The following is a 144,179-nucleotide window of genomic DNA, read 5'->3' as shown; positions in this document are numbered from 1 at the left end:
ATTTTTCCATAAATATATTTTGATCACGACTTTTCCCTTCCCAGAGATAAGTATTCTTATCATCTCCTGTATCAAAGATAAGGAAACTGAGATCTCCAGAAGTTACATCCCTGATTGTGGAACATTGCTGACAAATACTAGATCAGAATTATAACTCTAGCATCTGCCTTCAAGCTCTTTATACTCTTATCATGTTAAACTGCCCACCCCCATGTTATATATTTAGAAATTCTCCTATTATTTTTAGTTACGTAAGTCATTGAAGGTTACTCAGGGCTTTAAAAAAACTTTTTTGATTAATTAATTAATTTGATGTGTGTGTGTGTGTGTGTGTGTGTGTGTGTGTGTGTGTGTGTGTGTGTGGTGTGCATGCACGAACACCATAATTCAGGGTCTAGAGGTCAGAGGACAACCTGAGGGAATGGATTCTCTCTTTCATCCCTAGGATTGAACTCAGATTATCAATCTTGGCAGCCGTGTCTTCATCCACTGAGTCATCTCATTGGCCTGGAACACTTTTTCTACAGCATTTATCAACGATACACCAAATTCTGTAGTTCCTGAATTTACATTTTCTGGTCTTGCAGCTGACCCAGATTCCGTTCCAACCACTCACAATAAGCAATTCGTACCTGTACCTGCCTGTAACTCCATTTCCATGGGATCTGACATCCTCTCGTGTCTCTCATGGGTACCTGCACACATGTGGTACACACACACACACACACACACACACACACACACATATTCAGGCATGTATACCTACATATAAAATAAAAATAAAATATGTTTAAGATACACACATACATTCAGGCATGTACACCTACACATAAAAATAAAATATGTTTAAGATACACCAAATTTCTGGAGACTTTTCAAAAATTCTGAATGTGGGAGAAATTAAAGTACAGTATTTTGATTTCATATTTGTGTTGGAGAATATTGGCATTTGGACTTATGTTGCTTCCTACTGAACCTCATTATGTTAAGCAGAAAGACAATTATTCATTATTTAACAGTGAGTTATGAGTGAACGTGTTCAGTTGGTTTTCACAGAAGTGTGGAAGAAGACATTGACTATATTCCTATATTGTTACTTCTAGGATTTTTATGGCGTGTTGAGTAGTTATTCAGTGTAAGTATTACTCATCCATGGGGATTTCCTATGTAATAACTTTACAAGTATAATTTCAAAGGAGAGTAGAGAACTGTGTTTACAGACATCCACCCACACCCTTTCCCTGTAGAGTGTGCTTTCCAAGTCTTACCATGAGCCCTCTTTGAAGATAGGGGTAGAGTCTAAAAAAAGAAAACGTTTGTTCTGATAGACTGACAAAGGTGTTTTACCTTCTAAGTTTAGAAAGTTGAATGGGGGTAGATATACAGAAAAGTCTCAAAGCATTTTCACAATTTTAAGAGTTTGAATTATGAATTTCAAAATTAAGTTGGTGAAATCACTCAAAACAGGACTGCCTGATTCCCTTAGGACCTAATTTTGATGTTTGTATTACTGTTCCTGTTTGAGCCCTTCTGCTCTTTCTACAGATGTGCAGTGGGCAGTGCATACACAGCCTCTGTCAAGTGCTCTCCATGTCTCTTTATTCTCATGACACTGTAAAGCTTAGGCACACAGAAAACCATCTCTCCAGGAGAGTCTGCAGATAGAGGTAGAAGCACATATAACTAAACATCCCAGAAATTCCTGCTCTACTTTAAATGTTGGGAGTCATCTTTATTCTAAGTTGACTTCCAAAGGCATGCAACAACAAGAATGCATGCTCATTTTTTCCAAGCAACTGATATCAGGCTCCCCCCCCCATTTTTACTATACATTGGAGCTTTCAGTTCTCACTGTCACAGAGTGGTAAGGAGCCCCAGGTTGGGTTTTCATTTTCCTCTCTAGTTCGTGGTTTGAGTGTGAACATTGTCACTATCTCCAATGATTGGCAGAGTGAAGTTGCTTGGGCGGCATTATGTTATGAATTTTGCAGAATAATAACTTATTTATTCGTGTGAAAAGTCATGGATTCTAATCGTGCTATGTGGATTAGCCCCTGAGACAAAAATTAATAAAAAAATTAATTTCAATCCATTTTAGGGACAAGATAAGGGGTATAATAATTAAAAGAAGATGGTAGAGGAGATTTTGCTCTTTGCAATCTTATAAAACAGAAGTAGTTAGGGAAAATAGTCGTCCTTAAGATTGAATAATTTTTAAAACATCACAAAATAACAACATTCTAGAAAGAAAAGAGGTATTGCTCTGGGCAGTCACATTCGTGAAGTTACTACAATGTGATACAGAACTTTCTTTGGCTTCTTCAGTCTGAACATCTTTTGCTTGATAATGCTGTCATTCATATTCAGGTCTTTTCTTTCCTGTTTGTATTTTTTGTGGTTCTCTATCTAAATCCAATAATATACTGTTTGATTATTGTCATTATCAATGTAGTTTATGTGTCTGAATGATGCCATCAAACTACAGAAATATCATAAAGACTTTCAGTACTTTAGCCTTCTCAAATATACATTAAAATTTATTTAAAAGTTAAAAATGACTGTTAATAAAAGTTGATTTTTACAGAAGGCAAAATTCTCACAGTATTGTAATTAAACCATTTCCTGGGTATTGCTGAATGCATTTTAATTTGACCAGTCACAGGACAGTGATTTATGGGATTGTAAATTTTACAGCATCTCTTGGGAGCTCAAGACTAGTAAAGTCTTTGCTACAGCCTTCATTAATTTTTCTCATAATTTTTTCCTTAACACCTTGCAATTAGCACCTACGGCTAAAAGTAATCAAGAAATATCAGTTATATTTCCATATTTAAAAGTTGTGAAAAAGCATTTCAAAGATGTCTAGATCATGTTATAATAATTGCCTAGAAAATGTAAGAATTTACTACGTCTCTAAGGACAATATCCCGTGGATTAAGTTGTACTTGGATAGCTTCAAGCAATGGAAGTATGGATTTGTATCTACATATAAATAGTTAAGATACTTTTCAGGTCTACTTCAGTTACACTATTTAAATCTCATCCTTAGGTGCCTTACACTGTTGTGAGTCTACCCTGCCCTTCCACACTCAGCAAATGGTCTTGTTTTCTTTCCTCCTGTCCCAGTAAGAGCTATAATTTCAGTTCTGAAGAGGTGAGTTAATAACTATAAAATCTGGCAAGCCTATAACCTATAGATTTAATACCCTCTGGACCTTCTGAACTAGTGCCTGCTGACAGGAGTACTGGGAGCTACTCTATGGTCACACAGATGTCCTAGACAGTAGAATTCTCCTGCATCCCAGTTGTAGAGTGCTAACTCTTGAGGAGGCAAATTTCATAAAACGAAGTCTTCCATCACCACCTTGAGCCTTGTGCTTTCATTTTGCATTTTTTGATAATGATATTGCCTTAGAAATTTCTATAAAGGTAAATACCATTATAGGTTAAGGAGGACATGGATTGGGCTATGGCTTTATCCCCTCTATTTTATCTTGCTGGCTCCTCACTGCATTGTTATGACTACTGATGGCAATACCTGTCTGGCCTCAGGGCATTGCCTAAGACAGTCGTTTTCAACTTGTGGCTTATGAATACTTTGTGTGTGTGTGTGTGTGTGTGTGTGTGTGTGTGTGTGTGTGTGTTTGTCAAACAACCTTCTTATAAGAGTTGCCTAAGACTATTGGAAGACAGGTATTTACATTATGATTCATTACAGTAGTAAAATTACAGTTATGAAGTAGCAATGAAAATAATTTTATGGTTGGGGGGGTCACCACAACATGAGGGACTGTATTAAAGGGTCACAGCATTATGAAAGTTGAGAACCCCTGGCCTAAGAGTGCAACATTAGCCTTTGGCTTTGTTTCATTACATTGAGGTTGAAAATTTCTTCTGGCCCAAGGCCCAGAGTTTCTTTTTAATCCCAGGTGGTTTGTTCAATTTGCAAAAAGAACTTCTGAAATTTATGTTTAAAACTATGCAAAGAACTGTAGAGTTATTCATGCTTCTGTGTGTGAACGACAGTGCTTAAAGATGCTCACCAAATGAAATGCATGTCCCAACCCTCAGTAATAAGAAAAACAAGAAGAAACACAAGCTGGTTCCTTGCAAAAATGACTCAGAGAAATAAATCAACACAGATTCCCAAACTTGCTTTAACATGCTGTAGAATGAGATGAATATATATATATGTATATATGTGTGTGTGTGTGTATGTGATATTATATATATATATATGTGAATGAATACACATGTGGTGAACATAACACATATATTGTATTTGTGCAAAAGAATATAAATCAATTTTTAATTCTATACAAGCATTATTCAGCTATCAGTATATGATAGCAGAGTAAGAGAGGTGTGCTCAGAGTGGCAATACTCCAGGAGTGGGGGCTATAGCTTGGTATTTCTCTCTCTCTCTCTCCTTTAGTTGAAAATGGATTTTTTTCACACATTATGTTCTGATTATGGTTACCTTCCCAGATTCTCCCCACATTCCCACCCACCCAAATTCAAATCCTTTTTTTTTTTTTTTGCTTTTTCCCATTATAAAACAGTCATCTTTAAAAAAAAGAAAATAATAATAAAATAAGGAAAAATAAAAACAAGAAAACTTGAACAGGACAAAACAACAAACAAGCAAACAAACAAGCGAACCGAAAAACAAAGAGCCAAAGAAAAAGTCCAAGAAACAGATATAGGTGCAGAGGAATACATGTTGGCAAACACAGAAATCCTGTAAATACACAAAATCAGAAAACATAATATATAAACAAAAGACCTGTATAGTAAGAAAAGGAAAGAGAAAAAAATGCCCAAAATGTTACAAGACAAAAATCCATCAATTCATCAAAATAAATAAATAATGAAATAAAAAATTATTTTACAAAATCCTCCATAAATACCGCTGAGTTCTTTTTGTCTTGGGAGTCTACTGCTGGGCATGGGCAGTAGATTAAGAGTGGTTTGTCTACCCAGTGAACTCCATTGAAGAAAACAAAATTGTCGTTTTTGAGTAGTTACTAATTGGAGATAGCTTTTGTGTTGGGGACGTGAACTTGTGTCCACTTTCACTCTCAGCACTGGGACACCATTAGACCCAGACCCGTGCATAACCTGTGCATGCTGCCACAGTCTCTGTGAACTCCCTGAGCCCTGAGGGGAGGGTCTTGATGAAAATATCCCATTTAGGACTGAGTGTTCCAAGGTCTCCCACTCTCTGCATGTTGTCTAGATGTGAGTCTCTGTATTAGTTCCCATCTACTATGGAAGGACACTTCTCTGATGAAGGCTGAGTGAGACACAGATCTGTGAGTATAGCAAAACTGTAGTGGTCTTGAGCAGTTAGGAGTCGTTTTATTTCTATGTGGTTTTCCTCTAGGCCCATGACCTATCTAGTCTCAGGTTCTCGCCTACCTGAGCAATGTCAGCATGAGTTCCAGCTCATGGAGTGGGCTTTAAACTCAATTAGATAGTGGTTGTTTACTCCCAAAACTCTTGTGCCACTATTCTACCAGTGTATCACACAGGCGGGTCACCACTGTAGATCAAAGGGTTTGTATCTATGTTGGTAATTAGCTTTCTCCTCTGGTAGCATGAGAACTACCTTCCAGAACCATATACACTAGTGGGTAGGGGTGAAGGCTCTAGATGGGTACCGGTTCAACTCTGTGGTCAATGAGATGTGTTATCTTCAACAAAAGGACTTTATGATGAGTTTGTGGCGAGCAACCAATAGCCTTGGTGACAGCCTGAGCTGTTTGGTGGCTTCTGTGGTGCTCCTTTGGCCAAAATCTTAGTAAGATGTAAGCCATTCCTGGCATTAGAGGTTTTACTTGGTAGCAAGAGATGTCTAATTGAGGCATTCTCTCTCTTGTTATTTGATGACTAAATTTATATTTCTTTCATATATCTGTGTGTTGCTCTATCTTTATCTATATATATTTTAAGAAGCTTCTACTGTAGTAGGTTTCCATATGATCCCTGAAATGTCCTTTAGTGATAGTTGTCCCTCCCTGGATTCCCTTTCTTACCCCCTCCCTTCCCCTTCCTCATTAAATATTTCCATTGCAATCTCTTCCCTGTCTCTCCATAACTATATATCCTATTTCCCCATCCTTAGGAGATTCTCCCCTCCTCCCTAGTCCCTTACTTTATACTTAACCTCTGTGGTTATATGAATTGTAGCATGTCTACTGAAAGCTTAAAAGGTAACATTCACATATAAGCATGCACATATCTTATTTGTCTTTTTGAGCCTGGGTTACCTGACTCAGTGTGATTTTTTTCCTTCTAGCTCCATCCATTTACCTGCAAAATTTATGATCTCATTTTTAAAAACAGCTATTAACATTCCATTGTGTAAACATACCATATTTTCTTTATCCATTCATCTGTTGATGGGCATCTAGGCTGTTTCAATTTCTGACTATTACAAATAAAACAGTTGTAAACACAGACAAACAAGTATCTCTGTGGTAGGAGGTAGCATCTTTTGAGAATATACCCAAGAGTGATATAGCTGGATCTTGAGGTAGATCTATTTACAGCTTCCTGAGAGACAGCCATATTGATTTCTATAGTGGCTCTATGAGTTTTCATTCCCACCAGCAATGAATGAGTGTTCTTACTCCACATCCTCATTAGCATGAGCTGTCATTTGTTTTATTGATCTTGGCCATTTTGACTGGTGTAAAATGAAATCTCAAGGTAGTTTTGATTTGCATTTTTCTGATAACTAAGGATGTTGAACATTTCTTTAAGTTTCTTGGGATTTCTGTTTCATCTTTTGAGAACTTTCTCTTTAGTTCTGTACCTCATTTTGAAATTGAGTTATTTGTTTTACTGATGTCCAGTTTTTTTTAGTTCTTTATATATTTTTGACATTAATCCTCTATTGGATGTGTAATTGGCAAAGATCTTTTTCCATTCTCTAGCCTGCCACTTTGTCTAAAAGATGGTGTCCTTTGTCATACAGAAAATTTTCAGTTTCATTACTTCTTATCTATTAATTCCTGGTCTGAGTGTCTGTGTTATTGGGGTCACCCATTTCTTATTTGTGATTTTAAGAAATTTTTTTCCAATTTAGCATAATATATGTTATAAATTTGTCACATATAGTGATGATTTGGTGGAGGTTGCCTTCCCTCCCCAATCTCTTCAGACTTTTTAATGGTAAAGGTATGTTGAATTCTGCATCTACTGAGATGACTCTGTATTCTGTCTCTGAGACTATTTGCCTGCTGCAATTCATTTAATGGTTTGTATTTGGGGTACCATCCTTGCACCTCAGGAATGAGACCAATTTGGATATGGTATGTGATCTTCATTTGCAATTTGCTAGTATTTAACTGATAGGCTTAAGTGCCTGTTTTGTTGTGTTCTTGTCTGGTTTTGGTATCAGGGTAATACTGGCCTCATAGAATCAGTGTGACAGTATTCCCCTCTCTTTATATTTTGTGGGATAGTTTGAAGAATAGTGGTGTTAAGTCTTTTATCAAGGCCTAGTAGAATTTAGCAGAGACTCTGTTCCTAAGATTTTCTCTGTTGAGGCTTTTTATTACTGTTTCAGTATCATTGCTCATTACAGATATGCTTATGTTTATACACTTTTGATTTAATTTTCAAAGTAAAGTGTCTCATTCTGTAGCCTAGGTCAGCCTGGAATTCACTATGTAGAGCCCACATTGACTTTGAACTTACAGCGATCCTTCTGCCTCAGCCTCCTAAGTATTGACCACAGCATTCACTTTGACCCTTGGCCTTAAGTTAAATTGGTAGTCCATATGGACTTAAAAATTTATCCATTTTAATTTTCCAGTTTTTTTTTTTTTTTTTTTTTTGGTTTTTCGAGACAGGGTTTCTCTGTGTAGCTTTGCGCCTTTCCTGGAACTCACTTGGTAGCCCAGACTGGCCTCGAACTCACAGAGATCTGCCTGGCTCTGCCTCCCGAGTGCTGGGATTAAAGGCGTGTGCCACCACCGCCCGGCTTAATTTTCCAGTTTTTATTGTATATTTTCAAAATATTCCCTGACAGTTCTTTGGATTTCATTGGCATCTGTTGTAAGAGTTCTCTTTTAACTCTTATTTTGTTGATTTCAAACTTCTCCATCTTTCTTTTTACTTTCTTTTTGCTAGTTTGATTTGGGGAGTGCCAATCTTAGTTATCTTTTCAGGGAAGCAAATCTTTGATTCGTTGACTCTTTGTGTGGTTCTATATCATTAATTCTTCTCTTGTCTGTTGTTTCTTTCATTTTACTAAGTTTGGGTTCGACTTATTCTTGTTTTCCTAAGACCTTGCGGTGCATCATTAGGTTATTTGCGTCCTCTGTAAATTTTTATTTACATAAATATTCAAACCTATACACTTTCCTCACTGGGCTTGCTTTTTTGTGTCTCAGAGGTTCTGGAAAGTTTCTTTCCCTTTCATTTCTTCAGTGCCCCACTGCTTTTCCAAGAGTGTGTACGGTTTAGCCTTTCAGTCTTTGCAATTACTATAAATTTCTTAGCTACTGACTTCTAGTTTGATTTCATTTGATTTATCTAGACACAGGAGGACTTATTTCATCTCTTTTGTATTTGTTAAAATGTATCTAATGACATAGAATGTAATCTGTTTTGGAAAAGGTTTTACAGACTACTGAGAAGAATATATATTCTTCAGCCTTTGGATAGAGCATCCTGAAAATTTCTGTTAAATCCTTTTAATCTGTGGTGCTATTCAACTCCAAAGGTTTTTTTTTTTTGTTAATCTCCTATAATCTGGATGATCTACCTCTTGATGTGTATGGGGCTTTGTAGGCCACCATTATCAGTATTTGGATATATCTGTTACTTTTTTTCTAGTGATGTTTGTTTTATGAAATTGGTTGTACCAAGTTTTGGTCCATATCAATGGTTATATCATCCTAATGGATTATTTCCTTTATTAATATGTGACCTTCCTTATCTCTGACTTGGCTTGAATTTTTACTGGAAGTCTATTTTGTCTGATATGAATATTGTTACTTTTGCTTGCTCTTTTCTTCCTCTTTTTTAAAAAAAAATTTTAAAATGTATTTTAAGTTAAAATATAATTGTGTCATCCCTCCTGCTCTTTTCTCTTCTCATGTCCCTCCTCTGTTTCCATCTCAAATTTATGACCTCTTTTTCTTTGATTATTATTGTTACACAGACAGACAGACACACACACATATGTACAAATATATAAATACAATCAATTGAGTCTGATTGTTCTGTTTATGTGTATATAATTTCAGGGATGGCCACTTTGTGTTGGATAACCAATTAGGGACCTCATCCCTGAGGAGATCTAATTCTGCTTCTCTCAGCACTCATTAGTTGAATGTAGTTCTTTGTCTAGGGGTGAGACTCCATGAGATTTCCCACTTTCTGCATTAACATGCGGATTGATACTGTCATTGTTTAGATCTTGTTTAGGAGATTTCTAGGAGGCATAATTTCACAACAAACTTCCTGGTCCTCTGGCTCTTACAATCTTTCTGTCTCCTCTTCTTTGTTATTCCCTGAGTTTTAGGTACAGGAGTTGTGATGTAGATGTGTCTGTTAGTGCTGGGCTCCCCACAATCTATTGATCTCTGTATTGTGTCCAGTTGTGGTTTTCTATAATGGCCTCCATTTGCTGTAAATGGAAGCTTCTTTGATGAGGGGCGAGAGCTACATTTATCTTTGGGTAAAAGGATGAGTTTTAGAATGCAGTTAGGAGTTGTGCTCGTTTAGTAGAGTAATGGTAGTAGGTTTGTTTCTATGATCCATGACCTCATTAGCCCAGGTATTTGACAAGGTTTCTAGAACTAAGCAGGAAAAACCATCTTTTGAGTTCTTGGTCAGGGTAGTTCACGTGACTTTCCAAACAATGTAGACTATTCCTGTTGAACTTGATTGCTTTTCAGATGATGAAAGCATGTCCCTTGTAGTTGAAATTTTCTCTAGTCCTGTGCAGCTCCTCAGACCCTGCAATTGCTTATAAAATAATCACTCAGAAATTTATATTAAAACTGCTTGGCCATTAGCTCAGTCTTATTATTGACTAGCTCTTACACTTAAATTAACCCATAATTCTTATTTATGTTTAGCCATGTGGCTTGGTACCTTTTTTCAGTTCTGTCTTCACATCTTGCTTCGTTTGTGTCTGGTTGGCGACTCCTGACTCAGCCTTCCTCTTCCCAGAATTCTCCTCTCTGCTTGTCCTGCCTATACTTCCTGCTTGGCTACTGGCTAATCAGCATTTATTTATTAACCAATCAGAGCAATACATTCACAGCGTACAGAGCGATATCCACAGCAGCTTCTCAGATGATGAAAGTGTGTCCCTATTGCTGAAGACACTGTCAAGTGACATAACTTTGTTTTGTTTAATACATACATACTAATATATATATATATTACATACACATATATACATATATAGTATATTATATATAAATTTAGGAGATGTGGTAGTTTGAATGTAATTGCTCTCTATAAGTTCATAGGGAGTGGCACTATTAGGAGTTTTGGCTTTGTTGTAGTATTATGCCCTTGGAAGAAGTGTGTCATCGTGGAGGCAGAGTTTGAGGTTTCCTATGCTCAAGATACTGCTCAGTATCTGAGTCCACTTTCTGTTGCCTTCTGATCAAGATGTAGCCAGAACCACATCTGCCTGCATGTTGTGATGCTCCCCACCATGATGATAATGTATTGAACCTCTGAACTGTAAGCCACCACCTCAATTAAATGTTTTCCTTTATAAGAGTTGCTGTGTTCATGGTGTCTCTTCACAGCAATAGAAACCCTATCTAAGACAGGAGGTAAAAATAAAATAAGATTCCTGGAGGCTTTATCAAAGAACCTTGGTGCTATTTTTCTCTTTCCCTTCGATTTCTCTCTTGTTTCCACTTTTCCACTTTCAGTTTGCCTTTTTATCAGTAGTGTGCCTGTCTTTTAATTGTCAAGATCATTTACAATTAGGGTTATCATTGGTAGAGGTTTTGGATTCTTGAAAATGTTTTGTTTTTTTCTGGTTGATTCAAATACTGTTTTTAAGTTACTTTCCCCTCTATTCTAACTTGGCTATTGCTGGCTTACTCTTATTTGATTTATGTTTTCCCGGCAATTATTGGTTCATCTGTTGCTTTCATGACATTTGTGCTTTCTTGAAATCTTGTGATTCAGACTATGGTTTCTTCTGCCTCTGTGTGTAGGATCCCTTCAACATCCTCTGCAGTTCTGGCCCTGTGGTCATGTTTTCTTTGAGTTTGTCCTCAACCTGGAAGATCATTATTTGCCCATTGATTTTAAAAGATATAGAAATCTTGGTTGGCAGTTACATATGTTCAACTCTTGAAATATATTAGATGCTTTCCTGGCCTTAGGGAATTTGCTATGAAGTTTTAACGATCAGTTTGCCTGCAATGAGTTGATGAAATCTCTTAGGTTTCAATATTGTTCTTTGTTGTACATTTTTAGCTCTTTAGCTGCAATGTGCTATGGAGGGGGTTTTATTTGCTCTTGTCTACCTGAGGTTTTCAGTTCCTCTTGTGAGTGAATGCTCATCTCCTTGTTTGCATCCTTTTTGGATGTTTCTTTTCAGTTTTACAAGTAGACTTTGAATTCTTTCATTTTGTATTTTATAATCAAGAGCAATGATGGTTTAGAGGAATTATGCTGTCTCAATTTTTGTATTTTTTCTGTTTGTGTGTTACAGTTTTCACATCTGCTATGATAGATATCTCCTCCTGTTTTATTTGAGGATCTTGTTGGTCAGCATCTTTCTCTAGAGGGCTAAACCCTGAGTTCCACACAGAGAGAAGAAAACAACCTGCTGTAGCATTCCTCAGCTTCCTTTCTTGTGCCAAGGAGAGAGTCAAATTTTTTTCTATTGTAGTTGTTTTTGTTTATCTGTTGTTTTCATTTTTTAATTAAGTCTGTCCCATTTCCCTTTTTGTGATTTCTGCTGTTTTTCCTCTCTCTTTTCAGAATATAGTCTACCCTCTTTTCCTTTTATATTTGGGCTCAGGATTTTTAAATCATTCTGTATTGTTTCCTGTATTAGTCACTTTTCTCAAAGCTATGACAAATACCCCAGCAAAGCCGTGTAATGAAGGGTTTACTTTGGCTCACAGTTTGATGATGCAGTTCATCAGAATGCAGAAGGAGAAGGGGAAGTGTTGACTGTAGGAGCTCGAGGGTAGCTGGTTACATTGCATCCTCAACTAGGACATAGAGCAATAGAAGTATCACTTATCTCCCTGTCTCCGTTTTATTCAGCTCAGGATCCTAGCTCATAGACTGGTGTCACACACAGGTAAGGTGGGTCTTCTTACCTCTGCTAACCTAACCTAGATAATCCCTCACAGGTGCTCAGAGGCTTGTCTCCTGGGTGATTTTAGATCTTGTCAAGTTGACAACCAATTACCCATCACGCCTTCTTTATTGGCTTATCACCCACAATTCACCATTTTGTTATACTGATAATTCTTTTAGGGCTTAGGCTGTATCTTTAATTTGTCACAGTTTATATATGAATGCTATGCCATGTTCTGTATAATGTGCAGTAGTGAATATCCATTCTACTCTTGTAACTTATAAGGCTATCATTGTCCTATAATTTACTTCTAAATATTAATCTAGGAAGGACACAGCAAGGGCAGAATCTTTTGAGGTTGGTTTTATTAAAAAGATTTATTTATTTTTAGTTTATGCATATGGTTGTTTGCTCGCATGTATGTCTGTGCACCACATGTGCGCACTGCTTAGCAGAAGAAAACTTTGGAACATCTGGAGCTGGAGGTACAGATGGTTGTTAGTCACCATATGGGTGTCAGGAATTGAACCTCATTTCTGTGGAAGATCAGCCAGTACTTTTAGCTGCTGGGCCATCTCTCCAGCCCCTCCTGTACTTTTGAAATTAACTGAATTTTGACTTTTTTTTTAACATACTGAGCTTACTTGAAACTAATCAGATTTCTGACTTTCCAGTAAAATGACAAGATAATGATGAATTTTTATACTCTAAAATTACTATTATATTACTATTATTTTAGTTCACCTTAGTTTTGCATGTTGCTGTGAGTATAAAATGCATTCCAGTTGTAACAAAAATGTTCACATACACTTTCTAAGAAGACTGAATACGACTTTTCAGCCCCTTCTCATCCCCAGGCTAGGCTATCAGAGTATTTATAATAAGCAAATGCCACCACTTTAAAATTCTGCAAACAGTTCAACCAGCTTTTAGACTGCATTAGTTTAAAGGTCACTAGATATAAATGGCTTGCAGAATGATAAATCCTTGAAATGTAAAACCTTGTGCTATTTTCTTCAGAGAATTGTTAACAGTTTGAAAACAAATGGAATTAAGGAAAACCAGAGAGATTTTGACAAAGGTCAAAAGATAAGAATCTCAAACTCATTGTTGTCATCCACTAAGAAACAATGTCTTAGAATTTTCCTTTAGTCCTGAGAAAAATCTTGAATTGGTTTCGAATGATCTTTTAACCCCCTTTCTGCTTGCCTTCTCCTCCTCGTCAGGATTTCTTTCTGAGAAGAAATCAGAGATCTTCCCAGAGGAATTATTGCCAAGTGGTTAAAAAGCTCTTGTGTTTCCCCAGGACCTTGCACATACTAACAAGTACTGTGCCACTGAGCCATCCCCCAGCCCAGAAGGCTCTTGCCTTTAGAGGAACTATCTATCCTGGGAGCTGTAAGGTTTCCAGCTCATTTTATTTAGTTCAGCTGGGATCCAGATAGAATCTCATTTGCTTGTCACATTGCTACACAGCTAACATTCAATTTGAAGTGACTTCCACTGGGAGTTTCTCAATGGTGATACATGGTGATCTTGCTAGTTGTTCAGGAAAGCTGTGGCTGTCTGTGTGACATTGCCTGGTGTGCCCTTCTTGAACAAGCTTGGCTGCATGGAGATTGAATGCAAGATGACATGTAGAATTTGGGTTGTATGCATTTCTTTCTTTCTTTCTTTCTTTCTTTCTTTCTTTCTTTCTTTCTTTCTTTCTTTCTTTCTTTCTTTCTTTCTTTCTTTTCTTTCTTTTTAAATTTTTTTGTTTTCATTATTTCCTGACTGCAGTTTCCCCTCATTCCCTTCCTCCCAGCTCCCCATCTCCACTCACCCCAAGATCCACTCTACCTTCATTTCCCTTTAAAAAGGAGGAGGCCATCTAGGGATATAAATGGAACACAGCCTAACGAGATACAATAAGACTAGGCACAAACCCTCATATCAAGGCTAGAAGAGGCAACCCAGTAGGAGGAAATGGGTCCCAAGAACAGGCAAAAGAGTCAGAGACACTCCTACTCCCACTGTTAGGAGTCCCACAAGAACACCAAACTAACAACTGTAACATATATTCAGAGGACCCAGTGCAGACCCATGCAGGCTCCGTGGTTGCTTCTTCAGTCTCTGTGAGCTCCTATGAGCCCTACTTTGTTGATGTTTGTGGGTGTGTTGATGTCTGTTCTCTTGCCTGTTGTTTACTATATTTATTCATTCTTTGCTGATGTAAATCAGGCTTTTCTATTTGCTCCTAGATTAGCGAAAAGGAGAGAGAGAGAGAGAGAGAGAGAGAGAGAGAGAGAGAGAGAGAGAGAGAGAGAGAGAGAGAGAGGTGGCATCAATTTTCAAGGTGTATTTCCCTCACAAAGTATGAAAAATATTCATTGCAGAGTTCAATATAAAGAGTGCTATCTTTTAGACACCAACACTAAACTGACAAAGTTTTTGTTCCCATGGTTGCTGAGAAACCTGTGGTCATTGTACAGATGTAGCTTGAGGGCACCTGCTTTGGTGGCATTGTTTATTCATATTAGTTTTTGCTTCTTTTACTCCCCCATTACATCCCTGCAAACTTTGACCAAATTAGGTTTGTCAAGTACTCCTCATTTCTCCATCTTAAGACAGATAATCTGAGATACATTACACATAGTTCCTTAGAGTTTCCTGCAAGCGTTGTCAGATAAAAACAATTATAGAATTCCCAGGTGAATTTAAATGTTCAGATAAAGAGTAAAGCCTTTTCAAAAGTATGAATATGTCCCAAATAATGCACAAACATATTTTTATAAAAAAATTATCATGGCTAGTTTTTATGTTAACTTGACACAAACTAGAGTCATCCGAGGGGAGGGAACCTCAATTGAGAAAATACCTCCAAAAGATTGGGATGTAGGCAAGCCTGTTGGACATTTTCTTAATTAGTAAGAAAGCAGGCTGAACAAGCAATAGGAGCAAGCCAATAAGCAGCACCCCCCCCCCCCCATGACCTCTGCATCAGGATGCAGATTCCTGCCCTGTTTGAGTTCCTGTCCTGACAGTCTTCAGTAATCAACTGTGATATGGAAGTGGAAGTGAACTAACCCTTACCTCTCCAAGTTGCCTTAGGTCATGGTTTTATCACAGCAATTAAAACTCCAACTAAGATAATATTCATGTGTTGTAGTATTTTCAAAGATACAGGTATATTGCCTATTTTTAGTTGCTAGACCAGGTAACCCTATTCCCAAAGGGTTTGTGACCTAATTGCCCATGGGAGGAGCCAGTGTAACATGGAACCCTGGGATGGGTTTAGTGTACACCTTGTTTCATTCTTTCCAGTCCCCAACTCCATTTCCCTGGCTTTGTCTCCTCCAGTAAACTTCTCATAAGCAAACACCTGTCTCAGGTCAGGTTCTGCTTTGTGGAGAATGCTTGAATAAATCATGAGTTTAAACCAAGTGTGCTCTAAACTACGGCCCACTAGGGTTATAGATGAGTCTTGGTGTTTTACAATTAGCCACGTGCCTTCTGTACTTCTTCTGTCCTATGAATTGTAGATAAGATTTATCAGAGCTGCCAAATTTATGCTCTGTGGGAGTCTCTGTGATCCTTAGTATCTGTCATGTCTGAGATGCTTATGTTCTTATAGTTATGACTGATTCTGGGAATCAGTGCAGCTCAGGGATTATTTCTACACTGTACTGACTGATAACTCAGATGTGAGAATCAGTTCTATGCTCATTTCCCAACCAAGACTTCATGAATATATATATTTAGATTATAAATGTATGAATATATGGATACATTTGCAGTTAATATTTATGTATAAGACATAACTGCATAATTAACAATTAACTACTTGTGTTGGATTCTTCTTCAATAAAAGGCTAATTAAAGGTATTAATCCAGAGTGTATGGGAAGAATAACTTGTGCTTCTCTATTTTCACCAAAACAAAACAACAACAACAAAACCATAATACGCTCTTTGTCTGACAAGCCTTCACTTTGTAGCTGACTGGCCTTAGACTCCTGACCTTCCTGGCCCAAATCTTTGAAGGGTGCCTGCTAGAGTTACAGTCTATGCCATCCCATGCCTGGCACTTTTCCCCCTTTAAATATGAGCAGGTCTTTTTGATTCTAGGTAAATCAAAGACATAAATACCAATTCAAGAGTGCATTTATATTTGAGGTCGATGCTAATGCTGAGGCAGCTTTATTTCTGCTCCTGCCCAATTGAAGACTGTATGTCTGTGGTATCCCAAGTCATCTTAGACCCATGAACTCCATAGCTATATGGAGGCAAAGGACAATTCTATAAACCAAGACCAAACTGATTCCTGACCTGGGATTAGAATGGGAGGATAGAGAGAAACAATATTGTAAAAACAATAAAAACAACACGTCACAGACACTGTAAGAGAACAATTGACAAGGATAATGGCCACAGAAGAAACCTGATGGCTTGTAAGATTTCCTTCCTTCCTTCCTTCCTTCCTTCCTTCCTTCCTTCCTTCCTTCCTCCCTCCCTTCCTTCCTTCCTTCCTTCCTTCCTTCCTTCCTTCCTTCCTTCCTTCCTTTCTTCTCCCTCCTTCCCTCCCTCCCTCCCTCCCTCCCTCCCTCCCTCCCTCCCTCCCTCCCTCTCTCCTTTCTCTGAGGGATCTTTTAGGATCCAGCAACACTTTTTCTTCCTTCCTTCCTTCCTTCCTTCCTTCCTTCCTTCCTTCCTTCCTTCCTTCCTTTCTTTCTTTCTTTCTTTCTTTCTTTCTTTCTTTCTTTCTTTCTTTCTCTTTTTTCTTTATTTCTACTTTTTTTTTGAGACAAAACCTCACTATGTAGCCCTCCCTGACTTTCCTGGAACTCTCTATGTAAAACAGGCTGGTCTCAAATTCAGAGATCCTCCTGCCTCTGCCTCCAAAGCCAGGAATTAAAGACATGTGCCACCACACGTGGCTCAAGAATTCATGTCTTTATAGAGTAAATTGAGACACACTGTCATTTTATCCTTATTTTCCCCTATGCTTGATATTTAAAATTTTCATTTTATTCATACTCTTTGGAAGAGGGGGGGGGCCTTAATTATTTTGTGTCTGTTTTAAAACTGACAGACAAATTCATAATAGTGTATCTATTTAAGAAATTTGATTACACAAATATAAAACAAGGCAATGGACATTATAACAATGATGCTATAAGGCTTAAATTATAATTTTTCACATAAGAACTTACATTTACAAAATTAAACAGAGAATAAAATAATTAAGAATTAATGTTACAAAACAATACTACATGTTTAATATATTCCAGGCTTTGTGAAAAGGAGGTTGTTTGCCTTCTCTCTCTTAATACTTCTTCATGAAAGACAGTAAAGTGCCTAGAGTTTACAAATAAAGAAAGTTTTTTTTTTTTTGGCCTGTAAGACCTATAAGTAGTAAGTAGAAAAACTAATATTTACATCTATGTATACATAAGAAAACCCACAGAATCAACTAACCTGGTCTCATAGGAGCTCACAGAGACTGAACCAACAACCAGGCAGCATGTATGGGACTGACCTAGGTCCTCTGCATATATGTGACTATTGTGTAGCTTGGTAATCTTGTGGGACTCCTAACAGTGGAAGAAGGGCTGTCTCTGACTCTTTTGCTGGCTTTTTGGACCCTATTCCTCATGCTGGGTCTCTTGTCCAGCCTTGATAGGCGTGTGTGTGTGTGTGTGTGTGTGTGTGCTTAGTCTTACTGCAACTTGATCTGCCATGTTTTGTTGATATCCATGGGAGGCCTGCCTCTTTCTGAATAGAAATGGGAAAGGAGTGGAGGGCTATGTGTGTGTGCAGAGGGGAGGTAGGGGGATGGGCCTGGAGGAGAGGAGGGAAGGGCAACTGTGGTCAGGATGTTAAAAAAAATAAATCTAGGTATATTAGCCAAACGAATGGAAACACATGAACCATGAACCAATGGCTGAGGGGCCCCCAACTAGATCAGGCCCTCTGAATGGGTGAGATAGTTGATTGGCTTGATCTGTTTGGGAGGCACCCAGGCAGTGGGACCGGGTCCTGTGCTCATTGCATGAGTTGGCTGTTTGAAACCTGGGGATTATGTAGGGTCACTTGGCTCAGCCTGGGAGGAGGGGACTGGACCTGCCTGGACTGAGTCTACCAGGTTGATCTCAGTCCTCGGGGGAGGCTTTGCCCTGGAGGAGGTGGGAATGGGGGTTGGACTGGGGGGAATGGGAGGGGGGCAGGAGGGGGGTGAACAAGGGAATCCATGGCTGATATGTAGAACTGAATTGTATTGCGAAATAAAATTAAAAAAAAAATCTAGGTATATTTGAATTCTGAGTTTGCTAAAATCTTTGGGAAATGCAGACATTATTGAGCAATTTGGGTAGATAAATAGGATGGACAAGGGTTAGATCTCTTAGTAGTAGAGTAAGAAAAATTTGAAATGAGTAAGAAATCAGTACAAGATTTATTTCAATTTCTCTTTCTGTGTTTTAATGTAAGTTTTGTATTAAGTTAGGAACAAACAGTCATACACTTTGTTTTGTCATAAATCATATTCTGTCACTGATATACATCCACAAGGGAGAGAACACGTTTCTTTAGACAGAGTTCATGTCCTGACTCCAGTTGGAAACTTAATTTCCCATCTCAGTTCAACCATGCAGGATTTCTGTGGTTAATTCTGTGACTAAACTGTTGAACTACAATTGCTACTTTGATAATGATTCAATATCATTCTGCTTACATAACAAAGACCTTCCCATCCCAAAGCACCCTAGGAGAACAAAGGCAAGAGAGGAGAAAAGTTCTGCCTCAGGGGGGAGAAAACCTTTGCCTGTTCCTCATTTTGTCTTGTCTGTCTTTGAACTCTCACTTCTTAAACATCTTCGAGGTAGGTAAGAGGCAGTAAACACCAGGCTATTTTTGACTTCTGCTATTCTGGAATTTTAAGCTCAGGAGAGACCATGAACCTTCGAACTGACACCTGTTCATCCATGGTGGGGATTACCAACACTGTACTCAATATAAAATGAAATAATTTAAGTCCTATAACTCTTGAAGTCATTTTTCTTTTCTTTTCTCTTTCTTTTTCTTTTCCTTGCTCCTCTTCTACCTCATCTACTTCCTTCTCTCCACTCCCCTCCTTCATTTTCAAGCAAACTTGAATTTCAATAACTTCTTCCATCAGCTTATCTCATTAATTCCTTACCTGGACTTAAAAATAAACTCACAGAAGTAAAAAAAAAAAAAATAAATGTTTTTGTTAACATAAAAATCTGTTTTTATTCACTTGTTTTTTTCTTGCTTTGAAGAGAAGCCCCCCTAAAGGAAGCTCCTCACTGTAGGATTTAATTTTAAACCTATACTTTAGTTCCTTTAGTGAACCTGGCTTTCAATTTAGTCCAAACAACTCAAACAGTTACTATTAAATGGCAGTATTTGTTCTTTGTTCACAGAATTTAGCAGAGGTTTGGCCACATACCTACAACCAAGAATTAATAATGGCAGATGAACTGAAAAAAACTCGTCTTGGCTTTTGTGAATGGACTTGGGAACAACACGACCCTTTTTTTGCTGAGTTTGTGGTGTGGTGCTGGGGGATTGCTCTTGGACTGTAAACCTTCTTGTCTTTCCTTAATCAGATAATCTCTCTGGCTGATACACAGGCCTTTTATTTTCAGAGAGAGCTCTGTTTTCTTCCCATAAGAGATTTTGTGAAGCATAAGAGCCAGGGTTAGTCTAAGAGGAAAGTGTATTCAATTGTTATGATCCTACCCACTTTATACATATGAGAGGAAGACAATTACAACAAAGTGGTCATATTTTGATTTTGTTTTGCAAAAAAAAAAAACCTTAGATGAAAAATAATTTTCTGCTTTGGTCAAGTAGAGCTGGACTATTATATTTTTTAAAGGCATTTGTTTCAGCCTTTCTTTCAAACGTAACTGTATACCATTAACAAAGTTGCAGAATATGCCTCCACGACATCCTTGTTTATAAGGGAAGGTTAATTATAACCACAAAGACATAGCTCTGACTCCATAGCAAAAATTGTTATATTTTATGTTTTTAACTTGGCATTTATAGCATCTGGCCTTTTCCAGTGTTTGATTGCAGAAGATGATGTCTTAACTAGAATGATACACATTTGAGTTCCAGGATCCACCAAGCTTCTGTCAATGAATTGTCCTCTTTAGCTTCCTCTCCCTTGTCCTTCCTCCTGTGAGAGTTGATTTTGGCATTGTTGGAACTGAAACACTCACAGAAACAGCTAAAGGAGGCATGATCTGGGCTCTAGATTGTAGCTGGTTCAATTCATGCTTACTTGATGTGACTTCCTTGATTCTGGGCCTAGAGTGAGAAGTGACGGTAGGAGTTTCTTCACCCCATCAAACATGGGATCAGAAAGCAAGAAAGGGAGGTGGGCAATGACAGGCTACTTCCCCCAAACTCAGCCCTGCAAGCCTGACCTCTCCCCCTGGACCTTGCCTCCTTAACACTTGTACCATCTCCCAAAACAGTGCGAGCATCTGGAGCCCAAACCTTTAATGATAGAACTGCTGGGAGAAATCTCATGTTCAAAGGTGACTATTTCTTCTCTTCCTTAATCAAAAGGTTTTCCTGAGCAGCTAGCTATATGAATATTCTCTTAGTTATTAGTTTGTAAATATTTCTTTGTCATAGTTTGATGAATATTCTTGGATATTTTGTTAGGTGTCGGCCATTAATGAATTAGCCAATTTGTTACCTACTTTCACAGATTCTTTTCTTTTTATGAACTCTGCTTATAATAATATATACAAGAAAGAAACTGAGTCATCCACAGCTGTGATAAGCTTCTGAGATTCCTTTCCCTGGGGTCCACTCCCTGGTATTTACTATTTTGGGCAGCTATGCACTATTTAACAATGGACCACAAATTGGATTTCATGTAATTTCATCACCCAGAGATAGCATAGTCATCTTAGTTTGTATAATTACATCCTGTGGTTCTATAAGAAAAGTTACTTGGCTGACTCAAAGTTACATGCTTAGTAATTACAGCAGAGTTGAACACCAGCTCAAATACTTCCTTTTCCATAGTGATTTTTCACAAAACTCCAGGTCAAATATTTTTCTAGGTGTTTGGGGCTATGGACAAAAAGATGGCAGGGAATTAATAGTTGTAATGTCCCACATGCGTGAATTTACGTAGTCTTTATAACTCTCTAGGGTAAGTAATAATTTCCTAATTTTTACAAAGAAATTAATAGAAGCCTCTAATAGTTATCTCACAAAATTGTAAAATTCATATAGAATATTATTTAGTTCTTAGATCCTATTGTAGACTATTCTGTTCTATTATTTGACTATCATGCATAAAGTGAGAGGAATTTATTATTGAGCTATTTTCTCTTTATATTTTGTTTTCTTCCCAATCTCTACATCTTTCTTTTTAAAGCTCCTACAAGTAAAGATGATGTGAGGGACTGACTTTTTCACAAGACCTACTACACTACTCTTTGTGTTAGGCATTGCCTGCTCCAGGAAGCCCATCTTGGATTCTCATGCATACGGTCAACATAACATGCATCTCCTCGTGTTTCATCCACTTGATTAAGTATCTTCCCAATCATCTCATTCTCTGGATTTCTAGGTGTATTGGAAGATCTTTATAATTCATTTTAAAGTCGTTGCCTCATAAAGATCCTGATTCATAATGAATGCTCAGTAAATATTACACAAATGAGTCAAAGGATGGCAGGTAGCTGGCTGGTTGGATGGATGGATGGATGAGATGTCGGGGCTACAGAACCTTGCAGTTGGCTCATCAACAATTCTGTAACCCATGCAAAGTTTTCATACAGTCTATATTGTTTAGAAAATAATTCTGTAAGAAAGGGATAGAATAAAAATTAGTTTTAATCTCCCTTTCTTTTGTGAGCTATTTATTTGAATAATTTAAAATAAATCAAGAAGATCAAGATAAATGTGACACTTTTGATTAAACAGATATTCCAACTATTTTTACTATTTTTAGAATTGAGGGTAGAGGATTGTTTGTCTTTAAATTTTATATTTTGAGTACACTATAAAGACGTTAGCAATAATAGGAGTCTATTAGGTTAGGAACTCTGCCAGATACCTCTGGGGATATAAAAGAATTCTAAAACTAAGTTGGAGAGTCTGTTACAGATGATACACATTTGAATTTCAATCTTTTTCATGGATAAACCTGAATTAATTAAATAAACATAGTGTGTGCAACTACATTATACATATTGTACAGACAAATTATAAAATATACTTAAGTACTGGATATCAATTATAATTGTCTCATTCTTGGTTACTTTCTGAAAACAGAAATTGGAACCAATTCTAATTATCTCTCTATATTATCTATATCATGCCTATAGGAAAATAAATTTTCTGGAAAAAAGCACTAGACTCTCTCTCTCTCTCTCTCTCTCTCTCTCTCTCTCTCTCTCTCTCTCTCACACACACACACACACACACACACACACAGACACACACACACACACACACACACAACAAATTTACTAAGTAGGTTGCCTGTTAGTCATTTTAAGTTCATACTTTTTTGATGACCTGGGGTGAGAGTAGCTTGATCTCCTCCACAGTAAGTTTGCTGATGAATGTGGCCTATTTTCAAACTCCAAACTGCTTAAAAAGGAATAAATTCAATTAAATCTGTAAATACAACAAAACAATGCCATGTATGATGTTTAACATTGACTGTCAGCTTGACAAGGTTTAGGAACACCATGGAAATCATAGGATATCTATTTTTAGGGATTTTCTAGACTAGGTTAAATGAGATGGGAAGAACCCTTCCTTGATGTAGGTGGGGCCATTTTATGGGCTGGAATCCTAGAATGAATAAAAAGAAGAAACTGAGCTGAGTATCAATATTCACCTCTCTCTGCTTGACTGCAGATGCAATGTGACCAGCTGCCTGGTTCTGTCATAATGGCTTCCTCCATGACAGATTGTACCATTAATGTGGGAGACCAAAGAAACCTTTTCTTCCTTAAGTAGGTTCTTATCAGTTGTTTGGTGGTAGCAATTTAAAAAGTAATTAATAATTATCTTTAAATAGTTGCTCACATAGTAGCTAAATGTATGTCCAAATGCATACCACAAAAATGGACCAAATCACGTGTGTTCATTGGTACTGTTTAAAATGAAATAAGAATTGTGCCATTTTGACAGAGGGAGATCAGGAGACTAACAGCTTTGATCAAAGACAAAACTGGCAGAATAGCAGAAGCCCAAGGTCCCTGGGGGCTTTGGAAGCCATTCCCTTGACTGAAGAACTTTGCAAATACACAGAAAATGTTGATATCATTAATTAACAAATGAAACTTTAGAAATACTTTCAAAATGCATCTTATTTAATGTGGATAGTTCTCCTTGAGGGTAAAATTATGTATGTAATAAATATTAATGGATCTTTCCTTTCAAAGATACAATGTATTCCTCTCAGAAGTGTTAGATTTTTACATTTCTAATTATTGTATGTTCTTTAGCTCCTAACAGAATTTGATGCTGTAAAATATATGAAACATCTGTTTGCCTTGTTATTTTCTATTGAGCAGCTGTCTTGCTCATTGCTACACACATGCTCTAGCGCCATCTAGCAGATTTCCAAGGAAATTCATTGCAGCTTTGCTTCGAAATTCCAACTTTCCTAGTTCTTAAGCTGTATAATTTATCTTTTCCCTTCTCTTTAAACATAGCCATTGATGGTATTTCTTGACCCGAATCAAATAGTATAATGTGTTAAATGTAGTCTTACACATATGAAGGCTAATTCATTAGTGATAAGTTCCCAGTACATATAAAACAAAACAAAACAACAACAACAACAACAAACATGTGTTTGTACAATATACATGGATCTGACTGGATTTGCATTTCTGGGAGTGTGTTCCGTGAAGGATTAAAATGTCAAGGTTTGCACTTGAATTGTTATTTTGATGGTCCAGTCCAGGTTAGAGTAAGAGCATGTATTCCAGTAGTTGGCATTATTTAACAGACGGACTTCACAGGCCTTGAGTCTCAGGGCGAGGAGGTAGAGGGATGATAAAGTGAGCCTGGGAGCACTGGAGACAAAAAGACAGGATCTGTGAGTCTAAGGATGATTTTAAAGAGGAGACTCAGACAGAAAAATGTAGGAGACTTAAAAAGGAGGACGTAGAAAGAGGAGACAGCGACACTAACTGAGGAATCCGACCAAGGGACAGACAGGGTCAATGTGGGATAAAGAGAGAAAGAGAATAAAAGAAGTTAAACAAAGGCTGGAATAAAGGAAGAATCAAAGCAGAAAATTGAGAATAGAGATTTGTTTTCACCTCCACAGCTGACATTCTTATGTGATCCTACCTGCTTGAAAACCAGGGTCCATAAACTGGAACCGAATCAACACTGGATAGTTAGCCAAGCCCATTAACATTCACTTTCTTGATCTTAAAGTGATAGGTAGAAATTGAACCAGTTGTCAATCCATTTTGAAATAGTAAGTGAGATTTTTTGTTGCTGTTGCTGCTGTTCATCTTCCAGATCAGTTAATGCCCTTGAACGGAAAAAAAATTACTTAAAGAGAAATGAGATTCAGTGTGATAAATACTTCATATTATCTACTAGTTTGTAAAAAAATCAGAGATATTCTGAGATGTTCATGGGTGGCCAAAAGATGCTGGGAGATACCCATCGCTTTCTCTGTGAGCATAGATAGTCTTGCTGTATAAAATTCTCGTTTCAAACGGCTGCTCTTACAGACCTCCAAGTACATCACACAATGAGGCGATTCACTGTAACACAAGCGCAGGCATTTCTTGAAATTCCTTAATGTAAAAGAATATAACAAGAGTGTGGGGGTTGGACAAAAGTTTTTAAATTGTTATTTTAAAGATAAAACTCAACTTTATATTTTTAGATTTACATAATAATAATTTTGTAAAGATGTTTGTCGTTTCCTATATAGTGATGTGTGTCACATAATTCTGAAGGATTTTCTCTTTAGTTATTAGTGACCTCCTTTCTGTAACATAAATACTTCCTTTTTGGACTTTAATCATTTTTGTTTTATGCTATTTGTAAAATGTATAGGAAACCATTCTCTACTGAAACTATTGCCAATACTTCTCAATACTTATACAGTATCTCTGTGATCCTCCATTTACCATATAGATCACCCCACTATGTTTTGGGCGTGGGAAATAATGCAACCAGAATGATGCTTTTATTTCCAGATGGAATTAGTGTATATACTAATCTATATCCAGTCATGGACTAATAATTAAGAAATGGGAAGTTACTGACTTAAGAGATAGCTCATTCCAGACATGTTTCATAAAGAAATTTCAATGGGGGTTGCTAAAGAAATTTTAAAGATCTGTGGGGCCAGTGGGATGGCTTAGAGGGTAAAGGTGCTTGCTGCTAAACCTGATGACCTGAGTCCTATCCTATGCTCAGAATCCACACGGTAGAAAGAGAGAATTAATTCCTGCAAGTTGCCCGCTGACCTCTACACATCCGCTATGGCAAGTTTGCAGCCACCCGTATGCACAAACATGCACACACAAAACAAACAAACAGATTTTGGAAACAGAAATATTAAAAATGTTAAAGAGAGAACAGGTAACGTGTGGTCTATGTTTTTGGATGAAATTTCTAGTGGGTCAGATATTTACAGAAATCTGGTACATGTTTCATGGTGTATCTCTGCACATAATGACACCATTATGAGAGCACACAAAGATTTCTGACTCTGGCCTGTGCCATGTGGACCAGTAGGTTGTGAAATGTTGGTCCAGTGACCAGCATTCTTCCATTTGAGGGCTGGCTTCTGCTCCTTGCTTTGCTTCCACAAGGCTGCATGGTCTCTTATGTGGACTGAAAACTGACCCTGAGGATCACCACTTGCCAATTCTATTATCTGGTATTAGTCTGCATCCATTTGTGGCAGTTTGTTGGATGGTGAGGCTTTTGTGGAGAATAATAAATGCAGATGTGTATTATCCATCTAAAATGTTGATTTGGGGCTTACTTATAAAAGCTGAAAGAAGAAATGCAAAACAAAATTCATTATGTAACATTATGTATAGCCTTCTTTTATTTAGATTGCATTTTATGATACCATTATATATATATACTATTTAGTATAAAACAATGTGTAATAGGTAATAACTCAGTGTTCTCATATTGTAGAAATACTTGTTTCAATGGCATTCTGGAACCTTTTATTTTGAATTCATATTAAAAATCTTTATATACTCTATGAATTTATAATTCATTCCCTGAAACATTTGAGCAATGAGCCTTAATTTTAGATGAAAATGTGTAAGTTGTCATCCTATTACCAATATTAAAGTGTTTGATACTGGGATTATTGTTTGATAAATATTGATTAAAGTTGCTTAAGAAGTTACAATGTATTTAGATTATAGAAAGGATATAATTACTGCCAGGTAATAAAAATGGTAGTAAATAGCATTAATTATGTACTTCAGGTGAGTAAGATTTGTTTACATAATTATGATGACACTATAACAAGATTTTTTTATTATTATTACAGACAAATAGTACTGCAATGATATGTATCAGCTGTTCCTCAAGGTACTTTACATGGATAATCTCTTTATTAGTCATAGTAAAATATGAAGTTGACTTCATCCTTGACTCCACTGAGTAGATGAGGAAGTGGAGGTGTAAATGTAACAGTCTTATTAAATAAGAAACACAGAGTCAAATGCAGAGATAAAAGCCCAACAGGTCAGAGCAGTAGCTAAGAGCTGATACTAAAAACCCTTTCTTACCTTTCACTGCTGCTGCTGTCCTTCCCCTCTGAAAGAGACCTACTTCCTGTGTGTCTGTCTTTTTATTGACTTTCTGTTCTGCCTTCTCATTGGTTGTAAACCCAACCACATGACCTCCTCGTCACTGCCTGTCTATACAGACCTCCAGGTCTTCTATGGTTGGTATTGAGATTAAAGGTATGTGTCTCCATGCTGGCTGTATCCTTGAACACATCCTTGTCATGTGATCGGGATTAAAGGTGTGCACCACCACTGCCTGGCTTCTGCTATGACTTGCTATTAGCTCTGACCCCCAGGCAACTTTATTTATTAACATACAAATAAAAACACATTTCAGTACAAATAAAATATCACCATATGGAGGAATACAGCATTTAAGTGCCTTTCTCAAGATCATCCACTGGGAAGGACCAGGGCTAAAAACTGAACTTTTGCCACCTGATCCCCAAGTCATGAACTTTCCTACCATGTTATACACATGCTGATTATTTAAGTAAAGCATGAAAACCTACCTTCATGACACAAAGAAGAAGGAGTGTCTGGAAAGTGAGTCTAAATAGGCCGGAGCACACACTACCTAGCACACAAAACAAGGGGCTGTCCATGGAATAATTTTGTTGTTCATTTTTAAAGTTGACAGTAAGGTTGATTTATTCACAGATAGACGGGAGGGAGGGAGGGAGAAAAGAGAGTGAATTTGAGGCTGAAAAATAAACAATAGACTTTCAGCTCACAAAAGCATGCTTCTTTCACACCCAAAGTTTTATATCGGTATTTTCAAATGTTATAGAAACATTTTAGAACCATCCTATTATAGAAACATTTCGAAAGCCTTTAAGGACCCCATCATCAGTTTGGTCCTTTGTTCTATTTGCTTATCTCGGGATGGTAGGCAACGCTTTATTGTACTTTCTATGTATTCCATACCTTTCTATGCTGAAGCAGAACTACCCCAGCCAGTGTGTCTGTGTATTCATGACAACAGTCCTACTTTTCCTCAAGGAAAAGAGTTGTGCAGGCCCTCTTCATGCTGCCCCACTCAGAGGTGAGTTCATATGTCTGTCAGTCCTGCTGTCTCTAGAAGGCCTTGTTTCCTGGGTGACTCTCATTCCCACCGGCTCTTACAATCTTTCTGCCTCCTTTTCTGCAGAGTTCTGAGTCTGAAGGGGAGGACTTTGAGGAAGACGTCTCATTAGGACTAGTGTTCCAAGGTCTCTCACTCTTTGCATTGTCTAATTGTGAGTCTCTGTATTTGTTCCCATCTACTGTAGGGGGAAGCTTCTCTGATGGTGGCTGACCAAGACACTGATTTATGAGTGCAGCAGAATGTTCTTAGAAGTCTCTAATTAATAACTACTTGCAGAAAAAAAAATTAGTCCTCTCCAATTCAGTCTCACTGGGTATACAAATGACACTTAAGGGTAGGTCATGCCCAGCAGTAGATCGCCAACACAAAACAAACTCAATAATATTTTGGGAAGGCTTTATATCTCACATTTTTTTCTCTAGGTTTTTTTTTTTTAAATCTTACTGATCTTTTGCTTATATGTTATGGTTGCTGATTTTTATTTTTCTGTGTGTGCAAATGTGTGTGTCTCAGTACCTGTACGTGTTTCTTGCTCTTTTTTATTTCTGTTTTTTTGTTTTGTTTTGTTTTGTTCTAGTCTGGCTTTTGCAAAGCAAAACATTACAATGGGAGGCTCTGAATCAGAACAAAAGTAGAGATTGGCTTGGGACAGTAAGACCTCAAAAATCTTAAAAACGGAGTCTGATATAGAGTACATATAAAGTACAATGAAGCGTTGCCTACCATCCCGAGATAGGAGGCAAATAGAACAAAGGATCAAACTGGTGATGGGGTCCTTAAAGGCTTTTGAAATGTTTCTATAATAGGATGGTTCTAAAATGTTTCTACAACACTTGAAAATACCGATATAAAATACTGGGTGTGAAAAGGAAGCATGCTTTTGTGAAAGTGAACTGAAAGTTTATTGTTTACTTCTTAGCCTCAGATTCACCCTCTTTTTGTACCTTGCTCCCTCCCTCCCTCCTGTCTGTCCCCCCCAACATACATATGTACATATATGTGTAGGTACATGTATGCATCTAATATGAATTATATAACCTAATTGTTGCTTAGTCACTCTCTCACGTAATTAGTCATTCCTAAGAATTTCATCTTGAGCCCCTCATTCATTATCAGCTTTCCGGGATTTCAAAGAAAGGAGTAATTTCACTTCAAATAATGAACTTCAAATAAAGTTGTCTACATAGACTTTGGATCTTTGGTAGGAGAGGATTTTATCATGCCGTATGCTTTCTTTTATCCAGGGTACCACTTGTGAACAGGATTTGGAAGGTATGGGTCCTTCAGGGTCATGTAAGAGGTTCAAGATGACCTCAGGGGTTTTGCATTAACCAAAGAAATAAATGTGTCTGAGAAAAATCCCAACTTGTTATCTAAATTTAAGACATTGACGAGCATTTGGCCTTGATGGTCCTGGTAAAATACAGTAGTAAACATGAAGAATTACTGTTTTCCTTTGTTTCTGTTCTTCTTCTATTGAGAGGACACACTAATGAGTAAAATTAAAACTTTTTTATTGTGATATTTTCAATGCCATTAAATGAATGAATACAGTACTCATTTAACGTGTTGATACACTGATATATTCATCACCTAAATTTACATTCATAAACTATAATAAAAACACTGGATATTTGCAATTATAAGTATATACTGTGGCTTTTGAGAAAATGATGCAAAGAATAGTCTGTAGCTGCAAAATTTTTAATTGTATAATTTGGAATTTAATGAAAAAGAAAGAATACTTAATTTATTCAGATATTATTAAGGGCAAAGTAATTGAGATAATGTTAGTTTGATCTAGGACTCAACTAAGTAGAAGTTAGAGAATATTTTATATAAGTTCAAGATTTGTATTTATCATCTCAATGCCAATAAGTTAGATTTATTTAACAAATATTGTATCACTATTTTTGAGTTTGTCTTCTGTGCCCCTAAAATTGATAGATTAATAAAGTAGATGAAAACCCTGTCCACCAGGCATTTGTATGTAAAGCGTTTAAATATTTTATAGACAGTTACATTGTGTTTACAATGTACTTATGTAATTAATAAGACTTTGTAAGGCAACCAACAATACAATGATACATCCAAAAGGTGAAGAACCATTGGAAATAAAACATATTAAGACACGATTTGGATAATCTCTTATTTGTTCCCCAATAAGTATTTTTCAAATTTACCAAATGTGGAAATGTTACATAGAAAATTCTTTACTGACTATAGTGATTGTATGATTATCAAAGATGGATCAGTGAAACTCAGTAAGAGCCCAAATCCATGTCATTATTGTAATAATAATCAATAATGTGGTGAGGTTTTTTTTTCTTAATGAAGTGAACTCATACATGACTAGCATGATCTTTGTAGCTGCCCTCTTTACACTCCAAGATAACCCAATTGTGCTTCTCTATAAACTGAATCAAAACAATAGGGAAGGAAATTACCTCCTCCACATAAGAACGCTTTGTATGTTGTGGTTTGAAAGTATGGCTAAATATACAAATATTTCCTTTACATATAATAAATAATTAGTTCCACTAAATAAGTTATATATGCTACACTGACATTGATTTTGTTGATTATTCATACAGTTTGCTTTGGTCATATTTTTTCCTTCCCCCAACTCTCCCCAGATAAACAACTATTTTAGGCTATTGTCTATTTAGCTAATATGTGTTTCAAACTCATACTTATTGGCATTTATATGTTAAGTATGTGTATTTTTCTATTTAGGAATATGTTGAATAAAGGTAAAAACCTTTCAACTAATTGTCAAGGACATAGAAGGACCACTTCTGCTTACCGTGATAACGAAATACAATCAATGGATATTTAAGGGACTCTAGTTGTTTAGACACTTTAAGTGAGGAAATTTATCTCTGATAAAGCCCATCCAACATGCCTTTTCAAAAAACCAGCAATTAACCCAATGTAACCATTTGATGAGAGAGAGAGAGAGAGAGAGAGAGAGAGAGAGAGAGAGAGAGAGAGAGAGACAGAGAGAGTCAGCCTGCTTCTGTTCCTATTGCTTTTGTTCCAGAACTGGGACTCAGGGGCATAAGGACAAACTCTAGAGTTGGCTTTTATAATCAGACAAAATGATATTTTACAATAGAGTGGGCAAAGAAAGTCCCATTGAAAGGAACACATCTCAGGTAAAGCTAACTGACTTTTATTCTGCACCTTCTTAAAACCGCCTGGAGACAGGCTCATTGTGCCAGCCTATACTGTTCGTTCAAGGCACCTGAGCAATACACAATGTATCACTTATCAGGGGGAACAAAAGGCTCCTTCATGGGTCAAACTGTGGGGAAGATGACAGCTGCAGACTCAGAGCCTCCCTGGCTTGAAACTTCGCTTGAGAAGGAACAGGAAGTAGACTATTCATGAGGACTTTCATGTCTAACTCTATTTAATTTGACTCAGGTAAGATTAGCCTCTTTCAAAACGTATTTATCTTCAACAGTAATCTTAGATGTGTGTCTCTTATAAGAACCGTGGCTCTAAAGTTGTATTTTGTGAGACAATACAGCAGAAATGATTTTTTATTTAGCAGCACAGTAGTGCTATATGTTTAAACAGCTAACCTCTTTGCATAACATATTTTTACCAAAATGACAATACAGATTTTTCTGACTTTAAAAACTAGAGGAAATCAGAAACATTTTACTCTATGGATAGTGCCAAAAAATACAAAAAAAATTATTGTTCTGCAAACAAAGTTAAGTTGTAGCTTAATGCCAAAAATGAATTTTGTCATTAAATATTTTCTTTTCATTAAATGTAATATGATTCTTCTTTTAGGAATCTAAGTTTTATGCAGACATTTCATTAGATTTAAAAAAGTTTATTTTGTAAGCTTTTATAGTGCAGACACGCCAATTCTTGAACAGTCATGAGATAAATGTTTCCTTAATCATTTAAATGTCTTTTTAGTTGCTGCATAGTATATCAATGAGAGAATAATTTAATACAGACTAGTATCATGCACAGTAAATCTTTGCTGGCACATTTTCCATTCATTCAGTTTTGTGTGTCCCTGACAAACATATTCATGTTCTTACACATTAGAATAATAAATTGGATAGTATTATTGCCACCTTTCATTCCGTGCCAAGAGCTAAAATGGAATATGTACGTGCAATGCAATTACAGAACCTTATTAACTTGAGATGCACTTGGGGACAGAAGGAAAGTCTATGTATAAAAATTCAGAAAAAGAATCTGGGAGTCTAGGGGTATAGCTCAGTCAAAAGTAGATGATTGGCATCCATGAAGCCCTGGGTTCAGTCCCCAGTTACACACACACACACACACACACACACACACACACACACACACACACACACAAAATATTGAAAAACATTTGCATCAATAGCCTGAATATTAGTGACTTAGTGAAATAAATTTCATATAATGGGCTCTTGTTTCAGTAAGTATACATGCTCCTTGATTTAGAATAGGTTATGTCTCAAAAAGTCTAGTGCAAGTTGAAAAGGTATTAAATGCACCAACCAAACGTTATTACTTGAAAAAATAGCATACAATAGCATATTGACTGTATTCCCCATGGTCATGTGACTGACTGACTGACTGTAAGATATGGCTGGATGCTACTGCCCATAATCTCTCGAGAGTATATAAAGTTGGTGATCAGCGTTTCAAAGTTGTGGGACCGGATTCTAATGACCCTGATTATTTTAGCACCTTCTGTGGTCAAAGATATTCATAACTAGTACAGCACCTTCTCCGGTAGATTCTTCTCTTGGGAGTTTCTGTGCATTTTCGCTGCCTAACCCTTTCCTGGAGAGCACCCATCTCCAATCTTAAATCTACCAGCAGGCTTTTTTTTTTCAGGCCTGTGTGAAATGATTGTGTATAGAGCACTGTGAATCTTTTAGTATTTCAGATGCGGCATGACAAATAATATTTAAGTGTAAACAATATTGATACAGCATCTGAAATTTGTATTTCACCCGATAATTCTATCTTCTTCTTGCCTTTGCTTTACAGAAAAACTCCAAGCAAATAAATCAAATACAATACAAAAGGAATAACATGCCTTTCCTTTTTATTCCTTTCTTCCCTCCACTCCTCCCCTCTTTCCATCTCCTTCCTCTTTCTTCCTCCTCATCTTTTCTTCTTTCCTCGTCCGCCTATCTTTCTCTCTTTCATTATGTCTTCCTTTTCAAAGCAAAAACTATTGGTAGGTCAAGTTCAATTATGAAGAGAGACTAAAATGATTAATAAAACAGGGACTGTGATTTTTGCACTCAAGGGCTTCATTCAGGTTCTCACTATCTTGAAATGAAAATCTTAGCAGTGGCTGTGTTTTTGTGTTGGTTTTAGAAGGAGATACTATTACAAGAAGAAATTGAATTCTGGTAAGTAAAATGGAAAAGTAATGAGAATGATCCCCACCTGAAGCTCTCCGTTCACCAAAAGAAAATATTCTCATTATGCCTTTATTGCCCGTACTCCAGAGGCATTGCATTTTAGTGGAAAGAAGGGATCAGCAATGTGATGGCTTTTTATTTTCCAATTTCACACTAAGGAACATGATCATCCAATGATTTTTTTCCTTTCTCTAGCTTATACTAACAGGAATGCAGGGATTACAGAAAATAATTGCATAAATGGTTACTTCCTGCCAATATAAAATGTCACTGAACACAATGGCCAGGCCTTTTTCCAAATGACTGCTGGCTTTTTGGTCTGACCCATGAAGATAAGTCATATAAGCTACTTAAAGTTGGAAAAACAATCTTGTGAGATGAAAATGATGAAAGCTTCAAAGCTAGGTTGATAACTGATTTTGATTTCCTGTCGAGTCCTTGGGTATAGTGTAGTGAATTTCAGAAAATTTCTCTCTTAGTGGTTATTAAGGCAATTTTGCCATTTTTCTCCATTGTTATATTTTAATAGTTAGCCACTTATTGTTTGGCAATATGTGTTATGAAGCAAGATATACTAGTATCATTTTTTCAATCCTTAAGAATGAAGTCTTGTAGAAAATAAAAATACAGTTTAAAGAGAGAGAAGAAGGGGTTACATTTTTGCCATCTCCTGAAGTTAAGTTTAATGTTTGGTAAGTTCATTTCCAGCAAGGCAAAGTTGTTTATTAAAGTGTTACAGGAATCATGTCAGATGAGCTGATGTATGCCAAGTGTCAACTGTGGCATCGGTCACCATTCTATCACTGTGGAGAGTAACTCAGTTTTATTCTGTTCTCTTGGGGATCTCCACTTTAACAAGTCCAGTGTAGGATTCCTCCCAGGTGCTTCATCTGCAGCTTTCCCCACCTCATGATGGCCATTTCATCTTTCCCAGTATTCAGACCTCACTTGTTTTTCACACACCATATAAATCCTCAAGGGAAACTTCTAGACCTGTGTCTATAAATATCTGAGTCATATAGCCACTTCTTTCTTCTTCTTCTTCTTCTTCTTCTTCTTCTTCTTCTTCTTCTTCTTCTTCTTCTTCTTCTTCTTCTTCTTCTTCTTCTCCTCCTCCTCCTCCTCCTCCTCCTCCTCCTCCTCCTCCTCCTCCTCCTCCTCCTCCTCCTCCTCCTCCTCCTCCTTCTTCTTCTTCAGCCATTTTGTGCTGAGACACCGCTACCTCTCCCCCAGGTGACTGTGAAGACCACCTCCTTTGTTTCTCTGCTTTTGCTCTCCACCCATTCTAGTTTATTTTCCATAGAGCTGCCCTACTGATCATTGCAAAAATGGAAAGATAATCATATCACACCAAACCAGAAACTTTCAAGGTTTCTATACTTCCCTCAGAATAAGTTAGCTCCTTGTACATCACTTGTTAGCACCTCTGCGACGCTAACCCATCTCCCCATCCCTCCATTCCTCACACTTCCTCTTCAGGTGGACTTCTTTAAGTTGTGAGCCCATGTTACTTTGACCACGACACTCTCAATTCTTCTCATCTTGACACGTCATGATGTGTCATTGTCTAAAATACTTATTCTCTCTCTTCTTTTTCTTTTTCTCTCATACAATAGAAGGTCCACAATAGCCTTGTCTTCTTATGGATATATGTCCAATAACAGAAAAAATTCCTGGTATGTTTAGCATTTATTTATGATCAGTATAATGATTTGTCACCATATAAAGACTAACCAGAAGACTAATTCACATTATTAGCTTTTTGTTTCTTCCAAGAAGCATAGTAAATACATTGCCTGGTGAGCATTTGGATTCAGGTTTTCTGATGTCATTTCTCTTTTTCCATTTTCCTACATCCCATAAAAAGGCAAAGTGATAAATTTAAAAAAATTCAAGAACACAGAAAACTTTGGAATGCCATGAAAAGGCCTAACCTTCAAATCATGACAATAGGAGAATAATACTGCTGTGAAGGCATAGAGAATATTTTCAATAAAGTAAAAAAGGAAGTATTCCATATCTAGAGAAACAGACTCCCATCCAGATACAAGGGGCCTATACAATCCCAAATAGACATGACCAGAAAAGAAGCTCCTAACATCATATTATAGAAAAACCATTAAAAAAATCACAAAATAAAGATATTGAAAGCTTCAAGAGATAAAGGTCAAGATACTTAGGAAGATAGGTCTATTAGAATGATAATGGGATCCAGAAAGCCAGCTCATGCACCAGGGATAGATTGTGATCACACTGCCATGGGCCCCTCAAACAGACCCAGCTAAACATCTCTCTCTCTCTCTCTCTCTCTCTCTCTCTCTCTCTCTCTCTCTCTCTCTCTCTCTCTCTCCTGTGTGCAGAGGGTCTGTCTAGTCCGGTCCCATGCAGGTTCCACAGTTGTCAGTCTAATGTTCGTGAGTTCCAATGAGCTTGGTTCAGTTGTCTCTGTAGATTTCTCCACCAATGCAATTCCCATCAAAATCCCAACACAGTTCTTCACAGACCTGGAAAGAAAAATACTCAACTTCGTATGGAAAAACAAAAAACCCAGGATAGCTAAAACAATCCTGTACAATAAAGGAAGAAATGCTGTACTCTTCTTTGGGAAAGACCGTTTCTCTTACTCTCAACATTCTTTAGTCACCTGTAGTTCTTCGTCCAGAGATACAGTCTTCTGGGATTTCCCCTATCCACATTGATTCTTTTCTCTTCCCTTCCTTCCCCCATCCTCTCCTCCCTTGCCATCTTCTCTCTTAATTCTCTTTGCTTTTATCGAAAATAGAGACTAGGGCCTTGCTCAGACTGGATAGAACCCTATCCCTCAGCTACATCCCCAGTTTTTAATTTTGTTCTTGAGGCAGGGATTTACTGATTATTGCAAGCTAGCTTTGAGCTCATTCTGTAGCTCAGGTAGGTCTTGACCTTGTGATCTTCCTGCTTTAGCTGCCTATCCATTTTACCTTTTAGTCATCTTTAGGCAGTGCTCTGTGTTCTAAAAGTCCAGCTGGTCCAGAAATGTATCTACCTCCAACATCTGTTAGCTGAATGTAATTCCTGTAGAAATTGTAGAGATGTATGAAAATTTCAATACATTGGGCACTGAAGTATTAAAATATTTATTGCTTTGATAGAATTTAATAAAAATGAAGCCAGGCAGTGGTGGCGCATGCCTTTAATCTCAGTACTCAGGAGGCAGATACAGGCAGATCTCTGTGAGTTCAAGGCCAGCCTGGGGGAGTTCCAGGACAGTCTCCAAGGTTACACAGAGAAACCCTGTCTCGAAAATAAAACAAAACAAACAAACAAACGAACAAAAAATTGGTGCCTACCTCTTTTGTAACATTAACTCAAAAACAATTTATTTAATAGAAACTAAAGGTAAGCCAGTAGAAGAAAGTACTTATAGAACCAACTTTCCCTAAACAAATATATATCTGATATTATTTTGTAGAATCATTTTATAATATACTACTATCAGGCATTTATTAAATGCTATGTAAAGCACTATGTGCCTATCTATGCAATATATTTCTATATAAATAAGTTTTCTATACCAATATGTCATCTATCATCTATCAATCATCTATCTATCTGTCTATCCTATCTACCTATCTGTCTGTCTGTCTATCTATCTATCTATCTATCTATCTATCTATCTACCTACCTACCTATCATCTTTCTAAATATCTATCATCTTTCTAAATATCTATCTATCTATCTATCTATCTATCTATCTATCTATCTATCATCTATCTATCTGTCTGTCTGTTTATCTATCTATCTACCTATCTATCTGTCTATCTATCTATTATCTATGTATTTATCATGTTTGTTTTATCTTCAATATAATTGGGCCATTGGACAGCATCTGGATTGGAGATGCAGTAACAAACACATAATTGATGATGTGTACATGCTAATAACATTTACATGCAGATTCCTTTCTATAATATAAAATACAAAAAGTCTCTATAGTATGAAATACAAAAGTGCATTTATCTATCTCTTTTTCCCCCTACCAATTATGCTCACAATTTGAAATCATCATTTTTTCCTTTTCAATGCATAGTCTCATTCTGTTTTCCTGGCTGACCTCTAACTCTTGACACTCCTGCTTAGCTTCTGGAGGTATAGGCATGTGCTGCACTCCTAGATGGAAGCTGAATAAATATTTGTAGATGACATATCATTATAATTAGAAGTTAAAGGTCTTTATATACGAAGAAGCCAAGTACTGATTTATACTCAACAGAACTTGACCAGTGAAATGTAAGCATTGACAAAGAAAAGTTCTCTTGGGCAATTGTATGGGAAGGGTTATGATTAACTGAGATAGTGTAGGAGAGCCATCTGAAGTAAGTCTTCAAAACAGCGCAGTTTTTATGTACTTAATAAACCCAGGGAGCAGGGGCTACGACAAAAGTTTGGGTTACAAATATTTTAGAACTACAGAACAGTTCTGGAGACACTGTGGATAAATTCATGTCCAATTTGTATATGAAATCCATGGAGCAGTAATGGTGGAAAATGATTTTCTGGTTTCTAGAATTGACTATATTATTCTGTAATTATCACTTAATCAGATTAAATTCTGCTTTGTGGCTTCATTCTGGTGAGAACTGATAGTTTAACAACTTTCAGTTCTTATCTTCAATGAAACACTTTACTTATCTTGCTCATTTTTCTCAATTAAACCTTATCTACTTATAAGGCATTTCTGAGAAAACCTCACTGCCCTCTCTATTCATTCCGAAGATCCATGTATTTTCATTATAATAATGTCTAGTTCTGTAGAGCTACACAAATGTCTCTGTGCGGTCCTATAATTCTAAAATTTGCTTTATTTGAAGTTTTCCAAATCAGCTCTTACCATGTTTCTCAGGCTGGTCAAGATCTTGAACTTCCAGGCTCAGCCTTCCCTCATAGTGACATTAGAAAGAGTTAGTGCTCTCAGTTTATACCTGGGAGAATGGAGGCAAACGAAGAAGCAATATTTTATCACAACGAACCAATTGGCAAATGATAGTGCTTGTAAGTTTACCAAATCAGAACTTAGAGATGGACTGACCCTTCCAGCCAATATTCTTCCATGCATGCTGCTATCAAATGGCTTATTTTCCATCTCTTCTATGAGATTTGAGATGACTCCCAAGTAGGGTTCTACATTTTCAAACACTGCTTCAAGGTTTCTAGCATTATACTTAGTTTTGATTATCCAGGTGATCATCTTTACCTGTAAAAGAGATTGTTTCATGAGGGTATGTTTAGTAGCAGTTGAGGGCGAAGAGGTGCTGGCTGTAACTATACTGCTGAAGAAGGTTTAGCAGAGCACTGCTATCAGCTGAGTCTCTTCACCCAGCTGCTAGTTACCTCAGACCCAGTCTGTTCTGTTACCGTCCCCTTAACACAGACCATTTAGCAGAAGTAAATCTATCTTACAATGGTCATCTTACAAGTGACTTTGAGAAAGACTCAAGGCATCAATTATTCAACTTTACTGCTTCAGCCACTAAAGCATTATTTGCTTTAATGAGCTGCCAACTTGTGTGGAGGGAAAAACACTCTTGGCATTACCAGAAAGAACCGAACACATTGGGAGTTGGAAAAACAAACTCCACCCCTTGGGGGCTCCAGCAAAATAGTTAGCTTTTAGATTTCGGCGTTTCATGAAACTCTCATGTTGACAGTTGCAGTGGACTATTTGGCCCCTTAGGTTTGTATTAACGCAGTGGCACACAGTGTTGCTTCTTGTCAAAGAACTAAGCTAAGATAGATAGAGGACCCTAATTGTGTGGTTTGTCCTGCCGATATTAACAATCCAGAGAGAGGCAGGCCACCCAATCAAATTGTGCAGAGGGAATGTTTTACAGACATTTCAGAAAACGTGATTTGAACACCATAAGCCAGAGTCCCCTTTATGCTATCTGTGGGCAACGCATGACTAAGATTCCATTTGAATAGAGACAAATTACTCTTTAAAAAAAATTAGGGCTGTTATTATCAACGGAAACAAAATGTACTAAGTGCATCTTAAAAGAACACTCCAGAAAGGTAAGATAATAGCCATTTGATTCTTCATGAAGTCTTTTATCTCACGTTCTATTATTCTGATGGTGTATTCTGTTGCATCAGGTCAATCCACCCCACAATATTGTTGAATACTGCCCCATTTAAAGTAGTACAGGAAACTCAGTCTGCCTTACATGATTTTGTACTTAGCTGTGAAGGAGAGAAGGGCACAGTAGTGTAAGATTTAAGGTAGTTGAAAGCAAAGAACTCAGAAGGTGACTTCAAAGCCACGAGTTTTGTTTACCTTGAGGACAAAATGAAAGAAATATGTTCCTGAGGGGTGTCTGAAGGAGATTCAGTAACAATAATAACCTCAATGCCAGCGGTCACTGACAAAATCGGGGAGAGATTCTCACTGCATCTCCAAGTTCTCTGTACAAGCAGCTTGCCAAAGATGGTGATATGCAATGGAAGGTTGAAACAGGTTGAAACCAACCTGACAAAAGAGTGAACAGTGGTCATGGTATGTAAGCTTTAGAGTACCAAGGTGTTGCAAGAAAGGAAATTTGGTATAGGTCTTTATACAGCTATGTCTACTTTGTACCATTTCTTGGATAGCCTTGTACTAGATATTTATAGGACATTTCCGATAGTATGCTTTCCTTGTATGATAAGAAGACTAATAGTATTCTAAATAATAAAATGTTAATAGTATTCAGATGTTTTGCCCACTTTTCAATTGAGTCACTTATTTTCTTAATCGTTGAGTTGTACATCTCCTTTTTTAAAAAATATATTTTAGATACAAAAGTATTTGGAAACATGATTCTCAAACATTTCCTTCTCTGCTGTCTTCTTACTTAACTAAGGGTGTTTTGAAGTGCAAGGGTTTTCATTTTTTTCATGCCCATTTATTAAAGTTCTTTCATTTGTGTTTGTTGTGGTAAAATTGTTGTACAGTCAAAGATCATTGATATTTATCTCTATGCTTTTTTTTCAAGCCTTTTATAGCTTTAGTTTTTAGATTTAGGTTCATAATACAAATAAAGTGACTTTTTGTGGGTGGTGTAAGGTAAGGATTCCAATTCACCTTTCTGCATACTGATATCTTGTCTCAGGACCATTTGTTGAAAAATTATTCTTTCTTCAGTTCATTATTTTGGCACTTGTACCCAGTTTCTTTTAGGCACAATCTCACTGAAAATCAACACACATCCATGTCTATGCAATAGTCAATCTCTCCGTCATGCTAAAAAGAAACATAAGGATGAACGCTAAACAAACATTTCTGATACACAAGTGACTATTCTGTAGTGCTGAGTCCTGCTATTGTAGTGAGGACATCTAAACACAGGGTAGTGGCTAAAGTGAAAGTCATTAATTGAGTAATAACATAACATATGCACAGTTATGAACTGTGGCAAGCACCAACGTGATTTTATGACTTAAAGCAGCGATTCAAAGCTAAAGTTACAATCATTAGTTCTTTTCTTATGTAGAAGTATAAATTTTGTATTAGTTTTATACTTTTCAAATTTGGAAAAGTAATTTCATGTGGGCTGAAATCTGCATGGGAAAATTCCTGTTCTAGTTCAGTGGGGATGGGTTTATTCACTAATCTGTACCACACTAAGGTAAACACTGGGCATCTGTCATAGTCATTAAGAAATACTTGCAAGTGGGTAAGTCACCGAACTCTGTCATTAGTCTTCTTCTGCCTTAAGTGGAGATGGGGTGGGTCGCAGTCTCATACTTTTTGTAAGTTTCAATGCATGCCATATATATGATATAAAAACAGTGCTTGACAGAGAGTGAGAATTGACTACTATTGCTCACAATGAAAGTATGCTCTATGAGGGAAGCAATATTTCTTTTCTGGATTTGTTAATGTATTTAGAGCCCCAATAAGGTACACGACTCCTCCTTGGCATTATATCTTCAAAGGCCATTTACCAGAATTGTATTAAGTTTTTGGGAAAAGTGTCACATCACTGGGAATCTCAGCCACATCCTTGACCACTCATGGTTGATAAGAGCGTGTGTGATGTGTATAGAGTGCATTAAGTATCAAAAGTACCTTTGGAAAGCCTGGGTTTGGTCCGATGCTACTTCTGTAAGTGCTGTGGTTTCAGAGAACTGTGGAGTTGAATTGATATAAATGTAGGGAAATCCACAAATAAAACTGGAAACAAAAAAAAAACAGATTTTGTTCAGCATTCTTACATATAAAATTTAAATAATTTTAAGAGGAAATCTTAGTAGAACTGCTAGGTGGTGTTGATGACTGTGAAGTGAGAATTTACACTAGGACATGATCCATCACAACAGAATTCTCCTTGGTCTCGACTAAATTTTCTGTGAATGAATTGAATTTCAAATAACATTTAGAAATGATGGTTTACATTGATTCTCAATGAAATTTGCAGGCAAATGAATGGAACTAGAAAATATCATCCTGAGTGAGGTAACACAAACTCAGAAAGACAAACATAGTATGTACTCACTTATAAGTGGATACTAGATGTGAGGGAAGGGATGGCCAGACTGCAACTCACAGCTCCAGAGAAGCTAGCTAACAGGTAAAGACCCTAGGAGGGACACATGGATGGCCTAGTGAAGGAGAAGTGGATGAGATCTACATGAGCAGACTGGGATTGTGGGGGAAGGCGGAGGGCGAGGAGTGGGGGATGAGAACATAGGGGAATGGAAGGGTTGAGCTGGGACAGGGACAGAGTGGGAGGGCAGGGAGGAAGATACCATGATAGATGAGGACATCATGGGAATAGGAAGAGGCAGGGTGCTGGGGAGGCTCTCAGGAATCCACAAGGATGACCCCACCTTGGTCTGCTGGCAGTGGTCCAGAGGGTGCCTGGACTGGTCTACTCTGGTGACTGGTCTAGGGAATACCCTAACTGTCATCATAGAGCCTTTGTCCAGTGACTGATGGAGGAAGATGCAGAGATCCATGGCTAGGCACCAGGCTGAGCTCCAGGAATCCAATTGATGAGAGAGAGGAGGGATTCTGCAGGCGGAGGACATCGAGATCATGATGGGAAGATGTGCAGAGATGACCGGCCACACTAGTGGAAGCCCATGAACTGTAGACTAGTGGCTGTGGAACCCCCAGGAGACTGGACTAGGCCCTCTGGATATGGAAGACGGTTGTTTGGCTCAAACTGTTTTGGGGGGCACCCAGGCAGGGGGATCAGGATCCATCCCTGGTACATGGGCAGACTTTTGGGAACTGGTGCCTGTGGTGTGATGCCTTGCGCAACCTTGGTGCAGTGGGGAGGGGCTTGGACCTGCCTAGGCTCAGTGTGACAGGCTCTGCTGACTACCCATGGGAGACCTTGATTTGGGGGGTGTGGGAATGTAGGGTGGCTTGGGAGGGAGGGCTAGCGGGTGGGAGGAGGGAGGAGGTAGGATCTGTGGGTGGTATGTATAGTGAGTAGAAAATTTCTTAATAAAGAAAAATGAAAAAAGAAAAGAAAAGAAAAAACCCATTTGGAACTTTCACTGATGGCTAGTTTGAGCTAAATCTTAAGTAATATCCATATCCTATCAAATGTAGAGTTTTACTCCAAATGAGAAGGAAATCTGATCTTTGGGTGTGTTTGGGGGGGGGCAGGGGAGGAAGAGGCAATCACTGAGATGAACTGAAAAAGGTCACAGTTTCCAATCAAAAGTGGAGAATCAAAGCTATCTCTTTCTGTGTGAGTCAAGACTGATGTTCTGCCTCCCACCTTTCTCTCGAGCTGGTTAAGAAGGCTTTTAGAAGGGTGCATCTCTGATGTTAATTAGAAAAGCCATAGCTCAGATGGTATTAGATCAAATGATTTTTAGAAAAAAAATCTGAAGAAAGCTCAATTTTATTGAGAAAATGAATGAATTTATATTCTAAAAGAAAATAGGCAGGCTTTCTTATACTACGTCTAGAGTATCCTTTATGAAAACTAAAATATAGTGCTATGTATATCTGGGGCAAGTAGTTTAATAGCCAGGGTGAATAACTAGATGTTATTCATTCCAGTCTATACTAATCTCCTTAATTTCATCTTAATCATCTTCCCCCTATCTGAATGGGGTTGTTTAATTTGCCTATGTATGAATATTGGGTTAAGGAGAATTTCTCCTGAGACCCAGTTTATCAGTAGACAGTAACTGCGTAACAAATGTTTGCCCAGGAAGTGATTGTGATTTGAGGAAGAGGTCCTCAACTCTGTATTGAAAGCTTGGTCTCCAGTGCAGTAGTGTTCTGAAGTGAAGCCTGTGAGAGATGACTCTGACCTCAGCAATGTGTTCATCTATGGATTCATAGATTATGGGGCTATGGGCAGTGCTGGGAACTAGGTCACTGGGAGCTTGACTTTGAAGGGTTTGTTCCATCTCTTTCCTCTTCTTCTCTGTCTTCACTTCTTGACCTCTGTGAGGCGAGCAGCCTCCCCTGGCATTTGTGATCACCACATGATAGTGTGATGTTGAAACAGTCTATGCTTTTGTCTTTTGTTCAAAGCAAAGGAGTCAGCCAACCATTGGCTGATATCTCTAAAATCATGAGCTGAGGGAGATTTTTCTTTTTTTAAAGTTCTTTCTTTCAAGTCTTCTGTCATAGACAAAAAGTCCCCGCCATACTTGGTAGCAGATGAAGGAGGCAAGGACTGTAAATCTAGTTCTCACAAAACAGCAAAATAAAACAAAGACATACGGTAAAGTAGAGATGTTATCCAGAAACTAAAAGTTGCAGTCCCTGGTGCAAAGACAGTACATGTAGCCCACCTAGCAACGATGATGTGGATATGTCTGTTGGGCACCTTGGGCTGTGGATGAATCTTCACTTATACTTGTGGACTTCATCCTCTCAGTACTGGCTTGATAAATGAAGGGCACATGGTACTTTGATTAAAGTCAGTTTGAAAGTGTTAAAAATAAATCCCAGCAGCTTAACACCAGAGATTTCTTCTTTATAGCTCTTGGATTTGGAAATGCTATCATCAACAAGACTGCATTCCCTTTGAGGCTTTAGGAAGAACTGATTTCTTTTCTCCTACTTGCTGGTGGCTGTCAGCTTTCCTTGGCTTGTGGCCACATCCGACCCATTTCTGCCTCTATGATCACACTGCCTTTTCCCTTTTCTGTCTGTGTCTTTTTCTCTTTGGTGTCTCAAATCTCTCTTTTCCTTTTCTTATGAGAATAGCTGTCATGGGACTTAGGATAGACACTGATAATCCAAGATGATCTCCTCATTTTAAAGTATTTAAGATCTTTCCACTGTTTCATGTTCCCTGTCTTTTAAAGAAAAATGAAGTGGTCTCATTTTAGGGAAATACCCTAAGTAGAGACAGGATAGTAAAACTGAATGCTGGTGTGGAACTAAAGAGCAGCAGTCATATATACTTAGTACTGTTAATGAAAATTTAGCAGACTTCTTAATTAAGGTAATTATAAATGGAAATTTCAAGGCAAAGGCAACCTATCCCATAGTTAATGGAAGAGTGGGGATTTCTTTTTGCTGGACTTCAAAACACAGTGTAGGAAACAATTTATCTTCTTGACAAAGACAAAGCCTGGCCTAGTTGCTGTCACTAGCCAGGCGGAAGAGTGGTGCAGACAGAATTATTTCTTGGATGTGTCATGTATTAGGTACTTTGTGAAGTGTTTTAGATGCATTAATTTATTTCACCTTTACAAGATACTTTTGGAGGTAGGTTCTATTACACTTATGTTAAAATGGAGCACCTTCAGCAGCCAAGTTAAATGGTAACTTAGTTAACACAGAGAGGAAATGGTACCATTCTAATAAAGAGCTGAGGAACAGACCCAGAGCGTTGTGCATTCTCGGCAGGTGCTTTACCATCGTGCTTCATTCCAAGACAGGGCGTCCTTGTGTAACCCAGGCTGTCCTTGAACTCTTCTTTTGCTGCTGTGCCCTGACTGTTTGGATGACAGATTTGTACCATGGACAGACAATAATTGGATGTTCTACAAAACCACAGCCCCTACGACCGAGTAGTGATCTATAGATGTGAATATTTGCCTGTAAGATTCTGGAAGGCAGTTTGGTTTGCATTCAGCACCAGGAGACCAAAGCTTGATGTTCCATCTGTCCATCATCATTTCTGTCAGTCAGGGTTCTAAGATGAGACAAAGGTAGTGTTTTGGAGGAGGAGAAAATGACAGTGTTGTTCTGTTCTCAAGAATTATGTCAAAAAACACTTCACTTATCAATTAATTTCCGAAGTCCAGGTCTGTTCTGACTTGCTTTAAAGCTTTGGAAAACTGAAAGAAATGAAAAAAAATAAAGAAAAAAAAAAGAAAGGAAGGAAGGAAGGAAAAGGAAAAAAAAAGAAAACAGAAAAAAAACACTTAATGTGCAGGGAGAGTTCTGGATGCCTTGGGATCTAGCTTTGCTGACAGGAAACTTTCCCTTACAACATGTCTATGTTGAGGTGGAAGAGACCTCTTTTATTTTACTCAAATTCCAAATTGTTTTTCTCTCCTGTTCCCCGTCAGATTTTTTTGTGCTGCACTTAAAACCTGTCCCCGAAGTTAACAACTATGGGTCAGTACGTCTCTCAGGAAGGAAAGCCAAACTATATAATAATGAAGAGATGGCTAGGTAGAATGAGTCTATACTTTTGAAGGTATTCAAAAGAGGCAACAATTTTACCAAGAACAAGAAGTTGTTGGCCCGTTAAGTTCAGCAGGGTTTATACCAGTGGTTCTCAATCTGTTGATCGAAACCCTTTTGGGGGTTGAATGACCCTTTACAGGAATTGCCTAAGACCATTAGAAAACATAGATATTTACATTACAATTCACAACAGTAGCAAAATGACAGTTATGAAGTAACAACAAAAATAATTAAAATAATTTTAGAGTTGGGGGTCACCACAGCATGAGAAACTGTATTAAAGGGTTGCAGCATCAGGAAGGTTGAGAACCACTGTTCTATACAGTGGTGTCTAATATTTTAATCCTTGGAAGCCAGGCTTATATGTATGAGTGTGTGTGTGTGTGTGTGTGTGTGTGTGTGTGTGTTCACAGAGACAAGGATTTTTCAAGGTGTCTGGCTTCCATAGAAAAGAGAGAGGGAAGAAGCATCAGTGTCTAAGGAATATAAGGAAATATAGGGAAATATTATTGTTGTTTTGTTTTGTTTTAGCAGATTTCTTGTGAAGGACTAGTCAAGAAAATACATAATTTGCACTAAATGGAAATACCCCACAGTAAGTAGGCAGGTGAAATGTGGTAAGTGGATGGCTCCTCCCTCCCCATTTTTTTCTTTAATTTATTTAACTTTATTTTATGTGCATTGGTGTGAAGGTGTCAGATACTCGGAACTGGAGTTACAGACAGTTGTGAGCTGTCGTGTGGGTGCTGGGAATTGAACCTGGCTCCTCTGGAAGAGCAGCCAGTGCTCTCAACCACTGAGCCATCTCTCCAGCCCCACTAGTCCTTCATAAGAAATCTACTAAAACAAAACAAAACAAAAACAAAAACAAAAACAAAAAACCCACCAACCAACCAACCAACCAACCAACCAACTAAACAAACAACTGTTTTCTGAGTGAGTTAACTTTGATCAGATGCAAACAAACGTCTAAATTATTATGTTGTTTATCAATCATCTTGAAAAGGGAGACGTAAATTACTGTCTTCCTAAAGCATGTCACAACATGTCCAGCTGCCATTTCTTAACATATTTCTTTACTAATGCAGTAAAAATTACCTGGCTCTGTTAGTCCTTACTAGATAATGTACATGAATGGCTTTACCAGCACAGACTTCTCATGCTGTCTTTTCTCTCTTGGCTCCCCTGACTACGCAGACATAAGTTAACAGGCCCATATTCTGTTTGTCATGTAAAAAGCTCCAATCTTTAGTGTGTGAGCTAGTCCATGCATGTGTATGTACTCATATATATATATATATTTATAAATTATATAATAATTACAAAATTATACAGATAATTTTATTAGCATAATTTTATAGTTGATGCAAAAAGGGGTTTGGAATTAAATATTAAATTGTACAGCTCATGAACACATCATTCTAAAAGACTTCAAACATACTTTAGCATGATATATTAAAAAATGAAATATACAGTAATGAGGTATAAACATCATTTTGCTTTTATCTTTCTACACATACTTTTTACTTTTCCTACATCTCTCTAAAATGTCCTTTTTCTCCTCTTGAGTTCTTTGAATCCGTTTTTACGCTAGAATAATGGATGGCTTTTACTTTGAGCAACTGCCAGCGCCTATAGTCTATTCTTTAAGATAAATGCCTCAGGAATGAGGGCCCCACAGGCAGCCTTTTCAGGAACCACTGTTGGTGTGGATTTGTACAAGGACCTGCATCTTTTTGTGTCTGTTAGTTTTCAGAGAGCAAATGGATCTCCCTCACCCTACGAACCCCATCAGGCAAGTTTGCCTTCCCCTTTCCCATCCCCAAGACAAATTAAGAATGTGAAACCTTTCACTCATAACAAAACAGTGATAGTGCAGGTAACAAGACCTCACATTAATCAGGTCTTTCAAAGCAGAGGCCCCAACCTGCAGCCCTTGTCTGGCCTGCTGGTAGGTGGTTTTTTTCAGACTCTCTTGAGGGCCCCAGCATTCTTTAGTCTTGCAGGACATTCTTCTTGGAAATGGTTCACTTTTCAGACAGCCCCTGTGTTGATCAGTAAGAGCAGGGAGCCACTGAAGAAATCTGAACTTCTAATGATCGTCTTTTATATTTCCGTACAATAGACAATGATTCTCTCCGTGCTAATGGCATTGGTCTGCAGAGCGGCAGCCTTGCAAAGAGATGGAGGGTGGAGAAAGAGCAGCCACTATGGCTTGGTGTGCTGTGTCATAGTGGTGGAAAAATCCCTGTTTCTACAGCCCAACTGCTGCTGCTGATTGAAATATTCATGGTCCTTGCAAGGCTGAGAGAACGGAGGGTGAGGTGGAGGAACCGTTTCCTCCCCGGATGCATGTGTTAGATAACAGTAGAACAGACATTTAGTTCTCTTCTAATTCTTCTCGCCGCTGTTAAAGCTAGAATACTCACTCACGGCGCCTCTAAACTTTGCCAGGCTGACTGACTCAAAGGACCCTTTGCATTGTATACGGATTTGTTGGGCCAAGCTCGCCCTCTGCTGATCAATGAAAATATTACCGGACAGGATGCACCAGTTTACTAAACTTAGGACTATACGTGTTGTAAGTGTTACAAGGAGTTTAGGAATTATGAAGCCTTGTGCATTGAATTTTATGGAATCATTACATTTTACTTAAAATTCAAATCTAATTTGTATCAACAACAATAATAATTTATTAATTATCAAGGCTTTTGTTTGTGTGTGTGTGTGTGTGTGTGTGTGTGTGTGTGTGTGTGTGTGATGAGTCAGTGAATATTTTTGGTTTCCTTGGACCTTGAGGTCTGTTGCAATTACTCACTCTGTCATGATAGTGAAAAGGTAGCCTCAGTTGACATATGAATGATGGGAATTAACATATGTCTCTGTGTTCCAATAACACTTTAATTTACAGACACAACCAGCCTGGGTTAGGTCTTAAAATCAGTGAATTTGTAGCTGTGTTGAGCTATGGAAAAAATATTAGTGCCAGAAAAGTGGTGCATTTTTAGAAAGGGGAGGCAATTATAATTTTTTGTTGAAGGCAGCTATCACTTTCAAATATTTTGAGATGATGTTGATGATGAAGATGATGATGAGTTTGATTTGTCTGCCCTCAGCTTGTAAACGTATCTCAATATGAGAGGTCAATGACTGTGTATGTGTTTCTACCATTTACAAATGACAAGACAGAGGCTTGGGAGAGTTCATCAGAGTTAGTCCTGCCACCTTCCTTATTTACTGAATCAGCTGTCAATGACTGAGGTTGCTTTGGTAAGATACTGCATGGCATAATGCTTTGAAACTTGAAGGAATGAAGCAAAAATCATAATAATATGTCCAGAAGAGGTAAAATGGATATTCATGATTTCCCTCCCCATGAGATTAGGTATATATGAATGATAAAACCATAAGCCAGAAGCATCTTCCTCAAAGAGACCTCACAAGTGTTATGGAAAATTAACTTGCACACACACTTTAATTATCCCGACTTCCCACATTTTTATTTTTATTTTTTTTTGCTTAGTTTGGTGTTTTTCAACCCCACTGTTAATGTCAGCACTATTCCCACAAGCCAAATGTCTGCAATCGCACAAATAAACAAAGAAAACGGGGCATACATGTTCAGGGGAATACTCCTCAAACTATTTAAAGGTCCTTAGATATTGAGGACCTTGCTCATGTTAAGAGAATCTAGGGCAGACTTTTAGCAAAGAAAACATTCTATTTATTTCAGTGCTTTATTAGTTCTACTGAAGTTGGCTTTAAAAGAATTCGTTGTATGAAATAATGGGTTTCTTTGCGACACTTCATACATGCCCATCCATTTCCCATTATACTCTGTGCTCTTGTTTTTCCTCCTCACCCCACTTCTTATTCTTTCCAAATAGTACCCTTCTATATTTATCACACACACACACACACACACGCACACACACACACACACACGCACACACACACACACACGCACACACAAAGATGCACAGACATGCACACACATGCACACACATGCATGCACAGACATGCGCACACATGCATGCACACATTCACACACACTATAGGGATTTAGATTGTGCATATGAAAGAAAAGTCTCACTATTTGCCTTTCTGTGGCTGGTTAATTTCTTTACCATTATAATCTGCAGTTCCACCCATTTCCCTGAAAATGATGTAATTTCTTTCTTTTTATGGTGTAAAACCCATCACATGCATATATATGATGCCTTCCCCGCCCATTGATCCATTGGTGGTATCTTGGCTGACTCGACAACTTGACTATCACACGTTATAAAGTGGCTGAGCAAATCGTCTCCACAGAATGATAACAGATTCCCTTAGGTAGGTACCCGGGGGTAGCTCTAGGTTTGGTCTTTTGAGGAAACTCCACACTGGTTTCTTAGCAGCTGTGTAATTTACACACCCACCAACAGTATGGAAGGGCTCCTTTTCTATCCTTGTCAGCATACATTGTAATTTACACACCCACCAACAGTATGGAAGGGCTCCTTTTCTATCCTTGTCAGCATACACTGTAATTTCTTTCCTTGATGTTAGCCACTCTGATCAGGGTGAAATAGCATCTTAGTATAGTTTTGATTTGCATTTCTGCGAAGACCATTTATTAGCCATTAGTAATTTTTCTTTTGACAACTCTCTGTTCAGTTCATCCACCTACTCATTGATTGGACTTTTTTTGATGCTTCCTTTTTGGAGTTCTTCATTTTCTAATATTTTTAATTTTCTTAATATTAATTCTCTGTCAGGTAAGTAGCTGGTAAAGATTTCTCTTCAGCCTGTCAATTGTTTCCTTTGTTGTGCAGAGCTGTTTAATTTTATACAATTTCATTTTAAAACCCCAGGGTCACTTCTGGTACAGTTGGAATAATTTTCAGAAATTCCTTGCCTATGCTTATCCCTTGAAGTATCTTCTGGTAGTTTTAGTTGCCATAGGAAAATGAGCAGAATGATAAAGTATGCTATAAGGACCTGATTGCATTCTTCTATACATGGATCCATCCCTTGATCTTAGCACTACTGCTGAAAAGATTGCCCTTTTTAAAAGCATACATTTATATAGTTTTGGGTATCATTTTTGGAAATAAGTTGAGTATATTCAGCAATGTGGTTTTGTTATTAAGCTCTGGAGGGCAGCCAAGAGCATTGGCTTTTGCAAAGGTCTTTAGTCTTATTTAACCCTCCCCATATGCCTTTAACCTGCCCATCTATTCCCAAACCATTTAACCATTTTTGCTCCATTATTTCTCTTTCCCTATTTTTACCATCTGCCTTGTAAACCCCTTTGAATCCTTCCTGTTATAGCTCCCCACTGGATTCCTAACTTTGAGTACTCCAATCAAAGCACATGTAAAGTGAAAGATGCAAAGCAAATGTCCACATATAAAAAGATTATGCAGCATTTGTCTTTCTGGGTCTGGGTTACCTCACTCAGAAGGATTATTTCCAACTCCATCTATTTATCTGCAAATTTCATTTTTTTTGTTAGAGCTGAATAAATGTCCATTGTGTATATGTACCACATTTTCATTATCCATTCATCTTTTTGATGTTCTAGACTGCTTCCATGCTTTTGCTTTTGTGAGCAGAGTAGCAATAAGTATGGACAAGCAAGTAGCTCTCTAACAGGTTATGCTGTTCTTGAGTGTTTTCTCAAGAGTGGTTATAGCTAGAGGATATGATAGGTTTCTAGTTTTTTGAGGAACGTGCACACTGATTTCCATAATGGCTGAACCAATTTGCTCTCTCACTAATAATGAATAGAAATACATACGTATAACACACACACACACACACACACACACACACACACACACACATATATATTCCTAAATACATAAGTACAACCTTCTCAGTATATATGTTATTTGTATATTTTTTGGACTGACCGTTTGATATTGAATAACCAGCTGGTGTGCTCCTCTCTGGGGAAGACTTTCTTCTGCTCTCAGAATTCCTTAGTTGCTTGTAGTTCTTTGTGTAGAGCTGAAGCTCCCAGGTCTCCTCCCTGCCCTCTGAGCCCTTCCTTGTCCATGTTAGTGTAACTATTGTTGTCATTGATCATCTCATGTTTAGGCAGTCATGTGGTTGAGATTTTATGGGTGTAGTTTCTGATATTCCTAGGAGACACAATCTTACAGCAAACTCCTTGATACTCTGCTTCCTGCCCATCTTCCACACGGATCCCTGAGCCTTAGCTGCAGGAGTTGTATTGTAGATATATCAGTTGGGACTGGGCTCCACAGCTCTGCACTTTGATTGGTTCTGGTTCCCTTACAAAGAGAAATTTACTTAATGAGGGGAGAACTACAATTACCTCTGGGCATAAGGACAAATGTTTAGAATGTAGTTACATCTAACAAACTCCCAAACATCAGGCATTAGAAGCCTTCTTTGAGTTGTTGGTCAGGATTGTTAAAGAGACTCCACAGACATTATAGGATACTGCTATAATTATAGGATTCCTGCCAAAGAGGTGGCAGCTAAGTCTCTATTGCTGAAGACACCGTATACTTCAGACACACGGTCCAGAGACCATTGAGCTGGAAATATCTGAAAGTCTCCTTCATGAATGAGGACTAGCTTTAATGGTACCAGGAGGCACTAAGCAAACTTTCAAAGGACAGAAGCAACTGACAGTCTTACCTAGCCGTGATGCCTATGAACCACACAACAAGCAGCATGGCATAATAACCCTAAGGGTGCAGTGTCAGCATGCATACCCTGGTGACAACCAACAGCTCTCTAATTGGACTTAAAATCTGCTCAACAAGAAGGAAATCACACCTGGTACTGGAAACATAGTGAATTCCCTTGGGCCAGAGAACTACCTAGGACCAGAGAACTACCTAGGGATCTTGGAGAAGAAACTACAACTTCTACTTTTCTAAATCAGAATAATCCCTGACTACATCAGCTATTTTTACTGTTCAGGATTGTTTTGCTATCCTGGGTCTTTTGTGTTTCCATATTAATTTTAAGACAATCTTTTCAATTTTGGTGAAGAGTTTTATTGGAGGTTTTTTTTTTATGGGGATTGAATTGTATCTGTAGATTGTTATGGTAGGATGGCCATTTTTGAAATAACAATCCCATTTACCCATGAGCCTGGGAGGTATTTCCACCTTGTAAGATCTTCCACACTCCTCCACCCCCATTTCAGTGTTTTCATTATACCAGTCTTCCACTCCCTTTGCTGGGTTATTCCAGTTCCACCACCAGTCTCAGAGTTCTCAAGTTTTATTGTTGGGTAGAGATGCAGGTGATCTCTCTCATCACTTTAATACATTTCTGCATCATATGTGATGATATGTGATCATATATCTAAAGATATATGTGCTGTTATTCTTTGATGCAAGATCATGAAAGACTGATATATTTTTATTATAAGATTACTTTTGGCAAAGGATGTCATTCATTGAAGACAGAACCCTGTGACACTATAACCAAGTAGACTTTTTTGAAACTCAGTTTTTCCTACAACTTATTACCAAAAAGAGAATTTTATACATCTTTCAAATTATAAAGAACAATTAAAAACTAAAGCAAATCTATCCCATAATTACTAAAGATTTAAAATAAATTGATTTAGTAGATATCTAAATTTGTATCTAAAATTAATTTAGAGTAGTCAATGATGAACATTATGTTTAGTAATGGCACAGCAGTTCTGGTCAAAAGGCCTGTGGTCTTCCAGACTACAAAGAAATTGTTTTTAAAGTATGGTGACACTAGTTTTACATCAAGTTAATATAAGTTAAAGCCATGTTGGGGGCAGTAACCTCAAATGAGAAAATGCTTCCACCAGATTTCCTCCACCATCATGCATTTTCTTGATTAATAATTGATGTGAGAGAGTCCAGCACATTGTGGGCAGTGCCATCCTTGGGCTAATGGTTCTGGAGCGTATAAGAAAGCAGGCTGAGCAAGCCTAGGAAGCAAGCCAGTAAGTAAGCAGCACTCCTCCATGGCCTGTGCATCAGCTCCTGCCTCCAAGGTCCTGCCCTATTTGAGTTTCTGCCCTGACTTCTCTCAGTGATAGACTGTGATGTGGAACTATAAGCTGAAATAAACCCTTTCCTCCGCAAGTTGATTTTGGTCACGGTATTTTATCACAGAACTAAAAACCCCAACTAAGACAAATGGCTTTTCTTAGTATACTCAAAGTGTTGTAACAGCATGCTATAATTTGAATTACTTATAAACAGCAGATTTTTTTTTTTTTTTTTTGCTTAAGGTGTACTGACTGGGTAACCTAAAGTCAAAGTAGCTGCAGTTTCAGGACCTGGTATAGGCGTTATGTTTCACAAATGAAGCCTTCTTGGTATATCTTTACATGGTTGAAAGAAAACTTCAGCTTCCTAAGGTATTGTTTTGCTTCTTAATAAAGAAATTAAGTTCCCCTTTGAAGGCTCTTCCTTCATCACCCAATCACATCTCAAAGGCCCTACCTACTGCTATCATCCCTACCATCACCCAGTCATCCCTCCAGCCGTCCCTACCACGATTCCCACAAGCATTACCATGTCATTTGTACCCTCTTCAAATACACTTTGAGGGGACACAAACATTGAGACCACAGCAGGCCTCAACCACTGACTTTGAGATGATTCTGGCCTCAAGTTTGCCATCAAGGTCTTTACATTGGGGAGCAGAGAAAATAAAAGCAAGAGTCATGAGACAAGAGTAAAATTATGATAAACACAAAGGGAGAATACTAATTGGCTGGCACAAAAAGGAGAAAGGAGCCGGGCGGTGGTGGCGCACGCCTTTAATCCCAGCACTCGGGAGGCAGAGCCAGGCGGATCTCTGTGAGTTCGAGGCCAGCCTGGATTACCAAGTGAGTTCCAGGAAAGGTGCAAAGCTACACAGAGAAACCCTGTCTCGAAAAACCAAAAAAAAAAAAAAAAAAAAAAAAAAAAAAAAAAAAAAAAGGAGAAAGGAGAGTCTTTCCTTATGGAACCCCAAGGAATGTATATTTGATCCAGACCCTGAAGGCTGAATGGGATTTTAAGTACAAGTGAAGCAGGAGAATGATGAATGGACAGATTTTCTGGTCAGAAGCAGGAGAAGGATGAGTGGTCAGATGTTCTGGTCAGAAGCAGGAGAAGGATGAGTGGTCAGAAGCAACAGATCATTGAAGACAGAATATGGAATGTATAGTGGAGAACAAACTGTTATGGTTCCTCTGTGTATACTTTTGTGGGGTGATTGTGTCAGGAAGGTTGTTTGGGACATGATTATGGAGGGCATTTAGAGCAACTAAGTAGACAGAATAGATACAGGGTGAATATTTCTTTTTTTTCTTTTTTCTTTTTTCTTTTTGGAGCTGAGGATAGAACCCAGGGCCTTGCGCTTGCTAGACAAGTGCTCTACCACTGAGCTAGAATATTTCTTATCTAATATGCCCAGGATGTGGAGTGTTTCAGGTTTTTGAGATTTTCCATTTTCTTTGTTAGATGACTTCTAACTAGACACACTAATTTCACTTCTCATGGTGTTTCATTTCTGCATTTGGAGAGCATGAAAAGATTAATGGCTGGTGTGAAAAATTCTCATTTGAAATTAGGAACTTAATAATAAGGTTTTAAAGAAGGAAGAATAAAGGCTAATAACAGGGTGGCTTTTTATAGAGCAAAATTCAGCAGATCTCTCTGAATTAAGGGGGTGAGTTATAAATTGACTGGACAAAACAAAATGCATTTGATTTTCTTCAAAATTAAGAAAAGAAGAAGCCACTGTATTCATTATTAGCAGCCCCAAGTTACCTATGTGTTCTTTAGCCTACATTATCACTCCTAGGTAAAGTAAAAGGGAGTGAGGGCAACATTGAAGATTCCCATTCTTCAGGGTTGTTCTCTGAGTGGAAGATGCACTTCGGTCTCAGATAACATGGGAAGGGACTGAAGGAGAGCCCACAAAGGAGTAAATAGCTACTCTTATATAATGTGAAAACAATGAGAAGAAATAGATTCAGAACCATGAGACGTTTCTAGGATCATTGAATATATGAAATAAATGACCTTTCATGAAGAGTGCACCCTATATATGAAATATGCCAAATGCATATATAGACTTAAGAACAGACAAAACCACATAATTAGTACTCTCATTTTTTTAGAAAAATATAAGATCCATGAAATAATAAGTCATAGATGAAAAGAGGCCAAGAAAACAGAGTGGGAAGAATGCCTGACAGGATTGGACCTCCTGAGGTGGACGGAATGCAGCACAATGTTGGTCTCTTAGGAAGCAGGGAGGATGGTGGGTTATGTAGGAAGCAGGGGAAATGGTGGGTTACAGAGGAAGCAGAGGAATGGTGGAATATGTAGGAAGCAGAGGGATGGTGGGTTACAGAGGAAGAATGGGGGATGGTGGGTTATATAGGAAGCAGAGGGGATGGTGGGTTACAGAGGAGGAAGAGGGGATGGTGGGTTACAGAGGAAGAATGGGGGATGATGGGTTACAGAGGAAGCAGGGGGATGGTGGGTTACAGAGGAAGAATGGGGGATGGTGGGTTACAGAGGAAGAAGAGGGGATGGTGGGTTACAGAGGAAGCAGGGGATTGGTGGGTTACATATTTGGATAATGGACTTCATTCTGTCACTAGCCTGTCAGTACCTTTATTATGATGGAGAATGGGATTGCTGCAGACCACAGGCTGCTCCAAGCCCCTCCAATACATCTTTATATATCAGCATGAAAATTCAAAACACTTACATCATAACTAATTGATGTGGCACCAGCAATCTTAGTTGGCATATACCTAATAGAATCCATTTCTTGGGATGCACATGTGTGGGTTCTGTGGAGGACCATGGTACAGTTCTCAGATATATGAGTGGCATGTACCATGCTTCAACCCCAGAGTCTCCTGGTAGCGCAGCCAGTGGCCTCTGCTTGATGAAATCCCTACATCCCAGCTGCTTTCCTTCTTGAGGGTGAGCTGCTCATGGGATTACAGCCCAGTGAACTTCTAGGACATCCAGTCCTTTCTTGGATCATCCACTGCTGCTAGTCTGAATTATGGGAGGGATGCTGCCCCCTTTTGTACTTTCTTATGGCTTATGACTCATAAGGCAGTTTGAGCATCCTTTTTGAAAATCTTGTGACTTGTGTTTAGGTCTTTTGAAACCCAGTCCACTCTGGGACAAAAACAAAATAATAAAATAAAATAAAATCAACCCCTCCCATTTGAATAGTCTATTACATCATCATGTGGTGGTATTGTGTTCCCCAAAATATTGTGTACTCTAATAAACTTATCTGGGGTCAGAGAAGAGAACAGCCACTAGATATAGAGGCCCGAAAATGGTGGCACACACGACTTTAATCCTATCACTTGGGAGGCAGAGATCCATCCAGATCTCTGTGAGTTTAAAGCCACACTGGAAACAGCCAGGCATGGTGACTCACGCCTTTAATCCCAAAAAGTGAGCCTTTAATCCCAGAAAGTGAGGGCAGAAAGCAGAAAGGTATATAAGGCATGAAAACCAGGAACTAGTCTGGTTAAGCTTTTAGGCTTTTGAGCAGCAGTTCAGCTGAGACCCATTCGGATGAGGACACAGAGGCTTCCAGTCTGAGGAAACAGGATCAGCTGAGGAACTGGCAAGGTGAGGTTAGCTGTGGCTTGTTTTGCTTCTCTGATCTTCCAGCATTCACCCCAATAACTGGCCTTGGGTTTGTTTTTATTAACAAGACTCTTTAAGATTCATGCTACACCATCATTAGAGATGTAAAATGGTAAACTCATTTTGGAAAACAGTTTGGTGTAGACTGATAAATCTTTCCCACCTGCCAGTACCCATATAATCATTCAGATGTTTAATATTAATTATAAACTGTTTGGCTTATTGATCAGCCTTCTTGCTAGCTTGCTCTTTCATCTCAAATTAATCCATTTCTATTAATCTATGTATTGCCATGTGGCTGTGGCATTACTGGTTGGCTGGCATGTTGCTCCTTGGGTGGCTCTGTTGCAGTTTCCTCAAAATTTCTGCATACAGAAAGGCTTCAAGGCTGCTGACTGAGATGACCCAGCCTCACAAACTACTCTAGTCAGGACTTGACCACAGTCCTAAATTTTCTTTCCCATAAGATTACCAGTGTCCACAATCAGCAGGAAGTAGTCTAGAAAACTACTCCCACATTCCCCCAAAATAGATTATGGATATTTATCTTTGTTTAGAATGTTGATTAAAATTATTATGGATAATGGTCAGGAAGAAAGCTGAACAAAGGAGTTTAGATTTAGGGTTTTCGTTTTGAAAAGAAAAAAAGGGGAAATGCTGTGGGATAATGCTCTTGTACACTGTAAAGATTTGTCACCCCTATTGGTTTAATAAAATGCTGATTGGCCAGTAGCCAGGCAGGAAGTGTAGGTGGGGTGACCAGACTAGGAGAAGACTGGGAAGAGGAAAAGCAGAGACAGAGTCACCAGTCAACTGCAGAGGAAATAAGATGAGAATGTTGGACTGAGAAAAGGTACCAAGCCACATGGCTAAATATAGACAAGAATTATAGGTTTAAGCATAAAAGGTATTTGGTTATAAGCCTGAGCAATAGGCAAACAGTTTGTAATTAATATAAGCCTCTGTGTGTTTATTTGGGACTGAATGATTGTGGGACAGAGTAGGACAGAAAATTCCATGTACAGTTTGGCATTTTGTCTTTTTTCTTTTTTTTCCTTTTTATTATTAAGAAAATTTCTATTCATTTTGTTTACCAGCAAAAGATCCCCTCTCCTCTCTCCTCCCCTCCCAGTCTCCCTCCCAACCCACTAATTAAAAAAATTGAAAAGCATTTTGGATATGAGTACTGTATCTACATAATTTCCACCCTTCCCCCATCCTCTCCAGCTCCTCTCGTGTCCCCCTAATTGGCATTGTCCCGAATCACCCGGGAAGACAGCCTCCACGAAGGGGTGCTAGATCAGATGACAGAAAAAATAACCTTTAATTATTATATATGTTTGAAATGATGTGTGAGAACTTATTTTATAATGTGCCACCCTACTCTTAGGAAAGATAGAGAAATGGACACATAGGTTAACCAAAGAGCTTGCATGTGAATATTCAGTGATACCATTTGGGATGCCTAAAACTTGAAACAACCACAATTTCCATTAATCGTGGAAACTATGTCACTTGTTGAATGGGTAGAAGAAGATTGAGCAACATTGTAGGAGTTCTGGGTCCCCTTCTCATTTTCATGTAGTAAGTGAAGCTGATGTCTCTGTGATATGGTACCAAATGACCTCCAGCTCTCTCAAGCACACTTCTCCTGAAGTTTTATGTTTAAGTACAGTTGTCACATAGTGGGCATATGGAATACACACACTTCAGAAGATAGCACTGCCATATTCCGGATAATGTCATTTCAACACCGGATGGCTTTCATACGAGGAATATGGGTGAATAACCTGGGGGCTTCTATGGAAGGGTCAATGGAAACGAAGGCAGAGAGCTTCAGTAGAGCTCAGGACTTCTAACGTCACCCCAGGGCTTGTTCTACCATGACATTCAGAATTCATTCAAAATTAGCAAATCAAAAAATGTAATGTAAGAGAGACTATCCATTTCCTCTTAATGTGCATTTACTTTATAGTGTATTGACTTTCTATTTTCATTCGGCAGTTAAGAGAGTCGACTTGGGGGTCTGATTTCCCATCTCACAGTTAAGTTTTCCCACCTCTTCCACAAAGACCCCATTTTCACCCCTAAGAGAGGTACACACAGGATTATGCAAATGGACAGATAAGATTGTTTATCCCAAATCCTCATCAGTGCCTAGACCATGGCAAATCTTCTCGTATTATTTTTAAGTTCTGCGCAGGGCCCTGGTTCCTAATAAAAACTACTTTACAAAACGCTTCTAAGTCTCAAATCTGTCATTCTCTAGAATTTTTAATAAACTCACAATAAGATCTGTACAATTTGCAAACTGTTTTATACGACTTTAAGAACTGTGTAATTGCCGTTGAAAATGATGTAGTTTGGAAACGCAATCACTTTTAGTCTTCTGATGGCTTCAGAGAACCTACCGCTCCACACGGCTGTTGATGGAAAATACCCCACCACTAATTTCTTTCAGCTGAGAGAAGCTGCTACTGCAATTTATATGGCGTTGAGAATTTATGTTACCTACACGTTTTTAATCATCTAGCTGAGCGTTCTCCATACTTCTAAAAGTTTGCCTCCCTTCTCTTTCCTACATTTATTTTAAAATATACTTGTGGTTACTCTCCATCTTGCCCTGTCTCCATTCTAAATCAGATAATTTTTTTCAGGTATTAATGGACTTCATTAGTACATAACAAGTAGTTATTAACAGTTTTTATTTTGTAGCTATCGTCCTACTTATTTGTTACACAGGCTGAAGACCTAATTTCTTAGACTATCCACTAGAGGGTGGTCTCGCTCTTTCATTAAATGAGAATTCATTAAAAATAGAAAAATTCTCCTGGTCAAAGCTGTATGTTTAAGTCCTGGTCTCCAGAACTCTGTTTAACGTCATGGTTGTATCTTGGCTCCTTTGATGTTGACAATGTAGAATTCTCCCAAGGAGGGGAGATTGTTTATTTGTGAACCTTGTTTCATTTTAGTTTTTCTTTATCTGTTCTGGATTCCAGGAATAGTCTCACATGAAACATTGTTTTCCACAGACATGCCACAGTGTTCTGAAGGTTGAATCGCAGACTCCATTCTGAGTCTTTATCGAGGCGACTCACTGAAGGATTTTTCTTTGTCACGTAACCACACTGCTGGCTAGTCTTCATCTCTTCACAGTTAGCACACATATGATATGAATGCTTTAATGTTTTTTCCAGAATATTTCCAAACCCATTTTTTAACAGCTAGCTTATATTTAAGTTTTCTAGTGCTTATTTGTCAATAAGCAGTTTTAGCAAACATGTAGTTCAACTTTGCTTGTCAACTGATGTAATACTTTAGCAACACACAAAATGCAATAATATAGCAAAATAGTGGGAGTATTTTAAGTATATTAAGTTGGTAAGTTTTTGTGTCTAGTTTGGCTAGCATAGCCAGGCTTGTTCAAAGCCCAGTAATCATAGGTAATCTTTGGAAATTTCACATTAACTAGAATGATGGTGTGACCGATTTGGAAAAATTTCATAATCGTCTGAGAGGTTAAACATGAACATACCATAAGCACGGCAATTTAATGCTCTATATCTATTTAGGAGGAAGGGAAGGAAGCCTTGTTAGAAAATGTCTGTTAGCAGCACTAACGGTATTAGCCAGAGGAGGAGGAACAGATCCCACATGTCAATCATCAGTGAAACAAAGAAAAGGCAACATATCCACATAGCCCGGTTTTATTACACACACAAAAAAACAGAGGACTGATGCATGCCGCAGCATGGATGACCCACCCCACCAATAAACACCATGTAGAAGCTAGACATTGATTAAACCAGAGAGACAAGAAGTGGATGAATAGTGACCTGGGAGTTGGATTGATAATAAGGATTGTCTGCACATGGCTTGGCTTTTATTTTATGGAGAGCAGGAAATGTTTTATAACAGGGTTGGAGAAAGATAACTAGATATTGTAAATCATAAATGGTTAAGCGTGCATGTAGGAGCCTGGGTGATCTGGTTGATGTTACACCCCCCCCCAACCCCCACACATACACACACGTGGGCGCGCGTGATATAGGATTCTGAACTGAAGATTGAGATCTCAGAGTTACAGTGGATGAGACTGCCCGGATGGAATACACAGAAAGAAAGAAGATACTGCAGACAAAGGCCGAGGAACTTCAGTATCGATGGGTGAGTAACAGCCGAGTGGCCTGTAGAAGAAAGCAGGGGAAAGCTGAGGGATGGGAAATGCAAAGAGCATGATGATGTGTAATCAAAGTAGGGAGATGCTCACGTGGAGGAAGACGTCAAATGCTGCACTCTTTGAGAATCAGAACTGAAAATAACCACCGTGTCCAATAACAGTTTTGCCCCAACACCGAAGTTTAGTCAAGAGACAAGAACAGATATAGATCTTAAACAAGTGGGGTAGAAAATCCCACCACACCCCAGAGATCTTTGTTAATTAAAAAAAGGGACAGTAATAGTTTATGGTGGACAAATGAGTTTACTTTCTTAGTCAAAATGTCCCATTTCCTAGAATTCAATTGCCTGGCTAGCACCATCTGTCCTTAAAAAAGCTCAAAGAAGTGAAAGGTAAACATGTCCTAAAGATGACTGGTGGTTTCGAAAGCCTGTGGTATCTGTTGTGAAGAAGGTGTGAAGAGAGCCTGAAAGATGGTCGTGGAGTCTAGCAGGACTCCCTGCGAGCTTTGTTTTTCTTTTTATTTCAGCCCTGCTGTAGTTATTCATCATCTGGTGTTTTGGATTGAACTTTGTTTAAAACTTGCCTTTCGTACTTATAAATACTTGGTTTTATAAAAAAGTAATTATCAGTGAAAGCCCTGTTTATTCACTAATAGACAGCCATACGAATCAAGCAGAGACTATGCATGTGTAGTCTGGAAATCGGGAAGAAGAATTTAGGTCATAATGCCAAATGGACCTGACTTTAAGTAGCCTCCATATCCATATCTGTAAATGTAGTTGATATAGTAACCTCATTCATTTTTTTCACAAGGATTATTTTTATATGATGTAAATAAAATACTTAGTTGTCTGTCCCACAGTGAGGGCCCAAAGAAAATTTTGTCACCAGATAAATTATTGTCTCACCCCTTTAAAATAATGTCATTTCAAAAAGAGCTTTACATTTCTGAGTGCAGCTTTCCAAGTTCAGACCTAATGTCAATATCAGGTTGTGAGGATGAAGTTGACAGTGTGTTTATCTGCAATAGTCATTTGCCTGCTAGATCCAAAAATCAACAACAATCTTCTTAACGTCAATCATCCTCCTCCTTTGCTTCTGCCTTGCGTTAGCAGGAACTCCACTGCCCTTCTCTGCTGGAGGGAGCCAGCTCAGCTGCCAGCATCTAGTTGTTGCAGAGGAAATATGGTCCTTGAGCATGTCACTTAAATCGTACATAGTTTAACTGAATTTGCAAAAGAAAATGCAAGCCATTGAGAATGAGAATAAAATACGTGATGGCATCTGTGACATTTTCAATCTGAGCTCACATACAAAGTCAGTACTTGGTATTTTGTAAATCAAAGACATGGTCTTCCTCTTTACTTATGATAGGGTCACATTCTGACAAACCATACTAAAGTAAAAATATTCTAAGTAAAATGGATTTAATACACGACCACGAGTGAACCCCACAGCTCAGCAGTACAGTCAGTTCTAGAGTAGGTTGTTGACTCCCATGATCACAAGGGTGACTGGAGCTTTGGTTATGCAGCCACACACCACCAGGAGAGAGGATCTTGGGAAAGACCAAGCTTGAAAATTCAAAATGCAATCTCTGCTGAATACATGTTGCCTTTGCACCAACAGAATATGAAAAAAAAGTTGTTGGTTACCCTATATACATTTAGAGGCACACACAGTATTTAAGGTGTTTCCTATCAGATGTTTATTAGCCACCAACATCAAATGCAAAAAAATTGTTAGGGCTCAGAAAGGGAAGAAAATATTTTTTTCTTAGCTGTCATCCAAAGAGAAAATGTGAGGGGCAATAAACGTGAAAATAATAGTAGTATATTTTCATCATGGAGGAGATGGTATGTTTCTGAACTGGCTGAAATGTACTTTATCCAGGATGAAGGAAGGATTTCTGTCTGAGTAGTTATGAGCCTGATTCTGGTACCCCTGAGTTTTTAATAGCTGACTACAGACAGGGAAGAAGGGAGAACCCTGGCTCAAGAAAGTTGGGGACACTTGTCGCGTCTGCCTCGACCAGCAAGGAAGACACAACACCAGGCTCTTCTCCAAGCAGTTTATTCAGGAACCTTGAGACAATCTTCTGACCCCGGGGAAAGCCATCTTTTTCTTCTCCTCCTCTGATCTCTCATCTCATCTCCTCCCGGGGAAAGCCAGCCCACGCCCTTTATAGCCACTGGGCAATCAACCCCGTGGTGCCACGTGGACAATGCCGATAGGGTCAGACATACGCAAGCAAGCCAGATTAGGTCCAGGTGCGCGGAAGCAAGCCAGATCCTAGCCTTAGCCAAATAAGGAGCACCTGCCATCGGGAAGGCGGAAGCCGGACGCCGGCGCCATCTTTGAGGCACGGCCGTGCACGGCTCTCTACAAACACTGAGTGTGAAAAAAAGCAGTGGATGATAAAATATACAGATTAAAAGGTTCCAGGAAAGGTAAAGTGTGGAGCAGGAAATAAAGGATGTGGTGTGGAGAAATTACTGCATCAGACTTAGAGAAATTCGGACACCAGGTGACAAGGCTCTCCAGTCCTTGGTCCTATGCACGTGTTAAATTCTTGTCCCCTGTGATGTTTCTACTAAGTTATGGCTTTTAGAGACAATAGGGACTACACGTGACTTAGCTTCATGAGATCTGAAAATTGTCATAGAAGTCTTTGGGGAATGAGTCACTTTTCCTTTTACATGGAGGAGATCCCAATCTGTCTTCGTACACAAATTTGCACACTGTTTTACGGTGGGCTTTGGATCATCTGGATGCAAAGAACTGCTCATGAGCCGGGGTTGGTGATACCGCTTTCTAATTTACATCTTTTTACTTCTTAGAGCAACACTTTCCAGAATTACCATAGCTCAGAAACATGCTGTACAAAATGGTGAATTAAAAAAAAAAATAATTCATCAAATGCTCACTTGCATAGTCCTTTGTAGAATTCTTAATGACAGGAGTCTATGAGCTCTAGGCCAAACACATGATCAAAGAACCATTATCTCCAGTGTTACTTCTAATAATCCTTATCAGGATGGCCCCCAGCCTTGGCTGCATCTATTTAACTTCAGTCATCCTGAACCCATCACCAAGGTTTCAATAGATCGACTTTCCTTACTTACAGTTTCACTGATGAATGCTTTCCCCTATTTTGGTGGCTGCCTTTGGAAGGATAGCTGCAAGCTAGGAACACTCATTAACTCAACTGCACTTGAGGAATGCGTTGAAGAGAGGCAAACTTTTCTTACTGATGGGAAGTCATTTTCAGAACTCGGAAAGCTCCAGAGGAGAAAATGATTTTTATTGCATGTTCCATGCCTGTAGAGCCTGCTACAAAGCATCGGCTGACCTTTCAAGATACGGCAGAAAAAAAACAACGAAACACCTCAACTCAAAGGCAGAACAATTACATATTGCCCCAACAGATGCCCAGAAGCTGTTGCCGAGTGTCATTTGAAGTGCCAGGGTAGTCATAGATAACAGCCCTCTTTGGGGCTGTCATGAAACTGGAGAGGACTGACACTTGTTCGCCACTGTTTCTTCTTGACAGACAACAATAGTAGGGGCTGGAGCATGAGCATGGAGATTCTTCCCCATAGGTGCATGGATGAGTAAATTTGGACTCTACTGACCTATTTTTCCTCTCCCTGGCACCTTTTGTTGTACGAACACAGGAAGCTGTTTCCAGGAAAATAATAGAGAAAGAGATTTCCATGGTGCTTGCATGTAAACGAGAGTCCTTGTTCTATAGTGTAGGGTGTGCAACGGATGAGTAATATTCCAAACACTTGTAGGAGATCCAGGGGATCTGTGTTGCTGTCTTACTTTTTATAAGCTATGACCACAGCTGGCTTTGTGAAGGTTCATGCATGTATTTTACATACAAAAGAGAAAAGCAGGAGACAGAAAAAAAAAACTAAAATTTTATAAAACTGTGACAAAATTTTTCCCCCCAACTCTAAAGTTCTAATTTAAATACTGAATTTTAATTTAAAATTTAAAATGCACATAAACTATTTCATTGTAATACTCAGGTTGTACCTCGATATGTAGAGAACATGGGCCACAAAGGGCAAACACTTTGTCTTGGAAATGACTATTTAGGACCAGGATTTCTCTGAGTACAGTGCTAATTGATTATTGATTCCATATCTATCTGTCTGTCTATCTACCTATTATCTATCTATCTATCTATCTATCTATCTATCTATCTATCTATCTATCTATGTAACCTAGGGTTGTAACTGTGAATACTAAGTTTGATTTTAAAAGAATTTTGGATTCAGGCATATAACTCTTTGTGTTTAAATTTCTAGAACGGTATTTTTTTCAAAGACTTGTACCAGTCTTTGAAAATTCCAGTTTTAGGCAACTCTCATTACAATTTTGGAATGATAGAGTTCCTCTTTATAGTTCTTTGCTCTGTGATGGCCTCCAGAGAATTCAGTGTAACATTCAAAAACCTAAAGTCTTATGGATACAGTGTTGTGATTTTTCTTTATACTTCATTTCAGTGTCAAATAACCTTAACAGTGGGGAACTTTTTCCTGCCCAAACCAAATTCCTCCCTTTAAGGTTTCAGTCTATACATCAGAGCCCAGAACCAGGCCTTCCCTACCTACCTTGTATGTAGCTATAATTTTCCTTTCCTCCTGGAGTGACGAGGTTGAAAACGAGGTGTTTGGCTTCACATACAGGGCCGGTTTTTCAACTTGACAAATTTGGAAGATTGCTGCATTGGCTGCTGTAGTTCCCTGGCCAATCTTTCAGTCGTCTCTTGAAGACTTTGCCACTTTGGCTGTAAGGGATTAAGGAGTTCTATAGTGCTCCAGGATCAGCTAGGAGTGGAAAAGCAAATGCCATGGGATAATAATTTCATCCAAGAATCTCTAAGGCAAAAGCAACAAATTTCTAGATGATTAAATTTCAAAGGACACAGATACCCATTTAGATATAATGGAAACAAAGATGAAAGTGCTCAGGGTTTTTGTTTAATTCCTTAGGATCTAGCTCAGACTTGTTACAGCTAATGTCCAATAATGGGACAACATTCATTATTAGCCTACAGCCTTTCCTGAATTTCTTCTTTCAATGCAAATCTAATTATCACAAACGTATTAAACTATCGGAGATGAATTGAGCAAACAGGAGGCGATAATTGTTGCCTATTAACCCTGGCTTTCATTTATATAGACAATATGTAGAGATCAAACTGTGTAAGGGGGTAATCTTGCTTTTAAAGAACTTATGCTCTACAAGAAACAGAGTTCACATCAAAGGCATTCTTTCAACAGGTGAGAAGAGAAGAAACAGATGCAGAATTAATGCTGTAATTGTTGGAGAAATACCAGTAAATCTAGTCACAAGTATCAAGCAAAATGTTGATCCATGGGGACCAGTTGTATGTGGCATCGATGAAGAAAAGTGATTGCTTGTATTAAGGTCTAAGAATGTTCAAACACAGCAGGAGCAGTGAAAATAACTCTTCAAGTGACACCGATGAGAAGACATAGCCAGATTTTTATTAAAACATTCCAAGTGGCCTTGAATTTATAATGACTGGTTTTATTGCTTCAAGATTTAGGACTACTGACATTGGATAAAATAGGACAAAACTTTTCAGTGTTCCCAGAAAATCGCCTGGAAGGGAGAAAATGCAATAAATTAAGATGTCAGATATATGAGTCAAGATGGTGAGGGTATTTTCTTACTATTTAAAATTAGAACTGGTTTATATTCTTTTTGTATTGTTTGATTGTCTTGAAAACAAGCCATGTTGGGGGTTATCAGTTGGTATACAACTGTAGGTCAAAATTCACAATCTTCTTCAATCTATTGCTAACAGATAACACACCAGTGAGGGGCAAGGTCCCTAATCAATTCTCCTTCCATGCCTGACTGTTGAAAGGCCCCTTCTTGTGCAGGCCCCATGCAGGCACCTACAGCTGCTGTGAGTTCATGATGACCATCCTGTGTCTTGCCTAGAAGATGACATTTCACAGTCCTTTTCCATATCATCTGACTCTGAGACTTTTTTTAGTTCCTTCCTCCATAGTGTCCCCTGAGCCCTAAAGGGATAGGCACAAATGTCCTGTTCGGGCACGAACACTTATCTGTCATTAATTTCAGCACACTGGAGACTTCCAATGCAATGGTCACACGGATGGCCCTGCTTAAACTCAATGGGTCACAAAACCAAACCAAAAGTCATGATTCTGGGAAAGCGGCTATTAGGGATAATACGGTATTGATAGGCATGGGGCAGAGATAGGAGAGGGTATGGGGATGGAAGTAATTGCAATGCATTATATGCATGTCAAATACAAAATTAATCAATAAAAAGAAGAAAATAAAGATGAAATACATGATAAAAAACATGCCACCTAATTTACTTCTCAACCAAAGAACAAAAGATAATAAGATGTATATTTTCATAATGTATTTCTTTAAGATAATCATTTAAACACACTAATTTTTAATTTTCTCATTTTCAGTGAAATGAAACACGGTGAAGACATTGCATACAAGGGAAGAGCAATGCCTCAGTGCTGGAAGATGTGCATCAAAGTCCTGCCTCATTATTACCCTGAGAATGTTTTCCTCACCTACTATGTTTTTGCTGTGAGTTTTCACAAAAGACTAAGCAACCAAGTATCTAAATGATATACCTGCATCTTACCGTATTGTCAAAGAATGACCATGATGCAAAGGACGATGACAGCAGATGTATTTACTACACATGCTGAGCAAAGTGCATATGAACCACAAAGAGAACCATTTTAGAGTTAGGTCCATGACCTCTCCATTTTCTGCCTTTTGGTTGCTTGGTGTTAATTCTTTCACTTTAACAGAAGAATTGTGAAGATGAATACATGGTTAAAAAGAATATTTTTTTCTTAGGGTATAAGAAAAGGGCTAACTTAGGCCAATAAAATTATGATCCTGGTTTTCTTTACTGTAGCAGGAATCTTAGAAGGTCTTATTAATAAAAATCAAACCTGAGGCCAGGTATTGGGGTGAAGCTGGAAAATCAGAGAGACAGAACAAGCCACAGCTAACCTCACCTGGCCAACTTCTCAGCTAACCTTGTTTCCTCAGACTGGAAGCCTCTGTGTCCTCATATCTGAATGGCTCTCAGCTGAACTTCTGCTCAAAATCCTGAACGCTTAACCAGCCAAATCCTTCTAGTTTCTGGTCCTCACGCCTTATATATCTTTCTGTTTCTACCACCACTCCCTGGGATTAAAGGCTCACTTCTTGGGATTAAAGGTGTGTGTCACCATGCCTGGCTGTTTCCAATGTGGCCTTGAACTCACAGAGCTCCAGAGGGATATCTGCCTCTGGAATGCTAGGATTAAAGGTGTGAGTGCCACCATTTTCTAGCCTTTGTATCTAGTGGCTGTTCTGTCTCTGACCCCAGATAAGTTTATTAGGGTGCACAATATTTTGGGGAACACAATGCCACCACACTTTACTTTTCCCATGATCCTGTAATGTCTCCTGAGGGCTTCTTAGCCGTTCAAGGAGACAGTAGTCAGCACCTCAGTGAGGAAAGAATGAGAAGATGAGCAGTGCTGACATGGGCACACGTGAGCTCCTCTGTACTACTCAAGAAAGGGACACAAGGCAGAAAATAACTGAAACAAAGTGATCCACCCTGCTCTGCCTGGGTTGTTGGTTGCCCTTTGATTCACTTGTTTGTTCAGATCTTACTGAGTGCCTGCCATATATCGGACAGTTCAGTAGGGGTTAAGGTAGTCAAGGACCTCTTTAATTTATGCTGCTGACATTTTACTAGGATGGGCGAGATGACAAGTAAATGCACAGTTGACAAATAGGATATTATATTTTGAAAAGAATTATGAAAATAAGATGTGCTGTGATAGTGAATGAAGGAAGGTTGAGTTCAACGGCACTGAATCCTTAGGAAGTCTCGATTGCTTAGTGAATACCGATTTGCTCTCTATAGGACACTGGGAACGGCACCAATGCTTTTACTTTCTCTGTCATCAAGGCCCCTTTCCTGGCTTCCTGGCTAGCTTCAGCTTCTGGGATAGCATATTCTTGTCAAGATTGCTGTGTCAGGTGAGATGACAGATGATACACCCAAAGTCTTTGTGAAGATCCATTCCAAAGAATCTGTTGCATACCTGTACACCAGGAAAGCATCAATGAGCAACATACACATGCACACACACTTCTGGAATTTAGTCTACTCAAAGACATGTTATAATGATTATTATTCCTTTTATTTACTATTTTTTTTTGTAAAAATAGAACATTTATACAATGGACTTTCTGCAACGAAGCTACTTTTTTCTTTCTTTCTTTCTTTCTTTCTTTCTTTCTTTCTTTCTTTCTTTCTTTCTTTCTTTCTTTTTACATTCTACTGATGTAGGTTTGAATACTTACAAATACTGCAATATAGTTACTTATTGCTCTTTTCACTGTACACCCCCAAATTTACACAAATGCTTTACTCTTTGGATTGGCCACTAAGTGAGGTGAAGTGTCTATTTTGAGTCAGTCATTTGGTGACTTGTATTTGTAGCCTCTGATTTATTTCAAGATTCCACTTTATAGTGGAAAAAACACTGCCTATTTTTGAAGGTATTTACTATACTAATGTATGTGGGCACCCAGCTGTAATTCCTATATGCCTCATGGTTCAATCCACGACTGTGAAACAGCTAGGCAAGTCTATTCGCCTCTTCTATTCCTGAATGCAATTCAGCAGACTAAGGAATATTGGCTTAAGATACAGAAACATACATCTTATGAGAAAAATGGGTCAGCTTACCACCTTCTCCTTTGGGGTGGGCATTCTGCCAAATACATTCACAGCAATAAAATTATCCCCTCACTTGCAGTGATGAACGAGGAAACGGAGCCTCTTCAGCGATGCTAAATTCCACAGATGACAGAACAAATAGGGGAGAAGGAGTGAAAGCCGCTCCTAGTTTCCTCCTGACTTGGGCAGAAGTGAATGTGGCACCATGTCCTGCTTTTGCATAGCTTGTCTAGGACAACAGGCACATATCTATGGTTTTTCCCCCAACCCCAGGTAGAAAGAGCCTAGTGCCACCCCCAGTCTGCAAACTGCACACAGGCAAACCAACGGCACCCCAACATGTCAAGGCATATGATACTAAATTTGGGAGGACATAGAATTTATTTTTAAATACTTATTCAGTAATTGGAGCTCATGATTTTTTTGTCATGTTAACAACTTTAGAACTAAAGAAAACTAATACCGTGTATTAGAAATCATTCTGAAAGTGCTTTGATTATTTAATTGTAAGAGAACGTGTGGTTTTAAACCACGAAAATAAATGTGATGAGAACCATACACTATCAAATGTAGTAACTAAGACAGGGGAAGATGAAACATGACCAGAGAATATCACTCAAATCCTGTGTGTTTTCCTTTCAATTTAAGCAAAGTAAGCTAAGAACTGTTGTGAGTTTCTCTCTAATCCATTTTCTTTTAAGACGTGGGTGGTATTCATGGTTGTATCTTAGGTAGAACACCTTGAGCCTTGGAGAAAAGGTCCTTTTTGGAAATGACTATGTGAGCAGGCACTCTCATAGACTGATGGTGAGGCTGTAGAGCCTGTGGACACGGCAAGTTGGAGCCAAACAACAAAAAAGCATCAGTTGAAAAGGGCCAGGCCGAAATGACTTAACTAGGGAAAAGATGAACCAAAAAACAACTCCAGCAGGGACCTTTTACTTCAGGCAATAGTGCCATCTTTCCAGCTGTAGTAAGTGTGTGTACAAATGTGTGTGGTGGTGTGGGTAATGTCATATTCTAACCTATGTGATTAAACAGTTTATCTAGAACAATAAATGCATGTAAGTTTTTCCATGTATATCTTTATCTTCCATCTAATATTTCTATAATGAACAAGCAATGGGCCTCTGACTGGTGGATGTAACTGTAAACATTGTTTCTCAGCTTCTACTTACTGTGTTGGTTTTGCTGTTCCCATTACTGTGGTAGCTGTATTGAGAGGAGCCAATCATGCCCAAGGACAGAGTTGTTGCTGCCCAAGTTGTAAATTAATCAAACCAAGGTTCTGCAAAATTAAATTCAGAAACCATCGGATTTCAGCATGAACCTTAACTGTTTTTCTTTGTAGGGGCACTGGATCTTTCATACTCAAGGACAATAATTAGCTCTTGAAGATAATTAGATGCCGAGAAGCAAAAATTCTCCTTTACTGATATCCCCAAGAGAGGAGACTCTGAATCCCCTTTGCCATCCAGCTGGATAGAGGCAAGATTTCAAAGAGAAACATCTGGGCTGCCGAGGGGCTGGGGAGCTTGTGGAGAACTTTCCGCATAATCCTAAAACAGAGCTTGTTGTCAAGATTTCTGATATACCAGGGTCAAGGGAAACTGTAAAAGAAGGGAAAGAATCAATTCTGGGCTGCACGAATCTTATTTCTCCCATCGACACACACAATGCTTGGGAATTATTATGTTCAACATGACCTGACAAATGTTCCCTCCATTCCTCACTGTTAAAGTTATGAGAGAAAATTGGAGCATATTCACTTAAGGATATTGGGGTCTGCATTTTAAGACTGAGATGTTCCTAGACTCTGAACATAGTAACAGGTTTAGGCAAATGACAATTTCCTTCCCCGCACCTCTTTTCTCTGTAGTTTTGGTATAATGGAGCCAAATGGACTTAGTTAGAGCTGTCTAAGAGAATGTTTGCAATGGTGGAAATGATTGATGTCTGCTTTGTCCACCGTGGCAGCCACTAATCATCTGTGGCAAATGATCACTATGAAATATGGTTTGGGTGGCTAGGAAATGAATTTTTAATTTCATTTAATTTGAGTCAATTTAAACTTAAATAGCCCCATGTGGCTAGCCCCCCTTCCCCACCGCCTTGACATGAGGATCCAGAGGCAGGAATAAAACCATAGGTGATGTGGATATGTACACCTATATGTTAGAATTAGAATTATTAAAATGTTACATGATGGCGTCACTTCCCCAGAATGAATTTCCTTTGCCTTTTACTTATTAAAGCAAGGAATGAGCATGCATTCTTCAGGTAAGGTAAACAGTTGACTGGCTGTGCTTTCAGAAACAATTTGACTTGTCTGGCTGATGTAGGAAATTGATCTCTGATCCATTCAAAGGGAAGTAAGAACCTGCTGGAGATGATATACCATTACCCTCAGTCGTAACTGAACATGAGTTGTTGGAAATGTGCAATATCCCAGCTTTGTTCAGGATTAGACTTGCTGATTTTAACAGACCTGGAGAACTGTCAAGGTATTAGGCAAGGGGCATCAGGGGAAGGGTTCAAGTGTGGTAAAGTTTTTACATTACAGCTACGTTTGGGCCAAACAATTGAGTATTTCCTACTGATTATTCATTATTACATACATACCACACATGGTAGTAAATGGCTCCTCCTAATCTATTAAAGATTCCTATATTTTTTTATGCTATGTAATTTATGCAGTGTCAAGATACTTAAAAGGAGTTTCTATTCCCATGAACTTCTTTAATTATGTAGAAAGCATTCTTTTCATAGCTAATCACAGTATGACAGCATTATCTAGGGGTTAATGATTTTATTGCATAAAATGTGAAAACGGCATTTATGTAAGAATTGTGGCAAAATGTTAATCACAAGCAATGTGGTGGCTTATAATTTGGGCTCTCCTTCTCTTCTTTACTGTCCACAGTATTCCTGCTGCCTGCAAATAGGATGCTGTGGGTGATGTGTAAGGGCACTAGTGCGGTTACCTTGAGCTGATCATGCATATCTTGTCCCAGTTCCATGAACAATGGTATCATGTTGGGAGCTTGAAATTGGCCTCGTTGAGAGAATTCACAGCAAGAAACTGTCAAATACTACCAATAAGGATTGCTTGACTTAGAGAGAGTTTGTTATAAAACATTTACCAGTACACTGCTGGGCATGGAGATGGCTAGCTTGATGCTAAGGGTGGAAAAAAGTGAGGACAGAAAATCATAGACCTTCTTGCCTTTCTAAACCTGTCTCCTCATTTCTACCGACAATTTTCCATATGCCATTCAGGGGGGAATAATGAATAATTCAAAGTGCCACAGGTACCAGTACAGCCTTTGTAAGCTTTGGATAATTATTTATAAACCTCTTATGTAAACGTCACTGCCAACATGAAGAATTAAAAGGAATCAGGAATGAAGTTGGATGTCTCCAAAGCTGTAGATAAGCCTTGTTAGTCACTCACCTTATTTCACATCATCTAGTAATTACAACAGTTGACAAATCCTTTCACCCTCACGAAGAATATCACACGAGTAAGTCACACATGGCTTGGTGGTAGAACAAAATCCTTGGGAGTTTATGGTGGGTTTGGTCACCTGTAGAAACCACTTTTGTAGTCCAAGAAGTTAGAGGAATGTCATTACGTAATATCCAGGGCTGACTGATGCTTTGTAAGTACCAGGAATGCCTCCTTCACTCTCCCCTACACCATCAGTTGCATCTTTGGATACTGTGCCCATGAACCATCATAGCTGATCTCTCTTCTTGACTCAAGACATGAAACGTGTTCGATGCTGAGAAAATACAGGCTCTGGGAAAGTGAATGAAAAAATTATGAATAGCGATGAAAAATTTCTCTGTTCCATTTACCCCTTGTCATCTTCCTTCTTCAACTGCTTTACTAAGGTAAAGGGGCTAGTCAGTTTGGATGTATGAGGTACGTAAAATGTCAGCCTAAAGAACTGACCACTTATAACATTGCTTTCAGATGTGTTTTCAGAAAACAGAAGTGAAAATGTACTGAGGATGACTAATAAGGGGAAGTTGTTAAAGCAAAGACTTTCACCGAAGGGAGTTGACTCACTTTTCCTTTCCTGTCTTCATTTGGAACCTTGTGCCCTTTGTTCAACATGCCTACATTGATGTACTTAATTATCAGGCTCCTTCTCCTAATTGTGCGCAACTATGTCAAAATCTGCATTCTTCAGAATATCTGGAGGTGGGATGCAAGAGTGACTCACCTTACCGGGATACAATTGAGAAGACCCCATTCCTACGCGGTCCCCAGAGAATGTATCTTTCCAATGTGTTTCAATAATGCTGTAACAAGCCCTACAGCTGTAGGCAAGCCTATCAGTCAGAGATTGGAGGGCAGAGGAGTCTGTTCAGGGAGATGCACTGCCAAGCTTTGAAAGCAGGTTACTTGGTTAGAAAGACTAGAGTTTTGGCAGTACCTAAACAAAAATATGTCTGGGAAGGTTTTTCCTCATAGCAAAAATCCTGCTAGAAGTGGAAATTGGCACACCATAAAATGATAATCCTGTAATTCTGATGTTCTCCCATGACTAAGCAGATTAGATAAATAAGAGTCCAGCTTCCCTTTTTCAAGTGGAAGTTCACACATTTCAGAAAGAAATCTACCCTTTTGGAAATATGACCAGGAGACAACAGGCTTGCTTTGAGTAAAAAGCCGGACAGTGACCAATTATCCTGCATGACTTTACCTTCTGAGCATGCCCAAGGGACTGAATGAAGAAAAGGCAGAAAGAAAATATGAAACCAAAACTTTGGTAACTTACGAGACCTAAGTGAAACAAAGCACGAGGTGCTGCCCGCAGCAAATTCACAGCAGATACTCACAGAACACGTTATGGTGTTGCATTGGATTCTAGACAGGCTGACTTGGAAAATACTGAAGTTAATGTGAATTGTTCACACAACCACAATTCGTATCCTAATATCCACATGGCAGTCATACTTTGAACACTGACTTTACTGAGGTAAGTTTAAAATTCCACTAGACACAATTTTCTACATACAAACTCAAAACAACCATGGTATTTCCTTTACAGATGTGTGGCTGCGTTATCATTTATTCTCATTGCTACTTCGAAGTCATGTTGCAATTCTGTTTATTCATTTCTCATTTATGCCATCATTCTAATCTAGCTGCCCTTTATCTTTTGTTGGGACTGCTACAATGGTGTTTCTCTTTCTCTTATTTATTTATTTTTTATTTCTCACTCTATCACACAGAAACTTAAGTGATTAAAGAAGATTAAAAAACCACTTCTAACCCTTAGCATTTCTCTTTTGCTCTTCGAGTGAGATCTAAATCTGTTTGAGTTTAACTGGCTTCAGCTTCTCTGGGTTCTTTGATATATTAACCCTCTTTGCCTGGAATGTCCAGACCCCATGACCAATTCTTGATATGGGTGGCTCTCTGTCTTCCTTTGTACACCTTCATGATTGCTCTGTAGACAGGCATTTCTTACTCCTTTATGTCATCTTTCCACAAACAGCAACCTAATCACCGTATTTATTGTCTTTTTCCCCTGGTGATATAAATAAGGTTGTCTTCAAAATTTTATTGGTTTCTTATTTGTGTCTTCCCCAAGACTTGTTAATAATACAAGCTTCACTGAAGTAGGCAAATGTGGCTATTATGTTCCTCATCAAGGGTCCAGAAATTCTTAGTTGAATATAATTTTCTTTCCCCATCACTGCTAGAGCCATTGAGATTAATTTATTATAGACACTCTTGCATGGACTTTACATGAAAACCACTAATTTCTCATTGTCTATGATTACATATGTTTAATCTTATTTTACACATAGGAATTTAACTAATATGGCCAAAGTCATACAGTTGAAAGTGGTAAACCATTGGGTCTATCTGTAGAATCATTTTCAAATCCTGCTTAAAAATTGTCCAATATGTGAATATTTAATGTATATCATTTAGAAAATGTAAATAAGTGATTATTAATGGTGTTATTATTCATATTGGAATATATTATTATCCTATTAACTTGTTTTGCCTGGGTATTTGTAAAAATTATGGGAGGGCCTGGGGAAAGTGGGATTTAGTGGTAGAGCACATGCCTAACATAATCGAGGCCCCAACTTCAATCTGCAGAACAAAAACAAAAAGTGTCTGAGAGCTGAGTGGGTTGCTGAGTCAGCTGTGAAAAGTCTTTGGAGTACTCTCTATCTGTCGACATTCTATGCAGCCATGCCTAGAGTCCAATCAGCTGATGTGCTCCAGGCCATCTCAAACACCCTCATGGTTTGCAAATGGTCATTTTAAATTGGAGACTCCAATGCTACTCAATGTTGCACAAATCCTACTTATGATCGGTGTTACACTTCTATGGAAGCTATAAAATCTTTCTCCGTGGTTGGGGGCCATTCAACACATTATCTAAGTTTTACTGCTTTTAAATTGAATTCTGAGTAAGCGCAGGGGCTGAGCAGCTATGGAGAAACTCCTGGCCAATTTCTCATTGAATCTCTTCCACAATTTTCATTGGTTTTTACTTACAATAGAATCTGACCTTTGATAATTGTCAAAATGAATAAAAGGGGATGGATATTCTAGTGTGTGTGTGTGTGTGTGTGTGTGTGTGTGTGTGTGTGTGTGTGTGTGTTTCTACAAATACATACATGACACAGTATGTGTGTGGAAGTTAAAAGAAGACTTTTTTTAAGCACAAATAAGCCAACTTTAATAGATATGACTTTGTATTTATACAGCGCCTTCTTCAAGAACCTTAAATGCTTTACAGACAGGATCTTGAATTCATCCCCACAACAACCCTGTGAGGTAGGTATTACTCCCATTTACAGGAGGGAGACTGAAGCACAGAGAGGTTAAGTGACTTGCCCAAGGTCACACAGTTAAGTTCACTGGAGAGCGAGGACTCCAGCACCTTGCCTCCCAGCTCCCAGCCACATCCTTCACAAAGAGAATCTTTAAGGAAAAGCATCTTTACAGAAGGTATCAGGAGGATTTGAAAGTGAGGACTTCCTACGGCCACCAAGCAAAGAAAAACCCTACACTGATGGCTGAGGCCGTAAGGCCACTATGGCACATTTCCTTGCCCCCTTCCTAAGCCATGTGGCTCCTGCTTTGAGTGACCTTCTAAAGGTAAAATTCCTATGACAGAAGCCACATGACTCAGAAGTGGGGCTAAACTTAGAATATTTATTTTTAGTTATGATAATTCACAGAAACTTTTGCTCTAATATACAAAATTTGGAACCACTGCCCCAGCAAACATGTACATAATTACACAGCAACTAGCCTCGTTGGAGTCAGTTTTCTCCTTCCAGTCTGTGAGTCTCAGGGATAGATCTGGTTTCTTCAGTCTTGGTGGCAGGTACCTATTCTCGCTGAGCTGTCTTTCTGGCCTTGTATATTTTTCTAATTTTTTTGTTTATTTATTTACTTATCTTTTGTTTTAAATCCCAAAGTTTCCCCTTCTTCCCCTCTTCCCAGTTCCTTTCTCTTCCCATTCCTTCTACCCTATTCGCTTCTCCTCCACTGTTTCTCCTCAGATACAGGTGGGCCGACCATGCATATCAGCCAGCCATGGCATACCAAGTTGCAGTGAGCCTAGGCACCTCCTCTTCTATTAGAGGAGGCAATCTGGTAGGAGGAATGAGTCCCCAAAGCAGGCAACAGAGTCAGAGACAGCCCCTGCTATCACTGTTAGGAGTCTCACACGAAGACCAAGTTACACAACTGTAACTTAAATGCAGAGAGCCTAGGTCAGTCCCACGCAGGCTGCCTGGTTGTTGGTTCAGTATTTGTGAGCTCCTATGAGCCCAGTTTATTTGGTTCTGTAGGTTTTCTTGTAGTGCCCTTGATACCACTAGGTCGTACAATCATTCTTCCCCCTCTTCTGCAGGATTCCCCAAGCTCCCACCTAATGTCTGGCTATGGGTCTCTGCATATTCTTCTAAATATTAAGTTATTCAACTAATTTGGACAAACAACACCCCACTCCCCAAGCCTAATTAATATGAAACATAAAGTGTTTGAGGAAATAATTTATCCAGAGTAGGTTTCTTATGGTCTTGTCTCAAAGTTAGCGTGCAGATTCAAGTAATGATATATGTGAAACACTTGTGCACTGTCAAAGAGAAATATAGTTTCACCATCCACTTTCCTAAATAATTGGAACCAGAGTGTTTCATACTTTGGAGTTTTCATACCTTTAGAATATTTGTATGTACATAATGAGATATCTTGGTTAAGGGACATAAGTATAAGCACAGATTCACCTATGTGAATCTATGAAACCCAGGTAAGGTATATACAAGCTGAAGTTTACCTAACACAATAGTGTCAGTCTGCCTGTGGTTTGACTTTGACATTTCATGCCTTATAAATACCTTGAGGGCTTTGTTTAAAATTTGAGATTCCCTAGAGCTCCCAAGGAAACACATTCCCTCAGAATGAGAATGGCGGAAGCCTCTGCATTTTGAGAGAACATAACACACAATATACAGGATGATTGTGGATGTGTAGAAACCTATACAGACTAGATGGAGAGATAAGGCGTTTCATTGTGATACATCTCTGTGGAACTGATGACGCTGTTTGACCTCCTGACTGAAGGAAGAACCTTCAAAACAAATTTAGAAACTCCTCTGGACTTTGTCTTTTGTTTTCCATGCAGAATGGTCTTGGCCAATTGACCTGTATGTATTAAATTCTTCCCTGATGAACATGACACGGGTGCTCTCACTTCACTCAAGGCTGTCTCATTAACTTGAGCATGTGATGTTCACAGATGCCTACTTTCGTGCCTTATTTCTCATGCTTTTCAATCACGAGGAGAAGCAGAGTACTTTTGTTTAATGTAAATCTTTTATCTCTTTCCTGGAGATTGTACCTCATTTTAAACTTTTTTTTCAGTACTGAGTTGCATCCTTTATAAGAATGCTGACCATGGGCCGTCCAAATGGCTCAGGAGATATAGGTGCTTGCCACCAATTATGATGGCGTGACTTCAATCCATAGGACCCACATAGTAAGCTGTCCTCTGACTTTTACATGTGTGCTATGACACATGTACTCCTCCCTAGCATGCACCAACTAACTAACTAACTAACTAACTAACTAACTAACTAACTAGAATGGAGAATGTTGACTATCAGATGGGCAGTAAAACTATGAGAAGCAAAGTATGTTTGAACTATTTGCAAACTTTCTTTTTCCTTGGCATTTTCTTCTCTCTAGTTAAACATCCTGTTCAGTCTCTCTTGAGTCAGAAGTAACGCAGGCAGGAGAAAAAAGTAACAGGTGGAAAAGGGCGTTTCTAGGTTTAGTTCCCAAAGGCTAAACCCTTTACAGAGGTTAGAATGGGTAGATCTGAGGAAGATATCAAAACTGAGAAAAAAAACCTCTGGGAGAAATGTCTGGTGGGAGAGTCCTTGGAGGGGTAGATTAGAAGACACACAGAAATGTTAGAAAACAGGCTCTTGGGTTTGTGGAGAAGGGGCAATTAGAGAATGAATTTTAAACTTTCCAGAGGGAAAAGGTGCTTGGGTGTTCCTTTTGTGTGTGTGTGTGGGGGGAGTACATGATCCAAGGAAAGAAAAAAGACTTGTGTGTTAAATAAAAGCAAAGAACAACAAGGTAGACATATACATGGAGTGACATCTCAGTCTGAGGCTTCGTGAGCAAGGGGAGAAGTTTGTACAAGGAAGCCACCATGAAGCACAGTGTGGACGGGGCTTAAAGATCTGACCCAAACCTGCTGTCTTCCCTCACTTGTCTCAGATGAACCAGTACAGTAGGGAGATAACTACAGAGGAATGTGTTTATTACAGCCCCCATCACTCATAAAGAGGCTTGCTTTATAATGCTCAGTTCCATGAAGATCCCCGTATGACCATCTCTCAAGGATCCATCCGTCTAGATTTTCCTCTACTAGAATGTGACACAAAATGGGCTGTATTCGACAATACCGTCTCTTCTGTTTTGAGTGGACATCTAGTTGAACTGCCTCAGGCTGGCAGGCACCAGGTAAAATGTTAACTAAATATTGTCTATGTTGTCAGTTCTGGTATCATTTAAGCAACTCTTGGGAACATACTTTTTAGTAATTATATAATATTCTCCACATGATTCTAAAAAGAGTTTATCTATGCTTTTAAAATATTTTGCTTGTCGCCGGGCGGTGGTGGCGCACGCCTTTAATCCCAGCACTCGGGAGGCAGAGCCAGGCGGATCTCTGTGAGTTCGAGGCCAGCCTGGTCTCCAAAGCGAGTTCCAGGAAAGGCGCAAAGCTACACAGAGAAACCCTGTCTCGAAAAACCAAAAAAAAAAAAAAAATATTTTGCTTGTCAAATATTTAACAATATCATGAATAATTTGAGCAATAACCCATACATAGATCTTTGTAAATATATCTGAATATATTTATAAAACAATAGATTTTGAGTAATGTACATTATCCATTTTTTTTTTTTTCGAGACAGGGTTTCTCTGTGTAGCTTTGTACCTTTCCTGGAACTTGCTTTGTAGACCAGGCTGGCCTTGAACTCACAGAGATCCGCCTGCCTCTGCCTCCCGAGTGCTGGGATTAAAGGTGTGTGCCACCACCGCTGGGCTATCCAAATGTTTTATAAAGTGTTGTAATGATGTGTTCTCTTGCCTGTAGTGTTTGATAATGGCCACAGCATCGCATGATCAAAAACACTGCCATTAAATTAGTAAGGCCACCCACACAGCCATCATCATGTTTTGGGAGGTAACGTACAGGCTTAGTTAGCCAATACATAAAACGTCAACCATGCCAAACACTGCACTTAGCAATGAACTCAAAGGGCACACATGCAGAAGAGATAGGGACTTGGGACTCCTCCATGGAGGGTTCCACATCCATTAAGGCAACTTTCTAAACTTTCTAAATTCCCCTTTTCTTATCTGGGATGCATTTCGGTATCTGATAATCACTGACAATGTATGAAGCAGCTAATAGCTCAGAGGAAGCCGTTTGCATTAGCAACTTGGGTTAATTTTTTTATTTTGGCCATGAAAATGGTTATATATTTAATGGCTTAAAACACCGAAATTTATGTCAATGTCCAACAGGCTCAGCTGCTTTTCATGCTGTGGATGCTCAAAACTGAAGGTTCAGGGGAGAGTGTGTTCCTAGCCTCAGCCAGAGTGAAGAAAGTTTCGATATGAGTGATGGAAGAACTTAAGTTTTCCTTGATCTCTTGAAGTTGGGAGTCATCTTCAGCTTCCAGAGGGTGGTACCTCTATTTCTCAGGTTATGGACATCTATTTCCAAAGTGTGTGTGTGTGTGTGTGTGTGTGTGTGTGTGTGTGTGTGTGTGTGTATAGTCAACTTTAGCCAATGGTTGAATGACTAAAAGATTGACATCTCATAGTAAAATGTATTTTTAGTTTTTTTCTTTCTTTTTGAGATTTTTCATACATGCATACGATGAAGTATCACAATAACTACACCCCCCAGCTTCACTATCCAGATCCTTCCATACTCACCCCTCCTTTGGGAATCTGTATGAACCATCTCCTCCCCATTGAGGCTCAGGGAACATTGTGGAAGGAGTGAAAAGAATATAGGATCTACCAAAAAAAAAAAGAATATGGGAGTTAGAGATGGGAATGATGTGATATGCTTTATTCTAGACACTCACGAACTCACAGCAGCTGTGGTTGTCTCGATATGACCTTCACAAGACCAAGCAGGCCACATTTCCAGCATTGATTGGGGAGTTGTGCTGTAGGTCCTGCCCATTAACTTCTCAATAGGCTGAACAGTTATTGGTGTGGATAGATGCTAGAGAGTCTTTTTTTGTAGATATGGCCACTGGTAGGCTTCCCATGCCCCATTGGGTGGTCCCACACCCATGCACATATGGGCAGACCTAAGTAGAATGTAGTGGATTATCCAAATCATGTTGAAGGACCTAGGTTGAGTCTTTTCTTTGTATCCCCTCTCCCGTCATCTCTTCTGCCTCCTCACCGTTGATGAAGCTAGCAAAGATTTTATACTTTTAGGTTTTCTGTGATTACATTGGATTCACTAGGAAAATCTGTGTGTCTCATCTGTAGAGTCGCTTTGCCTGGTAAGGTAACATATGCATAGTTTTCTTTGAAGATAGATTATTCTGCTTATCACATTGCTTAATTTTTATGTTTTGTTAGTCATATCAGGATAAAGAAGCAACAGGACTCACTTCCGTTACTCAGCCAAGTGCAATGCCCAGATTCAAAAATTTGCAGCATTATTTACAATAAATTATACAGACAAGGGTATTTGAACCTTGATGGAATTTGCAATGTAGCACAGGCATAGTTAAATTTCATTTAGGAAACCAATTGCTTCTGGTAGGGGGCTGCTCATCTAGACCAAGCAGAGGCTATTTGATTTAAAAGTTTGATTTATTTATTTTGACATTTTTGCTGTTTCGTCATGGCTGGCCTTGAACCTGTGATCCCATGTCAGCTTTCAGGTGCTTGGATTTTAGGCATGTGCTACCATAGGAGGTATTTTTAAAAAATAATAATTGCCCATGTCTCTTTATGTTAGTAGATATGATTATGATGAATCTTCCCTTCTTGGGAGGCTACATGGTACAGGAAGTGACTTCCCAATGAGCTACTGACTTTTTCCTAGCCATTTTTAGAGTCAAGCTAAAAATTACTTATTTTCTTGCTATTTTTATCATTCATCATGCATTAGCTATCCATATCATTTTTAGATTTTCTATTATGTTAAGTGTTTATCTTTTGCTTGTGATTTTAGCAGCATTAATATATTTAATATTTAATTTGATCTGTAATGTATGCTGTGAGTTTTTTCAGTTTTTAAAAATAAATGATGGCCAACACATTAGGTAAAATATAAATGTTTACCTGTACATGATAGGTATTCTGAAAGATAGTACCAGAATAAAAACTGTAAATACCTATGTACGACTAGAAAGTACTGAGTTAATGTACTTGAGAATTCTTTCATTTGGAAGTTCTAAATGCCTCCTCTACTCTAGGCATTTTTTTTTTCTGGAGAGTTTGAGAACTACACGGAACACAGTAGGTGATGCTTTCTGTCGTTGAGGAATTTGCAATTGAGTGAGTGGAGACTGAGCACATACAACAAAATACTAAGTAAGTTAATGAAATGGCCCAATGGAAGTCAAGAGGTAATGTGGAAAATAATAAACCAGTCCAGGGATGGGAAGGCACACCTAAGTTCTGGACTAGGGTGTGGGTTGCAGTGTGCAGTACGAGGCAGGGTAATGAATGACAGTGATGGTATGATGGGAGAAAGACTTTAGGGAAGTGTAGGAATTGCTCACGTGAGTATCTTGGGAAAGTACCTTCCAGGCAGAGGACGCACAAGTGAAATCTTCTTAGGTAGGATGCCTGACACAGAGGTTGGAACAGGGAGACGAGAGAGTGAGCAACTGCATATGTCTGAGTGGAACAAAGCCATGGAAAAGCTTGGGAACAGGGAGAGTGATGGATTTATGTTTTTTCTTGATACTTTATTTCAGAGTAATTTTCATCTCACAAAAGAGTTACGAAAATAGTACAAAGGGTCCCTGTATACCATTCAGCATTTCTTTCTTATATAGTAACACATATGACTGTGTTGCATTTTTTGAAGCTAGGAAATTAATATTGATGGAATAATATATTTTTTTTTTTGGTTTTTTTTCGAGACAGGGTTTCTCTGTGTAGCTTTGCGCCTTTCCTGGGACTCACTTGGTAGCCCAGGCTGGCCTCGAACTCACAGAGATCCGCCTGGCTCTGCCTCCCGAGTGCTGGGATTAAAGGCGTGCGCCACCACTGCCCGGCCGGAATAATATATTTTATAACCTGTATTTACTGAAGCTTTAATTTTTTTCAAGTTTATAGAAGTATATATTGTACATTACACATATCCTCCATCCAAAGTGCCTATCCTTACTTTTATTGTCTCCCATTTTACTAGTTCCCTTTGCTCCACTGGTTTGGTTTTATTTCTTTAATTTCACAATAGATTCATAATTATAAGTTCATATAAAATTTAGGAAACACAAATGAGAGATAACTTTTGACTTTTTTTTTTTTTTTTTTTTTTTTTTTTTTTTTTGGTTTTTTGAGACAGGGTTTCTCTGTGTAGCTTTGCGCCTTTCATGGAACTCACTTGGTAGTCCAGGCTGGCCTCGAACTCACAGAGATCCGCCTGGCTCTGCCTCCCGAGTGCTGGGATTAAAGGCGTGCGCCACCACCGCCCGGCATTTGACTTTTTTGACTGGTTTACTTAATCAATATTATTGTCTTTAGTTGCATTTATTTTCCTACAAAGTATATGACTTCATCCTTTATGGCTAAATAAAATTATGTTGTGTATATTCCACATTTTCCTTATCCATTCCTCTGTGGCTGAGCATGTATATTGAGTCAATAACTTAGCTATTGTGAATAGTCCTGTGATAAACATTGATGTCTAACTCTCTCTGTGGTGGGTGTATCTTGGATTTAAATGTTATCAGTGTTCAGCTGACATCTTTTGCATGTCCTCTTTCCAGATTCTATTTTGTCATTGTGTATCTTTAACCTCATCAGATCTTGAACACTTTTACTTTTTACTTTTTTATAAAACCAATCTTGATTCATCATCATGTAGACAAGTTATATCAGAGATAGTGAGCTCTGTCATAAGGGTATTATAATAATTATGATAAGATGATGTTGGCTTGGCCAAGAAAGTAACAACAAAGTGAAGATGAGTGCTTGGATTTTAGGTATGTGCTGATGGTCTATCCAAATGATTTCCTCATAGAGAGTATATGGGATATTATGGAGGGAGAGGGATTAATGCTGATTCTGTGTTTTCAACCAGGTGATGAGGAAGGTGATGAAACAGATTTCAGGGTGGGTGTGGGGGGACAGAATTTTGTTTTGAACATGATGAACTTTTGATGTTCTCTCTAAATGATCAAATGAGGATTACTCTAAGGTTCTTAGGCTGCCAGAACAAAATAGGGTAGACTGAGTGTGTTAAACAACAGAAATTCACTCCTCACATTCTGGAGATGCTGGTAAATTCGGTTACTGGGAAAAGCTTTCTTGCATGGGGATCAAAGCCTATTCTCTGTCTCTGTGTGGCCTTTACTCTGGGCTCCTGTGAAAACTGGAAGTAAAAAAGCCATCTGGATTCTGTTCTCCCATCCTATCAGGGCTCTATTTTGTGACTTATTTAACTTGATTACTTCCTTAGAGATATAATGCTCCAAATAGAAATACTTCATGGTTAAGACCTCAACATTGGCTATTTATTGGGGGAGGAGCATATTTTTAATCTATAACAAGGATATTGAATAGACAGCAGAAAAATGAGTCTGGAACTTAGCTATCTGAAATGGGAGATATACATTTAAGAATTTTCTGTACATAGATGCTATTTATAAACCTAAGACTGGGAGGATAATGTAGGAAGGGGATCCAAGTGGTACAAAGAGGCCATTATTGGTTGAGTCCTGGTGTTCTAGACTAGATTTAACAAAGGATCCCAAAATCAAGTTAAAAACAATTATTTTAAGCAATAATTCTGTTGTTGCAAAGAAAAACTAAGAACTTTGCTTTTAAATAGTGGAAGGAAAGGCATTTTCTAATTTAATTATGTAGCATTAATAGAATTTAAGCTTACAAAATAATTCAGTAGTAAATGAAAAACTGGTGGTATAGCAAGGAAAAAATTACACAAGAAGGTTAAAACCCACAAATCAAATAAATATCTTTAGAAATCAGTGGGGAAAGTTCATTTAAGTGTGAAGCTGAGAAGGCTTAGGGAAGATAAAATAGAGTGAAATCAATACCACACTGGGAAAATTTCTGTATACTTGAAACATTGTATGACACAAAGACACAACACTCTCTACATATATACATATATATATGTTACTCTCTCTTTTACTTAATTTTTTAGATTATATAAATATAATAACATTTCTCCCTTCCTTTTCCTCCCTCTAAACCAACCTCCCCATATATCCCTCCCTGCTCGCCTTCAAATCCATGGCCTCTTGTTTCATTAATTGTTATTTCATGCATATATGTAATTATGTAGACATATATACATCTAAATATAACCTGTTCAGTCCGTATGTTACTTGTATGTATGTTTTCAGGGATGACAGTTTGGCACTGGAGAACTAATTAGTGTGCTGGTCCTCAGGGAAGACCATCTCTCCCATTCCCAGCTTTTCTTAGTTGCCTTTAGTTCTTTGTGTAGGGTTGGGACCTTGTGGTCTTTTTGGCATGCCTATTAGTGTTGTCCTTGTTCAGCTCACATTTGGCAGTCATGTTAGTGAGAGTGAAATTTATGAGTGAAGCTTCCAATGTTACCAGGAGACTCAATCTCCCATCAGACTCCCTGATCTTCTGGCTCTTACAATCCTTCTACTTCCTCATCTGCAATGTTCCCTAAGCCTTAGGTGCAGGAGTATTTTGTAGATGTATTTTTTTTCTGCTTAAAGATAGTTTTATTCCATACAGTTTCATCATGAGAGTCACTGAAGCAAAAACAGCACCAAAGTCAATATAAATATTATCAATAATGATTTTAATAAGTAAATCTAATACCAATATTTGGATAGAAATTTCAATGAGAACATTTAGTTATCATAAGACACAAATCTATGGGCATGCTGAATTAAAAATTGAACTATGCCTAACACAGGTGGTTGCTGCAATTACATATCAGCAAGATATTATTGTTGAAATTAAATTAACATTGCTAATTTGAATATTGCTATATAATGTTCACTATTAATTTTAAATTAGTTTTTGCTGTACAACTGTTAAAACAATAGTAATTCACATATTAGTCTATGTTTTGAAGTTTATAAGTAATATTGAAATAAGTTCAACTAACAAACTTGCTCCCTTCTCTTAGAACTTATTTCAACATTACTTGTAGATGTATTCTTTTTTTTTTTTTTTTTAAAGATTTATTTATTTATTATGTATACAGTTTTCCATCTGCACATATCCCTGCAGGCCAGAAGAGGGCACCAGATCTCATTACAGATGGTTGTGAGCCACCATGTGGTTGCTGGGAATTGAACTCAGGACCTTTGGAAGAGCAAGCAGTGCTCTTAACCTCTGAGCCATCTCTCCAGCCCGTAGATGTATTCTTAATGCTTAAGATACACTTCAGAAACAAGGCCCAGTGACCCTTGAGTTGGAACTGATTTGAGTGCCCTCTTCCTAATGACTAGTTTTCATGGTACCAGAAGTCAAGATGCAAGCTTCCAAAAGAGGGAGGCAGCCAAGAGTTCTACCCAGCAGAGTCCTAGGAACCACATCAAGGACCAGCATGGCACAATAACCCTGCCATGTAGTAGTGGCACACATAACTTGGTGGTAACCAACAACTAACTCTCTAATCGGACTTAAAACCCATTCTACAAGAGGAACACCATGTCTGGTACTGGGAACAAAGGTAACTACTCAGTGCTAGTATTATTAGTCTTCACCCCTCATCAAGGAAACCAATACAGAAAAAAATAACCAATCAAAGCACACAGTTGTGGATTCCAAAGAGTATTTTAAAACACCACACCACACACACACACACACACACACACACACACACACACACACACACACACACAGCAACACAATTCCATAGGATTTTGGGAATATTCTTTGCATTGCTTAAGAAGAGCAAGAAACCAAGTTATCTATTGCAAGTGGAAATGAGGTCGATAGAATGAAAATCATGGAAATCCATATTGACCAGTCTTCCTGATTGTGGAGTTTTCTTCATTTGGGTTCACCCACTCCAGGGCAGATGAAAGAGTACCAAAGAAATGAGTTTAGCTGGTAGTCTGGTAGTTTTGCCAGAAAAAGTCAAATGTCAGAGGAATGGGCAAGATTAGGGAACATTATGATTAGAGTAAATGATGCTGAAATTTCAATTTTGAAATGAGGGGAGTAGGATGTAGGGGCGTTCAAAATGATGGCCATAATGCACTGGAGAGTTAGAGAGTTAGATGAAACCTAAGGATTATTTGAACTGAGGGAGAGAGAGAGAGAGAGAGAGAGACAGACAGACAGAGAGAGACAGAGAGACAGAGAGAGAGAGAGCCTTGTGTTATTAGTCAGTATAGGGAATCTTGACATCAAGTTTAAGAAGAAAGTGCTGTTATTGCTGACACCAGAGTCTCTATTTGGCCCCAGAACTGATTAAAAACTTCGAAGAGACCCAGTTGTGTGCTTAACAAACTCTGTGGTAAGAAATAAGAGTGCTCATTGTGTCATACAGCATTGAAACTACACAAAATTATTCAAAGTTTAGTACATGATTTTACTTCATCTTTATTACAATGTGATTTTAATGACTTTGTAATGATTTTTTGAGTTTAATGTCATAAGTCAATCTATGGCTAATGAAAGTATCTAAGATGTACAATTTGAAAACTGTCTTATTTGCTACTGACATATATATGCTGTAATTTGTGTATATGAGATATTAATGTATATTTATCTATATTTTATCATATATATATAGTGTATAAACTTTCTTTTCAAATCTTGAAATGCATGGTCACTATTCAGATGTCAGGTAGCTACCTATCTGGAACAAACTCAATTCATTGACCTTTTCAGTCTGGTTTTAGGTAGTACCCTTGGCAATGAAGCAATACCTTCATGAATATAAAATGATTTATGAGTAAACTGCAACTGTAGCTTTCTTGTTATTTCTCTGACCTCACAGAGTCAAATGCCAAATCCAATATCACAGACAACAAATTTTTATAGGTCCAGTACATGACCTGGAATTATTTTCATTGCACTTAAGTAGTTGTGTGCTGATCTAGAAAATCATTAGCTTGTCTAGGTCAGTGGCTTTCCATTATGTCTTCCTTGGTGTTACTGGATTGACTGAAACTTTGAGGATACCTCATTTGCTGTAAAGGTGCTGGGTTTTAAAGTGTACCAATGACATTTAATATTACTTCAAAATCTTTCCATTTTAATGAAATATGTTTGCGATGCTGATATTGTTCCATCTTAGAATCATGTTTAAGATAATATTTGATTTAATTACCTGTAACTTCTTGCCAGTCACATTTGATCCTTAAAAAACTTAATCTGTTTATAGTCCTACCACATTTCAGAAAAACATCAAAGCAGCATGTGGCTGTTGTATATGTTATGGGCACTCCTTTGCCTTCTTCTCAGAAGTTGTTTACCATGCGGATTTAGACAATGTCTCTCCTTAACTGTACTTCCAAATGTAATTCCTTGCTTCTTTGCTTTCAGGGAAAATTCCAGACTTTGGGTTTAACTTCCTTTCTGGTCCCCACTTCTGTCAATATTACACTTGGCAATGGTGGCCAGCATGGCAAAGCAGTGGCATTCATTTATGCCATTGTGTGATGTTGAAACAGATGACAAGCTCTAGAACAGTGAAGTCAGGGAAGGCCAGTTACACAAATCTTAGTGAAGAATTAGGAACCATAAGGATATTTCTCCATTTTTGTTTTGAGAAGATCCTCAATTCTAAGGATAGGAAGATCTGTTGAACACTCTTGATGAGAGCTGCCAATGCCTTTGAGACATTATGACCTGATGTCTGGATCTGATCTGGAAAAACAGACATGCTCTACCTCACACAAAAAATGAACACACATTATTTTGAAAAACATCCTTGCCAAAAATTATGGCAGTCTGTCTGTCTCTCTCCTTGTCCATTTCTGTCTTGCTCTGTAGAGATACACCACTTCAGATGGGGTCTTGCTGTGTAGCCCAGGCTGACCTTGAACTCATAATCCTATGTTTCAGTCTCATAGGCACTAGGATTGCAAGGGTGCACACTACCACACCTGACAAGAAAAAAATACATTTACAAAGTGATCTTTTGTGGGGTATTCGTATTAGCAGTCTCCACAGTATAGTTTTAGACTTCTCTGGATGTCTGAAATAGCTTCTCTACTAACCTTTGTTGTCTGATGTTTTGCCTGTTGGTTTTCTCCATGTAAAGCTCTATTTACTGCTAAAATGTAAATACCTGTATTCCATCTAACAAATAATATTAGGAAAATGTCTATAAGCTTTGCCTATCTTCAGGGCAGGGATGAAAAAATTAGCAGTAAGGGTAACAATGGGTGAAGCTGCCCACATTTCCAGTCTGCAGTCAAACTCTCTCCTTAGTGGTAATAGCTGCACTGATGCATACTTTTCCCCCTCCTTTTCTTCACTTCCTGATTTCTTTCCTGACTAAATTCCCATTGAGCTGAGTCTCCACTTGTAAAATTCAGAAAAATTTCCAGAACATCTCTTACATTTTATGATTTGTTTAATAGTTTGTTGTATCTTCTCAAACCCCGTAGGCTCGTTGAATTGGGAGATCCATTTTCTTTCCTGGAAATGTTCTCATAATACAGAAAAATGAATTCTGTGCCCGTATTCCATTACAGGACAGAGAACACAATTTCCCTAGAACGAAAACAATTGATTTTCTTTAGCTGGATCATTGCTTTCTGTCTGATGTATCTATTGTCTCCTCAAAGAGATTCATAATCTCTGTCTTCATTTTCTGGAGTCATTTGACCTCTAATTCAGTTTTGACCTCATGTGTTCTGTGTTGTTCTGTTTACTCCTTCTGTCGTAGTGGTAGTTTTATATTTGTGTCTATCCCTTTGTTCTTTGTCCTACCTTTTCATCTTAGGTGTCTTGTTTGACAGTTTTCACATTGTCTGTGAGTTTGATGTACAAATGACCCTCTATGGAGATTTTATTTTGCTCTGTCCTTTGAGTAGTGTTTAATTCTATATTAATTCTTCTTTATTATTCATTGTATTTAAACATTCACTGATTGTTTTCTCATTATACTGTTGGATTATAATTTACAAACAATGAAAGGACTGCATATCTCTTAATGAGAAAATACTACGGTGGTGTATCTAGAATTTCTTCTTTAATTCCCCACAAAATAGGTATGTTTCATTCTTTTTGACTATATTTCCACATTTTTGTTTGCTGTTAAATATATATGAATGTATTTGGACACAGATATACACATGTGACTTTCTTTTTAAAATTTGCTTTTTTTCCAAATTACTTTTAAAAGGCTGTACCATTTATAATAAATTTCTTTCCAAACTGCTGATTTGACTATGTTTAAAAATACTTACTTAAGCAGAGTAGTCTGTTTTATGGCCTGGCTAAAATTTATTTAATTTATCAGGCCAACTAGTCTGGAGTATGCAGTATGGCAGAAACAACAATAGTGACCTTACCTAAATAAAGTAGAATTGACCTGGAAGACCCCTCCCTGAAGACTAACTCCCATAGTATCAGAAATTGCTATACAAGTTGTGAAGGAAGAAAAATCATCAACAATCCCACCCAGCTAAAAAGATGTTAGTCACGACCATAACAGGTCTGGCAAAGTGTCACCAATGGCACAACAGTGGTGATTGTTTCTTCGGGCTAATGAACAGCTGTCTAATTGAACTGAATTGTTCAATAAGAGGAAATCCATGCTTGGTAATCTCAACGTATCTAACCATTTATGGCTGAAGAGGTCATTAAACCCCAGAGGAGAAAACATTGCAGCCATTTTCCTAAATCAATGCACCCTCTAACTCTAATCTACATGCTTATCCTCATACCCACAGGTAAGTGTAACCCTCATACAGAGTCAGTGGATTTTTCAGGAGAAACAGAGGGAGCAAGACATGCTGCTGTAGGACAGGTAAAGCCACAAGCCACATGCCAATAAATAGATTAGTAGAAATGGCTTAAGTTATAAGAGCTAGTTAATAATAAGCCTGAGCTATCAACCGAGCATTTGTAATTAATATGTCTCAGTGTGTTTGTTTGGGAGCAGCTGTGGGACAGAAACCTCTGCCTACAGCAGGGTGCATGGCAGGACTTATGATGCTAGAGCAGTAGCTGAGAGCTACATCATGGTCTGCAGGCAGAGAGAGAGAGACAGAGACAGAGAGAGAGACAGAGACAGAGACAGAGAGATAGAGAGAGAGAGAGCAGAGGGAGAGAGAGAGAGAGAGAGAGAGAGAGAGAGAGAGAGAGAGAGAGAGAGAGAGAGAGAGAGAAGGGCCTGGCATGGGCTTTTGAAACCTCAAACTTAGTGACACTATTCCACCAACAAGTCTACAACTCCTAATCCTTCTCAAATAATGTTGCCCTCTGATGACTAAGCTACGGGATTTTTGGGGCCATTCTTATTCAAACCACTGCATTCCACTTCCTGACCCCTGTAGGCTTGTAGCCACATTGAAACGCAAAAATGCATTCAGTCCAACTTCAAAAGTCCCCATAGTCTATTACAGTCTCAGCATTGTTTATAAGTCCAAAATTCAGTTTCTTCTGAGACTCAAAGCAGCCTCCTAACTGTAGCCCCCTGTAAAATCAAAATAAAAAAGCAGATCACATATTTCCAACATAAAATGGCATAGAATATATATTACCATTCCAACAGGGAGGAAAGGGAACATATTGAGGAAATATTGGACCAATGACCTAAATCCAGCAGGGAAAACTCCAACCATTTTTTGTGTGTGTGTGTGTGAGAGAGAGAGAGAGAGAGAGAATCTGAAAGAAAATCCACAGGAGAATGAACACATAATTTCAGTAGTGTAGGTTTCTTTAAAAGATCATCATTGACTGAAAAACTACAATATAATACTGATAAGGTGACTAAATTGCAATTAAAAAAGACACTGAGACAAAGCTATAGAGACCTGCAGGCTCATTCACAGCCTCATTTGAATTTAAGTGACTAAGCAAAAGGCTAATTGCAGAAAACAATGTGAATGTAGTGTCAAATTTTATAAAAATAATTTCATTGCTGCATATGGTGAAAGGACAAAAAGGAGTTTACTCAGGGAAGGTGGAATGACCTTTCTGTGTTAAAGCTCAGTAGGAGTTTGTTGATCTCAAATATTAACATGCAGTTCCGTTTATCTAACATCCTTCTCCTACTTAAATGCTTACAGTGGGTAAGTTGGGTATGAGAAAGTCATGATACCTAAGGTTTTTAAAGCATTTATCTGAATGTGCTGATAACTTTGCGCTTATCTGTGTCTCTCCTTAGCTTCAAAATAAATTATTAGTGAACCACCAGGGCATCCTAGAGAGTTGGGATCAAAATATTATTCTTACTTTGTAGATTGCTTTAGGCACAGACCAGATAACTGTCTTATCTGAGAATGCTGGTGAGCCAAGGGCAGAATAGGAATTAGAATGTCAAACTCTGGGTGCTTTATCTTGGGTCAAGACAAGGGATTTTCACTAACTCTTGGGCAGACCCTGGCCATGGGGAAGTAGAGGTAGAGGTTAAAGTCGGTATCAGAACTGTGTGCTGGAGGCTGACACTATGAGTCCGTGTGTCTGCAGGGTGTCCAAAACTCAGAAACTCATAAACCAACCTCCTGTAATAACAAAAACATTCCATTTTTTCAATTTCATATGCTTTGAGCTGACAGCCTCATCTCCCCAGTTCACTGCCAAAGGCTAGTGCTGTATAGAGTTCTTCCATGAAAATCTTCGCCGAAGACAACCACCTATGAAAACAAAAACACATTTCTGTTTTCAGTTAAATCTATAACCATTGCTTACTCGAGAAGAGTGCAGGTGTACTGAAAAAAAATCTGTGATTCTCATTATATCCTATTAAAACCCAGTACCTATCCAAAAAATATCATTTTGTTAAGTCAAAGTCAACAAAACGAGAATGACAAATTACTGGAGGAAAACCTATAATTCTAGTATATTTACAGCTTTACATTAAAAGCTGAAGTACTAGGGAATAGGTTTGAATATTGCAGCAGTTTTCACATGATAACATTTCATGACATTTAGAGAAAGTCATAAAATATTCCAAGCATTTCTTGTCAAATTTGATAAATAAATATTGTCAGGTGCAATAAAGTAGATTGGAACATAACCATCTTATCAGTAAGGGACATGATATTTTTTATTCATACTTTTCCTCTTAATTTTTGATTAATCCTTCGGATGGTTAGAATTTGATGTTAAAGTTTTCCCTCCTCAAGACACAATTGGCACATGTCATAGTTTCTTTTCCGTTGTTGTGATAAAATGACCTGACAAAAGCCACTTAAGGGGGAAAACGTTTCCTTGACTAGGTTATTTTTATCACCATTGGAAAATGAAGCCGGTGGTAACTTCAAACAGCTAAACACATCACATCCACAGTAAAGAGCAAAGAATAATGAGGTAATGCCTGCACACTAGTGCTCATCTCACTCTGCCCTTTTCGTTCTGTTCAGGAAATGTGGCCGCCCACGTTCATGGTGAGTTTTCTAACCCCAATAAACCCAATTAAGAAAATCCCTCACAGGCCTACCCCTAGGCCAACCTAATATAGATAATTCCACACCGAGACCCCCTTCCCAGGTTATTCTACGTTGTATCAAACAGCAATTGAAATGGACCATCACAACATTTATTTAAATATTTCAATATCTGTTTACCTTCTATCTTCAAGAATAAAATACTTTGTATATGGAGTTCTTGGTATACAACTTTGGTCCATCCCTGTTTGACAATTTTAAGTACATATCTCATGTCAGTCTGATTTTCTTTCACTGTAAGAAAACTTTCCTGCCACATTAGCAACTAAACCTATGTTTGGTTCCTCAGACATGAATTTATAAATTTTAACAGGATCAGTGCAAAGTCCTGTCCTCATTAATGCCACTGGTTAATCAAATTGTAGACTCAAGCTTTTGTTTTGCACAGGAGTGCATTGTCCTAACTCAGATTTATTTAGCTCTATTACAATGGTTTCTTGTTCAAGAATAGAAATGATGCATATCATTTCTGTCAGTGACATCTTTATCTTTTTTCATCATTTTTACCGCTCCCCATTTCTTTTACATCATATACAACTGTTCTAATTAGTCATAATGTAGCTAATCTGTCTTTATCAATGTTAGCTTTGCTCTCTATCTGATCACGAGCAATTCTAGAATCCACAAAGATATTAATTTCACTATCTTATTTAAATGCATTTCCTGTTCATTGCTGTTCATACTCCTAGCCAAATTTCCTTTCTTATCAGCCTGTTATCTTACTTCATCTCCTAGTCCTTTATTCATAGTTCTATATTTTGAATCTTATTGAATACCGAAGTCAGTGTTTCTAACTTCTCATTTCCTGTACTATTAAGAAAATGTGTTCTTAACGCTACATCTTTTATGCTAATTTTTTTCAAATTAACAGCTCCTCTTTGCATTTTTTAAACTCACTCTCTGAGCATGAGTTCAGTCAGGTGGATCATAAAATGGCTCTTAGTTCAGGTAAGAGAGTAGCATTGTGAGCTCATCTAACAGAGACTTTCCCTTCTACCAGCAAATGCATGGAGCAAAGTGCTTCAGAGATGATGCAGCAGGCCAGTGAGGATTAAGTCTTCTTCCATCACCTGAACCTCTGATCCTGTATGACTTTTAAGCACACGGTGGCAAAGTGACTGTATTGCCACCAAGTATCACATCATATTTTTTGCCGTAGACAAGAGGAAAAAATGTGAGGGGAAAGTTAAGTACATATTTTTATTAGAAAAACAATATTTATGAAAGTTTCATAAAAAATGTTGCATAGTCACCCCAAGTACTGTTGACATGGTATTTTTAGGTGTATTTATTCTCTGGCACTCAAAAAATTGGGGTTATCCAATACAGCAGAAAGAGGAAAATAAGTATTGTGGGTCATGTGATAAAGGGACTTAAATAATTTTGGGGGGCTGAGGAATTTTCTTTTGAATTTTGCATTATAAGTTTCCTCATTTAAATTTGTTATTAATAGCTTGTTAATAGGAAGAAAAGATATGTCTTGTTATAGTCTGAGGTAACCTTTTTCCGGATAATTTGAGATTATATAGTTTTATTGTTAGCAATTTTAACAAATGAAAACCCATGACCAGTTGTAATAAATGAAAACCTTTGGTGGCTTTAGGATGTATGGCTACAGTGTAATGGTTACAATTGCTTTTTATGCTAGGGCTATATACTCAACATTCACAGGCACAAAAACTTGCTGCTTTGAGTTCTCAGAAGCGCATGCAAAACCTCAGTATGGAGGATGTCTCTTACCTGGCTATGGTTGGGATATTTATGTTTTCCTAAAATTCATATGCTAAAATGTTAGCTGCCAAGTTGAGAGTATTAGGAGAGATGGCTAGAGCTTATGGGTCGGGGACCCGTGAATGAAATTAGTGCATTTATAAGAGGCACAATGGAATTCACTCAGCCCTACACTATGAGAGAACACAGTGACAGCATGTCATCCATGAGAAAGTCCTTATCAACAATACTTCCAATGGAGGATCTGGGATACCAACACAGCCACACAACCTTCGACCTATAGTCTGTCCCGCCTATGGGATATGCTGGGGTAAGGGTGGTATAAAGAAGGTGGGATTGGTTAACCAATGACTTATTCAGTCAGAAACCCATGCCACAAGAGTCAGCCCACCCCTGACACTGCCTGGAGTGCCAGGACCTAGAGGTTGGCTGTCCCAGAGACCTGGGATGGAACCAGACATGACTGGCAAAAAAAAGTCAATGTAATGATGCCTAATGATATTCTGCTATACTCATAGATTGGTGACCCCAATTGACATCAGAGAAGCATCATTCAGCAACTGATGGAAACAGATGCAGAGACCCACAACCAAACATTAGCCCAGGGAATCCTTGCTGAAGAGAGGGAGAGAAGACTGTAGGAGCCAGAGAAGACAAGGACATCACAAGAAAACCCACAGAATCAACTAACCTGGGCTCATAGGAGCTCTCAGGGACTGAACCAACAACCAGGGAGACTGAAAAGGCCTGACCTAGGCCCTCTGCATATATGTGATAGTTGTGAAGCTTGGTCTTCCTGTGGGACTCCTAACAGTGGAAGTAGGGCCTGCCTCTGACTCTTTTGGGACCCTACTCCTCATACTGGGTTGTCTTGTCCAGCCTTAATACATGGGGAGGTTCTTAGTCTTGCAGGAACTTGATCTGCCATGTTTTGTTGATACCCATGGGAGGCCTGCCCTGTTTTGAATAGAAACAGAGGAGGAGTAGATTGTGGGGTGTGCTGGAAGGGGAGAGGAGAGGTGTGTGTGTGGGAGAAAGGAATGGGAGGAGAGGGGGAAACTGTAGTGAGCTTGCAAAATCAATAAACATTAAAAAAAGAAAGTCCCTATCAAACATCCAAGGTACTGATATCTTGATCTCACACCATTCAGGTCCAGAATTGAGAAACAAATTTCTTGCATTTATAAGCAGCTAGATTATGGTATTATACCAATACAGAGTGTGTGAAGAAAAACGGGCATTTTTTCCTTAGAAATCAGCCCCAGTCCTTCTTTGGGATAGAGGACAAATTCCTAAGATGGTAACTCATTTCAATTTTTAAGGTATTATTAGCAGACAACTTTTCTAGGTTTTACAAGTATGTTACCAGTTTTTGGCTGGTGGAGGCTTTCTCTTCACAAATGTTCTCCAGGGAAGATGTATGAGACTCAGCGAGGAATTGCAGTATTAATTTAGGTACAATCAGAGGAAAAGACTGCACTGTTATGTGGCCTGGGAGTCTGCTTACATTAGTGTGTTGTAAGGAATTTGAAAGAAAACTGTACAAGTAGATCTGAAAGAATGTCTGCTAATTGGGAAATACTGGAGAATATACAGAAGTCATTTATTGATACAACTACTTGCATTACCACACAAGACAAATAAGATAGAAATACGAAGAATTCTGCCTGTAAATCCTGAGAACATGGCACATATTTTGTTTACAAATCTTTTTGCTGCTTCCAAATTTGATTACTTCTTATCACTGGTTTTTACTGTTTTTGTTATAGTATTATTCTCTGGTATGTGGAATTTAGATTTAGTAATATGTAACTATAGGCGTGTTCACACATATATCAAAGGTATATACTTCCATATATATATGGGGACCAGTGAGAACAAAGGAGGATAATGGAGGGGAAAATATGAACACATTATAATAATATACATTCATGAAAATGAAATAATAAAACCCTTTATTATGTAGTCTAAAATAAAAAGGAAAATAAAGTAGGGTGAATAGGTTCAATTACAGAAGCACAAATACCGCTTGCTGGTGTTCTAATAGGGCACCTCCTCCTTTCTCTCCTCTGTGTGAGTGTACAGTTTATCAGCCCTCTTGCATTCCTTGTGGATAGACAGAGTATCTTTATGATGCCAGCCATATCTGTATTGAGATAAGAACCTAGAACATTGTGTTACTTATTGGTAAAATGATTATATTCTCATCTGTTTTATTGCAGCTGACATTCTTCATACATCAAACTTGTCATTTTGTCGGCTACAAAAAAAGTGCATTTAAAAAGAAAGTCTCTTGCTTAGTTTTAAGCATTATTTATTGGGTGTGGATGCATGTGTGTGGAGGTCAGAGGATAACTTGAAAGGGTGTATTTTCTCTCTCTCCAGCATGGGTCTTGGAATCCAGCTCAGATCTTAGAGTGAACCCTTCAACTCTGCCTCCCTCATCCTTACTCTTCCAGGTATATGTTGCTAAGATTCATAACGTATTTTGAGAAATTGAACTGTGTTTTGAAATTTCAGTGACTTGTGATGAGTTAATAATGGCACAATTACAGTCTAATTAATTGATTTGCTTATATTAGTTTGTTGTCACTGGCACAAATGTGTGACAGGGTTGCATCTAAACTTGGTTACATTATTTGACATGACCAGAAATTGCCAATCTTTTAAATTTAATCTCAACTTTGTTGAAATATTTACCTAGTAAATAACAGCAGTAAAACATAAAGATAATGGTTTTAATAATGTATGGTAAAATATCTTTTTAGCTGCACCATCATGGGATAAATTTTGCATGTAGCATAAACTTCATAAATTTGCAGTTATTTCCTGAAGAAGATTAAACATCGAGCATGTGTTAGCATAGTGGCTGTCCACTAGTACTACTCATGGCTGTATTTAAAGAGGAAAATTCAGGATGTTTCCTTCATCTCTTAGAGATTAAGGAAAGTTGAACAGAATTTTGTAATATTTCACCATTCAAACTTTTTTTTCATGTCATATTAAAAGAAAGGTCCTGGATTAGGCAGATTTTTTTTTTTAAATTCTAGTTCTAGGAAAAATTAAAGACTTAATCTGCAGCCATTATAATTGTGTCATTTCAGGGAAGTAAGTATATAGTGTCACAGTTTTCTCCAGATCTAAATCAGAATATCAGAACAGATTATTTGGTGACTTATCAGACACCTGGTACTCTTCTAGGATTTTTGTTCATTTGCTTTCTTGTTCTTAGAATGTAAAGACTTGCATTCCAGTTGGTGTGCAAGCTTTGTGAAAAGCTTTGTGAAACACTCAGAATCACATATTCAGTAACCAACAATACACAAATTATACACATATGCACACACACACACACACACACACACACACACACACACACCCCTTAGATTTTTCATTTAGCTTATATCATTAGTAATATAGTGTCTGTAGCATTTAGAATTAATATATTGACATATATTGATACAACCTTGGAAATCTGTGAAGGGGGTCTTAATGAAGGATTGTCTAGAACAGAATGGCTTGTAGGCGTGTTGGGGGATTGTGTTCATTGTCTTAATTGGTATGGGGAGACTCAGCTTGAGTACAGTGCTACTATTCCTGGATCTTGGGACCTGGACTGTGTAAGGTAGAGATAGCTAGCTGAGATTAAACATACACTGTATCATTTCTCTCTGTTCTTGATTATGGATGTGATGTGAATAGCTGTGTTGAATTCCTGTGGCCTCAACTTCCCCTTAATGATGGATCATGACTTGAAATTGTAGCCAAATAAAACCTTTCTTCTTGAAGTTGCTTTTGTCATGACATTCTGTCACAGCAACAGAAATGATACTAAAACCATAATTTCATATGTGTATGCTTCAAGGATGGCCTTGGATGCTCAATCCTTCTGCCTCAATATCCCGAGCGCTGGGATTGTAGGCATGTACTCCTATTTCTGGATCTCAAATTCACATTTTACAATACAGTTTGAAAAGCCTGAGACAAAAATATTTAAGGTTCACTATTTTAAGCTAATTTGAAATATAGAATGTTTATAATGACATTTTATTTAAATATATGTTGTAACATAGACCACACAGGCTTCCTTGTTTTACTTCAATGGCAAATGAAGTGACTAGTCTTTAGTTGTTTGTGTGCAGTTTTGGAACATAGGTTTTTGTACTGATATAAGATATAAACTTCCCTTCTCTAGTGGGGTTTAGAAAACAATCATTCTTTCCCAGAAAAAAAAAGAGGACAACCATTTAAAATGTGTCTTCCAGCGTCAAAATTCACAGGTGCAAGTTCATTTCTTGCTTTTCCACAGACTAGCTTTATGATGTTGAGCAAGTGTTTTAAACTCACAAAGACCCACCACATTGATCTATAAAATGACATAGTTTTAGTATAGACTTAAGAGGTTATGAAGGATAAAGTGAAATGCAAGGTAATCAGTGTGAGATTGGGGGAGTTTTCGATATGTTCACTATGAGATAAGTGCAGGCTAGACTTTTGATGGAGTAATAATAACTAGCCTGTTCCATCATTTCTTTTTTCACCAAGGGGTGGTAATTTAAAATGTGTGTGCGTGCATGTGTGCATGCGTGTGTGTGTGTGTGTGTGTGTGTGTGTGTGTGTGTGTGTGTGTGTGTGTGTGGTGTATCTTTGAATGTGTTTCCGTGTATGTGAATGCATGTCTCTGTGTATGTGTTTGTATATGTGCTGATGTTTATGTTCGTATATGTGTATTAATTATTTTTCTATTACTGTGATTAAACACCATGACCAAGGCAACTAGCAGAAGGAAGAGTTCATTTTGGTCCGTGGTTCTAGAGGGATAAGAGTCCATCATGGCAGTGAGGCATGGCAGCAACTACCACAGCGGCAGGAGCAGAGAGTGGAAGTGATATGAGGCTTTTTGGTTCTCACAGTTCTCCCCAGTGACATACCGTTACGGCTGTGCCTCCCAAACCTCCACAAAAAGTGCCAACAGCTGGGAACCAAATGTTCAAATGTCTGAGATTAAGGGGAACATTTTTCATTCAAACCATTAGTGTGTGTGTGTGTGTGTGTGTGTGTGTGTGTGTGTGTGTGTGTGTGTATGTATGTATGTGTGAGAGAGAGACAGAGACAAAGACAGAGAGAGACAGCATGAGAGAGAGAGAGAGAGAGAGAGAGAGAGAGGGAGGGAGGGAGGGAGGGAGGGAGTGGAGGGAGGAGAGGGGGAGGGAGAAAGAGAGAAAGACTATCACTGGAGTATTTCAATACCTATCTGAGAACAAATTTTTTTTAATCTCTGGTCAATTTCTCTGTTAATTAAGAGCTTATGTGGCATGGAACAAAAATAAGCTTAGGTAAATGGTTTCTTCCTTTAATCCATGTCCTATGTCAAATCTTCCTAAGGACATGGGGCAGTGGATTGATGGGTTTGTGCATGTTCAGACCCTAATGGTAGATATGTCTTCCTAAAGTAAGTGCTAAGTTTTTAATTGGTTTCAGAACAATTTAATCAGACAGTGTTTATGTTCTGGCCATAAAGAACAAACTGTGATGGGCCCGCCATCTGTTCAAGATAAAAATGAAATCCACTTTGAAGAAGTGGGCAGTTGACAGAAATATTTTAATGGATGTTTAACATTCTTATGTCTGTGTGAATTGCTTATCCTGACAGTAACATAAATGTATCAGCCTAAGGGCTCTATCTTACTGCTTCATTTCTTATTATGTTTGTTGGGGGGCTATATTTTGAATTCTTAAGTTGTATTCCATGTAAGAAAGAAGAGATTTAGTCTAGGGCTGTGTTTACATCAGTCAAGTTCTGCTCTGAGTCTTTGCCCGCTCCTACCTAGTGATTGTTGCTCAGAAGTGAGTGTTTCAACCCCAGAGTGACCTTCAGCAAACAACCCTTTATCAGATATTGATTTTTCTTAATAGTGCTTTATAAATCTCAGACAATATTTCATACATTCTGATTAGAATTGTGTAGTTTCTTCCTGATTGACATTCTAACAATTCCATTTGCGAATGACCTTGTACACTCTTTCCTGATGATTGGTTTACTAACCACGGAACCTATATAAGTATTCCACACATCTTCTTTGACCACGGTTACCTCTTCAAATTGAAGCACAGAGCCCTAGCAAGCTCAGCAAGAGGTCTAGCCAGGGAACAATTTTCTAATTTAAGGTTGTCATTGTATATCGTTGAGTTTCCCCTTGGATTTCTGACTGAGGCTACTCCAAGGGTGTTGCATAAAAGGGAATAAGAAAACTTCCCCTCAAATGTGATGCTGTGAAGTACATAAACTTGACCTGCAATGTGAAAATTTAGTGTGTTTTGTTCAATGTAAAATGCTTATTTGACACAGGGTATGTTTCGAAGTGTCATTTTGCTACAGAATAGTTGCCTATTTGTCAGAAGCTATTTGTCACTTTTTTCAGTGTCTGCAGGTGGTAAATGTGCTCCAGAATTCAGAGCAGCAAAACTGTGTGCTCACAGGGTTTCATGTAACTGCTTGGAGAAAAATATGACCTTACCTCTGAGTACTTTTGTAAGCTGGAGGTGCATAACCAAGACACTAGCTTGAATGCATTCCGTTAGGGAGAGCTGAATCCAACTTAATCGTTATGATGATCATAATTACTAATTGAGCATCAAAAATGTTCCGTCATCTGCTTTATATTCTAACTATGTCCCATTTAAATGATTGCAACACATATGTAAAAGAATATGCAAAGAACCTGGAGGAGCAATTGCATTAAGGTAGACGTAAGAAAACAGTGACTTGCATGTATTATGTCACTGGATTTGGGGACTAGAAAGCTAATCAAGAAAGGTACAGAAACTAGGATCCTTTTGGCTGTATGCAATTCGACATAATATTGTTACAACGTTGCTAACGCAGGCTTCTGATTTCATATCGACAGATCTTCAGAGTTGATTTACCACTCACAAGTATCAGAGCTTTGCTTCTTTCGTTTGTTTTGGGGAAGCAATTCTGTTCTAGGAGGCCCCAGAAGACCAACCCTTATACCTCAGTGCTAAGAACTAAATACAGTGTCTGCTACTAAACCACTCCTGACAAGGGTCCAGGGGAAAAGAGAACGGAATTGTGATGGCTGAGACAAAACTTGATTAATTCCCTGGAGCTGGGTATCAGCCCTGGCCATGTTGGAATTCTGTTAACAAGGAAAATAGGGATGGGTAGAGCTGCCTGCTGGGCATAACAATGTTTGCTACACAAGCCAATGAAAACTGTGGATGAAAACAGCAGACACTCACGTCTAATTAGTTTATATGGTGGGAAAAAGTCTAAAGACACATTTAGTTAGTAAAATAAAGAGATTTCCACTTAAATAGGGGTGGCCTTAAATAATTATTCTCTGTCAGATTTATGATAATCATTGTGCTTCCTCCCTTTTACTTTTATTGAAAATAATATCTTTTCATACATTATATAGTTTCCTTTCCCCAAACGCCTCCCAGAACTTCTCCACTTCCTCTCCCACCCAAATCCACACCCTTTCTTTCTCTCTCTGTCTTTAGAATACAAACAGGCATCCAAAACAACAATAAAATAAAATAAGATAAAGAACAAACGAAAGCAAAGGATCCAGGGAAAAGCCCAAGAAGTACAAACAGATGCAGAGACACACATGTACACACACACAGAAATCCCATAAAGACACAAAACCACAAACTGTAATAGATAGGCAAAGGATCTGGAAGCTTAAAAAAAGCCCTGATAGAGTATTATTAGATAAAGAATCTCCAGAGGTGTCACCAGTTTGTTTTGTCTTGTCTGTCTACCTCAGCTGTCTCATCCAAGCAATGAGAACATTTACTTACTTCATAGGGTTATTTTGAAAATTAAGTGTGTCATTTTTATGTTTTTTCAGATGTCACCTTTGCACACAGTTTGTCTGGAATTATGGGTATATATTTTAAATATATTAGTTGAGTCATGCCTTTTTTATTTTCAGGAAAAAGTCAATGTTTAAAGAAAATGTTCCTATGGCATGCATCTGTTCTTTCCTTCATATATAACCACATGGATAAAATTATTTAATAAATTGTAATAAGCAGCTACAGTGTGTTATTTTAGGATGGAACTTATTGAAAGTAGAATCATTTTCTTAAGAGTCAGGCAGAAATCACACTGTACCATCCAATGATGATAAGAGGGATGTAATATGTTCCATTATGATCATGAAGAAAAACAAATTGACAAGTCCTTGGTCAACATCAACAAATACAGACAAATGAAATCCCCATCTAGCAAAATTGGTGGCTGCAGTAATACCATTTAACATTCATAGATTTATATTGGGGTATTACCTGAGTATCTCAATTCTTTCAAATATCCACTAGCACTTTACTATAAGAGACAAGCTTTTAAGGATTAAAGATTAAAAAGATCCTTTCCATCCAGGGACATAAGTCTTAGAAAAGCAAATATAAACTCCAAAAAAAAATTGACAAAATAAAAATAACCAGGGGCAATACAAATCAAGCTGCTAAGTAAACCTCTTCAAATAGTTCAAGGATAAGTTTCTGTAGGATGACAAATTTCTTAGTGGGGATGAGTTAGTCTCTGAAGGTCAGATTTAATGAGTGAAATGCAGTCATGGGTAAGGCACAAATGATATTCAATGACTGAAGACATTCTGTGCAATATCATGGGGATGGGGCTTGCCATTATTCCCATGATGTTGATGTGGACATTGCTATTAAATGTAGTTCCCTGATTAAAGTTGATTTGTCAAGCAAGTTAATGCTCATGGATAAAGGAAGTTACTCTGACTAAGTGTACTGGGGCTGGATCCTACAGAGCTTTCCAAGCTATGTAGGAAGTTTCTCATTTACTTACAGATGAAATGATGCTAAAGAAGGTAGTTGGAAAATGAATCAAGGCATGAGAAACAGTGAAGTTCTTGATAAGAAGTCGTTTTGAAGCAAATTTGTATAAACTGAGGGGAACCTGAGCTGTAGCGAAGAGTAACTGTCTTGGTCAGGGTTTCTATTGCTGTGAAGAGACAGTATGACCATGGCAACGCTTTTAAGGAAAAACATTTAATTGGAGTGGCTCACTTATAGCTTCAGAGGTTTAGTCCATTATCATCAGTGTGGGGATCATGGAGGCTTGCAGGCAGACAAGGTTCTGTCTACATCTTAATCAGAAGGCAGCAGGAAGTGGACTCAGATACTGCGTGATATATTGAGCATAGAGAAACCTCAAAGCCCACCCCCACAATGACACACTTCCTTGAACAGGGCCATACCTACTCCAACAAAGCTACACTTCCTAATAGTGCCACTTCTTATGAGCTTATGGGGGCCACTTACATTCAAACCACCACTCTAACCATGTATTAGGGCAGAAGGAATTAATTGGAAAAATACTGAGTAGTATGTGCTGATGGTCCCTAGCACTGCCTCAGTAGATTTCTGCATCAGCACCATTCTTTGCTCTCCACACTGGAGTTGACTGAGTCCACAGCTCATACTTATGTTGAAACTTTAATTCTACCTGCTGTAGCTTTTAAAGTGTAAAAACTTGAAATAGTGTGCTATGGGATGTTCTGTATGGCAAATGTGTTGCTCTGATTGGTCAATAAATAAAACACTGATTGGCCAGTGGCTAGGCAGGAAGTATAGGCGGGACAAGGAGGAGAATAAAGCTGGGAAGTGGAAGGCTGAGTCAGAGACACTGCCAGCCGCCACCATGACAAACAGCATGTGAAGATGCCGGTAAGCCACGAGCCACGTGGCAAGGTATAGATTTATAGAAATGGATTAATTTAAGCTGTAAGAACAGTTAGCAAGAAGCCTAGTACGGCCATAGAGTTTGTAACCAATATAAGTCTCTGTGTTTACTTGATTGGGTCTGAGTGGCTGTGGGACTGGCAGGTGAGAGAGATTTGTCCTGACCGTGGGCCAGGCAGGAAAACTCTAGCTACAATACTGTCTTTTATTATATGTAGAAAGTTGGGTACTTGTGGACTCAAATGGAGACATTGGCCATCTTTGCACTTCTGACTGAAGAGATTGAACAATATATATTTCATATACTTTAAATATAGTCATGTTCTGCTAAAAGAACAATTAGAAATTCTCTGACCTAACCAATGCCCACTTTTTTTTTTTTTTTGGTAAAAGTGATATATTATAAAACATGATCAAATGAACAGGATAGAAATGAAAACAGACCTGAACAAATGAAACTCACAAATCCTTTTCTTTCTTTTTTTTTTCTACTCACTCTACATACTACCCGCAGATCCCACCTCCTCCCTCCTCCCATCTCTCAGCCCTCCCTCCCAAGCCACCCCACATCCCCGCATCCCCCAAATCAAGGTCTCCCATGGGTAGTCAGCAGAGCCTGGCACACTGAGCCTAGGCAGGTCCAAGCCCCTTCTCACTGTACTAAGGCTGCACAAGGCGCCACACCACTGGCACCGGATTCCCAAAAGCCTGCCCATGCACCAGTGATGGATCCCGATCCCCCTGCCTGGGTATTCCCCAAACAGTTCGAGCCAAACAACTGTCTTCCGTATCCAGAGGGCCTAGTCCAGTCCCATGGGGGCTTCAAGCCACTAGTCTACCGTTCATGGGCCTCCAATAGTATAGCCGGTTGCTCCACTTCTTCCCGTCATGATCTTGATGCCTGTCACCTGCAGAATCCCTCTTCTCTCTCATTGATTGGATTCCCAGAGCTCAGCCTGGTGCCTGGCCATGAATCTCTGCATCTGCCTCCATCAGTCTCTGGACAAAGGCTCTATGATGATAGTTAGGATATTCGCTAGACCAGTCACCAGAGTAGGCCAATCCAGGCACCCTCTGGACCACTGCCAGCACTCCAAGGTGGTGTCATCCTTGTGGGTTTCTGAGAGCCTCCCCAGCACCCTGCCTCTTCCTATTCCCATGATGTCCTCATCTATCATGGTATCTCCCTCCCTACCCTTCCACTCTGTCCCTGTTCCAGCTCGACCCTCCTATTTCTCTATGTTCTCATTCCCCACTCCTCACCCTCTGCCACCCCCCAACCCCCACCCAGTCCACTCATGTAGATCTCATCCACTTCTCCTTGGCTGGGTCATCCATGTGTCCCTCCTAGGGTCTTTCCCTGTTAGCTAGCCTCTCTGGAGCTATGGGTTGCAGTCTGGCCATCCCTTCCCTCACATCTAGTATCCACTTGTGAGTGAGTACATACTGTGTTTTTCCTTCTGAGTCTGGGTTACGTCACTCAGGATGATATTTTCTAGTTCTATCCATTTGACTGTGAATTTCTTGATATCATTGTTTTTTACTGAGGAGTAAAAAACATTGTGTTTTACTGCTGAGTAAGAAACATTCCATTGTGTATATATGCCACATTTTCTTTATCCATTCTTCAGTTGAGGGGCATCTAGGTTGTTTCCAGGTTCTTGCTATTACAAATAGTGCTGATATGAACAGAGTTGAGCATGGAAACTCACAAATCTTAATGAGAGGTAAGAATACCAAAGGATGTATGGGGAATATCTTTACAATTAGAATAACTTAGAGCACATATTCTATAGCAATGAGGCTTGGTGTGTTCTCACAGCATGAAGTTTGTGTGGCTGGGAGGCTCTGGGATTGGAAGTAGAGATGAGTTCAGAGAAGTTGTGGGACCACTACTTGTACAGTCTTGAGGGGTATTGGGAAGAGCTCCTGGATGGAGAGTTACTGTATGCTACTCATCTTGGAAGGTGTATAAAGCAGTGTCCCATTGCTATGAAGAGATACCATGGCCAAGTCAACACTTAAGGAAGAAAGTGTTTAACTAGGGGACTGTTTAAGTTTCAGAGATTTAGTCCATAATCATCAGGGTGGGAGCATGATGGCATGCATGACACTGGAGCAGTAGCTGAGAGCTACATCCTGATTCACAGAGAGTCAGCATAGAGAGAGACACTAAGCCTGGATGGACTTGAAACCGCAAAGCCTGTCCCCAGTGACACATCTCCTCCAACAAGGCCACACATCCTAATCTTTTCAATCCTTTCAAAGAGTGCCACTCCTAGGTGACTAAGCCGTCAATTATATGCACCTATGGGAGCCATTTTTATTTAAACCACAACAGAAGGAAGTCATTATTTAGCTCATATTTTAAGACTTACTTTTCACTCAGCTTCCATATGACAAATTGACTATGCAGAGACTGGAGTAGAATCAAGAAGAACTGTACAAGCAATATTAAGTCAGAAAAATGGATAATGGATTAGTCATGTTGTGATGAAAAGTGGTGAGGATTCATTGACTATGCTTTAAAGCTGGAATTGATTGAATATGATTGAAGGAAAAGTGAAAAGCAAAGAGAAGTCTGGAAATTTGGCTGCAATAACTGGAAAAATGGACTTGTTACTAATGAAGATTGAGAAGCTCTGGGGAGGTAGAGTATGTTTTCGATTTTACTCTTAAATATGCTAAGTTTAAAAGGTCATTGCATCCAGGCGACAATTATGAGCAGCTAGGCAAATGTATGTGTCTGGAATTTGGAAGAACAGCTACTCTAGATTGGCTACAAATTTGCATTTGGTATTAAGGATTCTGGGATTATGTATAGGTCCAAAGAATGTGAGAGTAGATAGAAACTGGACTAAAGATGGAACGTCTCAAAATGATGAAAAGAAAGGGGGATACTAAGAATATACTGTTAGTTTGACAGGAGGAAACTTAAACTCCTGTAAAAGCCCAAAGTCAAGGATATGGTCAGTTCTTGGCCAAAGACTGGAATGAAAATGGTTATAAGGAGTTTCTCAGTCTCTAAAATTGTTTTAGTAGATGTGTCTTTTTTGCATTCCTTAATGAAAAATTCATTTGAAACCATGATATAGTCCATGGGAGTAGGACCTGCTAAAATATTATGTCTTTGAAAAGATTATACAGGTTTCCTGTAGAAATAATAAGAATCACAATGTACTATTTACTTATTTATACACTGTTACATAAAATTTCAAAAAAGAATTACAGACTTATCAGGGAAGAGATGCTTAACAGTGTTAGCTAAATGAAATGTTAGGATGAAAAGTGTGACGGAAAGTCAATTTCATTTAAAAGAGTTTTGTCAAACTTGGGTTTGGATCTAACCATAGTGAGAACAAATAGAATCAGGGGCAGGTGTAAGAAACATTTCTCTGGATAACAATAAAAACTGTTTCTTGCTCTGAACCCACAGAGAAAATTGCCTCCTGGGTTTTCATGAAAGAGCTATCCCGATTGTGGTGGACAGTGTAATCAATAACATCCTTTTGATATCTAGCAGGAGTTTCTCTCACTTACTTCTTGTTATTTCTCTCCTTTTGAGATCATGATATCACAGAGAAATGTCTTTTAATATTTCTGTGAAGAACCAGATCAGGTTCATTATTATTATCTGTGTAGATCCAGGATAGCACAGAGTGTCTGAATTTTTTTTCCCATTTTCTTTCTTGTCTCCTGTATTTCTACTTCACTTATCAAGGTGTCTAAATAGCGGGTTTGTCTCTATACATCTTCATGGTAATGGAGACAATGAGGATCTTTAGTAAAGCTAACTCTTTGGACTTTTGTGTGTTGTCACAAGAAAAAGGAGAGGTCGACAGCTCAGAATAGGATGCTTCTAGTAAGGGAGTGGTGGCCTCATGTGTGTGCTAAAATATTATGTCTTTGAAAAGATTATACAGGTTTCCTGTAGAAATAATAAGGATCACAATGTACTATTTACTTATTTATACACTGTTACATAAAACATACAAAGTCTCTTGAATTCAATGAGACCAGCTACATTACTCAAAACACACTTCCCACCATGTTCTGGATCTTTGCTAAGGGAAGAACAATTCTGGTACCATGTTGAAGAAGAAAATTAAGCATGTTATCCACTCAGCCATTGAATTACATTTTGATATTCAGTGATGTTTTGAAAGACTGAGTCAAACTAGCATCATACAACTGCGTATGAATTTTGCATGGCCTTGTGTCTTTGAACTACTCCTGGGTTAGAGAAAGCAAAAATACCAGAAGGAATTAGCTATAGCTTGACTTTGCAAAGGCAAGTAATACTGCTGATAGTTAAAAAAAACTAACTTGCAAAATAGCTATCCTGTTTTTACTCTCTTAACTAGAGAGTGGTTTCAACTAAAATAACTTTAAGAAGCAATAGGAATGTAATAAGAGAAGGCATCAAATTAAATCAGTTCAATAGGGTGATGTTCAGTGTGTTCACATAAAATATGAAATATTAAATAGATAATCAAAGAAAATTAAAGGTTTGCCTTTTTGTTTCTCAACACCAGTGGAGTGCTGGTATCATTATTTAAAAGCCCACATTTAACTAGTGGTAGCACTGCAAATTAGTTCAGAGATTATAGATTGTGCATTTCATGGTTCAGGTGTGCACTGAATATGTATATGTGCATATGCTTATGTATGTGTATATTTATATAGTTATGTTTGCATATATATATATATTAGCATATACCTGATGTATTCTGCAGAGAGTGGAGACTCACCTTCTGAGAAGTGTTGTCTATGTCTTTCTATGGAGAAGGAATGAGATGCATGTGGATGATAGAGGTCATTTCATCAGAATGAGTGAACAGTGTTTTATTACCTTTGCATCATGTCTTTTCTTTTACTTCATGGCTCCCACAATTCAACTTCTTCTTTTTTTCTGTGATCTACTTCTCTGACTTTCCTCAATGGGACACTTTATCTCTCATTTAACTAGCTCCAAGATTCTAGTACAGATTTCAGTGAGTCAAGTTGATTAGGCATGATGGTTGTAAAAAAAAAATCAGTGGTGATTTTTAAAATGTGTAATATGGATTCTGGAAATATTTCTGCATAGTCATTGAGAGCACATAGTTTTCTAGTTGCTTCCACTGAACTGACAGCTGGGATCACATTTATTTTTGTGGTGCAGTTCAGCCATGTTTCAGCTCTCTTCCTATGCTGTACTTACAGAATTACTTTTTATTTTCTTTTTCAGACAAGGTCTTGCTATGCAGCCCTGGGTGGCTTGGAAATTGCTGTACAGTTCAGGTTTGGCATGAACTCTTGATCTTCCTCTTCAGCCTCATGAGTGCAGGGATTACAAATACGCACCATCATGCCTTGCTGTATTAACAAATGGGACCTCTTATTTTTGAACATATATTCAGGGTTTTAAATTATTCTTTTTTTAAACTTTCAATGAGATATTTGGTTGGTTTCATTGTATGTATCAGGTTTCCAGCACTGTGAAATCTAAACACCTGATGAGAACGAATTGTACATTTCAATCATCAACGACAATAAGTGACTAAATACAAGTCCATTAAATGCATAAAATAATTTAAAATGTAAAGGTAATTTCATAATGTGGCTTGCAGGTAATATGAAATCAGTTGTTTCAAGAAGAAGATTCTGCAAATTCAATGTAGGTTTATGCAAAGACTGTGTTTGCTGAGTATGAAAGGTCAGAATCTGCCGTTGGACTGACAGAGAAACCTAACAATATTACAACATGCTTAAATGCAAACTATAGGAGGTCCTTAAATGACCCAGGAAAAAGGGGCGAGCTTCAATAGCAAGGGTGTTATTTCTTCACAGTCAGCCTTACATTCAAAAGGACATATAATTTTTGTTCAACTTATTATTGAAAGATGTGAAGAAAATATTATTAGAATGTGTCTTTGAAAAATGTTTGTATTAGATATATTCATTGCCTTTTAGTTTTCAGCTATTTCATATAATATTTTATTTCTTGTAATAATTCTTAATATCTGTCATACTAATCTGAAATTTGATTCAATGAGGATTATTGATAGCTGGAAGGCCAGCCTCCAGCTACCCAGGGTATGCAAAAAAAAAAAAAATCCAAGAAGGCTACAAGGGCCTAAGAAAAATTCTTATCTATCTGAGGGCTAGACATTTTTCTATCCAAGGGGAAAAATAAGGAAACACACATGCTTTCTGATGGTAACTTTTACTTCATCTTAAAAAATCTCTTTCTCTGAAAATCGTTCTGTCTCCACACAGCTATACCTCTTTACATACAGCTATTTATTTCTCTATTCTGTTACATACCTTCACACACTTCTGCATTATTCATTCATTCCTTACTCATTCACTCTCTCACTCACTCTTAAATCTCCCTATTCTAAATTTTTGGTTCTAATTCTCTCTAGCTCCAGTTCCCTTTAGTTCCAAATCTCTCTCTCTCTCTCTCTCTCTCTCTCTCTCTCTCTCTCTCTCTCTCTCTCTCTCTCTCTCTCACATACACCTCTGCCCAGCTCTTTTCACAGTTCTTTTACATGGCTCCTCTCATAGCCAAACTCTGGACAATTATATGTTACATTTTCAGGGTCTGACTCATTCTCATAACACACAATATGTCCTACAGTTTTTTATCAGTCTAGGAGGGTTGCACTGACTGGCCAGTGAGTAACACTTGGACATGCACATAGCTCTAAGTTGGTGAGAATTTCCAGACATAAACAGTTGGCTGAACTGTTAGAGCCTATAACATGAACTGAGGCTGGGACTATGTGCAAAAAGTCTATTATCACAGGGGCTTATGTCTACCAAAGTTGCTTCAAGCCTGACCTTGATTTAGCAACACTGGGCTCTTTGGATTTGTGTATTTTCTTCAGGGGCAGCTTAGTCTATTTTGAATTCATTCTGAAATCTAAAGTTAGCTGTCTTTGTGACTGAGAATACTGTTATGTTCCTGTGTCAGTTAAGAAAATATTCTGGCATTATTTCTATTAATCAGAATTACTTAGCTTAAGTAGAAATCATCTTCCTGAACATCCACAGTTATATGTGTGCCCAAAGATGTAAAACTTTCTTTTTAAGGAAGATATAGTGGTGGTACCTGAGAAAGTTACAGACAGAAAACATCCTATTTCCTCAGCCAGTGACTTTGTCTAGTGGGGCTCCCCAACAGGTTCATCTGGTGGGTTGACCTGTTGAATACTAGTTGCCGCCTGCTGTATACTCCCACGGCCTCCTGCAGAGCATTAACATGTGTAAAATTATAAGGTGATTTTAATGTGTCTTCTCACTTAAAGAACTTTGTCATTTGAGAAATACTTCTCTAAGGTTAGATGATGAAATACTTCTAAGCCAGAAGCCATGAGAAACTAGTGTTCACAACATGGATGTGTATTTTTTATATCTCTATTGATTCCACAGACATTTATGTAGTGTTTTCTCTTACAGGGGATCATGACACCTCCTCCAAGCATTTCATCCTCTGCTAATGTTCATTATCTAACTTGCAGATGGAGCTGTGTATAGTTCTCTGATGTGATTATCAGTCCATTACTCCAGTGGTGTGTTTGGAAGCACTACCTTAATGCATAGGAAAAGTGGCTGGGTTGTATACTGTAATCTTTATGAAGTTCCATCTACATGCAAATACTTGGGCAATGTTAATACTCCTTTAATGCAGCACCAACTTTTAAAGAATATTTCACACCATGTAACAATTCTTGAGGAATTGCATCATAGTCTTCACCTATTAGTTCCTATTATCTAATTTTATCAGTGAAAAGAATGCATAACAACGTAGGTGAAGCTCTTATAATATAAATCTGAATTTTGTAAATATTTCCTCTTTTTTCAAATATTTGCAATTTCAGTGATGTCATTGTTAGATGATGAAGTTATTCAATTATTCTGCGGGAGAAACCAACTTTCCTTATATGAAAGTATTTTTTCATTCTTATATATTCTGAAATAAGACCACATCAGAGTATATAGCTAATATATATTTTATTAAAACATCTCTGTGTTTACTAAGCTCCATGGCTTAGGATGCAATATTTAGAAACAGTGTGGAAAAGTAACTTTGAGACTGTTTCTTCATGATAACATCCATTTTGGCATATTTTTAAATTGCCAAACACCTTTTATTTTAGAATAGATTTAGGTTTCCAGCTAAACTGTGCAGAATGTATTGAGATTTCTCTTATACCATCCATCTCCACAAATGTAGATCTTCCTCTGTGATCAAAATCTCCATTAGGGGTAGTACATTTCTTTATAACCAATGAGCTATATCGGCACATTATTGTTATCCAAAGTTCGTAGTGTACAGTAGAGTTTACTTTTGATTTTACACGTTTTATTAATTCACATGTGTGTGCACCATGTACCTACCTTTGTAGGTATCATAATACTGGCTTTATTTGCCTGAATTGCCCACATATTCTGCCCTTCTGTCTCTTTTCACCCTAGGTAAATGCTGACCTTCCAATGGTTGCTATAGTTTTGGCTTTTCCAGGATGCCATCTTGTGGAAATCATATAGCATAGAGCCACTTTTACACTTAATTTTTTTCACTTAGTAATGTGCATTTAGGCTTCTTTTATGTCTTTTCATGGCTGGACAAACTCATTTCTTTTTTAGTGTTAAATCCTATTACTTATCCTGGATGTAACACATTTTATTTATTTATTTTTTTTGTTTTATACAACTAACATATAAGCATCATTGAAAAGAAATCAGAAAAACTCCCTTATTTGTTACTGTGTGCTCGGGCCCTAGTAGAGAACAGGTACTAAATTTTTTTCCTGATTGAAATGGAAATTAAAGATGCTGCGAGGGGGTTAGCAGAAAGGGAGGGAAGGCAAAGTGGCCTCTCCTGCAGGTGTTCATTGATTTAGGAGCTGCGGAAGAGGAAGGAGCTGCAGTGCAGTTTAGCTAACACCTGGACTGCAAAGAGAGCTCTACATTTTTGTTTTGTGAATGACATAAACCTTTGAAGGCCTGAGAGGATATTTCATCTGTGTCAAATTTTAGAATCCTTGGATACCATATAAATTCTGAGCACGTATTAGTAGCCCCCAATACCAATAAGGTTATGCTTATTCATGCATTTATGTCAACATTGTCACAGAACTGGGAAGTCAACAGTCATTTACTGAACCACTATCGTGTTTGATGCACTACCGAAGAAGAGCTGAAAGCAGAAGCTATGGTACCTGTGATTTATTGACCAAGTTCTCTTTAGGAAGTACCTTTGGTCAAGAACATAAAACACAGAATAAGAAAGAGGGACATTGAAAGAGTCTGGCATGGGATGGGAATGTTCTCTAGTGGAGTTTGGTCAGTGTTTGATGGTGTAAGTGAGAAGCTTGGGGGATGAGTAACTCTGGAGTAGTAACTCCACAAAAGGCAAGGTGGTTGTCCTGTTCTGTTCTCAAACCACTGAATCATTATCTAGGCTTTTGACCAGAGAGAATGTGCCCAGGAAAAGGCTACCTGTCATAGGAAATTTAGGGGAAATGGTTGTCAGTGGGTTAAGTGATCTACTCTATGTCCAATGTAGCATTAAAATGAGACTCCTTGGGCTAGTAATGGTCTTTGAAAATACTTAGACCAAAACGATTTGCCAAAATGCTGTTAAAAGAATAGAAATGATAGCAGCAGATCTGAACTTGGCCCCTTTTGACAAGGGCTGTATTTCCTGCAAGACAATAAAGTTATAAATGATTTAACTGGATAGAGATGGAATTTCTCTATTGATTTATATCAAAACTTATGGCACCTCATACTCTATCACCAGTTGCTTCAGCTCTGATTACAGCTCCTGTCAGGTCACTGCTCGTTGTGTGCCTGAGGTTGGAATGCCTGGAAATGACAGTTCAATGTAAGAACTTGTCTTAAATCAAAAGCAGGATCAAGTTCAATCTCTCTAACAATGGGTTCTTGAAACGCCCAGAAGAACAGGAGTTTCAGGAGTTAAATTTCTCAGGATATTTCCTTGTGGATGCTTCCTCTTAGTAAGGGGTGCCACGTGCTCATGAAATTCCCTGTGTAGTGCTTAAGTACATTGAAATAGCTTGTAGTATTTGGCATCTCTAGGTAAAATGCAGCCAGAAAAAATATGTTCCTTCAGAAATCATTTCAGTTTTAAGTCTCTAAATCTATTTCCTTTTAACGATCCAAAGATTTAAAAGTCCTTTTAGTATGTGCTGAAATGCACTGGCCATCCTATAAGCAGTTAAAAGCAGCATAAATGTAATACCATTACGGAACATATATCACAAATGTCACAGTATGTTTGTATTGTACAAAGAGTAGATACCAATTATATTTAAATGATTTATGAATGTTACCATAATATTGATTATCTAGACCTTAGGGAGAACTCTAGTCATCATGATCTAACTATATATCATTGCTTGTTATTTTGCCCCATCAAGCTGATTTTATTTCTTACAGCCATATACAGAATTTGTCCAACCTTATAACCTGCTCAAAGCATTTATATTTCACACAGGGTCCACAGCCTATATTATTTACAATTGTGTATGTGAATGCAGTGCCCACAGAGACTAGGGGAAAGTCTAGGAGTTAGAGTTATAGGAGACTATGTGCTGCCTGATGTGGGTGCTGGGAAATGAACTCAGGACCCCTGAAAAAGCACTAAGTGTCCTTAGCCACTGTGCCATCTCTCTAGCCCTTCTTTCTTTAAAGTAATTTATTCTTTGATAATTTCATACATTGCATTTTGATCACATCTACACAGAAACCCTTCCAGCTTCTACTGGACACTATTTCACAGCAGTGTGCGCCCCCCCCCCCCAACTCTTACAGTCTTTCTGTCCCCCTCTGAGGATGTTCTCTGAGCCCTGAAGGATTAGGTGTGATGTATTAGGACCGAACACTAAATAGACACTTATTTACTGCACTTGGAGCAGCTGAGTCTCTAATTAACCACCATCCACTGCAAAAAGAAGCTTCTGTGATAAGAGTTGAGGGCTAGAAGGCAGAGTCACACTATGCCGTTTAGCAAAATAATAGTAGTAGGTTCTTCTATAGGTTGACGGCCTCTCCAGGCAACACCCCACCTCCAGATTCACGGTACCAGGTGTGTGTTTATGTCAGTGGGGCGGGCCTTAAATTGGACAGAAAGTCATTGGTTACTGTGGGGAGTGAAACTGACCAAGATATTTTCAGAGGCCCCGATGAAAGGAAAAAGATACAGTTTGGCATCCTTCTTCAGAATCAGACTTGGCAAGGCTTGTCTGATGCTGGAACCAGTGCCTGTGGGAGTCAGGATTGGGGCTTCTGGGGCCCGAATTCTTTCCCCCTGGGCTGTGGTTATCTGTGCTTAGACAGCTGAGTCTGATACATCCCGCGTTCTCTTTGACAACATTGTCTAACGTAGCTCCCTGATGACCTTGCTTATGTTCCCCCTATAAAAAGTACATATGATGCTGTTCTTCTCGCCTGGCATAAAAGGCATCTGCTTATGCGAGACCTTCTGGTCATTGCCATTGCTTCTGTCTTCTCTATTTCCTATCCCCAGTCCTCCCACTTGACACCCTGCTGTTTAGGAACCTTACTCCTGAGGGTTCAGGTTGGGTCACCCCCATAACATTCAGGCTACTGGTGTGCTAGTCTTGAGACTCCTTACTTTTCTTCTGCAGCCTCCCCTTTGCCCCTGTCCCAACAGGCCATTCTTGACTGGTCTATTTTTATGGGATCTTTGTAGAAGATATTGGGTTTTCTATGTTTAATCCTTGGGTGCATGTATACATGTGTGTGTATACTGGTGTGTGTGTGTGTGTGTGTGTGTGTGTGTGTGTGTGTGTGTGTGTGCGCGCGCATTCATCACAGCACATATGTGGAGGTGATGGGAGAAACTAGGTGTCAGTTATTGTCTACCATGTTGGAGACATGCTCTCTTGTTCGCATATGTGTACAGCAGACTTGCTGGACCATGAGCTTCCTGAGATTCACTTATTTCCATCTTCTGTATCACTAAAGGTGCACTTTAACACAGAGACATGGTACATGCCCAAATGTATGTGTATCCCGGGGAGACACTCCCATGCCCTTCCTACCTGTGTGGCAAATGCTTTGCCCTCTGAGTCATCTACCTAGCCCTGGGATACTGGGTATTTTTCATTGGTTTGTTTCATTAGTGACTTAGGAGAGTGGAGAGTCACATACTGTTCTGGTTAGGTCTTACAGATAAGAATAAAATAAATTCATTATATATTTTAAAATAAAATATCTCTAATATATACCTTAAGCATAACCATTTTGTTAGTTACTTATCTTTCTACAAAAGAAAACAGTGTGAATAGTCTGTGGAAAATTCCTAGTATAAGACTGATACTTGGTTTTCCATTTGTTATAATTCAATCAAAATGACAAAAGTTAGAATTCTAGAAAACTCTTAAATGCTAACATGACCTTTTATTATTTTTACTGGTATTTATAATCACATATAGCTGATTTTTGTTTGCTCTATCTCTCAACAACAAAATCCCATAAAAGTCAAAACAAACAACAATACAAAAATCAGACAGACAGAAACAAAATGTTCAAGCAAAATAAAACAAAAAAAATCCATATAAAAAACAAATAAAAACATGGAGTTCATTTTGTGTTGGCAACTACTACTGGGCATGAGTTCATCCATGGAGAGTATATGTCCAGTAATGTTCCGTTGGAGAAATCTGATTTTGCCTTTGTCAGTAGGTGTCAATTGCAAATAGCTTCTTTGTTAGGAATGGGACACCCTGTGTCCTCCCCCTGCTCGCAGTTCTGAGGCCCTGTCTGGCTTGAACCTGTGCCAGCCTTGTGTGTATTGCCAGTCTCAGAGAATTAATATGTGCACCAGTCTTACTGTGTCTGGAAGACATTATTTTCTTGGAGTCATCGATCACTTCTTACTCTTACAATCTTCCCATCTCCTCTTCCACATAAATCTCTGAGCCTTGGGGACAGAATTTTGATGAAGAAATCCTATTAAAGACCAACTGCTTCAAAGTCTCTCACTTTGTATATTGTCCATGGAAGATCTCTGCTAGTTCCTATCTACTACAAGAAGAAGCCTTCTCTGATGAAGGCTGAGCCATGCTCTGATTTATGGATATAGCAATACTGCATCAGGAATCATTTTATTGCTATGATCCTTTAGCAGAATAATAGTAGTAGGTTTTCCCTTAGACCCATGGCCTATCTATTATCAGGAACTGGCCATGTTGGCAATGTCAGGTATGGGTTCTGTTTCATGGACTGGGTCTTAAATCCAAACAAAAAGTGGTTAGTTACACCCATAAAATTTGTACCACTATTTCATCAGTATATCTTTCAGGCAAGTCTCTGTTGGTTATAGGCTTATATTGGTGATATTGATGATTCCCTTTCTATTCTGGTAGCATGGAGAGTACCTTCCAGGACCATGAATACTCATCAGTAGGGGTGAAGTGTCTAGCTGGCACCAGCTTGACTTCTCTGTGATTATGTAAATAAATGTTTTCTTCAGCATTAGGGCCTTACCATTAGGTTGTGGACCATAATCAATAGTCTTGGCAATAGTGTGTGATGTTTGAGAGTTCCACTGGATCCCTTTGGCCAATGACTGAAGAAGATATAACCTATTCCTGGAACTGGAGCTTCTGCATAACATGTCGAGTTGTGGCATTGCCCCCCCCCCACATTATTTGGTGGATCAATTTAGATTTCATATGTGTGTGTGTGTGTGTGTGTGTGTTTTTCTTCAAAGCACCTTAATGTTAGTTGTTCCTTCGCATATTCCATCCATTATTCTTTTCTTTCATCCTCCTCCTCATTTAATCCTATGTGAGTTTCTCCTGAACTCAATGGCACAAGGAAGGACTTTTTGAACAGGACACCAGATAGCACAGGCATTACGGCCAACAGTTAGTAAATAAATGGGACCTCATGAAGCTCAAATGGTTCTGTATGGCAAGGGACACTGCTATTTTGGGCAAAGTGGCAGCCTACGGAATGGGAAAAGATCTTTACCAAATATACATCTGACAGAGCTTTTGTATCTAGAATATGTAAAGTACTAAAAAGAACCTTAAATATCAATATAACAAATAGCTAAATTAAAAATCAGGTACAGGCTGGCTTTGAAATCTTGATCTTCCTGCCTCTGCCTCCTTCAGTATATCCTACCGGCATGTGCCACCACCGAAGACAGAGAAAAGGGATTCTATGAGCAAGGAACATCAAGATCATGATGGAAACCTACAGAGACAACCAAATTAAATTAGTGGGAACGCATGAAATTTAGATCAACACCTGTGGAGCCTCCATGGGACTGGACTAGGCCCTCTGCATAATCGAGACCATTGTGCAGCTTGATCTGCCTAAGGGTCCCCCTGACAGTGGGATCAGGATCCATCCCTGGTGCATGAGCAGGCTTTTTGGAGCCCACTACCTATGGTGGGACACCTTGTACAGTCTTGAGTCATGGGAGGAGCTTGGACCTGCCTCTACTGAATGGACCAGGCTCTGCTGACTCCCCATGGGAGGCCTTACCTTCTTGTGGGAGGGAATTGAGGGTAGGTTGGGGGGGGAGGCTGGAGGGACAGGGGGAGGGAAGAGGAAAAAAATAAATAAAAAAATAAAAATGGGGTACAGAACTTAGTAGTAATAACTGAGAAACAAAGGCATGCACAGCAACCTTAGCCACTAGGGAAATGCTGATTAAAACTACTTTGAGATTTCATTTTACCCCCTCCAGAATGGCCAAGAGAAGTAAAACAAACAGTAGTTCATGCTTGTGAGGATGTGGGGTAAGGGAAATGAACACTTGTCCATTGCTAGTGAGTGTGCAAATTTGTACAGTCACTATGGAAATCGGTGAGGTGGTTCCTCAGGAAGATGGGAATCAATCTATCTCAAGATTCAGCTATATCGTCTTGGGCATATACCCAAAGGATGCTTCATCCTACTACATGGACGCCTTCTCATCCATGTTTAGTCCTGTTTTATTCATAATAGCTAGAAATTGGAAGCAGCGTACATGTCCATCAACTGATGAATGAGCAGTGAAAGTGTGGCACACAATGAAATATTATCCAGATGTTAAAAAAATGAAATTATGAGGTTTGCAGGTAAGAGGATGGAGTTAGAAAAAAAAAATCATCCTGAGTGCAGGCCCCAAATGACAAATATTATGTGTTTTCTCTTAGATGTGAGTGTTAGCTTTTATGCTTTTGATATGTGTGCTACAATCTGAATAACCACAGAAGATAGGTAATAATAAGGTACCAGGAGAGAAGAAGTGATCTCCTTTTAAACATTGTAGTTATTTTTTCATTGTGTATGTGCAGATTTCAGAGGACGGCTTGTGGGAGTCGGTTCTGTTTTTTTTTACCAAGTGAGCTTCAGGATTCAAACTCAGGTCATCAGGCTTGGCAGCAAGTGCCTTTATGTGATGAGCCATCTCATTGGCCCTTCATTTCTTTCTTTTGTACCACACAACAAGTAGCCAGATCCGTTGCTTGATCTTGCTTATGCATGAGTACATCCTTATGTTATCTCATATCCTTGTTTGTATCCTTTCGGTGTTCTCAAAGATGCTGCCACAATTCTGTGTTCTGTAGAATGACTAGTTGATGCATGATGACGTCATCAATAACGTGATCCAGTGGCTTGGAAGGGGGCATTCCATAAACAGGCCATCTTTCAATACATTCTCTGTGTATAGTATTGCTCCTTTGTCAGGATTCAGCTTTCCATATATTTATTTATTACTGGGCTTCTATTCTCAGTATCATGAGATGGGCAGGCATGGTGCTTTCTTCCATCCTGGTGGTACTGCTCATTCTGCTATTGGCCTTCTTTGTGTTTCCTTTGGCTCCATTCCTTTGGCTTCTGTACATTTCATCTGTCAAAATATTTCAGAATGTCTCTCAATCCCCATACTCATTTCTAATATTTAGTATTTAAAAATTTTAGTCTTGGGGGTGTAAAGCACAGATAGTATGTAAAAAAACAAAACAACAACAACATCACTTTGTCCCTGTGTTTAGTAACACTTTGATCTCTTCTCTACTTAGTTTTCTTTGGTCCTTTCAATAAGGAGTTGAGGGAAATAGGGAATAGATGCCAGCATCAATGCTGTTTTTTTTTTTTAGAATAAACCTGTCATTTTTAATATCTGTATCATGCTATCATTTGGTTGCACTTACTATTTGTATCTTTTGTATAATTCAACTTAATTTCTTTTAGTATAAACTATTTTTTTTGGATAATTTTGAAAAAACACTTGTACTTTTCCAAAAAATTGACTATTTTTCTTTGCTAAGTTTCTCTGTAATTGTCATTGTGAGCACCCAGCAATTTCTTGTTTCTAGGAATTTTCTTGAAATCTGTTTGATAAATGAGACTCACAGTCTGTTAGTACATCCTCAACCATCCCCTAAAGACAAACCATGTATATTAAGACAAGGGGTCAGTTGTCTGGAGTTGCCATTCAAATGCAAATTAGCTCACCAGGGTTCTGAGAAATGGAAGGCTCTGTCACAGGGTATGGTTTTGAAGTACAGTGCACAAGTTGATTGACCCTCTTCTGCCCTCTCTAACTGGGAGCCCTTTCTTATTCCCAAGTTGTTGCTTTTGGTGGAGAAACATAATGTGTCAGTATTTTTAAAAGCCTGGGGATAGGCCACGTATAAGAGGAGAAACACTGATCCTCACCTGCAGTATTTGTGATCAAAAGGTAACACAGGCAAAACTATTCTTTTGATTCAGATATGTACAGTTTCAATGGTTCAACAAAAATGCAGTATTGTACAGAATAGATTGACCTCCCATGTCAACCAGCTTTGCGGTGAAAGCGTATAAAATATGTATTCCCTGAGTTCCTCAGTGTTACAACTGTAGAATGTAATAAATTACTTTTCTGAGGACTCTTTATTCTCCAGCGCTCCTCAGATACTCATAATGTTCCAATTGTAAAACTTTTCAGGGACTTGTACCATCTTTTCTCACATCTCCCAAGGCTTCTGGTGTCAGGTGACAGGGGCCACTCATTTGTTTGATGTATTACCTTCTGTAGATGGTAGCATGCGCCTCCTCTCCTTAATATCAGCATGACAAAATGAGAGAAGTTGGAGGCTTTCCCACTGCTTTGCCTATGTTCACAAATGGTTTGTTGTTCATACTGTCACCAACTGTGCCATTGTTTTCCTAATTCTGTGCTCTATGGGTTTAGTTCTTGAATTATTTGTGTTTATCACAATGGAGATCATGGGACCAAGAACTATTTGTAGGAAAACCAAATAACTGAACTGTGCTACCTTAGCAAAGTGATTAGGAGTGAGGTAGTATGCAAAACCTTTTGCTTCATTGATTTTCAGATCCCTTATCACAGCTGGGACAGGTTGGATCTGAGAGCAATGATGGACATCCTGCAGACTCTAAGGTGTATGTTGTCCTTGCATGTGTTGGGGGCTGCACATGTAAGTGCAACATAGAACTATGTTTCTTGGGGTCTGTGTAGCCCAAATTCCTGTTTATAGCACCATTTGTGCCTCTCCTTGCTCTAGCTCTGTTGGAACACTGTGAGACTGTTCATCACAACATACGATGCACATTGAGACCCTTGGTTGACATTCAGTCCTCACTCCTTTCAGAAATTTCTCTCCTTTTGAATAATTTTTTCTTCTTGGCTTTTTTTTCTTCTTAGAACCTTATGGCACTGACATGGTCAAAAAGACTCCTTTGATTTTAGAAATCACAAAAGACACAAAAGAAATGGCAGAACCAAAACTCTTAGGGAGAACCCTTTTCTCCTGGGTATTGTTTTTATACTTCTTATCACATTTGAATGGTAACTCAGTAGGGACAGGCTCAGAGTGTGAACCTGGGGAAAATAAAACTGGTTGCTAACTTTCATTGTATGCTTAACACCTGCTATGAATTTTCCAATCTTTTTCCATTTAGTAAAATATTTAATCCTAACAAGAATTTAGTCTTTTCTTCTTATGTGCCCTAGGTATAAAGAAGTTGTTGAACATTTGATCCACTTACTGGCAGGAGCAATTGTAAGAAGCCAGAACTCAATGACTTCTATTGCTGAGAACCCTTTGCCAGCTTACTTCCTCCCCTTAATGTTTAGCATCAACTAGAAAGGTGTGGGTGGTTTGAAAGAAAATGTCCCCTAAAGGGAGTGTCACTAGCGGAAGGTGTAGCCTTGGAGTAGATGTGGCCTTTTGGAGGAAGTGTGCCACTGTGTGGGCTGATTTTGAAGTATCTTATGCTCAAAAAGTACACCCAGTGAGACAGACCACTTCCTCTTCAAGATGTAAGAACCCTCAGCTCCTTCTCCAGCCCCATGTCTGCTTGCACACCTCCATGTCCCACCATGATGATAATGACCTTAACCTTTGAACTGTAAGCCACCAAAATTAAATATCTTCCTTTATAATGCCATGGTCATGGTGTCTCTTCACAGCAATAGAAACCCTAAGACAAGAGGTAAGGTACAAGCTAAAGATTCAGAATCTTGGTCAATAATCTCTACCTTAGAGATGTCCCTACTACGAAGACTTCCAACTACGTTGATAGGTGTCTACAAGGACATATTTAGTTCTTATTTGATTTAATGTTTGCTTTTTCACACACTACTGTGAAATAAAGCTCTCAATTTGATAGCAATTTTTAGTTACTGGTGCAAAGAATGGTAAAAGACATTTTAATTAAAGTGTTGTAACTCAGAAGAAGTTGGACTCCTAATTAGTATCCTTCTTTGTTTAACACTATTGGAATTATTGAAAAATAACCTTTTCTTTTCCAAAGATTTCTTGAGTTTATGTACCAGTGGAGATTATTTAATGGCCACCAAAGTCTCAAAAATCCACAATTAATCTCTCTAAATACTTCTCCTAAAATACTACTGTGACTAGTAGATGCTAGTTTAAAAGTAATTATACTTTTCTCAAGTATTTACCTCATGCATCCTCCTGGATTTAAGAAGCAGACTGGACATGGAGGGTTTCAAATATGCTTATTAACAAGTTTTAGTAGCAGAAATTTATCTTTACATGTCATTAAATCACCTGGATTATTAACAAGCACCTGCTTCAATCATAGGTACTGGAATAACTGTATATATACCCTTGTTATCTATAGTTCTATGTGGTTGAAATGACATGAAAATCCAGCCTTTCCTTTTCAAAATGGGCTTTGTAGCCAGAAAAATGGGTCTGGTTATTACTTCAAAGATAGATTTTTTTGAGTAAAATGTCACATACTGGAATTTATTTTTGCTCAGAATTCTTTTTGTTTCTGGGTTATACGTTGACATTAAAGGACCATTTGTTACACTGATGCAGTTGAAGCTTTATTGGCATTAGCTAATGATAAGCTTTGTTTGTTGCCTGGAGTGTAGTCTAGTCTCGGTCTCTGCACCCCCATCCTTCTTTGCTTGCCTACATTTAGAGAAACAGCTTCATTACTCATTGGACAGAGCAAGAAAAATGTGGCTTTGCCCTTCAGAAATGGCATAATTCCAAGCCTATGGAAATTTAAAATGAGTTAATGCAAACACATGGGTCTTCTAATTTCAGGAAGTGTTTATTTGGCTTCTTTCCTGGAGATGCTAAACCATGAAGGTACAGCAAGGTCAAGAAGAGGGTAATGGGCAATTATAAGTGTGTTCATAGCAACACTATTCATTATAGTCCTAAGCTGGAAATGACCCAAATGTCCAGCAGAATGGATGCACTTTATACATTCATACAATGGACTATATAATTCAGGGACAGAAATGAAAAAAGTGGCTGGAGCTGAACGAATATGTAGGATAAGAAGATCCATATAAAGGAAATGTTTGTAGTAAGGTATAGAAAGTAGCTGAAGTCTGAGATAGTGGTACCCACTCGCTGATTCTGAAGATGTTGGTGTGTTTTGGCAATGGATAACACTGTTTTAGGGACTTCTTTTGTTGATTTGTTCACATTTTAAAAACCCAGCAAGCTTATGCCACTTCTTTCCTTTGTTACACTCCAGAGAAAATTCTTCTTACAAGTAAAAGAAAAAGGCTGATCCACAATTTTCTAAGTTATGATTAGATAAGAGATGTACATTTGGATGTTCTGTTGTGTAGTGGGATGACTACAGATTGTTATCATGTACTGCATATGTCACAAAAGCTCCAAGGAAGGGCTTTGATGTTTTCCCACAAAGGAATCATAAATGTTTGAAGAGATAGATTGGTTACCTTTCTTTGAACATCACACACTGTAATATGTAATGAACTCTCATATATTCCCCCAATATGCCCAATGAGTATTAACTCTGTAAACACAAATGAATCAACAAAGTTTTAAATTTTTGTAAAGAAAATAACAAAAGGAGGCAGGATAGGATGTAGAGAAGGAAAAACAGAGAACAAGGAAAGAGGGAGAGAAGAAAGAAAATCATGGTGGTGAAAAACTGATGTGCCAATTCAGTACCCCCTCCCCCCGTTTGTGTACACAATTGTGTACGTGTATGTGCATTGAAGACAACTCAGTCCAGAACGCTGTACATGCCAGGCATGCTACCTCTTAATTAAAATCCTATTCCAGCATTACTGTTTTAACAAATACCCTATTTAACTTCCGTTTCCAATTGAGGTATCACATGACTGATCCCGCTTTGTTTTTGTTAAACTTCTTAAGAGAAAAGTCAGATTGAGCCTACATGGGTTAAACCAGTAAGGAATACTAATTGAGAGTCCATCTACAGTAGGAATAAACTACTAGGTTACCAATGCTACCAGCCTAATCAGCACACATTTTACATAATTCCTGCTTTTTATTACTAACTAAATTGCTTTACCCAAGTTTAATGGCACATGTATTCACTGATAGCTTTGTGTGTAGAAAGTCAGAGAACACCTGCAGGAATGCATTTAATTTTCTTCTCTTTTAATCTAACTTTCTTTTTCTGCTTCATGATCCCCTATGGGATATCATTTTATACTCAGATGTCATCTCTCTGGAATTCTCCTGGCTATGCGGATTTCCCAGATATTCCTTATTTTTTGATGACACTGACAATTTTGAGAAATACCAGTCTGGTACTTTGTAGGGTGCTCAATACTGAGTGGATCTGTTTTCTCAGGCTAAGACTGGGGTTCTACTTATTGGAAGGAATACCACAGAAGTGGGGGGGGGGCATTGTCATTCATTCTGTGAAACCCTGGTGCATGCTGCTCATAGGACATTTGCCTGTCAAAGCTTATCCTAGAAACTGGCTAACATAGTGTTTGTCAGATTTCTCCAGTCTAAAACTAATCAATTCACATTCTCTTTTATTTTAATAGAGAGTAATCTGCTAAAGCTAATCAATTCACATTCTCTTTTATTTTACTAGAGAGTGATCTGCTAATTAAATGGATCTTCTCAGTAAAATAAAAATTTTAATGAATAAAATACAGAGCTGTCTTTCTTTTTAGAAAGCAGAAGTCAAAGAGCTATAAGTACTATCATCAGTAAGGCTTTTGACATAATGAAATGTTTTTTTTTCCCGTGTGTGTGTGTGTGTGTGTGTGTGTGTGTGTGTGTGTGTGTGTGCATGCTATTTTCCATGGTGTTTCATTTTTGAAAGTCATTTTCTGAGGCAATTAGATGAGAAAATGCTAGTTGTCAAATTACATGATATTTTTAGAATGTTTTGGCATATGCTTTATTTATTTGGACAATTATTAATTTGTAGACACTTTAAAAATTATTCAAAACAAAAACAAACAACAACAATAACAAAAACCCATGGCTAATATGAATAGATTGTTGAAAAGGCTTAGTGCTACTAGCCTGAAGTCAGATTACTGCATATAAATGCATTAACTCTACAACAATGTCATTAGCTCTACAGTGTTAGATTAGTTATATTCTAGGGTGATTCAGCTGATGGAAAATGAGGAGTGGTCTTGGAAAGACAGAGCAAGCTCATGTTCTACCCCCTGGGAGAAGGATTTTACAGTGTTACATATTCTTGGTAAAATTGGAAAACTTAGAAAAAATTTTAAGTGTTGGGAACTACTGACATGAAAAATCAAAGTAATGGTGTACTGACTCAAATGAAAATGGACCAGAAAGTTTCCAAAGTTCAGCCAAAAGGTTTTGAGTGAAGCTTTACAGGTTACACACTAGACAAAGAAGTTTATCATTATTTTCATAGTATTGTATAGTATTTCATAGTATTTGATCTTTTAAACACTGTTTCCAATTCATCTTTATTAAACAGTGTTTCTAATTTATCTTTTAGTTTTTAACACAGAATTCTTGATAATGAAAATTTAAATTATTTAAAATAAAATTTATATTGCATTTTAAATCTACAAAAGATATCTACATAATAAAATACTTAAAAATATATATCCATTCCTGACATTTATAAATAATTTCTTAAGGAAATATAACTGATAAATTAATACAACTGTTCAGAATAAAGCTAAATACTAAAGGCTAACATAATCCAAAACATTCTAAATTCTAAATTGATTGGCAAATAAATGGCTAATGAAATAATCTTTTATTTCTGCTAATGACATACTGTACTCATATTGCTTCTTATAACAAGGATTATAGTTAAGTTGACATTGCAGGGATTGATTCTCTAATTTTTATCAATAGAAAAAAGATCAATTTATTGCTTGGCAACAATCTTGCTTGCACAAGCAAAGTGTCCAGAGTTAAGCATGCCCTACTTGCGGTTACCCAATTATAAAACTTCCAGTTGAAAAAGTGTTGGCTAAATGAGCCCTTGTCAAAGTTTTGATTGTTGCTCATTTCAGCCAAGCAGACTCAGTCTGTGGCCAGAGATGCCCCAGGCTTCTTAATAGCTGAAGAAAATGGGAAGAAAGAATGCTGGAAGAAACGTTTAGAAATAAGAACATTGTGCAATAAGTAGAGAAGAGTGAAGTTGGAAGAGGAATGCAAATACACGTATCTCATAGTAGAAAGTGTGATTGAGGATTGAAGTAAAGACACAAGTAGAAGGTCTGTTTGATTTTTGTTTCCAAGGAAAACTGTAAAATGAGCCACTCCTGTGATCCTTGTTCACTTAGGGCCTTAGAAAGGAACTAAAGAAAAAAAATCAAAAGGCACAAAGCCAGAAATTTGAAATAATCCTGATGTAGGATTTTACACGAATGTTTTACCTGTAGCTTTGATGCAAATGAGCGCGGCATTCAATTCTTCTAGTTACCATATGATCGTTTCTTGAAAACAAGTCTGAAGCCTGATAAAATTCCTCAATATGTGGTTTTTACAGTCTGCTCACCATGCACAAACATTTATGTACTCTATCTCATTTATTCATTGTGGTTTTCTGTAAATGAGCAAACAGGCTGACCAAGCCTGAGGAATTCATTTAAGAGAACTAGGATTGGATAGGACTGCGTTTAGCAAATAAATGAAATGTTGATTATTTTACTCAAAGGCCGAGTAGAAAACTGGTTACACTTTCAATAGAATAACTGATGGAGCAATGTATCCTTTGTTGATTTTTCCCCCCTCCAAATATGTATTGAAGTCCTAACAACAATTACTATGAATATGTGAATATGACCTTCATTGGAAAAAGAATCTTAGTGGCTACAGCTGAGTTCATATGAGTCATACCTGATTAAAGTAGGGTCCTAAGTCCAGTAGCAGGGTCATGTGGAGACAGAGGCACAGACAGGGAGTACATCACGTGAAGACAGTAAGAGACCAACACACCTGCAAAACAAGGGGCCCCCAAGATTTCAAAACCTGGAAACCAGGAGAAAGGAATTTTCCCGGTGCTAGAAATAGAACTAACCATGCTCACGTCTTGATTCTGGGCTTTAGACTTCTAAATTCGGAGACATGACATTCCCATTGTCTAAAGCTATATAGTTGTGGTACATAGTCATGACTGACCTAGGAAGCTACTAAAGCACCACTTCATTTAAACTTTTAAATTGACTGTTCTAGACGAGCTTAGAAAGGCTATTAGGAGAGGGACAGCAGGCTCCCAGGCTACCTGTTTCCTGTTTCACAGTCCTTCATGTTGATGTTGGTCTTTCGGGAATGTTTATTGGTTTCTGTTGGTAAGCATTCTTACAGAGCATGAAGAGTAAGTAAAGGAATACCTTTTAAGGCTGTAGCCTAAGGAGAGACATACTGCTGTTACTCTGTCCCAGGTGATCTGTGAGTGGCTTGATAGACCATATTTTTATTCTAGTCTCCCAATTGTTTCTAATGAGAAGTGCGGTGGTTTTGGAAATGAGAGGAGCTAGTTGGCTGAATTTGCTCTCTCTGTGTTTGGTTTTGATGGAGCAGGAAGGAGACAACGCATTTGTCTCTCCTAACCTGAACCATCAGGAAAAATGAACTGACTCTCACGTGCATTGTCAGCACTAAGGAGTAAAATAGTGGTTTCTTACTCTGTCAGGTGGCACTATATAGTCTTGGCACAAAACTGATATTTCTCGTGCTACCATAGAAGATATTGCTTTCAGCTGAAGGTACTGGGAAAACAGTCTATTTAAAACAAGGCAGCAACATCACCAGAAATAGTACTTTAGAACAAGATCGAATTTGACACATTGTGCAATTATCTACACAGCCACACTGACATTCATTTTGATCCTTAGAAAAAGGTGCTAATTTTAACTCCTTAAAGTGTTTGTTCTCCAGTGAAAGCATACCAGAAATACTATTTCTAAATTTCTTAAATGATAGAAGTAAATACTTGGACCTACCTCTGAGATTCTGATTCAATGATGGCAGAGTCATGTGGGTTGAAGCCTGGATACATGTGATTTTAAACGCTGTACATGTGACATTTAAAAGCTGTACACTTGATGTTCAGCCAAAGTTGAGAATCATGAATATTGCCCGAGTAATCATTGTTAATGAGAATGGGAAGCCTCCTTTAGTTATTAATGTAGCATGACATTGGTGTATAAAAAGAATACACTGGAAATGGGGAGATGGTTTATCCAGCCAAAGAGAAAGCTGTCAATTCAGATAAACCAAATCCCATTTCTGGAACCCCCATTTTGAAAAGAAAGGCTCAGTTCCCACAAACTTTCCTCTGAGTACTACGTGCATGTGACATGACCCTCTAAATGTAAAATAAAGTATAGTAGTTTTTTAAACAAGATTTTCATAATTATTTAATTATACTTGTTTATGTATAACGGCTACTTGGGTCCAGGTACCTTAGTTAATTTTTTTTAACTTTATTTTATTTTTATTCATGTGAATGTGCATATATTAATGTTGGGGAGGACTGCCTGCAGAGGAGAGGCCAGAGGAAGAAAACAAAAATCCCTGGAGCTGCAGGGGCTGTGAGCTGCCTGACATGGATGCTGTGAACTAAATGTGGGTCTTCTGGGAGAGCAGCGAGAGCTCTTAATTGCTTAGCTATCTCTTCAGCCAAGCTCATTCTTGTGCTGCAGAACTAGTCAGTCTTCAGTTGGACATGATGACTTATGCCACTTCTTTTAAATGGCGAACTCATCACACTTCACATTTGGAAATGCAGCAAGTAATTGTGACAAACCTATCAGCTTAAATGTGGCCTAGGCATCTGGGTCCGGTCAGTCTTTGAGGACAACCGAACATCATGTCTCATACATTAAAATATATTTGTATCTCAAATTAAACGCTAGACATTCATAACTAAACAATAACTAAATTGAACTGATGTTCACATAGTGGCCTAATGCTATGCCTGAGGAAATAAGACAGCTAAAATTTTTAAAACTTTGAAATATTTTGAGTCATCATTTTCCCCATGTCTCTCATATTTTTCATCACCATAAAATAGAACATTTTTAGACCTTGGACCAATAGGGTTTAATAGTAAAGCAATTATAGGAGCATTAAAACGTCTCTGGAACGGGGTCTAGTATATTTGCTCATATTTTCCCAATCTACTTGCTCGTCATTCTAATGTGAAAAAGAGATTTCTGAGAGTCCAGTACTGCAGTACCAGAAGTACTGGAAGACACAAAAAGCTTGAGAAACAGTTTTATTTTCAGCTCCTTGTGACTAAAGATAAACCATCAGGCACTTGAACAGAGTGACTAATTCAACTTACCTGAAATGGCTATAAGCAAAAATTAACTTTGTATAGCATAATAACTGGGTTCAAACTATTAGTCCAACCAGGAGTCAGTGTATGGGCACATACATGGCCCCTGAGTACACTACACAGACCTTCTGCTTAGCATATGTTGTTTCCAGAATACAAGGAAACATTTATTTCACATCACTGGCTGTCATTTATATCAGCGTGTTTGCTGATTGCTCCAACGAACCCGATATTCTGGCTTTGAGAAGCCTGAAAGCATCTTGTGGTGCAGCTGGGTGACTTTATGAGCATTTCTCTAAACACTGTCCCTCTCTGGTCCATGCTCTTAATCATGAAAAGTTGTACCATGAACAAAGAATGTACTTCACAGTAATAAACTGATCCATTGAAAGGGCACTCTTTGCCTTGAGCATCTTTGCAGATCTGGATGTGAAGCTGGATGCTGAGGAAAATTCATCAAAGGACACATATTCAGCCCTTCAAGATAAGCATTCACACACACACACACATACACACACACACACACACACACACACACACACACACACACACACACACACACATCTTGCTGTGATATAGTGCTTATTACTCAAGGTGATAAAATGTTTTATTATTGTGGTTTCCACTGACCACCTTCGTCAATTCTGAATCTGATGTTCCCTCCGTCCTCCGTGTTATTGGATTCTGCAAAGTTATCAAATGCACCACTGCAGACCCGCTGAGAGCAAAAACTCAGAACTCTTCTGATGATATCAACATATAAGCAATCTGTTTTCTTTTGCTGCAATAAAGGAGGATGTAACTTTCTTTTATTACTGAAAGCAGCACAGGAAACTTATGGCTGATTCTATCACTGTTCTTGGTGCGATGTGATAGTTTCATGTCTGGTTAAAATTGCAGAGACTGGAGCCAAGTTGCCTATGTTTGAGTTCCTACCTTTCCTCTCATAGCTGAGCAGGCCTGGGGAAGCATATAGACTCTGTCTACCTCACCTTTAAGCTGAAATGAGTAATACCTGTCTTGAGACTATGGGAGTACAATCACTTATTGAGAGCTAATCACTGAGAACAAACAGTCAACCAAATCAATAAATGTTAAGCATCACCATTTTGTGATGACATCAAATATATAGTTCATGTTCCCTAAACAACAGTCTCTCTTTTAATCTTCTTTCCCAGGTTTTCAGCTAGTATCAGTGGAATTTGATGGTTCTCATTCTATGTCTTCCAAAAATTTTTATGTAAAAACATTAATTTCTGGTCACGAATTCAAAGGGAATACGGCAATTATGCTGTCATACTGAGGACAATGTACTGGACTGCATAATGAAAAAACACTAAGAAAGGAAAACATAGGAAGAATAAGGGAGTTTTTCTTGATAAAAAATCCATTAAAATATATATGTTTTGTTTAACTTGAGGCCCACCCCATGAGCCCATGCCCTACACTGTCTGGATGTCCAGGGAACCAGAGACCGGATAACTGAGAGACCTAGGATAGAATCGAACACAACTGGCAAAAATAAACAAGAGTTAAAAAAACAAATAAAATAAAAAATAAAATCAATGAAATGATTACTAGTGACGTTCTGCTATACTTAAAGCTCAGTGTGTTCAGAGCTCCCGCTGTGGTCAGAGAGGCTTCCTCCCCTCAGCAGATGGGAGCAGGGGCAGAGACCCACAGCCAGACATTATTCGGAGAGAGAGTCTAAATCGGAGGTCTCCATTGGGTGCCTCCCGTCAGACATCAGGGAACCCCGAGGAACAGCGGGAGGGGAGACTGTAGGAGTCAGAGGGCACGGAGGACACCAGGAGAACCTGACCCACCGAATCAGTTAAGCAGGGCTCCTATGGGCTCACAGATTCTGAAGCCGCAGGCACAGGGCCTTCAGGGGTGTGCACCAGGTCCTTTGCATGTTATGTCTGTTAGCTTGGTGTTTTTGTGGGACCCCTCACAGTGGGGTCAGCTGTGTCTCTGACTCCTTTGCCGGCTCTGGAGACTTTTTCTCTCCTGTTGGGTTGCTTTGTCCAGCCTTGATAGAAGGGCTTTCGCCTTGTCTTTTTGTACCCTGTTTTGTCCTTTCTGGCTGTCAATCTCTTAGAGACCTGCTCTTTCCTGAAGAGGAAATGGGAGCGAGTTAGGGGAGAGGGGAGGAGTGGGAAAGCCTAGAGGAGTGGAGAGAGAGGAAACCGTGGTTGGGATGTATTGTATGAGAGAAGAATCTATTTTTACTAAAGAATAATAATAATAATAATAATAATAACAATAACAATAATAATAAATATGTGTCCACACTGTGGATAAAGCGCACTTAGTAGAGTACTTGCCAAATGTCCACAAACCCCAGATTCTATCCTGAGTAGCATGTACATTAGGTATGTTGACAAAGACCCTTGGTCCCAGGATTTTTTGAGGAAGATTCTGAAGAATAAGCAATTCAAAGTCATCCCAGGCTACATAGTAAGTTCCAGGCCAGCATGGGTTATATGGCACTCTAGGTAAAATACAGTATAAATCGAGATAAATTAAAACATGTTCAGTAAAAAGAGAAATGAAACAAAATATTAACGAGCGAGTGGCTGTTGGAGGTTAGAGTTGGAGAAAATAAATAAAAGAGTTCTGACCATGAGTTTCCAGACAGTCTTCTGAGTTTTGAAATTGTGAGAAGTGCATTAATAATCTAAACAACTTTGACTATTACATCCATTATTTTCTTATTTATTAAAAGGATACACATGTATTTTGTACAGGACGAAAACTCAAAATTTTAGAAAGCAATAGTTGTATTTGCTCCATGGGTTTTCCACTATGAAATTAAGAAAAAAAAAAAAAACCTGTCCAGAACTTGAATTTCTTGGAATTGATATTGTGTCAGCTCAAATTATTTTTTATTGTCAAATGAAATTATTTTGTATTGGTTTATTGTTAGACCCATTATGCTTAGAAAACAGTGTGTGTGTGTGTGTGTGTGTGTGTGTGTGTGTGTGTGTGTGTGTGTGTGTGTACAGTGTTTTAGTTGGGCACTTAATAAAATGTTCTTGTAACTGTTTTTCCCCATATCTAATCTTATCATTTTTGTTCATTTGCTTTCACTCTTACTTCACTGGAGACTTTTGCTCCTTAGCTGTAGCCCCCCCCAGGAAGGAGAAAGCCTTAGTCAGCAGCACTGTTGATTTTACTTTGTTTATTTCAAATCCCCTCTCATGAGATGTTCCAAGGGTGTAAGCTGAAGACTTGGTATCATCTATAAGACGTTCCTCGCTGGCTAGGGAGGACCTGCCTTCAGCCATACTGGATTTAGCCAGCTGTCCTGGGAATCTGCACCTGCTCCACAAAGTGGTGATTCCTCACAATTTTTAGCTTTATAGCAACTCCGGCAGTGTAAGGTAATAGTACAGGGTTTCACTTATTGCTATATTTATTTCTTTATCTTTAAAACATCTGTGGCCATAGTAGAGAGTTAGAATTGTTGTTAGGGTTTAAGTGAGAGTGTTAGAGGCTTTGCCTACAAATACCTTTGGTCAGAATTTATTTCTGCATTCAACTTTTCAAAATGATGAAAATCAGTATTTGGATACAGAGCCAACTCAAATTTTAATCCAAGTACTCAATTTCCCCCCACAAATTCCCCAACGAATTACCTGTTTTGGATTGATTTATGATTTTTCTTGTATCATACACCTATTATTGTTTAGTAACAATAACTAATCCATCATCATGGGCAGTAAGTTTCTAGTGCCCTAGTGTGTGTCTGAAACCACAGATATTACTAAAATCTATGAAAGATGAGTTGTTTCCTATACTTTCATGGTGATGGTAAACTGTAATTTATAAATTAGGTCCAACAGAAAACTAACAATAACTAATAGTAAAACTTAGTGTCTGTTAAAATATATAAAAGCTATATGGATGTGATCACTCCCTAATTGCCCCTCTTACTGATTTCATATGCAGGACAATTTGATTCTGGAGTGTAGCAGAGGAACATTTTGTTCTCCAGACCTTTCAAAGGTTGGCAATGTAATGTGTAGAAAAACCAAATAATAGCTTTCTATAATTTTACTCATTGTTAAATCTAATGGTACTAGTGTTTGGGAAAAGACATGCTTTTCCATCCAGTACAATATGTTAATGCAGCCTGTATGCTTTGTGGGATCAGGCAACAGCAACTCAAATAGTGTATTATGTCCCCCCAAAGTAAGATGATAATCTTTTAAAAAATATAAATAAACCAAAGAGAAAGAGTTCATTTTTACAGCTGCCATTCAAAAGTATTTGCGGTACCATTAGCACAAACTTCCTCAGAGAGCAGAGGACTGGTGACTCAGGGGATGGCGTCTGCTTGAGTGCACTGATTGTCTCTGGTATCTTTTCTTAGGTGTCTAGAAACCACTGAAAGCGTGCCATTTACAACCTTCATGTTGAGAAGATATGGCGTGCATGTTACTGACTTGCAGAAATGGATTTGCCGAAGTGGCTTTCATTATTTTCAAGGGAAACACGTTTTGATTTGGGAAACAGTGCTGAGAACGGAGCTACCGTTTGCTTCACTTTTCAGATTAAACACAGACTCCCGTGGTTACAGTCTTTGCTCTTCCCCAGCAGATGCACATTACAGCACATCCATTCCAGCACTCTTTGCTAAGGTCTCTTTGTAACTAAAAAACTATTTCAGCAATGCTGAAAATTCAAATGACTGCTCTATAAACGTAGGGCATTATCTGAAATTGCTACTAGTGCTACAAAATGGTATATGCACAGCACTGAATTTGTTCTCGCTTGCTGTTCCTGGGGTTGTAATGGCATTCTGAAACTCCATGTAAGGGATGACTATTAGAGGATAAAATCAATATCATTCCACTTTCACTCATCTTTAAAAGGAGGCTACTAAGGAATACAGCAAGAGTTATGAATTTAAACTATACAGTTTTTCATAGATTGACAATAAACTATTACTACTCCAGAAAAAAAATACATTAGTATCCAGCCAGTTAATGAAAAAAGAATGGCATATTTCATCAACTATAATGATGATTCATTATTGGTTTCTGCTTAAGGAATATTTCTTGGATTTTGCTTGTATTTGTGTGTATGAAAGTTTATATGATACATGTTTTATTGAGTATAACATCAACATAACGCATTACACCGTAATTTCAGGATGTATTTTTCCTACTTCCTCTGCAAGATATTTTTTCTGTGCTACTTTATCATAAAAATTAGAGTTGATAAACAGAATAATTTATAGGTATGTGTGCATGTGCGTGCATTTGGAAGAATTTGTAAAATGCACAAGTTCTTAATTATATTGAAAATGTTACTTTTATGGAAAGTCAGTTGTCTGATGCCTCAGAATTCTTATGCCATCTTGGACATCTTGCAAGAATAAGAGTCTTCATAATTAATTGGGGTAAAAATGTGATAATTCTAGCAACCCAAAGTATTGCATTTATATTTAGTCTGCAATGTTGTACTATATAAGAAAGGACACGCCTATATGTGCATTTAGATATGCCATGCTATTTGACCTACACTGGATGAATTTAATTTACTCATTCACTAATTTGGATACCGCTTCACATCATGGTCTTCTGTGAACTTCAGTTTTTTTCTACTTGTTTAAATCTCTTTATGAATTATATTTAATTTTATGTTTTCCTTTTCCACAATCCAATAATGAATATTGGACTTTTGCTTAGAGTTTTATGCAATCACTCTGTGGTTTTTTGAATGAGAATGACCTGCATAGGCTCTTGTATTTGAATATTGGTGCCAGCTGGTAGAACGATTGGGGAAGCACTAGGTGGTGTGAATTTGTTGAAGTAGGTGTGGCCCTGGGGTGGGCTTTTAGATTTCCAAAGACTTATGCCGCTCTCCCTACCTCATGTTTGTGGTTTGAGTCTGAGATCTCAGTTGTGTCTGCCACCAACTCTTCTTTCTGCTCTCATAGACTCTGATCCTCTACAACTGAAGGCCTAATTAAACACGTTCTTCTTCGTCGCCTTGGTCGTGACATTTTATCACAATAGAAAAGTAACTAATTTTTGGTTGTGAGCCTAGCCTTTTTTAACAGCTGAGCCATCTCTCCAGCCCATATAAAGCAACGAACAATCAGACTACAACCCACAGAACCAGGGAGGCTATATGGCAGCGGGACCCCTAGGATGACTGTGGCTTAGAATAAGTTTTGGTTTTACTCAAAAAATATAAATAAATAAGCAAACAAACAAACAAACAAACAAATAAATAAAAATAAAAAGAAAAACACACACACACACACACAAAGAAAAGTAGCTAATTGTACGCTATATATTATTTTCTCACTGCCGTGTAACAAGTTACTATAAAAGCTGTGTCTTAAAATAGCACCCATTTATTATTTTGAAATTTCCGTAAGTCAAAAATGTAATTTGGGATCTCACAAGGTTGAAATTGAAGTGTTCATTAGGATGAGTTCTTATTTGGAGGCTTGACTGGGGAAAATCCTCTTTGATAGTCACTCACATCATCAGAATGTACTCACTACAGCTTCACGACCATGGTCTTTATCATGTTAGGGGTTAATAGTACTAAAGCTGATTCCAGGTCACTGCTATGCAGCTCTTACCAATCCTTTGTACAACGTAACTGTCTATCTTCATGGTCAACAGGAAATATTTCACGTTGTGAGTCTCTTCAGAGGTGTCTTGGATTCCCTTTCAAAGGTCTTTCAAACAAAATGATGTACTTTTTTGATTAATAAAAAAGTCTAAGGATTGTAGAGAGACCTTAATTATATCTGCAAATACCTTCACCATTTCCACAGGCTGTAGCCTAATCCAAGCTGTAAAATGTGTCATGCTCACAGACACATTTATCATCACAGACAGGGTTGACTTAGCATATGTCACCAGGGCCATGAATCTTGGGGTCCTGGTCACATTATGTCACAGAACTTCCTCATTCTCCTCTCTCCTCTCCACACCTTGGTGTTTTTGGGTTCCAGAGGTCAGTCTTTGGTACTCTGTCCTGCTCTTTATTCACATCCTAGGAAATCAGACAATTTTCTTTGACCCAAATACCCACTATTCATTTCCTCCTTTATGTCAGATTTATATGTTCAACTGAATATATATTTATGATTACTCAATTAAAGTCTTTTTTGAGGTCTAGAATGTGCTCCCCCCAAAACATTTAGGTTAGATTCCTGAATCAGGGTACTCTGGCCAGAGAATCAGGTAGGCTGACTGCAGATCTACATCTATCCATGCTCTCCTCTGAATTAAATCTCACAGTCTCATGCCCCACTCTGTAGCAGAACCCCTGCTGCAGCCTCCCCTTCATCTCTGACCAGCATCTCCAATGGATCATGTAGACCTTCTCCTCTAACCTTTCCTCCTACTTATCACAACACACAGCCACCACACTTTCCTAAGAACTAGAGAGGGTCACAGAAACCAAGAAACAAAACACACACTCAACATAACAAACAAGGTGTCATCACCTAAAATTACAATCTTCCTAATCCCAGATGCCTAGATGCAATATCAACAACAACAGAAACAACAGAAAACTTACAAACCCATGGAAGCCAAACAACACACTACTGGATGAAAATGAATCAAGACAGAAATTAAAGACTTTCTAGAACTGAATGGAAATGAATATACAATATACTCAAACTTATGGGACACAATGAAGTGGTTCTAAGAGGAAAATTCATAGCACTAAGTATGTGCTTAAAAAACAAACAAACAATTGGAGAGATCTCATACTATTGACTTAACATCATATCCAAAAGTTCTAGAACCAAAAGAAGAAATCCCACCCAAAAAGGAGTAGATGACTAGAAATAATAAAATTCAGGGCTGAAATCATTAAAATAGAAATAAACAAAAATTATAAATAATCAATGAAACAAAGAATTGGTTTTTTAAATGAAATCAATAAGATTAATATCACCTATGCAAATTAACTCAAAGGTGGAGAGAGAGAGAGTATTCAAATTAACAAAATGAGAAACAAAATGGAGGACATTACAACAGGCACTGAGGAAATCCAGAGAATCATAAGTACATATCTTAAAAATCTGTACTCCACAAAATTGGAAAAATCTAAAGTAAATGGATAATTTTCTTGATGCATACTACTTACCAAAGTTAAATCAAGATCAGATATGCAATTTAAACAAATCTATTACCTTTAATGAAACTGAAGCAGCAATTAAAAGTCTTCCAAGGAAAGAAAAGCCCAGGGCTAGATGGTTTTAGGGAAGAATTTTACTATGTTTTCAAAGGAGACTTTATGACAATACTCCTCAATTATTTCAAAAAAAAAAAATAAACAGAAGAAACATTGCCCAGTTCATTTTATGAGGTCCCTGTTACCCTGATACCAAACAATCCTAACAAAAAAGGAGAATTACAGACCAATTTCCCTTATGAACATAGATGCAGAAGTCCTCAGTAAAATGCTAGCAAACTGAATCCCAAAACACACCTAAGAGATCATTTACCGTAGTCCAGTAGGCTTCATCCCAGAGATGCAGGGATGGCTCCACATATGCAAACTGACAAATGTAACCCACCGCATAAACAAACTGAAAGACAAAAACCACGTGATCATCTCATTAGATGCAGAAAAGGCCTTTGACAAATCCAACACCTCTCCATGGCAAAGGTCCTAGAGAGATTTGGGGTACAAGGGACACACCTAAACATAATAAAGGTAGCTTACAGCAAGCCCATAGCCAACACAACGTTAAATAAAGAGAACCTCAAAGCAATTCCACTAGAATCAAGAACAAGATGATACCATACCTATTCAATATAGCACTTGAAGTCTTAGCTAGGGAAATAAGGCACCCGAAGGAGATCAAGTTGATACACATTGGAAGGGAAGAAGTCAAAGTATCTTTATTTGCAGATGATATGATAGCATCCACAACCCTGAAAGTCTCACCAGGAAAACACTTAGAGCTGGAAAACACTTTCAGCAAAGTGGCTAGATGCAAAATCAACTCACAAAAGCAGTAGTCCTCCTCTATGCAAATGGACTGAGAAAGAAATCAGGGAAACAACACCTTTCATAACAGCCTCCAAGAATCTAAAACATCTTGGAGTAACTCTAACCAAACAAGTGAAAGACTTGCATGATAAAAACTTCAAGAAATTGAAGAAAGAATTGGAAGGCAACGTCAGAAGGTGGAAAGATCTCCCATATTCATGGATTGGTAGGATTAACATAGTAAAAATGGCCATCCTATCAGAAGCAATCCCACAGATTCAACGAAATCCTCATCAAAATTATGACACAATTCTTCAAAATTCTTGAAAGGAAATTTTCAGCTTCATATGGAAACACTAAAATCCCAGGATAGCTAAAACAATCCTGAACAATAAAGACTGCTGGAGTTATCACCATCACCAATTTTAAGTTGTACTACAGAGCTTTAGTGATAAAAAATACCGGCTTGTTATTGGCACAAAAACAGACACATGGATCAATGGAATTGAACTGAAGACCCAGACATAAATCCACAAATCCACGGACACATGATTTTTGATAAAGAATCCAAAAACACACACTAAAAAAATGACAGCATCTTCAACAAATGGTTGTTGCTGTTTGGACCAGTCTTCAGCATCTCAGAAATCAACAGAGAGCCATGAAGTTGACAGACTAATCATTCAATTTGACTTTTCTATCTGAGGGAGTAAAACTTAATTCTCTGGGGACAGAGTAAAACGGAAACACACACACACACACACACACACACACACACACACACACACACACACCCCTTCAGTATCTTTCTATCATCTCTCTCTCATCTCTTTCTTTTCTTACCTCTATCCAGATGTATTCCTTCTTTGCATTCTTAATTTTTTTCCTTACAACTTATATACCCCAGCAAAATATTTCAAACAGTGCAAAAATTACAATGTGGTTACATTTTAGTTTTTAAGTGAATGATTACAATGAATACAAGTAAAAAAACAGCATGTGTTTCATATCTCTGAGATGATTAAACATTTTACATATTATAGGTGAAAAACAAATTATCCCCAAGAACCCATATATATTCATATCCAAGCAACTTGTTACAGATTAATAAAGTATAAGCAAGCAAGGTATGTTTCTTAACCAGTTCCTTTACTGGCAGGCTGCATTTTGCAGTTACTAAGAAAGGACCAATCATTTTATTATTTATCTCAAAAGGTAATCTTATAAAAATCTTAAAAGAATATCAAATCTAAACTTTTATATATAAAAAAACAAGCAGTCAGCTCTATTTTAAATCCTCAGGGCACATACCCACTAACCATCAATTTTTTATATCAGGAAGCTGAAGGCAGAAATGAGTACAAAAAGTTAATCATCACCTTTGATCACCAATCCATCCTAACAAGAATGTCAGGTCAGCCAGCAATAGCCAGGCCTTCATTGTTTTTGTGCCATGTCCTCATTGAGTCCCTCTCTCAACTGTTAAAAGGGTGCCTTTCTAAACTTTAAACAGTTCCCCAAGATTTTCTACCTCAAAGTCATTAACAAAAACATCTTAACCTAACTTTAAGTCATTGTTTAAAGCTTTCTTTTAGCTATGATGTACACCAAAACCGGTGAACACATCTCCCAACATTAAGATTAACTTGAGCTAGCCTAGTTTCTATGACCCAATTATTTTCCTTAATCATTAGCTTAAGCCACAGTCTACATGGCACCTTGTAGTTGGATTTTCTTTTACTCTAGCCCCACATTGGAATGTCAAAATGTTACTGGTTCTTTTTTACTCTTTTGGTGCCTGCCACCCAGTTCCCAAATAAACACACGTGGAGGCTTCCTATTACTTATAGATGCCCAGCCTTAACTTGGCTTGTTTCTAGCCAGCTTTTCTTAAATTATCCCATCTACCCTTTGCCTCTGGGCTTTTTCCTTTGCTTCCTTCTGTGTATCTTACTTTCACTCTTAGTCTGTGACTTGCCATGTAGCTAGTTGGCTGGCCCCTGATGTCCTCCTCCCTCTCTTGCTCCTAGATCTTTTCTTCTCTCCTTTTCTCCTTCTATTTATTCTCTCTGCCTGCCAGCCTCACCTATCCTTTCGTCTGCCTAGCTTTTGGTTGTTCAGTTCTTTATTAGGCCAATTAGGTGTTGTAGACAGGAAAAGTAACATAGCTTCACAGAGTTAAACAAATACAACCCAAAAGAATGCAACACATCTTTGCATCATTAAATAAGTGTTCCACAGCATAAACAAGTGTAACATATCTTAAAATAGCTCCTTAAGAGAAACTCAGAAGTCCTAGCTGGGTTAGTCTTCCTTGGTCCGTTTTTCTGCTCTTCGCAGCTCCTGTTTATCAGGAGCAGGGGCAACACTATATATCCTGCCTTTGCCTATATTAATTTTTCCATTCAACAAAACTCTA

The sequence above is a fragment of the Peromyscus californicus genome, unplaced genomic scaffold (assembly GCF_007827085.1).
Source record: "Peromyscus californicus insignis strain IS unplaced genomic scaffold, ASM782708v3 Scaffold_23__1_contigs__length_62951481, whole genome shotgun sequence".
Taxonomy (NCBI): domain Eukaryota; kingdom Metazoa; phylum Chordata; class Mammalia; order Rodentia; family Cricetidae; genus Peromyscus; species Peromyscus californicus.
Note: the sequence above shows the minus strand (reverse complement) of the source record.